The sequence below is a fragment of the Crassostrea angulata genome, chromosome 3 (assembly GCF_025612915.1).
Source record: "Crassostrea angulata isolate pt1a10 chromosome 3, ASM2561291v2, whole genome shotgun sequence".
NCBI classification, from domain to species: Eukaryota; Metazoa; Mollusca; class Bivalvia; order Ostreida; family Ostreidae; genus Magallana; species Magallana angulata.
In genome coordinates this window covers 29,654,742-29,773,045 of record NC_069113.1, presented here as the reverse complement: position 1 = coordinate 29,773,045, position 118,304 = coordinate 29,654,742, and the positions used below count along the sequence as shown (strand labels likewise).

At 33.2% G+C, this 118,304-nt stretch overlaps 4 protein-coding genes, 1 long non-coding RNA gene and 1 pseudogene across 5 annotated transcripts; 3 read left to right on the top strand and 3 right to left on the bottom strand.

Moving 5' to 3' along the window:
* The first annotated feature begins 15,588 nt into the window (after positions 1–15,588).
* LOC128178910 (chitin synthase chs-2-like) lies at positions 15,589–39,018 on the top strand. Its single transcript, XM_052846331.1, has 14 exons — positions 15,589–15,698; positions 15,883–16,191; positions 22,342–22,382; positions 23,429–23,606; positions 23,746–23,895; positions 24,225–25,450; positions 29,260–29,493; positions 29,586–29,665; positions 29,951–30,056; positions 30,687–30,840; positions 34,387–34,596; positions 34,690–34,825; positions 36,125–36,325; positions 37,017–39,018. Exons 2-14 carry the CDS (start codon positions 15,943–15,945, stop codon positions 38,921–38,923), a joined length of 4,872 nt encoding a protein of 1,623 aa, XP_052702291.1. The 5' UTR covers positions 15,589–15,698; positions 15,883–15,942; the 3' UTR covers positions 38,924–39,018.
* A 9,741-nt stretch (positions 39,019–48,759) lies between these two features.
* LOC128175807 (elongation factor 1-gamma-like) lies at positions 48,760–65,096 on the bottom strand. Its single transcript, XM_052841649.1, has 11 exons — positions 65,008–65,096; positions 64,756–64,905; positions 62,251–62,314; positions 61,137–61,279; positions 60,473–60,616; positions 55,840–55,969; positions 54,938–55,014; positions 53,110–53,201; positions 52,124–52,296; positions 50,133–50,257; positions 48,760–48,945 (listed from the first exon to the last, which is right to left on the bottom strand). The coding sequence occupies exons 1-11, from the start codon at positions 65,056–65,058 to the stop codon at positions 48,793–48,795; spliced, it is 1,302 nt and encodes a 433-aa protein (XP_052697609.1). The 5' UTR covers positions 65,059–65,096; the 3' UTR covers positions 48,760–48,792.
* On the top strand, positions 65,027–80,061 carry LOC128175808 (calcineurin subunit B type 1). Its single transcript, XM_052841650.1, has 6 exons — positions 65,027–65,121; positions 67,515–67,554; positions 73,912–74,088; positions 75,549–75,608; positions 77,984–78,168; positions 79,403–80,061. Exons 1-6 carry the CDS (start codon positions 65,119–65,121, stop codon positions 79,448–79,450), a joined length of 513 nt encoding a protein of 170 aa, XP_052697610.1. The 5' UTR covers positions 65,027–65,118; the 3' UTR covers positions 79,451–80,061.
* Positions 80,062–84,069: 4,008 nt separating this feature from the next.
* Positions 84,070–85,652, top strand: LOC128176832 (uncharacterized; annotated as a pseudogene).
* Positions 85,653–93,808: 8,156 nt separating this feature from the next.
* On the bottom strand, positions 93,809–109,036 carry LOC128177487 (homeobox protein MSH-A-like). The gene is made up of 3 exons (XM_052844204.1): positions 108,536–109,036; positions 102,722–102,891; positions 93,809–95,938 (listed from the first exon to the last, which is right to left on the bottom strand). Exons 1-3 carry the CDS (start codon positions 108,996–108,998, stop codon positions 95,732–95,734), a joined length of 840 nt encoding a protein of 279 aa, XP_052700164.1. The 5' UTR covers positions 108,999–109,036; the 3' UTR covers positions 93,809–95,731.
* Positions 109,037–112,933: 3,897 nt separating this feature from the next.
* LOC128178371 (uncharacterized) lies at positions 112,934–114,412 on the bottom strand. The gene is made up of 3 exons (XR_008242946.1): positions 114,036–114,412; positions 113,348–113,403; positions 112,934–113,176 (listed from the first exon to the last, which is right to left on the bottom strand). It is a non-coding gene; the product is annotated as an uncharacterized LOC128178371 (long non-coding RNA).
* Positions 114,413–118,304: the final 3,892 nt, after the last annotated feature.

Genomic DNA, 118,304 nt, shown 5'->3' with positions numbered 1-118,304 from the left:
AAAAACGAACACTTTTCTTTGAATGAGGACTTTTGGTCTCCAATTTGGCTCGGTCCCAAATTTTGGCCTGGCCTCAAATGGCCTGTACCAAAAATTTGGCATCTGTTTTATTTTCATATTCTATTTACATATTTGATGCACAGGTGCTTGAGGTCAGGATCGACCCCCCCCCCCCCCCCCCCACACACACACTTCCACCTCCCCCCCCCAGTATATAGACCCCCGGGACATGTAAAATACAAGATGGTTACTAACTTCGTCTGCCAGCCGAGAGGCACTGCCGATGAATATTTGTTGAAATGTACTATCAAACTGTATCTACTAGTAAAAACGGTGACTTTATGTCGTAGCCTGATAATTCCCTTCACTGAATATCTGCATGCCATGCCCGTGTAAATACATTTATTGGGTAAATTAGGACAATTTTCACTGAGAAGTTGCAAGTTTTTAACCGATCCGCCTAGATCAACGGAAGTGAGGGTTTATCGCAAGGAAGATAACTCCGCTCTTAAACAGAGCAATTGCATGGCAAACTCGAGAAAAAAAGTACAATTCATTAGAAGCATGAATTCTAATCAAGCCGCGAAGAAGTGAAAACTTTTTTATCGTCTTGGGTACTGAAAAATCTAAAAGATATTGAGTGTATTACAATGGAAGACATAAAAGAGAAAGTAAAAAAAAATTAATGTGAACGAGTTATCTTCCTTGCGATAAACCCTTACTTCCGTTGATTCTAGATGGACGAAGTTAGCAACCTTTTTGTATTATATACACAGAGGGTCTGATTTTTTAAAAATGCTTGTTTAAGGTAATTTTGGGCAACGAATGAATAAATTAGATTAGAAATATGCCATAAAACGATAATTTAATTTTAAAACAGAGTAACAATAATTTGGGGGGGGGGGGGGGGGGGGTGGAAGGGGGAGGGTCGGTCCGTTATATGGGAAATCCAAGTAAAGTTTAAAGTTATGTAAGAATATGCTCGTATTATTTACTAGATTCAAATGTCATTTTTCAATACAGAGTTATATTCAAACGGAGTCAAAGTCAATGCCAAAGCTCTTTTCAGTGTTATTGGTTCTTTAATTGCAATTTGCTCTAACTGTTACATACCAAAGTTTGCAAGTACATTCTTAATGCCAATTTGATTATTTAGATGAAGAGACTAGGTATTGATAATAACCAATTTATTTTCATTAGCAAGCACAAAACTGCATGAAATTATCATGACATCATTACATGTAGTATGTACATTAAGCATACGTGTATAACGATACTGTCCTCATTTGTCTTTGATAGGCGTTCCACATACAAAAATGAAAACAAAACGTATGTTATTTTAGATTTTTTTTTATTATTGTATTTTATTACTGATCTTATTCAGTACCCATCAATGATGTCATGTGGGACAGTGGATTTATTTCTGCTGGAGGATTTAGTGAAACGAGATTTGGAGAGGGTGTATTATATTATGCTTCAAAAATTAACTGCTGCACTTTTAACTTCAACAGTGCCTTTGATTTTTGGTCCTTGATTTTCTCTAATTCCTTCGCGATGTAAATTGCTAAAAGCGAATCTTTATCTTTTGTTGTTTCCTCACATCTCTTGTCTTCCATAGATACCTTCTCCATTACCTCATCGGGAAGGTCTCATTTCCTCTTTTTTGAACAGGAGGGGGATTTTGGTCTATTCTCCATTTTATCCACATCATCACCTCCATTTTCTTTTTGAGAATTAGTACTATTCTAAAACAAAAACACATATGATTAATATTTTAGGCTCCATCGACTTCTCAAGAATGGGAAGGTCTTGTAGTGGTATTTAAATCCAAAGGGAACTTTCCTAATCGCATCGGCGCGATTGATGGAAAACAGATCACCATACGAAATCCAATTACGAGCGGATCTTGTTTCTTCAATTATAAAGAATTTTATAGCATTCTTTTGAAGGCAGATGTTAATGCAAATTATACGTTTATTTATGTAGACATTGGCTGCAACTGAAGAATAAGTGACGTTGGTATTTTCGGAATATGTTCCTTTGCACCTTCATGAGAAGCATGATGGTACAACTACCAAAACCACTAGGTTGGTGATAAAGCTTTCCCCCTTAAACCATACCTTCTAAAACCGTATCCATCATTACAACTCTATGAACCAAAAACAATCTTTAATTACAGACTTTCTAGAGCTTGGCGCATAGTATAAAAGGTATTTGGTATTATGTATGAAAGATTTGCTATTTTTCAGAAACCTATTGCACTAGACAACGGAAAAGTGGAGATTATTGTACTAGCTGCCTGTGCACTACATATTTTTTTTAAAGAACAAAGTGCCAGGACATGTACATGCCGACAGGCAGCACTGATCAGGAGGATTTGGAAAGTAACTCTTCAGTCGATGGTGATAGGCGCATTGGCCCTAATCCCCAGGGTAACGTCATTGGTTTATCAAGTCAGCGAGGAAACAGGACAAATCTAGAGACAAGGGATATTCGCGATGAATACTGCTATTATTTATTCACAAAGGGACACGTGTCCTGGCAGTGGGATAAAACAAGTTAATTACAATGAATATATGCACATGTACAAATAATGAATTTATACGATTAGATAACACAGTCAAGTGAAGGTTACCAATGTGCTGATCGATTGTCTTGGAGTAATTTGCTCTCGGAGAAAGCTATCCAAAATTGTAAAGTATGGCCATTTTGATGAGTAAATTTCATTGGTATCAGATCCACTTTTTTTTTTGCTCGATTTTGTTTTCTTCAACTCTTTTGCATAATAGCATCTCAGACTTTGGAGTTGGCAATTAATTTGAGATGCTACAAAGAATTTAAACCAATTCGAGTTCATAAATTGCTTATTTAATAAAAATTAAAAATACATTATTGTTATTTTTTTTTTTGCATACTTTGGAAATTAAATTCATATGTAAATCAAAGTAATTTATTTTATAAATTTCATTTCTTTTATATTATTTTCTGTGCTTATTAGTTAATATGTAGTTCCCTGAATTCCTTTGGCGTCAACAAATATACGCACAAATATACATTTGTTCATTGTATTATAATTTTTTCAACATGGACAGGGCGATGTTTTTCTTAAATCATATCAAAACAATGCACACTAATGTAAAGTCCATATCCATATCTCGTTTGAGAATTTCTTGAATTTTTAGCAAGAGCAAGGAATTCTGGCGTTGGTCTTTTTTGTGATATGCCTTACAAGACACATTCCAGAGGCTTTCCTCCTCCTCCCACAGACAGCATAACAGCATGTGGTCACTCAAATCTACCCACGTGTACGGTTTGATACTGTATATTATAGATTGACTTTGGGGTAAATGATTTTCATTGGCCATGATATAAAGGTCAGCTAAGTTTTGTATTAGGAAGTATTGTTTTTAAAAAAAAATCAAAGCTACTACCACAGCATTCAGCATCTTGTATTACTGATATTAGTTTTACCGTATCTAATGTGCAAACTTGTCTACTAATATTAGCCACACCGTATCAATTTTTCACATTTTTGTATTTGCACAAAAACAAAAAACCAAAAAAAATTTAAAACATATTATAGAAAGTCGCTTTCAACAAGTTGTACTGAAAAATTGAAGCCTGTATTTCATTCATTGTAATTCTTTTTGGGTTTTTTTCGTGTTCTCACTTTTTAAGATTTGAAATCTACGAATATCGTTAAGTCGTACGAAAAAATGATCATCAGAAAATTATCTTCGTTGCACCGAACGGTATTTCAACCAATGAAATAAATGTAAATGCTCACATCATGTATTTTTACCAATCACAAAGAAGAGGAAGTGCACAACCTGAGACTGTAAATTATTTCAACTCCTTATACCGTCTTCTAAAGAAGACGGTAACAACAGTCGATCACTCAAGTAGTTGTTGAAATCCCTTTTAAGAAGTTTCCGAAAGATATGTATATTATAAAATTACACATCAACATGATGTGTCGATCTTATTTGTTTGCTATGCATTTTATTTAAAGTAGATGTTTTGAATACAGCTTTATGTCAACTGCACAGGCAACTCGAGAAATCGTTGCTCTTTTCGCTAGATGTGTGAGCATGAAAAGGTTTATAACTCGAAAACGAGTACAACGCGGAGTACGATTCGAAGTTCATGTTAAAATAAACGGTGCATGTAAAATAGCCTCCCTTGAAACGAAGTTCCGGTATTCTAATACAGAAATCCATTAATAACATGTTGCATGTTTCCACTGGGTCTGCACGGAACAGTTCAGATCAGTGTCAACCTGAGAACTGACACCGCTCATTGGAGTGATAAAACCTCTTACGGACAATATTTCTGACAGTTGACTACAATTGGGGAGCCAAAGTAAGTAGCTTTTATGTTGGTCATTGCGTTTGAACGTAATTACAAATTTATCATTTTTGGTACATATATTAGTTGTAAATTATGGATGTGAATTCAAGGGGACAAAATCCAGCAAGTGATTTGGAGAGTTTACATTTAGATTTTTGTAAGAAAAGTCTGGTGTTCTGTTTTGAATTGGGGCATAAACCATTGCAGTTGAACAGAAAATGCAGAATGTTGAAATATTGGTTAAAATCAAAGAATTGTGAGAAATGTATATTAAGCAATATATACCAATATATGTTTTAAGAATGTAAAACAGAGGTAATTCCTAATTGCTGGCTGTCTTTATGTAAACCAGAGAAATTCAGGCCTTGACGGTCACCAGAATACCATAGCCCTTAGACTGGCCTGTCAGATGGTCTGATTTTTGTATTTAAAGCTTCATTTTAGAATCTAGACTCCTCTCCCCTGCCTTTTATAATTTGATGTTTGAAAAGCATTAATGCGTTAAAGGAGGGGAGCAAGAGTCAAAAGAATCTCGGATTTTATATACCCTAGCTCCAGGGGCCAAACAATGTAAACGTTTGGTAAAAAGAGACTTGCAGTCCCTTAATGATCAATTTTTTTTATAATATTTATTTCCATTTATAATTCGAACAACATATATAAATTTATTTCTACAAGCAAAAAGTGCGCAGGAAATAAAAGCAGCTATTTTCTAAAATAGAACACATATTTACTTTACTAAGGCCAAGTCACAATTTACCTTATCATGCGGTTTTCAAAGGTGAAGTTTGAAATGCATAATTACAGATTAACGGACGATAAAAGGCATTAGGTTACACGAATGATTCAAGTGACATACATGTACATATTCACTATACAACAATAATTGTCATTCTCCCACCCATATAAAAAGCCATAAACCCCTTTCCCATTGGCAGGGAAGTTCAGAATTCAAGAACAGATCATTATGTACATAATATTGCATTTAGATATCTCCCACGAAATTGAAAGTACAGAATAAAGTTTAATGAAATTCAATACATTTTCACTATGTGGCCATATTGGCCATCTCCTAGGACCTGAACCCCTGACCCATGGACCATGAATTTCACAACCTTGGCAGAAGGCTTAATGGACATCATATTGAGGCTATCATTTTATTTTTTTCTCAAATATATATGGTAGTAGAGAAGAAGATTTAATACATGTTCTTTCAATGGCAATATTGACCACTCACTCAGGCCCGAACACCTGAATAAGGGACCATTTCACAGTTTATATAAAAGGCTGAATGGCCAGCATTACATTGCTTTTAGTTTTTCTAAAATGTATATGGGATCAAAGAAGAAGATTTTTTAAGATTAAATACATGTATATCGTCACTGGCTTTCATTTTCCGTCCGTTTCCGGTCCTGAGGGGAAAAAACCTTGTAACGAGATTTCAGAAACAGTACATGTATATACTTGAACAGTCAAAATTTATGTCTACATGTATGTAGATTTGTTTAAACTGTTTAATTAAATTCGGTGTAACTTCCGGTCATCACAGGAAGTACTCAAAAATGATATACATGTATGTTTTTTATTTATAAATTATCATGGAAAGAATATTCAGTATAAAGGACTACATATGTCATATATGCGATGTAAAATATTTTGTACTCCGATGTGATATCTCAAATATCTTAACGATTTTTGTTCTTTTTTCAAATTTTGTCATTGCAAGGTCTAAAAACTATATATATATATATATATATATATATATATATATATATATATATATATATGATCAAGACACGGGACTTTTATTATGGATTATTCATGCATTATAGACATTTGTTTAGAGATGTGTTAAATTGATGTCATTTTGTCAACCGTCACTTCCGGTTGTGGTCGGAACCCTTGAAAAAATCTAATTTTAATGAACTTAACTGTTTTTATTTTACTGTTTTAGTTAGCTCGATGAACACCAAAGAAAAATTAGTTAAATGTACAAAAATTACATGATCATTTTTACATGGAGCACTTCTGTTTGTCAGCTTTCGGTCCATCGACAAAAAGCATTGTCTCACTTTGTTTTGAATATAATTGTTTAGTTTAAAAAACCGCTAGATGATGAAATTCGATATACCGGTATATTTTAATATGTTTTCATATTAACATGAATCAAAGTAGGATATGACATGAAAAACGACCAATACTTACGTATTTTGAGAATATTATCTGAACACTTATACTTCCGCTCGAAATTTCACAGGAACTGAACAAATCTGGGGGAAGTATCGTGAACTTTCATTCGAGCATCTCTGGATTTATTACATACTTAGCAACGATAAAGAAAACATTTCGAACACATTCGCAGGTGTGCCACGGATGATGGAGAGAGGAACGACGCGTAATCAACCGTGGATTTCTGACGATGCCTTTTCTACATTGGTATAAGCTATAATGGATTATTTACCGTTTTCTAAGACAAATTGCAGTGAGGGATTTTCGGTAGACATTTTAAGTTGAAAACATTCTTCAATAATCTCCAATATAATTTTGAATTATTTTTACTGGAATCTTAAAGATTAAGCGCTAAATTGTTATAATAATTGTCAATTGCATACTTTTTCATATTGTTTACTTTATTGCGTGATTTTTGAAACTTTTGCATATCTAAAGCGTCTTTAGAATTTATTGCAATCTTCCTCAACTCAAACCCTGAGTAAACAACGTCCTTAAGCGGTTTCTTTGTATAATTTCTTTCCGCAAGGCTGAGTCAAACCATGGTTTATCTTTGGGTCTGATAGTTACAGTTTTTCGGGAATAGAATTCCTAATATGAGATAAAAAAGTTTCTGAAAAATTGACGGCAGTCTGATCTACATCATCGGGCCCATTATTAATGTTTCCCAACCTGTACATGTATGTGTAATAAGTCAATTAATTTTGTAAAGCCAAACTTTGCGCTTGTAAGGATTGTTAAGATTTAAATTACTTTGAACAAAAATATATGTACAAAATGGTAGCTTTATGGTCACTTATAGTATGATGAACAGAGTTTTCGCAATTATGAGGCCGATATGTACAACAAAGCGAAATATTGTAGGTAGGGTCGCTTACATTCAATGTTTGTTGGTTCTAAATCAGTTCGCCTTCTCAATCTTAGCGAGTTTGATACATCTATAATAAACCCCCTCCAAAACTATTCCTGACTTTGCGAAAAATTGTCTTAAAACCATCAATGCACAAATTTTGGTCTAAAATAGAGGAGTTTAAGTGAGATTCCGTAAAACATAAAACATCAAAATCTGTGACTAAACTTTGTAAACTGTTTAATCTGTTTCTAATACTTCGAATATTAAGATGAAATATATCTATAGTATATTGAGTTCAAGTACAAGGCCCAGGGTTCGTCTCAATATCTTCTGACAGAAATAACAGCATGAAAATGACTTGAAATATAATTAATATCTATAGAGTATTGCGCGAAACACCTCAACAAAGTTTTACACAAGTTTCCAAACCACAGAAAGTTTTGAATTATTACTCATATCGAAAAAAAATTAAGATAAAACATTTTTTCATACACCGAACACGAAGTAAAAAAGTCCAATCGCGGCTCGGTATTGTTCAATTGTGTCATCCGTCATTGAAAGTCATGTTAATTAACTTCCTCGAAGCTAAGAGAGAGCACTGCGATTGAAAAGACAGGTGTGAATCAATACATGTACCTAACGACCATGACCTTTGTTGCGTAATATCAAGACAAAAGTTGAAGGTAAAAACACAGTAAGCTAACAATTTGGGAAATGTGTGCAAACAAATGAAGAATGCAAAGTGTAAAACAAGAATGGAACAAATGAACAAACAAGAAAATGTAGAAAAAAAAGAATAAAAATTATGGCTTGAAGTACAATATAGGTCTAGAAACTAAATTGATTGCCATTGAAAAAAAAATTGGAAAGTATGAATAGGTTTGCAAAAGTTAATTTATACTTTATAGCTAAATAAAAGTACCTATGTAATTTAACCACAACTATAATCATACATAACTTAGTTGTATTTTAATATATAAAATTTGAATTGTTTTCATACATCTGCAAATATCTACTGTTGAGGAACACAATGCTTAGAATGTCTCACATAACTGATTATACATTGTATCTAATTTATACTATACATTGCTTACATAGGTTTGGGATTCAGAAGAGAGCATGGAATTTGCTTTTTTTAGCCTTGTTGTTCGTCACTCGGTGGCGGCCCGATTTTGTGCAGTTCACTGATGGATTTGATCAAATATTTTTGCCCATTTTTAGACAGTTTAGTAAAAGTTCTCCCGTCGTTGGTCCAGAAAGAGTGAACTTTACGCAGGCGTTTAGCAGCTGACAGTTTATGTATGATTCCCTTTCGGTATCTGGTGAAGTCCTCGGTCACAAAAATATCGGAATTTTTGAGTTTCCTCTTTGCTTTGTACACTGCGTTCTTTGTTTTCCAATTGTAGAAACGACGAATAATTTGGATACCCCCATTGTTGTTTCTGTTTCCAATGGTATGGGAACGTGAAATATCGTTTCCGGTTAGTTGGATCCCAGTTTTTCCTTGCAAATATCTTTAATAATGATGTCTGTGTTGTTGTTGGAATTTGGTTGGGAACAGTTGTGGAACCGATGTTCGTCTACTGTATTGTTCTAGCTCATCCATTGATTCTTCGAGACCCCATATTTGTTGTTGAAGATCTTGATTTGATTTTTCGGCATTTTTGAGATTGTCTTGTAATGTGACTATTTCGCGATTTTGTTTGTCAATTTTTTCAGATTTTTGATTGTATCGTTTAGTGACTGGAATACATTCTCTACTGCACTTTTTAATGATGGCATTATAGCTTCAGATGATACAGGAACGAGTTGGTTCACTGGTGTTTGGTTTTTTAATGCCTCAAATATTATATCCAGTAAAAAGTCTTCCCATGGGCTTAAAAAATGGGTGGCTGGTCTTGGGTTGACGAGTTAGGAGTATAGTTGGACTGATTGTAGTAGGACTGGCCATGGCGGCTAAGGATAACTTGGGTTCCCTAACTGAGACATCTAAGGCACTAGATAATGTATCTGAGAGTTAATCCGTAGCCGCCATATTCTCAGCCATACACTACACGTATGAGATAAAACTCTTTCGCGTTATTACGCCTTTTATTTTATTTTTTTAGTTACATAAATGATACTAGTTGGCTTTCGTAGCCCAGAAACTACACATTACTTTGCCCTCTCTCATATCTAAAGTAGAACATTTTCGTAAGCGCCAGCGAAAGAGAAATGATCATGTATTTTGCATCGAGGGGGGGGGGGGGGGTCTTGACTACATTGTATTCAACATGCTATAGAAACAGCCAGACTGAAATCTACACGCCCTATTTATCGATTGGTCGAAATCTACAGCGGCTGAAAGTGACAGGACTGCAATTGACACGCCCTATTTATCGATTGGTCTGAACCTACAGCGACCTTAGTAAAATCCCGGACTGCACGAAATAATCATGACGATGCCAGAATCAAAGTCTCACAGGAGACGATTTGGCTGTTTCTTTTAGCTAACGTACTTTTGTACATTAACAGTAATTTAGTGAATTTTACTAACTTTTCATAATCAGTTTATTAATTAGTTAAAGAAAGATGTTAATATAAACAATAAAATGCTTTCTTTGATGATTCATGCAGGTTATGAAGGTAGCGATCATTGCAGGAAAAAATTTACACAACCCGCTAACGCGGGTTATGTATTTTTCCTGCAATGTCGCTACCTTCATATCCCGAATGAATCACCAAAGAAAGCATTTTACTGTTCAAATAAATATCTTGGTGTACTATTCCATGAATTTGCTACATTTTAAAATAATACAGAAATCTCGCTAAATCCGGTGGACGTGCATTAGGAGGCCTTATTTCGAAATGGATTTTACACATACGAAAATATGTTTTTAAGTGGAGTGGTGCCAATTCTTGACTACTGTAGTGGAGTGTGGGGGCACACAAAACATTACAACATCGAATCCGTACAGCTACGGGCGTTGCGATACTTTCTGGAGGTGCACCGGTTTACTACGATTTTAGTTACCCAAGGAGATAGTGGCTGGCTTCCTTCATTCTATCGCCATCAACTTAACATACTACGATGTGGAATCATCCTGTTACTATGAGTGATGACAAACTTTCGAAATTAGTTGTCATCAGTGTAGGACTTTGAAAACTCAAATAATCAAAACTGGTCACACCACGTTAAACCATTTCTCCAATCTATCGATATGTAAACATGTTGTTTTTTTTTAAATCGAGAAGTCTGTGACTTGTACTTTGCTAAGACCAACCTTCAACAGAAATTTGTGAATGACTGGCACAATGAACTACAAAGTGTTTCAAAACTCAGAACTTACGGGTCTTTTAAAAGTGGTTTTAATTTAGAAAAATACGTTACAAAGAACAAACCCAAACTCACAGATCTAAAATTGCACAATGTAAGTGCGGTGTTCTTCCTATCGGAATAGAAACAGGGCGATTTGGGGGGATATAAAAAGATATGCTATGTATTATATGTTCTATAGAAGCAATAGAAGACGAGCTTCATTTTTTTTTACATTGTACATCTTATTCAAACCTTAAAACTGAATTCATTTTAGTATTGGCTTTAATAATCAATTACTAAGCATGTCAGACTCAGACTGCACTGGTTTTCTCTTATCTATAACTTTCCTAGACAAACTACAAAATTCGTATATTAAGCTTTTATGTGAAGACAATCTATCCTGTATAAAAAAAAAAACAATGCATAAACTTATTATTATTTGTATAAGCATGTTTAAAAAGTGACATATAGGTCCGATGGGCCGGGTGTTTGTTCATTAAGTTATTGCGTGGACCCTGAGGTCCACGCAGAAAATATATAAGCGAGGTTAAACCGGATGCTATGGGAAAAATTTAGCCTGCGCTTGAGCTAGCTTGTTCCTGTGCGTAATGGGTAGCTCAGGGAACTAGGCTAGCACACGTTTATCTGAATCGGGATCGGGATTCCGTGCTATATGCACACATAGGTTCAAAGGCGCTGTATCATTAATTGTAAAGTTGTCGGTAAACAATACAGAAACAAAGTATTCCTTTTAAAGAAATGATTGGCATGTGATATGAACTATCAGTATTATGAAATAAGTTAATGTTATGCCGAAACTACAACATGCATCAAATAGCATAATTTGCAATGTTTTGTTGTTTTCCGAATACACATGTACACTTAACTTTACTTTTATTGTAGGCGAGGCTAGAGAACTTCCCGATTAAACTTTTTAGGTTTTAAGCATTTCAGTATGACTGAATAATTATGTCACTGTATAAAAGTTAAAATCTCAAGAAAAATGCATCAAAATATGAAATTTTTAATTTACACAAAGCTGTCACTGCATAGTTAACGAAGTAGTGCGAATCGTAATGTGTGCGCAAATAGTAGAATTCACCGAATGTCTGATACTATACATGCAAACTTCATTCATAGATAGATCATAATTATTTTAGAAGTATGAATCCTTTAAACTCTGAGATAAAAAGTCAGGGCTATACATACATGTACATGTATACGTAATACAACGTACAAATTTAGTGGTTAAAAGCAGAGGGCTAGAGTCGGTGGAATCTCTGATAATCTTAGGGCTTTCACGTTTTCGTTGGAAATACATGCAAATGGTCCACGTTTTGCAGTCCTTTTTTTAAAGGACAGCAACTTGTATATTATATAAATATACATGTATCTATATTTGTTTATAGAACAAATGCCACTTAAATAAATCATTTACTTACTTAAATTACTTACTTACTACCAATGTAAGGTTCGAACTATTTATGACACAGCCCCTCGTTTCAACGCTTCATACCCTAAAACATACCACAGAAGCGACACACATGGCTGTCTAGCCGATACTTATCTTAATGGGAAGCGACTCCATTTTGTATAAAATTCTAATACATTCGAGGTGGTTTTCCGAGCCCGAGAAGTTGCGATTGACTAGTGACTTTGCTCGATACGCATGTCTAAATGACATCAGATCGTATTTCTGTAAATGTATATGCCCTCGATCGAAGAAAAGACGGAAATGTCTTCTTAAATCTGCACGTTCCGTTTATGAATTTACATGTATGATCAGCAGCGAAAATTAACATGCATTTCTAAAACGATAGCCTAATTAATACATGCTTGCTTCCATTGATAAATTTTGTTTAGTCAGGGAAGCTTTTTGGAAAGCTGTTACTTGTAGTAACGTAATGTTTGGCTAGCCACTGGTGTGTTGTACAATGATTTTTGGATAGATGCCACGCCCTGCCGTCACCAACTTTCCTCAACTCATACATTACTCAGCCTCAAATCTGATTATAGACTTCAAATTTATAGAGCTTTCTTTAAAGTAGGGAAGGATTTGAGGAAATAACTGAGTTGAGTGATTCGAGAATTTTGGTGACGACGGAGCCAGATGTTATAATTTTTATATATTTTATATAAAATTATGTAATAATTTGCAATGGTGAATACTGAAAGCGAAAGTATTGTTAAAAGAGTAATAAGAAAGAAAAAAGGGTAGTTTACCATCTTATCTCCATTAAAATGCCATAGGGAAAGAATCATTTTGGGGGGGGGGGGGGGTTAAGGTGTACTAGCCACTTTTACATGTAGTTTTTTAATGAAAACATATACATGTACACGTAAAAACTATCTTAGCATTGAACAAATTGTGGGGAAATTATTTCCTATCGTTAGAGTCTTGCACCTTTTCAATATCCGGGGTGAAGATTTTCAACAAAATTATAGATTTTATAGTCTTTGCAAGGTTTTGGGTTAAGGGTGGGGGTGGTCATTACCATATTTTGGGGTTGTTTTTTTTACTCCAGAATAAAGCTAAATTAGATACATATATGACATTCCTTGACAGGTCTGTCTATGGGCTATAGTATTCAGGTGACCGTTAGGCCTGTTGGCCTCTTGTTATTTCTTATCTAAAGACAAAAAGCATCGCGTAGTTAATTAAAACAATAAGAAAAAGTCTATATGTTATGACTGTTTTAGAATATTGTGTTGTTTGGAGCTTTTTAAAATTTTGAATATATAATTTACTCTGAAATAAAAACCTTTAAAAAGACGTTGATTTATGAGGCATTGATGTCACATATATATCATGTAATTTTTATTCATATCTTTTTAATTGATTAACGAGATTAAATCATTGACAAACTTTCAATCTGAATGAAAATTTTGAAACCGGGGTATAACGTTTTATATATTACAGCGCACATGAGAAGCGCGGTGCGTTATGTGACTTTAAACTTTTGGATCAGCTCTTGTTTATCGTGTGTTTTCAGGATGGCCCATCATCTCACAAACTAGGGAAGACACTATCAACTTTTTACACCATGTTATTGGTTGAACAACAGTCAATGACCATGGACCTGTAGAAATTTAGCATGAACTATACCCACTGAGATTTAAAAATGATAAAATTAAATTCCATTGTAGTATATTTTTTTTTTACTTTACAGATAGATACAGATTACAAATTAATATTGATAAGCACAAACTTTACAATATCTCTCAAATTAAAATTTATCTGCATATATATATAGAATATAATTCATATGTATAAAAAGTAAAAAGAAATTCCCTATAACAATTTGATTTCCACATTTTTCCGCCATTGGGGCCAGAACTTTAGCCCTGCGGAATATATATTTATTTTTTAGGCTTGGTTTTTTGTTGTTGTTTTTTTTTTTGGGGGGGGGGGGGGGGGTGTTATTTTGTGAGTGTTTATGGTTCATGTCATAACTCATGCAGTCTTCAGCTAAATCATTGCCCCAAATCCACGGGAGGGATTTAATGTTGTATCTTGTTTTACAATTTGTGTCGTCTAGATATGCTCACTGAGCCATAAACAATGAACACGTAAATATTAATAGATAAATATGGTCTAAAACAAACCACACGATCATAAATTTGTTGTACGTATAGAGGAGATGTTAAGGAAGTGCCCTTGATTTTCCATTCGTGACTTGCTGGAATGTATTCGTTTATCTAGTTCATGATTTGTCAGACTAATTGCAGAATATAAGTAACACACACACAGGCACCCCCCCCCCCCACACACACACACACACCCTCCCTTACATATATACATAGTTTGTTCTCAGTATAAGTTCGAATTAACAACACGCATATTGTAAAATCATCAAAAAAGAGTCAAATACTTTTTAAATAAATGAAGAAAAACGGAATTTGATTCATCAACTTTTAGCCTGTATATACATTTGAATCCAATAAAAACAAATCATTTTATTTAGCTAGTTTTTATGTAAACAAAATATGAATGTTAATATTCCAAATAATAATCAATAAGTAAATCCTTTCGTTTTGTTCCCATTTGCCCACTATTTTATAACTGTTTTTAAATTACAAAACTCATCCATTTATTTCTACCTTCATCTAATTATCAAGTGTGTAAAACAGATAACACATATCACAAAAAGTGTTGTTTTAAAAATGAAGTTTTTGAAAGGAAAAATAACCATTGCATCTGAAAGATTTGTTTAATATCCGAACTCTATTTGACAATAGTTGTATATTTTATTTTAATAGCACAACATGCAAAATGGATTTGTTTATATTATGAACTATTTACAGTGTTGTCTACACCGTTGTTCATGCATCAAGATTATGTTTAATTTCAATTTGATGATCAAAATAATTTTATCCAGTTTAAATGAAAACCAAATAAAAATTCAAGTAGAATTTAAAGGATATCCACAACGTATCAATAAATGTCTAGAGGCTTGCTTATGAGTTATCCAAAAAAATCTTTATTGTCAACTTATATCCCGAGGCTTACGCCAAATTTATCTCAATATCAACACATCTGGCAAAGCAAGTGGACACTCAAAATGCCAAACACCGTAGCTCACATTGTTTTCTCGCATTCACACGGTGTCCATTAAAATTGGTAAGTAATTTTCTTTTATTTATAGAGAAATTGAACGTGATTGATAAGAAAGGAAGATATGAAGGAACAGTTTACAGTATCCATGCTACTTAAAGACTTCATCCGAAGGTCTCTCTTTCTCTCTCTCTCTCTCTCTCTCTCTCTCTCTCTCTCTCTCTCTCTCTCTCTCTCTTATACGTATAGTTATTTATTTTTATATGACTAATATAACATGAAAAATTCATGTATTCAGGTACCGTGATATATCATATCAGCCAGATCAGATAGTAGGAGACAATCAGGAAAATGTGGAGTGTATTTTACAAAAGGCTGGTTTGACAGGGTATAACATTTCAGGAAATGAACAGGTTAGTGTGTATGCCCATTGTATTTATGAAGTTTTACAATGTACATGTATATCTTTTCATTTCGTTTTCTTAAAAGCAAATTTAAAACAGACAATATGATAATTTTCAAACTGTTATATATTATTGATGCTGATGCATGTACTGAATTAAAAATTCTTTAATCGTCTTGCATTTAATTATACAGGTGGTCATTCCACAGTGGCATAAATCTATTTTACAAGATCTTGTTTATGAAAGAAGAAAAATGATGGTCGTTGGACAACAAACGCTATTAACTGACCCTGAAACGGATCTTGACACAACATTCGATGTTTTGGATGAAACCCTACCAAATGCAGATTTTGTTGAATCAACAATAAAAGGGCAATGTTTTTCCGGAGAAACTGCGAGAACTGAAACAAACGTAAGCAGCAGAAATGCTGAGAAATCACAATTAGGATCACAACGAAAGGTGACAGAGTGGATGCAACACATCGATTGCGACACATCTGAGGTACGTTATTCATGTTTATATGTGTTTGATTACATTTATATTCTATATTTAATATTTATCCTAACTGTGACCTATTTTGAACTGAGTTACTTAAAATAATTCCACATTTATTGGGCAACCTAAGTATACTCTACACGTGAATAATTTTCCGAATTCCCAGACAAGTGTGGGATTGAAAACAATGTAGCTGTGCTGTTACATGTTTGTTTCTGATTGTGATTTCAAAACTCTAAAGAAATTGACAGGGTCAGCTGAAAACTACAAGATTCTGGTCAATTTATCGGTTGAAACCTTCAGCAACTTAAGAAAAATAACAGACTGCACGAAAAAATTATGTTGATGTCAGACTCGAATTTCCATATAAGACGACTTAGCTACTAGTATTTCTCTTATCCATCGTACTGATGCACATTAACAATTCGTTAAATTTACTAATGCTTTAGATCATTTAACTAATTTATGAAAAGAATGTAAACATAAACAATATTTTTTATTGATTCATGCGGTTTGTAAAGGTAACGATTATTGCAGGAAAAATTTTCAATTAATATGGGGTGCTCTCTCCCGTACGGAACTAATACTAGGCCAATCCCGAGCTTCATACAGTGACACATGCTTCGCGTCCGCGTAAAACACGTGTTTTGAGTATATTTTTCATCGAGAGTAGCCGCGTTATTGTCTTCTTTGGTGCCTATGTTGTTGAAACCGGCGTTCAAGTTGTTTATCAAGCAACACGAACTCTAGATGTTCTTTTTCATTTTCCAATGCCCAAATGGTCTTCAGCAGGGCGTTGTTTTGTTCCCTCAGCTGTTTGGTTGTCTCGTCAGCCTTCGTCTGAATCTTCATTACATAGTCATAATGTTCTTTGCAGATCTCCTTAAGTTTTCTGTCCGTTTATTCCAGTAAAACCTTGTCTACTTGAGCGTCCTCTTATAGTTTACGAATTTTCTTTACATACATATTAATGTCAGAACGTTTCGAGTTTTCTTGTAACTTCGTTTTCAAATCCGTATTTTCGCTTTGAATTTTTGCGATCTCAGACTCGGCACTTCGTAGCTTTTCCGTCAAAGATATCTTCGTAATCGTTTCATGTCTCGCGTCTTATTACGACAAAAAACTGCTTCCTTTTCAACACGTTTTGTTGGTAATGTGTAAAACACATTTTGAAATACTGTCCTATTCTGCGACATCGGTAGCACTTCTGGTTGAGCGCAAAACATAGAACGTTGGGATGCACGTTTCCGCACCTTCCGCACACTGGACACTGACATGAAGGGAAGCTGAACTTTCTCTGTCTCCATTACGGTTGGAAAGAATATTTCATGTCCTTTCATGTTCTGTGTAAGTGGAAAGTAGGTATTTTTAATCTATTACAAATAAAAATAATGGCTGGCACAACATGTTTATACATGCGACCAAAATATGAGGGTGGATAGCATAAAAACTATCCGGTCAATTTCGTTATAATTTTGCAAATTAACTTATACGTAGCCTTCTTTCACTGAAAATTAAACGAAAATCGTATGTTTGAATTTTTAACACATAAAATTGAAAATAAAACCCCCCTTTTTCTTATATAATCCTATATAAAATGTCAGGAATGGTTCGGACTTATAACCAAAATTTGAGCGTGGCAAACAGATAAACTATCCGGTCAATTTACTTTATATTTTGCACATATTTTATTAAGAAGTTGACCTTTAACTGTAAAAAAAATAAAAGGAAATCTATGTTTGAAACTTTCTCCCCCGAGACTCCTTAAAAAATTAGCTGCCCATCACTGACTGTGCCTCAGGTGGGACTAAGGCTGCGCGGAGTTTAAAACGTTTTTAAAACAGTTGTCGAAATGGAGGAAAAGTTTTTGTACCAATTAACACAAAGTCAGAAAAAGTAAATTTACACAATAATGAAAAATAATCTGAAAGATAGAATTTCACACCGTGACACAATAACCATGCAGCTTAACCGGGTTATGTATGTATTCATTTTTTATGCAATGGCGCTACCTTCATATCCCGCATGAATCACGAAAGAAGACATTATATTATTTGAATGTATTTAAACATCTAAAATATCTTTAAGGTGTTTTTTTCTTTTATCAAAAGATAAAAAGGTTGTCAACAAAAAATAACCAGTACCCTCTCTGATTTTAATGCCAAATGTAGAATGTTGCAGGTTGGAGAAATATTTGCTTGTAATATTTTATCCGATCAATCTAAAAGCCTAGGGGTTTGAAAGCCTAGACCATCGATGTACAAGTTGGCGTATTGTGCCTTTAGGTTTTAGTCATCCAACATAAGGCTGAACGCCAATCATAAATAGTCAAACAGGTATATAATCCCTTCGATTTCCTCACACCAGATTGCACATAATAATGAAACTTGAATGTTGTAGCTCTGAGGGAATATTCGGGTTGCCATGGCAAAAGTCAATGTGCTGTTCGCAGTAACAGTAGTTGTAGGAGAGAGAGAGAGAGAGAGAGAGAGAGAGAGAGAGAGAGAGAGAGAGAGAGAGAGAGAGAGAGAGAGAGAGAGAAAGAGAGAGAGAGAGAGGAGAGAGAGATCATCTAGGGTTAGAAACATATTGAGAAATTCATCGACTTTTTAAAAATATTTTAAGAAACCATGTGCCTTTCTCCTTTTTGCGTTTTTGACAGAGCATTTACAAAAGCATGTCATTGTAATCAAAAGCATTCATGTTAGATTTATAAAAAAAAAATGACACAAAATGTCTTATAGCATAACCAAAAAAACGGTATTGGCTGCGCCGTGTAGTATAGATAGCATGTGCAACATGAAGAAAATAGTGGCTTTAAAATGTTGCTTTTTAAAAAGTGTTCAAATTGGAAATAATATTAATATAAGTAATATAAGTAATTCTTTGAATATTATGATTTTATTTTAGAAATGAAATAATTGAAAATGTGAAAGAGTTTAAATACCTTGGAATTGTTTTTTCACGTTCAGGGTCTTTTAGAAAAGCAAAAACACATCTATGTGAACGGGCACAGAAGGCTATGTATGGGGTCATCAGGAAAATAAGGCAATTTAATTTACCTGTCGATTCTCAGTTAGACCTTTTTGATAAAGTAGTAACGCCGGTATTATTATACGGATGTGAAGTATGGGGCTTTGAAAATATAGAAATTATAGAACGTATTCATTTGAAATTTTTGAAACATATACTGAATTTAAAAAGCTGTACCCCATCATACATGGTTTATGGAGAAACCGGAAGGTTTCCGTTATCTGTTAATATATATACTAGAATGGTTTCATACTGGGCAAAATTGTTCACCGGGCCAGAAAATAAAATTGTTCATATACTTTACAAATACTTATTGAGTCAATGTAATAATGACTTTTCTAAAAACCCATGGATTGATTGTATACATTCTATTTTTGATAAGTGTGGTTTTTCAAACATTTGGAATGAACAATGTACTGTTAATGTTAATTGGATTACAAATGCTGTCAAGCAAAGGCTTAAAGACCAGTTTGTGCAGAAATGGTCGTCTGATATTGCAAATTCTTCAAAAGGTCATATCTATAAAATTTTCAAATTTACTTTTGGATATGAAAAATATTTGAGTATTCTACCATCAAAACTTCGAAAAATACTTGTTAAATTCCGTACGTCGAATCACCGACTTCCTGTAGAAACTGGTAGATGGTTAGGCATTCCTCTAAATGAAAGATGTTGCACATTATGTAATAACAATCAAATAGCTGATGAAATGCACTTTATATTAGAATGTAATGCTCTTTCATGTTTTAGACAAAAATACTTGGAACCTAGATTTTGTGAAAGACCAAACACTTTTAAATTTTGTGAATTATTGTCTACTTTAAAACTTCAAAAACTTAAAAAACTTTGTTTATTTATAAATGAAATTTTTGAATCCGTCTGTCCTCCTTGAACATTTGTACTTTTTTCTCATTCTTTTTTCTCTAATTTGTACTGTACATGTACCTCTGACTCTATACCTACACTTGTAAATATTTATATATATATATGTACCTCATGTACCGTCATGTTGACGGTTTGAGTGAAATAATTAAGGAATGAATTCAATATTTATTTGTTTTATACGATATAAAATGGTTTGGGGCAGTTTACGCTTTATAAACCGCGAAGCGGTTTATAAAAAAGCGTAAACTGTTTCAAACCATTTTATATCGTATAAAACTAATAAATATTGAATTCATTGCTTATAATTTAATTTTTTTACTCTTCATTGTAGATAAAAACGGCCATTTGACCTTTAAAATGACGTAAAATTGTACAAAATTCAAACGTAACGTCAGGCGTATTGATACGTTTTTGACGTTAGTCTTACTATGACGTAGGCAACATTCTTTATACGATATAAAATAATTTTTTAGCCAATCGGAAAGCGCGTTACAACCAGAATTAAATTATATTGAATTGAATTGAATTGAGGTGATAGTTTTGGTCGGAGCGTGGTCAAATCTATCATAAATCCCTTCGGGCTTTATTGGATTTGACCACGCCCCGACCAAAATTATCACGTCATTATACTCAATGAATGATTCCTTATTCCTTATTTACTGAGGGATATTTTGTTATAGACTATAGCAACCAAAATGTTTATCATGTACCCATATAATTTGAAAATTTTTCACGTTGTTGCAAATAGGAGTTTTTAAGGGTCAGAATATCAAAATTTGATCACCTGTATCTCTTAAAGGAAAAATATTCTGTTAAGCAGTAGAGAAGAAAAAATGTTTATAATGATGCGCTGAACAGTATTCAACCATCAAAATTTCGTTAAACGGTCCCGATGAATAAAATGTGCTGAGTTTCAAATGCCCTTTTGTCCAAGTTTTATCACAAATAGACATGCTGCCCTGCATGTGGTTTATTGTTTCCATAAAAAAGGAAGGTAACAATCATATTTAGTGAATATCCTATCTATTCTGGCTTCTAGTCTCCTTTTAATAAACCATGCTAAAACAGTAAGACCTACAAGTGTGATGCATGCCTTGCATTAATATAAAGTTCAAACACACCAGGGTAGCTGTAGGCAGATAAGAATTGCATGAAAAGTTTCAAATTCTAGTAAATTTTCATTTCAAAATCACTGTGTTGATTTTAACTTTTTGTTATTGACATTGCGCTGCATATTTAATTTCTGATCTAACATGCTTTCATTTTACTAATTTAATCTGAACAATCAAACAATCAAATCAAACAACATTTGATTTCAGAACATAATTTTTAATGCAAATTACTTGAACCTTTTGTGGCACAAGTTTTATCTTCCTTTGTCTGGATAACGTTACTTGTCTACGCTATTTTGGGACAACCCTCGTACATCTAAAATATCACTTTGGGACAGGAAGGGGCAAAAACTTTTTGACATTTTGCCTAGTCCCTTAGGCCCAAAGCTTCTTTATGAAACGAGTCCCTGAAACTCGTGGCCAACGTATAGTATTCGTTCTGTGGTTTGAGATTTTGTGCACTTATATCTTGTCTCATTTTCATTTACTGTTTGATATTAATGCATTAACCTGTATATTTTGTGTGAATATTCTCCTGGCTTGAAAAAAAGTGCGTAAAAATTTGATAATTTCATCGTGACCTACCATCACGGCGTCCATACAGGTTAGACCTCAACAGCGAAATACTGTGAACTGTTACGAGGTCTACAGCTTATTCCGTATATTGGGGTTGTTGGTATAGCGGTGATTAAAGCAAAATATTGCAGACCTTTTACGAGTAGTGTTCAGCTTTATCAGACCATTGGGCGAACTCCATTAATTTTCTATTTTGCATGGAGGTAGGGGTGGTTAAAAAGAGCATTTTAATTACTTGTCAATTTGGGAGACAACACTATTTTAGTTTCGTAACTTCGAATCGTCAAAAATAGTCAATTTGGTAAATTTAATTGCATATAGAATTTATGAGAACTACAATGACCCTACTTGATATTTACAGATGAATTCTCGTTATTTAATCGAAACCAATATTTTACTTTTTAATACAAAGGATCGTGACTTTAAGAATATCCTTATAAGTCACTAATTGCACCATAACTTTGCAAAATATTTTATTAAAGAGGACATGTACTGAACTATATTTATTCATGTGCGAAAAAGTAATGATTTAATTGTAATACTATTTTAGGCGCAGGCCAAATGCAATCTTCAAGAGAAATCGTTAGATGCGTAAGTATAGAAGAATGGCAGAATATGTATACCAGAGAGAGAGAGAGAGAGAGAGAGAGAGAGAGAGAGAGAGAGAGAGAGAGAGAGAGAGAGAGAGAGATGAGAATATTTTTCTTTTCAGCGAGAACCAGCTTTGTCAAGTTATATTCTATAAAATGTTTCTTCGTATTATTATTTTTTTTTCTTTAGATATACATATGACTGATGGATATGAAATAGTTCAGCTTGTTATACGCCACAAATATTAATAATTTTGTTGGCCATTTAATTAACTAGTTGCATAAGAAACCACTGAAATAAATTACGAACTGAAAAACCACTAATGTAAATAACCAACTGAAAAACCACTTATATAAATAACAACTGAAAAAACACTTATATAAATAACCAACTGAACATGAGGTTGAAAAGATAGAAAATTAATTAAGCCCTGTCAAACTGTCACGATTTTCAGTCGAGCTACGATAGCCCACGAATAAAAAAAAAAGATATTTAGAATTTTCCTTAAAATAGCATGCAAAATGCATTTTAATGCTTATTGATAAAGTCATTTTATATATTTTCAATTGAACACTTTATACATGTATCTAAATTAAAAAAGTATCATATAACATAAAAATATAATTATGGAATTACAAAGTGGAAATTTTCACATCGTGGAGATTAGAAAAAAAATTGAAAAAATGGAAGGCAAGGCCGCATTTGACCTTAATGCGATTTAGACTCTGTATTTTACATATATTATCCACCTTTTCTAACATTTTCTGTAATATTGCTATTATTTCTCTTACTCGTGCTTATTGACACATGTGTTTGATTTACTATGTTGTATAATATTATTATATATAATTTATTAGACCCTTGACGTTAAAATTTAACGCAAATAACACAATTTTGTTCCACGTGTACCATTGTTTTTGTAGTGGTTTGAGAGAAAAAACAAATATGCTGGTTTTCATTTTGAGATTGTATGAAGAATTATATTTAGTTTTATACTCTACCTCCATGAATATAATTTATCATATCTTTTTTTCCCATAATTCCAGTCGTCTCTGGGACCGTTTCCAAATGATCCCTCGTGAAAGAGTTTCTACAAGTGATACATTCCGACCATTTTTACGGCTTTTTAAGGTCCTGTGTTATACCCTTTTATTCTGTATAGTACTTGGTTCAGCAGTTGCAGCAAAAACCTCTATCCTTTTGATGACGTCTAGCATTGTAAAGGTAAGAATCTTATTGAAGCTGGTTATGAATTCTCATAAATACATAAAAAGAAATTAAAAGAGTTATAGAATAAACAATGGTTTGCGATTTGAAAGTGTTAAACAAATCTGGTGACTATATATTTCTTTCAATATTTCAGGATGAAAATGTGCGGAGCGTCGACAACTCCCCAACACATACAATGCTAATCATTAGTATTTGCTTTCCATATGTTTTATGGGTGATTGGTTACACAGCAAAATCTTTGTTTGGAAGCTGTGCATGGCCGTCTTTAAAGACGACAACCGTGGTATGTCAATATTTTTAAGCACACACTTAAACACACACGTGAATAAACAAGCAAACAATCTGAGAAAAAAAACCAGGAATATTACGTAAATTGCATGAATACCAAATTGTCCTTGTAAATGATTATCTTTACATGAAATTATCCCCAAATAAAAAGTAACTGAACATCAATGGTTTAAAGGTATTCATTTGTCAATTTTAAAACATGAAGGAATGCGTAATATACATGATACATGTATCGACATACAAAAGAAAATTTGTTTACTCTCTCTCTCTCGTTCTTAATGTATAACTTTTATATCTACTCATTTTCTTTTTCTCTTTTTTCAGATGCTGTTCATAGAGCTCCTCCACAGCTTTGGTTTATGTTTGATGGTGTTCCACATTCTTCCAAAAACAGATATGGCCAGATGTCTGATACACTTGAGTGGAATATTTGTTATTCCAGCTTTTCTAAAAACGCTATTTGTCATTACAGACAAATCTCTTTCGGGCATTAAGCGAGTAACGCTGACACTGATTAATGGAATAGCTTTTCTGATTCAATTTGGAAATTTGGCAGCTACTTGCATGTTTAGCATTCCACTTACAGATGGAGAAAAGCAGTCACTTGTAAATGACGTCATTGACAATACTCACGTAATCACGACGATTCAACGACAACGCCCTCTGTTTACAAACAGAATAATCTGGGAGGTTCCAATGGCGTTGATTTTTGTTTCACTGTCATTTTGGGAAAATTATGCAGAAGGAGATTTATATATATGCTCATTCAAAATACCTCTTCTTGACTGGAAAAAGAATTTGTTGCTTGTAAAACAAAGACTTTACATATTAATTGGATTGTGGAAGATTGGTTGGACTTTAATCTTTGCGGTATTATTAGTTCCAGGACTGAATTTCAATATGAATTTTTCTGATCTAAATTCAGTTGCAGGCAATCATACGAAAAACAATAGCACAGACCTTTTACCACTGGCCGAAAAGAAAATTGATGCACCTACCTTTGGAATAACAACAAGCCCACTAGTTAGTGGCATTGATGATTTTTCGCAAATTAATCTGACGAAGGCAATCAAAGACCAAGGAATTAAATCTGTGCTGCACCTCACCGAGGAAATGTTAGATCGCGAACAAAAAGTGACAGGAAAGAACCAAAACATTACAAACATGAAGAAAAACAATACTTCCAATGATTACCGGTACATTTCTGAAGTCATAAGATTGAACTTTGAAAAATACGGAGTATTGTATTTGAATATTATTTCAAATTGTCTCATGGCATATTTTGGGAGTCTCGCGTGCAAATTGTGTATGCAACTATTAGGGTTTACAGTCCCGATGTTTTTAGCAACGCCTATAACATTTGGACTTATCATTGCCCAATGTAATGATCGGTTTATACCTTCGTATATTTATGTGTGGGTTTGTCCAGAATCAAAGGGAGATATTCGACTGTTCCATCTTCTTTGGCTTGGTGCAATTTGGATATCACAGATAATCACCACGTCACATATCTGGTTTCCCCGAAACGGAAGGATGGCTAAAGTTGACAGGTATGAATACCATGAAATAATGCAAGGTTCTTTTTGTAAATACATGTAGCTGCATCATCACTTCTGAAAATCGAAGAATCACGTGCACTATTAAATTTCATTTTGTTTAGTGAAATTGTGTATACAAATAGAAAGTTTCCTTTAAAATCAAATGTAATATTTACATTCCGGATATAGAAAACAAGAGAAATGACGACTGACCTTAAGCCTCAGTCATGATTGGCCGTGCGTGTTAATTAATTAATATGCGTTTGGTACGGGTCTTTTGCCGGTCCTGGCTTGCGTAGCTGATCGTAGGACATGAAAAAGTAATGGAGTGATTGCAAGTGCAAGTAAGGCAAACAATTTGCTTGCGAATTATAATTTTTGTGCATCAGGCGTACGTTCACCTTGCGAATGGCAGTACTATCCCGGTAATTTCCGCGTCGTAGTTCACTTGCAAATCAATCGTAGTTGCATGGACAATTGTTACTATTTCCGTTAAATGGAAGAATATCCTTGGGTCACCTGAGTCACTTCGGTGACCTGTTGCGATATGTTTTCGTACGTAGGCGTGCGTTAACATTTGAACATTTTCAGCTTCTTGTATAAAACTATTTGGGCCATCTTGACCATACTTGGTTTTTGGCCTCTACAGGGGAAGGGGGGCATAAATTGTGAAATTCATGACCCCCCCCCCCCCCCGGAACCTTAAATTCAGTAAAATCTGTCACAATCGTTGCAAACTTAAAAATCCTCTTCTTTACTATTGGACATTCAGCAGAGAATATAATATATATGACAATATAGTTAAAAATGTATTAAATCAAATAAATAATCGTCTTCTCTTCTCCTGTATATATTTGAGAAAAACCGAATGCATAATTATAATGTTCAGGATGCCCTTTACCGAAATTGTGAAATTCATGACCCCTTTGTCAGGAGTTCAGGTTTTGAGGTGCGGTTAATATGGCCATATAGTTAAATTGTATTAAATCTTAGAAAATCTTCTTCTATACTCCCACATATATTTGAGAAAAACTAAATGAATGATTATGATGTTTATTATGTCTTCTTCTTAAATTGTGAAATTCACTGCCCATAGGACATGGGTCCAGGCTATATATGGCCATATAGTGATCATGTATGTTTTAAGTCGACATTAACGCTTGCATTGTTCGCTCGTTTTAATACCGATGCGTCAAGATTAGTTTAAAAAAACAACTGAGAATGCAGTTCATCGGACAGAAAACAGTTAAACCTGATGCTAATATTTCTTGTAAAATTTGCCATGACAAAGCTAAAGATGAAAAATCATATTTAATATTATCTGCAACAAATGCATATAGAAAATTCACTTTAAGTTTCCATTATAGTAAGAATAATTAATAATAAAGGACTTTAATCTAATAATAAAGAACTGTAGTTTTCAAGTTGACAATATTTAATCTTTGATATTGAAAATGTTTTGAACAAGTAAGTTTGAAGATCGCGCAAGTAAATGTCTTGGTCACTTGTCACAAATAAGATAAACAGATGATGTAGGGCCATGGGTCACTTAACCCTTTTGGGTAACCTATTGTCGTTGGTCGTTCATTGTCCGTTAATAATCCAACATTAATGCTATTCAGGTGATCGCCAAGCCCTATGGGTCTCTTGTTATATTCAGACATAGACTGAAATGAAATTCTTTATGAATCTGGTGTCACCAAGTGAATATTTGAATATAAAAAAAAACTCGAAAAGCAGGAAGACTATTTGATAGTTATTGCTGCACTTGTGAATTATAGCCTTTGTCAAACCGATGACACGAATTGAGAATTGTCTCAAAACATTGTTTGTTTTTTTTAAACTGATACCATAAAATATTTGAATAAAAATATGATTTACTCTGAAACCTATCGGAACGTCTATATAAAAATCTAATTTTAACAAACCATCAAAAGAAAATGTTTCTCTGAAAATATTATTTATTATTTGAAAGCTGTTATATATCTGTAAACCACAGAGTTGAACTAAAATAGCTTTGACGAAACTTTAAAGAACTGTAAAAAACTTTCAGTATCATTAAAAAATTGTTTTACAATGTTTTTGTCATTGAAGCTGATAATCAATATTTCCAAGTGCTCATAACAGTTATAGTTTGTGTACAAACAAAAATATCATACTCGTCCGTTCTGTTTTTAGCAACACCCTAAATAGTAAGATTCACTTACGTGTCTCGCAAGATTTTGATCAATATCCGCCCTCAGACCACCCGTAGGAGCACACGTACGACTAGTTGTGACCGAGGCTTTAACGCTGCATTTACCGGCAGAAGAAGTAAATCAAAGTACTGAAGAACTGACGGGAGTTGATTTTGTCGATGTTTATATTATTTTAAAATCAATAATATGTTATTTTGCGTGACAAGTACAGGTAGTTTCTTATTTGAATTACGCACATTTTTATGATATGTATTTTTGGACTTTTTCGACAAGAATGTCGAGAAACCCCCAAAAGAATCATGTTAAATAATATTGAAAGATTAAATTAATTCAATCAAACTATGTATCAGTAATAGAAATATTTCTCGAAAATTGTATGGATCCAAGCAATATTGAACTCTAGTCTCGTTCAACCAAAACGCTCGGCTGACACCGTAAATCTCCGACAAGGATTTACGGAGACAGTCGAGCGTCGAGTTGAACGAGACTAAAATATTGAACTCTGGCGTAGGAATACACACGACTACAAAAATATTTAAATTGTTCGAACCATTAAAATCTGACTATTTTCAAGGTATTTATAAATAAGTTTCCTTGAAAAACAATGCTTTAGCATACATTACATCGAATTTATCAATTATTTTCAAGAACTAAGTCTTGTCAGCAGCAATGATTTGTGCTGAGGTCCAAACACTGTTTCACTTTCGGTTTGTCTGAGTAACTGCATAGGAGAGTTGATTAAAATCAACTCCCAAAAACAAAACATCATAGGAAACATGTATTTCTTTTAATGGAATGATCGGCATGTGATATCATAGGTCAGCTTACTGTTAAGCAATAAACATGATAAATAGGATATATCGCACCGTTTTGTTGATTTTCGAAAAAGCAAAACAATGAATACACCTTCCTTTTAGTTGGCGAAGTTAACTAATCTTTTTACGCATATAAAGAAAAATTTGATTTAAATAATTATGTATAAATGTATAAATGTAATCTCAATGCACATGCATTAGAATAATATTCTTTTAGTTATTTACATGTAATTAAAAATTTACATGAAGCTGTCACTGCATTAAACGAAAGTAGTGCGAGGCGCAGTGCGTGTGCAAATAGTAAAATCTGCCTGATCCCCCATACGGACTTCTCAAATAATTATTGTATTGGGGTTTACAATAATTCGACATAATTATTTTCATTCAATATTTACATTCAGCAAGTATGGTTCCCTCTATTTCTGACGGAAACTTATTGTAATTCATAGTTCTGTAGTAACTGACAGGACTCAAATCTATACACCCCTTTTATCAATTGGTCGAAACCTTCATCGACCAAAGAAAAATCAAAGACTGCACGAAATAATCATGATGATGTCAGACTCAAATTCCCATAGAAGATTATTTAGCGTTTTCGTTTAGTTTACTTTAGTTTTCTATAAAAAAAAAAAATATATATCACAAAGTAGACAAACATGATTTCCACAGTGAAAACCCTATCTGCGTACATCATATCTACTAAAGTTTAATATCGATACAATGAATATTGTATGTACATGTATTGACATTTTTTTAAAATATAATAATGCATTTATTATATACTTATTTAAGGGTACTTTTTTTTCAGACTCTTCGTAACTCCATTGAGGTGCGGGATTTTTACAGATCTTTCATTAACGCTTCGCCGAAGACTTAATGATAGAGATTTTAATCTCTTCAATAACGAAGAAGAATGCTCTTTTATTTCTGAAGATGACGAAATTCACAAGGCAGATGATGTTGTTCCACAAATATATGCGTGTGCAACTATGTGGCACGAAACTAGAAACGAAATGATTCAGCTATTAAAGTCCATATTTCGGTTTGTTTACAACTAATTTATATTGGTTTAAATTTGGTTTTAAATGTGGCTTAAAATTGTTTTAGAGATTTATTTTTCTTTATTGCTTTCAGAATGGATGTTGATCACAGTGGCCGATCTCTAGCACAAAAATTCTACTGCATACGAGATCCGGATTATTACGAATTCGAAGGTGAGTTACCTGTAGAAGTTCTGAAATATATGCTGTCCAAGTCGTTCTTAAACATTACTTGTAATTACACACTGAAAATTCAAATAACAGGCATTTTTTTCTTAATTTATCAATACAGGTTTTGGCCCTTTGATTTTAAAATGCATGTTGATTTCCTTTCGATGTTTAGTATCTCTTTATACAAACCAATATGCTGTGAAATGTACCACGCGCGACCAATATATGGAAGACCATTTGTAACTACTCAAGCTTTGTTTTTTAAAATGGCTGTTTTTGTTTTCATAGCTCATATATTCTTTGACGATGCATTCGATGTACAAGACGACAATCATACTTCTGTTCCAAATGAGTTTGTGGCTGAATTTGTTGACTGCATCGATGATGCCTTAAGGTAACATCCGAAATTTGTATCAAAGTATAGGTGAATACATGTTAAAGTACAGTAGAAGGTCTAACATTTTCTATAGACCTCTTTCCAATGACTTATTTATAGGTAACAGTCTATTAACGGAGTTAAAACTTTTCTAGTCCAATTCCTGTTGATTGATATTCTAAACAAAAGAGGTATTTTAATTATAGCTAGTAAAAATGTTTGCTCTAAATGTCTTCATATACCTTTGGCTGTATAATTATTCAATGACTAATTTATAATCATAACAGCAATGGTCATGCGGTCATCCAATAACACAGTAAAAGGCAGATAAAAATCATTCGTTTCTTACCAAAATCAACGCACATAATTTATGTCGTTTGCTAGATTAATTAAATTATTACAGTTAACTGTGGAATTGATTAAGCTAAAAAAAAATAAAAAAAAGAACAAGTGCTTATAATTCAACATACACATATATGTGCATTTTCGAAACCAAATAAACATGACTGCCTTTTTGCCCAAACAACTCAATATCTACTTGCTCTTTAATACCGCGGCGGATCATTTAGGCATTGAATTCACGTAATGTATTACACGCCTACAGTATAAAATAACTAATTATTATATTTTCTACTTTTTAACGTAAAGTTCTGTTCATGCGAGACAACTTCAACTTGGCCCTCCTATGCGAACATCTACACCTTACGGGGCAAGATTAACATGGAGATTACCAGGTTCAACTAAATTGGTGGTTCATCTTAAGGATAGACAAAAGATAAGGCACAAAAAAAGATGGTCTCAGGTAAGTACTTGTGGGTAACTGTTCAAGTTTTTCTCCTTGTCACTTAAGTAATTAGAAAAAAAATTCTAAATTCATCATAAACACGTCTGACAGAGTGTCTGACTGTTGGTTATGTTTGTCAGATATGTTACATCAACTAGATTTCCGTTTCAAGTTTCCTAGCTGGTTGGTCGAATTTTATGTACGCTTTAAAGAAGCATGGTCAAATTCAATTTATTTCTTTTTATTATTTACAATGCTTTAGAAATGCATTTCTAATGATCAAATGAAATAATAACGATACAGAGCTCAGAATTCTTTGTTATGTAAACAAGGCTCGTGCCCTGTTTTGTTTACATTGGTTCAATATAGCAGTAAAAAAAATTTCAAGCTGATTTGTCTCTCTTTTATTTCATTTTAAGCATTAATAAACTAGTCCTAACGTTTAACAATATCATTTTAGGTCTAAAACTGGAATTTTCATTTCAACATTCAAAATGAAAACAAACGTTTTGTTTACCTAGCAAAGAATTTCAAACTCTGTAAATTGTTTATAACTCAAAAATGACACTCAAATTTCGGTGCCTATTAAAAATAACCTTACTGAAGCATTGTAAATGTTAAAATCGGAAAAATAATTTTTGACCAAAATAGTGACCATGCCTCTTTAAAACTATGGTTTTGTTTGGTGTGTGTATAAAACTATACATTGTAGTAGTTTCCCCGGTGAATTGAGCCATACTTTATTAGGAAAATGATCTGCAAAACTCGTTTACCAAAAGAAAACTTTTTATAAAACGGTACCACATTATTTCGCCCATTATTAAGATCTGCCTGAATAACCATCACTGAATAAAGATAATTGAAAAATTTGTAATTATAAAGTACGCATGTTTTGCAATCGACAATGTAACTCATCAAGAAAAGCCATTGTGACAGTGCTTGCTGTTCTTTGTCTGAAGAAGCAATTTTAAACAAGAGGCCCAGATGCCACATTGCTCACCTGAGTGACAAAAGACATAAGTCAAATTAGCATTACAGTACCAAATTAAAATTATCTTGACAGTAGATCATACACAAAAAATTAAAGAAGATCTGCTGATTTTTATTCACATATTTTTATGGTAAATACCAAGCCCCTTTTGTTGTTTTAGTATCTATGAGAAGATTTTTCTCTATTTCTATTACCCCCCCCCCCCTTTATGGCTTCACTTTTCTCCAGGGAATCATGGTTTGATCACACTTTCATCTGTACAACATTTGTACAATCTTTCACACAAGTTTCAGCTTTTTTGGCTGACAGCTTTCCTAGAATATTTTTAAAGATGTTCTCTATATCTTCCTAGTATAAATTCAACATCTAGACTCCCCATTGTGGCCCCGTCCTACCCCTTGGGATCATGGTTTGAACAAACTTGAATCTTCACTACATTTTCATGGCCAAATTTTCCAATAATTCTAAATTATATCCCCTTAAAGTGAGCATAACCGTTCAGTTGAGGCAATTTGAATCCCATTCACCCAGTGATCTTTGTACCAATCTGATTTTAATCAGATCCTTTGATCCGCTCACGAAGATCGCTACACTAGGCCTAGTGTTGCGATCTTCGTGAGCGGATCAAAGGATCTGATTTTAATCAGATTGTCTTTGTACTAAGTTTAGTTAAAATCGGCCTATTGGTTCTGGAGAAGAAGACGAAAATGTGAAAAGTTTACAGCAACAACGACAACAACGACAGATAACGGACAAATCTTGATCAATTTTGAAGGAATAAAAGATAATAAAGAAAATTAATAACTGAAAAAGGGGCAGTTGAAAGATTTGGTAAAATTACTAAATGGGAATTAGGTGAATCAGATGTTAGGCTATGTGACGTTCATTTTAATGCAGTCAATTTGCTTGTTCATGCCACCAGTTCTGAATGATTTGAGTCCGTGCATCCAGAACTTTACCTTTTTTCCTAGTAAATGATACCAAACTGTCTTTTTGGTGCTAGAACCATTATGACGTTATAATTGTTGATTTAATGAATCTTTTCCCATATTTTACGGCTTTAAAGGAATTATGTAGAAAATAAAACAATATTTTGACATTCTATATTTAATCACAGGAAAAGTAATCCCGGTACATATATTCATTTTGACATCATTTTAAAGAGGAGGACAAGAGCTTGTTTACTGTCGTTTTTGGAGAGACTGTAGGCATTCTAGATATATTTCATTAGTCAAAAATGGACAAAACTCCGAAATCTGTAACTTGTATCCTTCATATTTCATAGAGAACGGTTGTTTAAAACACCCTATGAAACAAAGATATTGTTATGAAGCACCATTAAAAAAATTTATATCTTGAATTTCATAAACCTGTAAACACTTTTCATTTACTAGATCTTGACCCTGATTTTTTTGGTCTTTATGGTATAGCGGTGGTTGTTGTTTATTTTGCGGGGGGGGGGGGGGGGTCATCTGTTTCATCATCAATTTCTTAGAGCAAACTTTGCAACTGATGAGATAGATGCAGTTGCCAAATATTTTGAATGTGCGACCCGTGATGGGGCTTTTAAAACTGTCTGTGTAGGTGCTGTGATAGCACATAAGGCATCTGCATAGGAAATTGTCGTTAGAGTTCCTTGGGCGTTAAAACGCAGCCATTGGCGGATCCTTGAAAGGGTCAGCCATTCTTGTGTAAGTGTGAAGAATTGGCAGATTATTTCTAAGGATGCTGTTAAGGTTTTTAAAGGCGGGGTGATAGGCAGCGAGAAGTGGAACCCATCTTTTGACTCTTTGTATTGCAAAAGGGTTTTATATTCTATTCAGTGATATATATATATATATATATATATATATATATATATATATATATATATATATATATATATATAAGGAATCATTCTTTGAATATTATGAGGTGATAATTTTGGTCGGGGCGTGATCAAATCTAATAAAGCCCGAAGGGCTTTATGATATATTTGATCACGCCCCGACCGAACTTATATTTATATAACTTTAGGCCATCGTACGATTGAATATTTAAATATAAATAAACAAACCCTGCTGGCGCTTCGATTTGGCGTCATTTGTATTATGAGTTACTAGTATATAGTACAAAATCGATACTTAGTGTTATCACAGACAAAGACACTGGATAATATATATATATATATATATATATATATATATATATATATATATATATATATATATATATATATATATATATATATATATATAGTAAAACACGCTTATACCGAAGTACCAGGGACATGCGATTTTGCTTCGTTATAAGCGTAGTTCGTTATATCCGTCAAGTTTACAACATATAATAAAGTCACGGAGAATGAAAATTACTTTGCTGTAAGCGTCAATTTATTATAAGTGTGTTCGCTATAACCGTGTCTTACTATATATATAAAGTCTTGGTACAGATTAAAATACTTAAAAATGTAAAACAGAATGCAACAGTCGGCTCTTCAGTCAGTTATATAAAATTGTATAGATCGCAATAAATATTTGATAACGATATATAATTAGTTATATTAAGTCGATTCTGTTCCTCTATATTTGCAGGTGATGTACATGTATTATCTTCTTGGGTACAGAATTCTCGCTCAACCTGAAAATTTGCTTCCCAGAGATGAAAGAATTTTTGTGTCTTCATCCGAGGAAACTAATAGAAGTACGCGGTTGACCTCATCGCAACTCCGACACAGGCGTCAAGCCTCACACTTTACCAGAAGTGTTATTTTTAATTACACATCCGAAGAAGTTCACACACAGGTTTTGTTTATTTATTTATTTTTTTTTATGACAGTTTACTGACAGTAACAAAATATTTCACAAGTTGAATTTTCATTTGTATGTAATTCACAGGCAGAAAATACTTTTATTTTGACTCTTGACGGTGATGTGGAGTTTAAACCTGATGCAGTTCGACTTTTGGTTGACAGACTGAAAAAGAACAAAAAAGTTGGTGCTGCTTGTGGTCGCATCCACCCAATTGGCTCAGGTACATTTAACCATAACAAACATAAGGGATTCAAAATCATGACTTAAAGATTCGTAGTGAATCTTCTAACTACTTGGCTTCGCAGGTGACATTTGAAAAAAAAACTATTTATAAAATTACACTTTTCAGCAAATCAGAAAAATTACGGACTGCACGAAATAATCATAATGATGTCAGTCTCAAATTCCCATATAAGACGACTTGGCTATTTCTTTTGTCTATCGTAATGATGAACATTAACAATCCTTTAGTAATTTTTACTTAATCTTTACGATCAATTCATTGATTTGTTAAAAGAAAGATGTAAATACACGTCATAAATTTTATTATCATGAATGTACCCCCCCCCCCCCAAAAAAAAAGTTTGCAGGGAAAATTTTCAGAATAATACTTTTCAAACTATACGTAAACTCCACCTATCTGGACATATTCTCCACAATTCTATATTTTATCTTTATATTTGGTTCATCATTTTCTCACTTTTAGAGACCATATTATTGTACAAAACTTGATTTTTTAGCTCAACTGAACCAAAGGTTAAAAGTTTTCGCAATCACTCGCAATTAGCAACGGGACCACATCGCTATAATTAAAGGGTTTCTAGCGTCTTTATTCATCAACATCCATGAAATTGTGGAGTAAGGGCACGTAGGGATACAAAAATTGTTTTGATGTATAATTTTAATGAAAAGAAATTGTTGGAATAAGATGGGTAAAATGCTTATATTATAATGGACTTAAAATATAAGTCTTTCGTTCAAAAGAATGCTTATTTAACATACGCTTAAATAAGTTTTATATTGATTTAAACTTGCGGATACGTACCAAAATATTCCAGTTGTGCCATTCTTTCAAATTTTAATGTCTTTGATTTCGTATTGTGTGTCAGTGATCCATAATTTCCCCAGTCTATTTAATTTCATTAGAAATATCATATTGTATCTCAACAATTGAACGTTTCTGTAAAATAATATCTGTAAAGCCGTGTTCAGTCACATATAGTGTCTTAAAAAACTTTGTTTTGACTATATGATTCAGTGGTTAATCTTAATAACCTTATACCAAATTAGTTCTTTATGTTAAGGGTGCGATAACTTCGGAATTGAGACTTATTTTTTCTTCGTGTTTATTAAGATATTCAAAATGACAATATTTATAAATTGTATTTTTGCAAAATTGTACCATATCATTTAAAATAGATTTAAATGAAAAAAAAATTGAAAATAAAATTGTAATATGCGATTAAACTAATGGACATATGCGCCACCTTATTCACCAATCTTATTTTAATTTTCTTAGGTCCGATTGTCTGGTATCAAGAATTCGAGTATGCCATTGGCCATTGGCTGCAGAAAGCCACTGAACATGTCTTTGGGTGTGTTCTTTGTGCCCCTGGGTGTTTCAGCTTGTTTAGAGGATCGGCCCTCATGGACGATAACGTTGCTAGATGTTATGCAATTAGAGCAAGTGAAGCCGGTCATTATGTACAGTATGATCAAGGTAGGAAAAATTTACGTTTCTTATATTTCATTTACTCTTATAGATCAACCATGAGTAAACAATCGCAATATAGAGAGCTAACTATAAAAACTGTATCAAATTTGCTATAGACGAAATTAAAAAAAATGATAGAGATGAATATTTGAAGATAATGAAGTGATTGCAAATTATTTTCCCCAGAATTTTTGTGCAACTGTGTCTGACTTTTGTATAGCAGGAATAAGAATAAATGTTGTGAGGCCAAATGAAACTATCAAACTTCGATACGCTCTATTTGTTTTCTTATTTCACGAGAGATTGTGGTTTGTATTTTTTGCGTTTTCCTAAAAGTTCTATTTTATTTCGTTGTTTTGCGTACAATTTGTGTTTGCAAAATATTTCTAGTGCAAGTAATATTATTTGTTCACATTTTTTATTTACCATAGCCTAGTAAAAGTTTAAATTTAAAATAATAAAAAAAAAGTATTCATTTGCAAGTAATGTTCACATTTTCTATATCATTTTATTCTTTTTCTTGTTTTAAAAATCATATTTTTATATTGGGCATAACGAAAAGAAGCGAAAATCACTTACAATATAAAACAAAGCTTGCAAACATATTCTCATTGTGAGTTCTGTTAGTTTTGAATTATAGAAATATTCTTCTGAATTAAGTGATGGTAATGAATACATAAATCCTTTGGTTTTAAAGGAGAGGACAGATGGCTCAGCACACTTCTTTTACAACAAGGATACAGAATCGATTATTGTGCTGCTTCAGACGCCCTTACACATGCACCTGAGACGTTTTCCGAATTTTTCAATCAACGTCGTAGATGGGGACCTTCAACTCTAGCGAATTTGATTGATCTTTTAGGGGACTGGAAAAATACTGTGCGGCTCAACGACAATATAAGCACACCTTACGTTTTGTACCAGTTCTTCCTTCTAGTGTCTACCATATTAGGTCCAGCTACAGTACTTTTGATGATGGCAGGAGCATTTACTGTCGTATTTAAAACAACAGTCTTGGAATCATATGTGATATCTTTGGTACCAGCAATAGTTCTCATTGTTGTATGCACTTATGCAAAACCAAGTACGCAAATCATAGTCGCTACTATTGCAAGCGCATGTTATGCAATTGTCATGACGATTGTTTTAGTTGGTACAGTTGGAACTGCTATAGAAGGAGGTCTAACAAGCCCAAATGTTGTTTTTCTCTGCATGTTAGTTATCATATACTTTATTGCTGCTTTACTGCATCCAGAGGAATTTGCTTGTGTTATACCTGGAGCTTTATACTTTATATGTATCCCCTCGGGTTATCTTGTCTTAACAATTTATTACCTGTGCAACATGCATGTAGTGTCTTGGGGTACACGTGAAACTGTTTCGTACAAAAGCAAAAACCAAATGGATGAAGAACAAAAGGTTTTGGAAGAAAAAAGTAAAACCAAAAAAAGCAAACACGGAATACTTGGATGGCTTGGAATTACTTCTATTTTTAACGAGGCTGTGGAACTTTTTCGTCAGGCCCGTTCATTTTCGTTTGAATCAAATTCAAATTCAAAAACGGACACATTGTTAGAAGAATTGATAACGGAACTACGTAACAGCCATATGCCAAATGTTGATGACAAAGAAGTATGTTGTAATACATCAGTAACAAAATCAAAACATTCTACAGTTTCCCAGGATTCAATTAGTACAGATATTGTGAAGGGCAGAGATCTTAGGCATAGCAAACGGAAAAATGATGATTGCTTATTAGAAAATCTTGCTTTCGGAGATGGTCCTATAAAATCTTTAGAGGAGAGAGAGATAACTTTTTGGAAACAAATGTTACAGAAGTATCTTTATCCTATAAAAGAAGATAAACTCCATCAACAAAAGATGGCAAACTCCCTTAAAAACTTGCGAAACAATGTCGTGTTTGGATTTTTTATGACGTCGGCACTTTGGATTGCTCTTACAATGCAACTTCAACTATTACAAGATGATTTTAAGGACACAGTGTTGTTCATCAAAATTCCACATTTTTATTCTTCAGAAAAACAAATGACGTTTGAACCTCTAGGCATGATTTTTTTAGCACTGTTTTCTGCAATACTGCTTTTCCAGTTTCTGGGAATGCTTTCACATCGTTGGGGGACAATTCTTCATGTTCTGTCCATTACTGATATTGATTGCAGTCAAAAGTTCACGGAGAAATACAAAGTTCAAGAAGTAATTGCTAAAGCAATGGAGCTACAAAGAGTTTGTAATATTGAAAATGAACCTGAACCCGATTATGATGATCCTTTGCCAGATTACGAAGATGATGATTTAGAAGATGACGACGAAACGTTATCGACTGCATACACAAGTTCTTCGTCCTCTACTACCGATCACGCGAACCAGCAGACCAGTGGTGTGTTTAAAAGGTCGTCTCTTCGTCGTAGAAATAGCGCCGTGTTCAACAGACGTGGACTAACAACAGGAAGAACTCTGCGCAGGGCATTTGAACGACGATATAGATATCAACTTCAAAAAGAAAAAGGCGTCGATCAACACAGCGAATCTGGTTTCAATCACCTGAAAGATGGCGAGCTAAACGACGGATTTTTAAGTGTATAGAAATGGGCGTTAGAAAAAAAATTGTTTTAGGTGCAAATTTATATGTACCGTGTACCGCCTATTAAATAAACATAAATGTATATATCAACTATCAACATTCTCATATTTTTTTGGTAATGATTTGCTTTTCAACTTTCTAGTAGTTTTTGTAAAAAAAACAAAAACAAAAACAAAAACAAAAAACAGACAAACAAAAAATTCAGATAATTATTTTTAAAAACTTACTTAAAAAAGCAAAAATCAAAAATAATATCTTCAAATTTATTCTTTATGGTATAAATTTAAATTTAAAAAAGATTCCACTGATGATAATGAAAAACCATCTATTGTATGTTTAAGACCTGTCATGGTAGTACTATTTTTCACTTTCGAAAAAGTAGGTCAATGACCTACTGTTTGAATTAATGGCCATTGAATATTTTTTCAAAAGTTAAGAAAAATCCCTAAAAATTTTACTCTTTGATTGAAATTTTCTTAATAGCGAAAATAATACAAATTGCTTAACTCATTTCAAAATGAAATACAGTTTATGAATGTCAGTGACACTAAACAGACACAAAGCATTATAGTAAAATGTTTGTAATGAAGCATATATAAGGAAATATATAAGGAAAAATAAAATACAAAATCTATATCCTTTAAAAAATCCAATACGTGTGTCGTTCATACATAGTGCATAGCGTTTGCATCTTTTTGAAAACCCCGGCGGCACTACATCCAACACAGTAGCTAAATGATAGTAAATCCAAGAAAGTAACAGCATAACATCATTTTCATCGGTTTCTACAAAAACGCTACGTTTCTAAAATCCATGCAATCATTGACATTGCTCGATCTGCCACAATTATCCGGCGAGGATTTTTTAAGTATTTGTGCATTGATTTCAGTTTGTTCTTGTTTCGTCGTTCATTGGATGTTCTTTACCAGTGCAGTGGTGGTCATATTTTTTTCAAAACGCGCTTCTTCGCGTCTTTTCGTCCAAGGTAAGTTAACGTTTTCGGGAGCATGAAGTACCTGAGTGCGGAGAAGCATGAGTAGTGTTCTCGGCCTTATATACAGGGCACCCCTGCGAATGTTATTGTCATTCAAATTTTAGACCACGTGGTTTTATTTGACCCTTTCAGTTTCGCAGTAAAAATCGCACCTCGTGTATAAAGTCTATTTCACAGTACATGTATCTAGGTTCTTGATATAGTAGTCAAATATAAAATCTAGAGGTTTATTGATTTTAAACTTTATCTTCATTAATTGGTGAATAAAATGTGTTCTAGAAATAAATGTGAGTATACAAAAATTAGTTTTTGTTTGCTGTTGCAACAACTAACATGTTTAAAAGAGATCCCTCCTGAGGATTAATTTTCGATCCGCGCCTGACCTAGTAATAACATCAATAGTGAAACAGACTATACCATTTTATGCAGAATGTTCCTTGAAAATGGCTCGATATACTAAGTTTTAATGCAAAACAGACACCCATTATTTTTTTTAAAACATGGTATTGCACACCACAAGCATCAAACATGGCTATGATTTTATTAAGCAACCCAATGGTTATATTTTCAACCACTCTACACGTGTCTGAACACGAACGATAACTCTGTTCTGAATATTATCGTTTAATATAAATAACTGCTAGATGGTAAAATAAGACATACATCTTGAAAGCTTTTCCTGTTTTAACATAAATCATAGTAGGATATGATATGAAAAACGACCAGTACTTACGTATTTTGAGAATATTATCCGAACACTTATACTTCCGCTCGAAATTTCACAGGAAGTGAACAAATATCGGTGAAGTCTCGTGAACTTTCATTCGAGCACCTCTGGATTTATTACTTACTTAGCAACGATAAAGAAAACATTCCGAACACATTCGCAGGGGTGCAGGGGGTGTGAAGCGATGAGCAGAACAATAAAATCGACAACTAATATGGTGGTAGTCGGATAAAAAGGGAAACAAGAAAACATATTGACGCAAGCGTCAAATGGGCCGCAAAAAATATAATTGTTGTTTGAATCATCATGGCCAATTATACATAAAAACACACCACAAAGAAGAAATTAACGAGTTGGTTGCACTAGTTTTGATGTCAAATTTTAAAACATTTTCAGCAACATGTTTTGAAGTTTAATATTTTACTATTATCATTCAGAATCGAGTTCGTTACTGTAAGTATTTCTAACGGTAATTATATGACCATTGCCATAGATTTGTACATTATTCAAATACAAATTCAACTCATTATTCTCTTGGAGATTCTGTATTTCCAACCATTTTTATTTCTCGTTGCAAAACTTAATGCATTAGTTAATATGATTCCAAGGGACCATATAAATAAACAAGAGGCCCATGGGCCACAAATCGCTCACCTGAACAATAGTCCTTGTATCATTTTATTTCGAAAGGGTTTATTATGAAAAGAACTCTGAATAAATATTGTAAAACTCATATATTTCAAGATTTTGCCATATATTAAACAGTACATAAAAAGAAGAAACAATTTTATCTTTTGCATGTTTTTATTCATAGTTATTTTACACATCAAATGAGGCTGAATTTTAAGCTCTAAAATACCCATTTGCAGTAAAAAAAAATCCAATTTCACTGAAAAAATTGAAAAAATATTCGTTAAATGATTAAAAGATGATATTGGCATCTGTTTTGTATTTCAATCATTAAAAGCTTCTTTATCGATTCATCAAATAAAAATATTGCAGGTGTTCCTTTATCTTTCCTAACTGTGTGTTTGTGAATCAAAACTTCGTAAGAACTAAAATCCACACCTTTTTGAAGTTGTTTGAATTTATGATCTTTGATCCCGATCACTTGGATCCCGATATGTGAGTAATTGATGTCGGGATCGAAATTCCAAAAAAAAAAACCCACAAAAAACTAGTCGATAAACATATTTCCAGATAATTTAACAATGATAAACTGATCATGGAAATTTCTTTTTTCTTTTTGAATACTTCTTTTAAAAACAAATGATTTAAACAATATAGAATCTGCACTATCTTAGAATGATTGCATAGTAATCTCACAAACTGTAGCATTGTAATTCTTAAAAGGAAGAGTTTAAAAACATTTTCCCATTATATAAGTCTATGTTAAACTTTGAACATCTTTTGGAGCCGTACGTAGTATAAGTCCGGGGATCACGGTTTTCACAATTTAGAATCTACACTATCTTAGGGTACTTGTATAGTAATCTCACTAATTTTAGCACTTTAGTCCTTGAGAATACATTTTTTAAAACATTTCCCCCCATATATTTTTAGGTTAAATTTGTCTTTTTTTTATCAATTTAGAACCCCTCTTGGGACCCCAATATTGACCCGGGGATCGCGATTTTTACAATTTAGAATCTTCACTATATATACAAGCTTTGGTGTAAATATTGGCATATCTGGTGCAGTGGTTCTTAAGAAGAAGATTTTTTAAGACACCCACCCAATTTTCACAGTTTCGCAATTGTCTCCCTTTAAAAAAGAGTTGTGCCCTTTATTTTAACAATTTAGAATCCCCTTCCCATAAGGATGCTTTGTACCAAGTTTGGTTAAATTTGGCTCAGCGGTTCTAGAGAAGAAGTCAACAATGTGAAAAGACGGACGGACGGACAGCAGGTGATCAGAAAAGCTCACTTGAACCTAGGATAATTTTTCTCCTAAATGGAATTATAAATCTTATCAACACATTACAGTAAAACACGGTTATAGCGAACACGCTTATATTGAATTGACGCCTACAGCGTTAAAAAGATAACCATGGTTATTTAATTGCATGAGGGTCTCAAAAGAAAAAAAATAAATCAGGTCAGCTCAAATTTTCAAGTCATTTCAGTTTTTCATGTCGTTCATATTTTTGCGTAAATAACTGGAATGGGTGTAACAGGTGTCATTTTATGATATTTTTCTACATTTCACATGGAAATATAATAAATACACGGACAAAAGTAATTTTATTTGATGCAGAATATAGAAATCAAATATATTATTTATATAAAATTTCATGTCATTTAGGTCTGTAGTGTTTCAGGTCTTAAGTATGTCCCTAATACAGATCCCGATGCAATGAAAAACTCCGAAATTTTCCGAATAGAGTTAGTCTCTATAAAAACGCGCCTAACACGTCTATGGCCTACTTTTCATTAACGAGTAATACAAAATATATGTAATAATTTTTAAAGGCATAAAACATATTTGTACATGCAAATTTACTTTTAAATCATGAAAATAAGCATGAAATTAATTCTATAAAAAAAACTACCCCGTAGAAACGCGGTTACAATATCTAAATGTATATCAAACAAGTAATAATAAGTTTTCCAAAAAGCTTGCCTGACTAAATAGAATTAATCAATGGAAGCATGCATGTATCAATTAGACTATGTTATCAAAAATGAATTTTAATTGGGCTATCTTTTACATTTGAGAAGAAAATGTAAACATTTCTTAAACTGGTTTGTTCCTGTCCAAAACTAGCTAAAACTGTTGTCAAAAGATACAAAAGCAATAAATATGACGTTCAACATGTTGTTATGTATGCAATTTATGCATACAAGGGAAGAACAATGCATTTTCATGTCACTTTGAACTGCGCAGCTACAGACTAAAATTTAAGATTTAAAAATATGAAAGTAAGTCATTAGTGTCCACCCTGCAACCATTTGGGGAGAAAAATGTCAAAGCGTGCATTTTAAGTTGTAACTTTGTCTCAAATGAGGGTACCCCATTCTTAAAATGAGTCTCAAAAACCGTAAATTTGCACGAGATGTTTTTGTCTGCGTCTGTGCAAGTACATTAGAATTATATTTTCATTGAAAAATATATGTATATTTTATCTTTAATGCAATTGATTTATTGGACCCCTATCCTACTTCTGGAAAGAATTTAACTTTTATACTCATAGAACTAAAACAATACAATTGCAACTGGTTATAGAGATGTCCGACACATTCGGTCCGGATTGTTTTTAAGGTGGCTCTATACACCACTTTTTGATGACGCAGTACGCAAAAAAGTAAATCTGGAAACATGCAATTCCGGTACTGGCTGATTTAAACTGTGGCGAACTGTATGGGAACCGCTCTTTTTAAAAATTAGTTAAATGAATAGATTTAATTTGATAATTGGAAAATTCATTACTTACAAGTAATGTGGTATATGACACCTTCACGTTGTGTGGTATTATTTATCGAAATAAACAATAAAATCAAATATAATTTTATAAAGAGTTTCTTTGCCAACATCGATAAGTTGCACCGTAGCGCAGTGGGTTAGTGGGTTCACTAGAAACCAGTATGTCTTGAGTTCGATTCCCGCTGGGAACAATGAATTTTTTAACTTTCCAAAAATTTCTAAAACGTATTTTTTGGTTGAATACAGTGAAAGAAAATTCTAAACCGGTGATAGTATATTTCAATTATAATTTACTTCAATACACATTAATATCGACACCTAACGGGGATGAGAGGGTTGCTTTGAACTTCTCTCAAGTTGGGATACATAAATCCTATTAGCCTAGTCAATGTTCCCCTTTATTCATTTTACTTAGTTTTGCATTAAATCGAATATACTTACTTATACAGGGTAAAATCTATAATGAAATATGTATGTATTTATCATTCCAACATTATATTTAGGAAATTTTCTTCAACTCAGAAATGAAAAGTCCCCAAGGCGTTTGGGCCTTGGGACTTAGGGATGATAACCCTTACCTGGGGAACTTTCCGATACCAAATAAAATTTAAAATATTTTTTGTGTTTATTTGCAATGGTTTTCATTCAATTTTTTATGTCACATTTATTAAAATATATTTTCTTATAACATCAAGCAACTTTTTCATTTGTCAACAGAGTACGAAAATATGAAAAATTATGTTTTGGAGAAATACTAAAAAAAATTGCAATAATAACATTTTTGCATGCTAAGAAGTGTTATATTTTTTTTATGTGTCCGAAGGAAATATCCATCATATGACAAACAAATTTCTCTCAGTTTGTTATTAGCTGTCCTTTAAAAAATATTTTACAAAAACACGAAAAAACATTAAAAAATTCTTTTAAAATACCTATAGTATACCTATCATCATTTTAATATTTGATAGGTATGTTTTGTGGCCTTCTATTGGAAAGTGGGTGTATAGAGCCACCTTAAATAGATATTTATTCTCCTCAAGAAAAATATAACGTCAATGTATCTCCATAGACACGGGAGTTCTAAGTAAAAACCTGGAATTTTCTTTCTCTTAAAATAGATATCTAACGACTGATAAAAATAGGGTGCCCTATTTTGAGGCAAAGTTTCTGCATTTGTATGAAGAATTCAACCTTTTTCTCAACAAATGGCTGTAGAGACGACACCAATGAACCCCCTTCATATTTTTTCTGGTTTTATAAATCTTCAAAATAAGTCTGTTGCTGCGCAGTTCGACAGCCGTTTTAAGTGATTAAAAAGGCACTCTCCTGTTTTTGTATGCATAATTTGCATACAAAACATGTAGAATCTCATATTCAGTGCTTTTATATCTTTTGGCAACAGTTTTGGGAAGAAACAAGCCAGTTCAAGAAATGTTTACCTTCTTATCAGATGGCCGCACATCCCCCTTAATTTCGCTTTGACCGTTGTAACCAAGAGTTGATGCATGTTAAATATAACTAGAGGTACTGTGAGCAAGCTCATAATTGATACCCCCCCCCCCCCCCCGCTAAGAAAAAACACATAACGCATGTATTTTATAAAATATTGGATGAATCTATTTTACCGTCCATTTTCTATAATAAAAATCAAAGGCCGGAACGGCCACAAAGGCGTCGAGCTGACATTATTCTTTTATATAGCATGATAATTATCAATAATTTGAATTTCTCCAGTACTCTACTATTAAAAGACGTACAGTACATCAAATAATACTAGAATAAAAAAGTAAATGAATTATGTTTTGTGCTGCTTTAAAAACAAAAATCAGTATATTTCCTTATAAAATAGGTAGCGATGCGTTTATAATACAATAACTCATCATGGTTACAAAAATCGAAGAAATTTTAAAGTTAAAAAAAAATATTTTCTTTCTGCTTTCTGAGAACAATTTTCACAGGTTCATTTGAATACATTAACAGTGTGTCCCTAATTATGAAAATAAAACATACTTTTATTTATATCAATTCCCGTTTGAAACAAGATTACCTATGGTATGGTTGTTTACAAATATTAACAGTGTGTCCCTAATTATGATAATAAAACATACTTTTATTTATATCAATTCCCGTTTGAAACAAGATTACCTATGGTATGGTTGTTTACAAACAAATCCACAACACATGCTATCTAAGAAAAAACTGCATTATCGTGTTTTCTTATTGTAACAAAATCACTAGATACGTTTATCGCTTATATTTATTTTGGAGACCGTGCCCGATAAAAAATAAATTTACATTTCAAATTTTATTTCTATCGGGCACGGTCTCCAATTACAATGTAAGCGATAAACTCAATTAATATTTAGTAAATGTTTACACCTTATTGTATTCATCCGCCATTTCTTGATTAAGCAAATTTATACTTATGCAATGAGTTGTCAATAACCAGGGAGGCAAAGTTGGGTTTTTTGTGCACAATTTAGTTGAATAAATGGAATATAAATCTTGTAATATGTTTAATACTTAAAGGAACTTATTTCTTATGCGCATTTAAAAGGCGGTGCAGTGCATGAATTTTTGGACGATTGCCAATCCAGACGATCGCTAGAAGGCTGCCGAGCATTAGCTCGACGCCTTAAAAACCAAAACAACTGCTCTATTTTTTAAAACTGTTAATGCTAATACGAGTACACAAACCAATTCCTTTAATTCAATTTTATTTTAAGGTATCCCACTCCTCAATGTTGTTGTATCAAGATTTTCTTGAGAAGTATATCATTGAAATCTGTAGACAAAACATACTTAAAAAATACAAAGATAATGGGGGGTCAGTATCCATCCCTCTGAGTTATGGCCTATTTAATTTGACCTTTTCGCACCTAAAATGCAATTTCATCATGATCAGGATTTGTTGTCAGTATTTTTGATTAAGCAAACCTATTTCTATAAATATTGTTTTTAATTATGCACAATGGTCACACTGAATAGAGGGATTACGAAAAAAATTTGTACGAAGCTGCATAAATTTTTTTGTGACCTTTTTGCACTTAAAATAGACAATTTCTATAATAGTTACAATTTGATTTGAAATAAAAACTTTTTGAATCTCAAGAATTTTATAAGATTAATCCAGTTTGCCTAGATATGTATTCAGTATCATTTTGACATAATATAACATGGGGGTCAGTGATGTCAAATTTTAGATATAGGGCTTCAAAGATAAAATTCTCGCAAAATTTGGCTTAAAAAATGCAGACATGTTCTATATATTTGCATGATTTTATGCTAAACGGCAATCACATTCTCAAAATTTGATTTTGTACATGTCACACAGAACCTATAAAATATGTTACAAACCTATCAAATGTCAAAAATGTGAATAATGAATAAAGTATAAAAAGAAAAGTATATTGAAAATACATAAAATAGCTTGTTTCTGTCATTTTCGTCTAAAACACCTTCCGCACGAAAAAATAGTTCCCCAAAACACTTGTTTGTTTCTTGAATTCAAATGGATTTTCTTTATGAATGTTGTGTAATTATGAAAAAATAATCTATCTGTGATGATTAAATAAATAAAATCATATACATTTTAAATATAATGATCATCTGCGCAATGAAATCAAAACGTGAGGAGCGAGATACCTTAAGTTAACTGTTAATGCACGAGGACATTTGCATCCTTATGTTAACAAACATGACTCGAATCAAACGAAAATCCACATGTCAAGCAGCCATTTCATATAACATTTTGAATTATTCGTATACTGAGCCCGATTTGTTCCGAATTTTTTTTTCCAAAATAAAAAATACATCGGGGCAGGCCATTTTCAGAGAGACGAGGATGAAAATCTAAAAAATTATTTTATGTGGCCTGAGACAAGCAATCTTGGAAAGCAAATATATGGAACGGATATGAATTTTGCATTTTCTGCCAGTGACCTTGCCCAAATGACCTTGGGTCAAGGTCATGACACACCCTTTGGTCATAAGCAATATTTATGTGAAGTAAGAACTTCCAATGTTTCTCCATAAGAAAGATATGGACCTGACACGAATTTTGCACTTTTTCTGCCAGTGACCTTGACCAAATGACCTTGAGTCAAGGTCATGACACACTCTTAGGTCATAAGCAGTCTTTGTGTGAAGTATGAACTTTCAATGTTTCTCCATAAGAGATATGGACCGGACAGGCAGACAGACAAGGCGATTCCTATACCCCCCCCCCCCCCCCCCCCAACTTCGTTTGCAAGGGGTATAATAATTCACCATGTGATTTCTCAGCTTTGTGAATAATGTTAGCTTCACTTTTCTCATACATATTAATTTCAATCTTATGTTCGATCAAGGGCAGATAAGCGAAAACTTTTTTTTTCAAAAGTTGTAAGGAGAAAAACATAAAACAAGTTTATTGTATCAGAGTATTAAATCTTAATTCATGTTGGATATTGACTAGACCAAAAAAATTTAACAAAAGTGATAATACCGTAGGTTAAGAAAGAAACGCAACAGAAGCGACTGAAAAGGGCCCAAAACCCGACGCCAAGTGCAGTCACCCTTTGGATTTCCTATGAATTAACCCTTAACTGATTTTCTTCAATACTGCAATATACTTGGTCAAATAGCGGAATGTAACAATTTTAAAATCACATGTTTGAATTCAATCCATGCACTGAAAAAACAGAACAAGTGACATCTCTTCACAACTTTATTACATCAAAGAGTCTTTACTTAAAAATTTTGCCTTGGTTGAATTTTTTTCCATTAAAATTCCCTTCCCAAGCAAAGTACTCTTTCACAAGATTTTTTGTTTCCTCAGTATCTGGGTCCAGTTTTTTCCAACTGTAGCTTTCATAGTCTATCTGCCAGTCTGGTGAAAGCTAAAACACAAAAATAAATCAATGAAACAATAAACAAATACAACTTCATATATTGAAAACTGTAGGGAGTTATCCTCACAAGAAGTTTTCGAGTACGTATATATACATTTTGTATATCATAGATCGTAAACCAATTCTTATCTCCAGTATCAGTCAGCAATGAGGAGAAATTTTTTCTTGTCTCATTTATAACCCCGATATTGAGACCAATACAATCATAAGAACAATCTGAACACAGCATGTTCTATGATATTGTACGATTTAATATATACACAGCATGTATTGTTCAACTCACTGTGTAAAATATATTCGCAACAAAATTCTGATCACAGCTTGTTCTAATCGTGCTATTCAACAAATCCACAGCGTTTATTGTACAACTTTGTTGTAAAACCACATGAACCATGTGTAAAACAAAATGCATGGATTGTCAATCATTTCAAACCAAGACTTTGTCTTAGGAAGATTTAAAATAAACTGACAAGGGCCCATGTCCCGATGTTGCCATAAGTGTTTATCACAATGAACGCACTATTTATACAGTATGTGACGTCACTTCTAGATAGGTTTTAAACTTTTTTTGAAGGGCGATCCCAAGCATAATAGCCAGAAAATAATGCTACATGATACTAGGATAGGCCGAAGGCTGGATGAAAAAAATGGCTTTTGAGAAGATTTTGTGGCCCACCTTACCCCTGAAGATCATGATTTTGACTAACTTAAATCTACCTTACCTGAGGATGCCTCCATTTAAGTTTCTACTTTTTTGCCTATTGGTTTTGGAGAAAAGGATTTTTGAAAGATACCAACAAATTTTAAATAGTTCTTAATTATCTTCCTTTGAAATTCATTTCAACAAACTTGAATCCCCGTTAACTTAGAATGCTGTGCCAAGTTTGGTTGAAATCTGCCAAGTGGTTCTGTAGAAGAAGTCGATAATGTAAAAATTTACAAACAGATGGACACTGGATCAGAATAGCTCACGCAAGCTTTAAGCTCTGGTGAGCTAGAAAACATCCCATCTGTACCAAATTCAAACTTCAAGTGTGTATTTTTATGATGAAATTGAATGTGTGCAACTGTTGTTAAGATAATGAACAGAAAGTTAATGATGACAGAATGACAGCTAGAACACGGTAACACTTTATGACCCCAACCATTTTATGGTTTGGGCATAAAAAATATACCTCAAAAGCAAGCTGCTGTCCTTTCCAAACCCAAACTCCAGAAATGGTGTTTTTGTTGTCCTCTCCAAATATGCACATACTTGCAAATGCATTTTTGTTAAGTTTCTCCAGCCTTTGGAACATTCCTTAAAAAAATAAATAAATACATATGTAAATATAGAAGAGGTCCATGGGCCAAATTGCTCACCTGAACAATAGCCATAGCTGCATGTCTGCAGCACCCAGTCTAAAATAATTTGGATGGACGACCTAGAAGCTACAGTTTCTATGCATCAAAAAGTTGCAAATTTCAGCACACAAAATATTGTGCTACTTTTAAAATAAATTCTGTGAAAATAATTAGTACCATTAAATTCTTCAACTTACAACTGATATTGTCATTTTACTTGCCTCAGACTTCCTCTTAAAGGGACATGGTCACGATGTTGGTCAAATTCTATTTTTCTGTTTTTATTATGTACAATGCTTCAGGAATGCATTTCCAATGACCAAATGAAATTGGAGAGTAGTGAAGTTATAAGAAAGATACAGGGCTCATAAGTCTTTGTCATGTAAACAAGTCTCGTGCCCTGCTTACATAAGTTCAATATACCTGTAAAAGTTCTTTCTCAAGCTGATTTTTCCATGATCTTCTTATTCAATTCAAGCATGAAAAACTAAACTAAAGTTTTCACTTCAATGTTCAAAATGTAAACAAACACTTTGTTTACATTGCAAAGAATTGTAAGCTCTGTAACTCGCATTAACTCAATGAATGACACTTAAATTTTGGATGCCTATTAAAAAGGCCTCACTGAAGCATTGTAAACATTAAAATTGGGAAAACTAGTTTTGATCAAAATCGTGACCATGCCCCTTTAAGAGTTCTTAAAACCTTAACCTCCTCCAGCACTCAAAACCTATGGCTCAGATTCAGCATTCATGCCTGTCAGGTGCATCAGTATTATAAGACGCATCATCCATACAAGTTTGGTGAAGTTAAGGCCAGTATTAAATAACTAAAATATATTTCTTAGCATCCTTGATAATGGAGATAAGGCTCTGCATCTGAAGCTACCTCTGTGATTCATATATATTATTATTATAGTTAAGATCAACTATGCAAGTTTGAATTTATTAAACATGTTACATGTTCCAAAAGAACTAAATCTCATCCAGTATCCAAAACCTATGGCTAAGATCTAGATTCAGCATTCATGCCTGTCAGGTGCATCAGTATCATAAAACGCACTATCCATGCAATTAGCGACCCCTCATAAATTAAATTAATTTTTGATCCGCTCCTAAGCTAGCAATGACATCAATAGTGAAACAGACTACATTATTTTATGCAGAATGTTCCTAGAAAATGGCTCAATACACTAAGTTTTTATACAAAACAGACACCCATTCTTTTTTTAAAAAGCATGGTATTGCACATCAAAAGCATCAAACATGGGTATGATTTTCTTAAACAACCCAATTATTATATTTTCAACCACTTTTACAGTCGTTGAACACGAACTATAACTCTGTTCTAAATATCATCGTTTAAATAACCCCTAGATGATGAAATAAGACATACATCTAAATAGATTTTTGAAAAAAAAAATACCAACAAATTTTCAATGATTTTTAATTATCACCCCTTTAATAAAATATTTTATCACATTTATTGTATCATACAATAATGTATTTTATGATTATATAATCATCTAATGATGCTTTGTGCCAAATTTGGTTGAAATCGGTCCAGTAGTTCCAAATGTTAAGAATTTACAGAAAAATGGACAGACACTAGACAAAAAGTAATCAAAATAGCTTACTAAGTTTTTAGCTCATGTGAGCTACAAAATATGGGGGTTATCTCTCTCCTTTGCTTTTTAGTACAATTTTTTGATCATGTATACTCTCATTTTGCTCAATCAACTTTATTTTGGAAATAAATGTAATTAAATTCACTGAAAATACACCATACATTTATGTCAATAGTTTCTCCTGAATGAACTCACCTCTTATAAGATTTGATGTCATAAAGATTTTTGCCAGTTCATCATTGTACTTGTATTCACAAAACCAGATAGAGTAATTTTCCTTGTCAAAGTTCTTCCAAAAATAGGGCAATGCTTCTGTCAATGTATCTTTGTTGGAGTATTCCCTTTTAAATTCATCAAAGTTAAAGGTTCTAGAGTAAAAAAAAAAAAACTCATGTAAATAAATGGTACAGATACACGGTTCAACATGACAATATTTATATGAAATACAAGATGCAAATGTTACTATTAAAGCCAGTTTTAACGTCACTAAAAAAGCCAACTAAAACTGTTTTAATTGGACCAATTAACCCAAAAAACTCAAGTTATATGAGGTAAATGTGAATTTCTCTAATTCAACAACTACTTTAATTGAAACATTAATTAAGTTGTGTGACACTTAATAAATGACAAGAACATTTTAGAATCGTAAATAAATTCCAAGCAAATTCTCAATTAAAACAGATAAAAATTTAAATGTAAAATTCACAACTTTGCTGTAAATAATTCATTTACCTAATCAGTATGTCGGATGTATGAAAATGAACCGATATCAACACAAGCTAAAACCACTGTCGCAAGTGATAATAACAATGCATTGAATTATTTAACATCAATATGTATGTCTGACATTTTCCCCTAAACATTATCTACACAGGGTTTCCAAAGTTTTTTTCAAATATTCATCAATGGTTTTTCCTGGACCGCTTTTAACGTCAATCATGGGGATGTATATTCCATATATGTTTACTTCATGTATACATGCATTTAATGATTAATTATTATTAAAGGCCAGCTGCCCACAAAGCTCGTCTGGCTTACACACAAGTTGTGTTTTTGTGAAAAGTGTTTGAAATATTCTTACAAAAGTATATTACACATATAATTGGTTATTTATTGCCTTACACAATGAAGGATTGCAAAAGGTTCTAGAATGAATTGAATGTTTAGAAAATTACACATACCCTTTAGGGAAAGAAGCAAATGGATCCTTTGATTCTCTTGGTTTCTCTTCTTCTTCTTCCTCTTCTTCTGGCTCTGCTTCTTTTTCTTTTTTCTAAAATGAAGTAAAAGACTGTTTAATATTAAGCTGACTTGAAGTTATTAAAGTATTCGATCACTATATTAATTTCTATTTATTGCTTTCTAATCAAGGCATTTAGTTTTCATCATTTTGTAGTTCCAGGTAGTCTATCAAAATTAGCATATCTTGTACATATGCTTTTATGAATCTAAACCGGTTCAACTTCAAGTCATTTTTTTTAAAAGAACACCAAAATGGATTTGAAAATATTAACAACTGCATAATAAACCAGTGCTGTATGAAACTAGACAATAAAAAGGCACCCCAAAGTAGTTATAGCATATCATCCTTTTAATTTTTCTGTACAAGTATTTAATGTCTAGCAAGACATTTCTAATGATCAAGCAAAATTCCAGCATCAATTGTAGAATTATAAGCAATTTACAGAGCTAGGTTTGAGTCATGATTTTGATTACGAGTACATTACATTCAACTTAAGATTGTAAAACTTGGTATTTCCTATTCAGCATTTAAAATGTAAACAAACTTTAGCATGGCCTCAGCTCTGTAGGGATGTGTATTGGTAAAGATTTTCTAATTCGATATGATACAATACTTTCAGATCTATGCGATATGCAATATATTGGATTTACAGTTTGGTTTAGCATTTTTAAGAATAAAGTACTATAATGAGCCAAAAATTAAAGATATTTTATTGGATTTTTTATATAAAATAACCAAACAAACACTCAGTCTTAATCAAATAAAACAAAAGAAATACACTAAAACAAGAAAGAACACAATTTATTTTCGAAATTTAATCACATATAAACTTACATATTTCTATCAGCAAAAATATTCTCTGTTAAAACTGAAAATGCTTAGCATCATAACAAAACAGGTTGCATTAAACAACCATTATTACACCATAACGGAGATATCATACCAAATTACCAATAGAATAAATAGGTTTATTTTGTTACTAAGTATGTTGTTAATGCATCAGATTTTGCTAATTTTGCGCAGGTAAACAATCAGCTGTCTGATCTACTGAAGTCTCTGTTTGATCTAATACGCAAGAATTCCAAAATAGAGGAGATAGTTCTTCTAAGTTAACACATAATTAATGAAAATAAAACAAAAATCAAAACATGCTAAAATCATTGTCACAAGTGAAATTGTCAACGCATTAAAATATTCAACCTCATTTTACCTCACAAAATCGGCAATGATACATTTTTCATGTTTCAAAGATTCCCTTCGCAAGTATACTGTTGGACAACAAACAAATTCATCTCTATCAGATTGACCTGTTTATCGTGTGTCCAAGATGGCTGCTTTAAACATAGAACCTCATTTTCCAGAAATGAAAAACCAAACCGGAAGTTATAAACTGAAGGACACCAGCCGCCCTTATCTTCTTTATAATTATTTTCATAATTAACTCATTTGACAAGGAATTAGCCCTTGATTTTTGCAATTTTTGTTTTCTTTTCCATAAGGATTATTTATGCTAAATTACGTTGAATTTGACTCAGTAGTTCTTGAGAAGAAGATACCCCCTAAACTTTGTTCAAAGGGGGTATAACTTAGTTATATACACATTTTGTATTCATGCAACATTTTCTTAAAAATTGACAAAGTTTAATAGATGGCATTTTTTTCATGTTTCATCAAAAATTAAAATGCATTTTTTAATTTACGCAAAATACAGTGCTTTATAAATCCTCCTCTTTTTCGCTACTAAAGGTATACAAATAGGTACCAACCTTAGCAGCTGGTTTTGGTTGTTTTTCCTTCTTGCCACTACCTGCCGTCTGACCATGAAGTTCTGCAAACTTTTTTGCTACCAGATAAATGAAACATATTAATAAGAAAAATAACTATATATGATATGAGTTACGGTAAATTTGGCCCCCATAATTTGCCATTTTTTAAAGTGTTTTTGGTACTATTAATGTTATGTTATATTTTAGAAGAGTTGATGTAAAATATATTTTTCACCTATTTATTTGCACTCACTGGCAGTATATGACGTCAGAAGTGACGCTTTTTCTATAATTCAATCAAAATCAGTCAAAAATTGACATTTTTTTTTTTTTTTTAATCTTTTTATGAATAGGAAATGTAGAGCGCATGCTTGAACAAGGAAAATATTTTAGTCACTTATTCGCTTACTAAGCCCAGTATTTCTACAGATTGTTTCTCCTATAGAGAGATGATCTAGGTCATTTTGACAGCTGTTCTATGTAACCCCAACGTTTTTTTTAGTATTGTTTACATGGGTATCGATCAAAGGCATCACATGCAGACGACAGAACTTTTCTTTGAATTTTAATACACTTCACTTATTTATAAAATATCTTTGAATCATAGTCCTTATATTCTAAGGGCAATTTAATACGATTATTACTACTACACGGTAAAAAGTAGACCTGCCAGTCATTTAAAAAAATTCGGATGAACTTGACTTGATTTAAAATCTTTTTTCAGACAGTATTAGAAATTTAAAGATTTTGGTGTATAGTAAATGAACAACAAAAATTTGAGTACAAAATGGTAATTCACATAAACACATTATGTGACAAACTTTAATAGATAAAACATTGCTTTAACAAAAAAGAATTGGGAAAATTGGGTAGGGATCAATTTTGTACCTATCACTACTTACAATCAAATTCAGCCATTTTGCTGCACATCTTTAGAGGTCCAATAACTGCAGAAAACTGAGGTTGGTTGACAAGGGTTGTAAACCATCTATTGGTATGAATATATGGTGCCCGAAATGATGGATCTAAAACCTGATAAAAAAAATTGATGGGTGATACAAATTAGAGCAAAGCATGTTGCAAAGCAACAATTTGTTTTCTTGGTAATGTCTAAATTAGAGATGTCTGAATTGAATGTCTAGTATTTTTACAAAACAAGAGGCCCATGGGCCACATATTGCTTATCTCAACAATAGTTCTTGCCTTGGGCCCAACAAAAAAATACACCTTGACATTTGTCTTTTTCTGATATCAACGCATAAGCTGTGTGGTAAATTCATAAATTTCATAATTTAGATTCCTCATATCAGAGATGATTCATACCAAATATTGAAACAATTGGCCTTGGTTTTTTTTAAGTTAAAATGTAAATTTGTTAACGAGGCACGTTCACAACAATGGACAACAAGAGGCCCATGGGCCACATCGCTCACCTGAGGAACAATGGGTATGATAAAATCAGCTTAATGAAGTCATAATACAAACAATCTGGACAATGTACAATAATACATGTAGATCCTGTAAAAATAAAATCCATTTTCCCCCCTGGATATTCTTATGTTTATAATCATTAGTCCCTTTTCTAACAGGATGATTTTATAGTCATATCACATGTTGAGTATTGCAGTCCTCAAAAAGATCCTTTACAATTGTTTATATATGGGATATTAAGCTACATCAAACTCTGAACGTTCTTGTGAGGCCAAAGAATTGTCCTGGAGCCAAAGTCTTAACAATTATAAAGAATCATCTGGCTGATTAGTTTCTGAGAAGAAGATTTTAAAATATTTACTCTATATATTCCTTTGTAAAACTTTAACACCCCCCCCCCCCAATGTGGCCTCACCCTACCCCAAGGGATCATGTTTTCACAACTTTGAATCTACACGACCTGAGGATACTTCAACACAAGTTTCAGCTTTCCTGGCTGTTTAGTTTCTGAGAAGAAGATTTTTATAGATTTACTCTATATATTCCTATGTAAAACTTCGACCCCTCATTGTGCCTCACCCTTCCCCCAGGGATCATGAATTTCACAACTTTGAATCTACACTGCCTGAGGATGCTTCCACACAAGTTTCAGCTTTCCTGGCTGATTAGTTTCTGAGAAGAAGAATTTTAAAGATTTACTCTATATATTCCTATGTAAAACTTCGACGCCCCCCCCCCCCCCCCCCCCATTGTGCCCCACCCTACCCCCAGGGATCATGATTTTCACAACTTTGAATCTGCACTACCTGAGGATGCTTCCACATAAGTTTCAGCTTTCCTGGCTGATTAGTTTCTGAGAAGAAGATTTTTAAAGATTTACTCTATATATTCCTATGTAAAACTTCGACCACCCCATTGTGGCCCCACCCTACCCCCGGGGGTCATGATTTTCACAACTTTGAATGTACACTACCTGAGGATGCTTCCACACAAGTTTCAGCTTTCCTGGCTGATTAGTTTCTGAGAAGAAGATTTTCAAAGATTTACTCTATATTTCCATGTAAAACTTTAACACCCCCCCCCCCCCCCCCAATGTGGCCTCACCCTACCCCAAGGGATCATGATTTTCACAACTTTGAATCTACACTGCCTGAGGATGCTTCCACACAAGTTTCAGCTTTCCTGGCTGATTAGTTTCTGAGAAGAAGAATTTTAAAGATTTACTCTCTATATTCCTATGTAAAACTTCGACCCTCCATAGTGGCCCCACCCTACCCCCGGGGGTCATGATTTTCACAACTTTGAATCTACACTACCTGAGGATACTTCCACACAAGTTTCAGCTTTCCTGGCTGATTAGTTTTTGAGAAGAGGATTTTCAAAGATTTACTCTATATATTCCTTTGTTAAACTTTAACACCCCCCCCCCCCCAATGTGGCCTCACCCTCCCCCTGGGGGTCATGATTTTCACAACTTTGAATCTACACTACCTCAGGATGCTTCCACACAAGTTTCAGCTTTCCTGGCTGATTAGTTTCTGAGAAGAAGTATTTTAAAGATTTACTCTATATATTGCGATGTACAACTTCGACCCCCCATTGTGCCCCACCCTACCCCCAGGGATCATGAATTTCACAACTTTGAATCTACACTGCCTGAGGATGCTTCCACACAAGTTTCAACTTTCCTGGCTGATTAGTTTCTGAGAAGAAGATTTTCAACGATTTACTCTATATATTCCTATGTAAAACTTCGACCCCCCCATTGTGGCCCCACCCTACCCCTGGGGGTCATGATTTTCACAACTTTGAATCTACACTACCTCAGGATGCTTCCACACACGTTTCAGCTTTCCTGGCTGATTAGTTTCTGAGAAGAAGATTTTCAAAGAATACTCTATATTTCTTTGTAAAACTTTAACCCCCCCCCCCATTGTGGCCCCACCCTACCCCCGGGGGTCATGAATTTCACAACTTTAAATCTATACTACCTCAGGATGCTTCCACACGAGTTTCAGCTTTCCTGGCTGATTAGTGTCTGAGAAGAAGATTTTTAAAGATCCTATGTAAAACTTCGACCCCCCATTGTGGCCCCACCCTACCCCCGGGGGTCATGAATTTCACAACTTTGAATCTACTCTACCTGAGGATGCTTCCACACGAGTTTCAGCTTTCCTCAGGTAGAGTAGTTTCTGAGAAGAAGATTTTTAAAGATTTACTCTATATATTCCTATGTAAAACTTCGACCCCCCATTGTGGCCCCACCCTACCCCCGGGGGTCATGAATTTCACAACTTTGAATCTACACTACCTAAGGATGCTTCCACACAAGTTTCAGCTTTCCTGGCTTTCTGGTTCTTGAGAAGAAGATTTTTGTAAATTTCTCGAAATTTTTCATTAATTTCTAATTATCTCCCCTTGAAAACGAGTGTGGCCCTTAATTTTCACAACTTTGAATCCCCTTTGCCTAAGGATGATTTGTGCCAAGTTTGGTTGAAATTGGCCCAGTAGTTCTTGAGAAGATGTTGAAAATGTGAAAAGTTTACGGACAGACAGACAAAATGTGATCAGAATAGCTCACTTGAGCTTTCAGCTCAGGTGAGCTAAAAACCAATTGCAATAGGTCACCCAAGTGACTCACGTGACCTAATGAACTGCCTTAAAGTAGTCCGAGTATAGCACTACGTCATAATACGGATTTTACAATATTGGTTCGACTTTCACAAAGCGTTGTAGATTCCCGGTATTGATTTTGCTCTACATCGCTGTTGTAAACAATGGCAATAATAAGCAATTAGAACGGTAATATATGTATTCTATGAGAGATAGAAATGGTTAATGTTGAGAAACTCGATTCTGTTAAAGTAAAATGAAAAACGAAGTTTCTGATTAACCAGGATCTCAGGTATGCTTATATCTTCTTTGTTTTGAAGATACGTCAACATATAATTTATTTTACCAAATCTTTTTTATAAGATGTCAATCTATAGAATAAACACCATTAATTTAAGTTTGAGTCAATAAAATAGTAAAAAAAATTACCAAAAGCGATACTAGCATTGCCATTTTTATATTCTATTTTGATACATCAGGTCCATAAAGCGTACTTACTTACAAAAATTTGCGCAAAATTATTGATGAGATATGGCTTAAATAAATATTTATACTCTATTTTGTATGTTCAGTTCTAATTTTCCCAAAATTGGTAATTATTTTTAGAAAAAACGGACGTCTGGCAAAGAACTATATATGATATGAGTTGAATTTGGCCCCCATAATTCACCATTTTTTAAAGTGTTTCGGTTACAATAAAATGTTATGTTATAATTTAGAAGAGTTCATATAAAATATATTTTTCACATATTTGTTTGATTTATTTGCACTGACTTGCAGTATATGACGTCAGAAGTGACGCTATTTCAAAAATTCAATCAAAATCAGTCGAAATTGACATTTTTCTCATCTTTTTCAAATGGGAAATATAGAGCGCATGCTTGAACCAGGACAAATTTTTTGTCACTTATTAGTCTTGGCTAGATACATCTCTGATTAAAATATTTTGTTGGTTCAAGCATGCGCTCTATGTTTCCTGAAAGAAAAACTTCTTGAAAACAAGCCTTTTTATGCTAAAATGCAAAAATGGCGGGAAAAGGCTGTCTTTACAATGCCGTATTTCTAAATTGTGGGCACTTCAATCAAAATGAACATTAAGTTAAAACATCACATATATATCTGTACAAAGAAAACAAAGAATTACAGTAAAATAATGATATTCCTTTTAGGGGGCCATTTTAGGCCTATACCATATATAGTCCTTTCATAATTGTCAATAATTTTCGCAAGGGGGTACACCCCTCTGAGAGGTGATAGCAAACAAACTAGCATGTAAACATGCATATTTTCTTTTGTATATGTATTGCTAGAATGTATATTTATCATTTAAAGCTAAGCTTTTAATGATTGAGCCCATTTAGTGCCGAGTATAGGACTACCTTAAAAAACTTTCAGGTATTGTATAAACATTCTCAAAATATTTCAGAAAATTAATTATGAAATTTTAGACATGTAAACTTAAAGAGCATCAACATCATGAATATAACTTACATGCTTGTAAAGGAGAAGCAAGTTGCAAGCAACTGATATGTCAGCTTGTGAAATCCTTTCACCAACAAGGAAAGTGCGCTTAGATAAGTGCCCATTTAGTACTCCAAGGACTTTCTTCACCTGTTCTTTAGCTTTCTCTGTTTCCTGAAATATTAAGTTTTAATGTTATAATTAATCAAAGTACTGGAAGGTCTGGAAAGCAGTAAGAAAGCTTGTTGTCCGTTGTTTGGAATATTACCTTATATTTTATTTAAGAGTACTAAAGTTACAAAATTAGGAAATAATCATGAGGTACAGGGAAACGAAAATGACTTCGCTGTAAGCGTTAATTCGTTATAAGCTTGTTTGTCATGATCGTGTTTACTGTACCATGATCTGACATCATTGATTCTTTACAAGCTGAGGATACTTTACAAAAGTAGCAGCTTTTCAGGCCAATGTTTTTTTATTTATCATGTATCATTATGTCAAAATTTCATCCATCATTGTGGCCACCCTACCCCCTGGTATCATGATTTCTACAAAACCTGAGGATGTTTCCACACAAGTTACAGATTTTCTGATCGATTGGTTTTTGAAAAGATTTTAAACAATATTTTCCTTATACTTCTAACATTTCTTATCAAAAGTTTTAACTATAGTACTCTGGAAAGAGTTTGATTACCTGTTTGTTGAATTGCATAATTCCCAGACATGGAAAAACCCATGTACAAGATGCTGGCAAAACTTCATTATCTGCAAAATTAATCCACTGTTGCACAAATGCAGCATCTCTAGAATTGGCACCCATCAGCTGGGCATTGGAAACTGAAAGATCAATCATTAAGTAATCAGCAATGAGAACAAGAGGCCCATGGGCTACATTGCTCATCTGAGCAAAAATGGCTTTATATGGACGTTCAAAGGATGTTGTGACATATATATGGCCCCTCAGTAGATTAACAAATTAAATATCTGAATTGCATATAAACTTAAACTTTGACGTACATGTATTTACCTTTATGGAATACCATCTATACTTATAAATAAAGGCATTTTGAAAATAAACTACAAAATGCTAGCACCAGAGTACTTGCTTACACCTTTGGTAATTCAACACGTTAGATGATGTCCGTAAGGCCTAAGAAAAAAAAATGGTTTGTTTCCGGTTTCATGCTGAAAAAAAGTAGGGTCGGTCGGTCGGATTTAAAAAAAAAAAATTCAAATATTTTTTTTTTCGTTTAATATTGCAGTATCCATACATGCCAAACAAGAGGCCGATAGGCATTAACGGTCACCTGAGTGGCATAAAACCCAGTTAAAAATGTCTAATACCATTTATATATATAATGACAAGAATTGCATAAAGTTCATGTTCACCATGTCTGATAAAAATAGCACTAGCATTGAAAGTTACGAGATCATGCTGTAATGTTTAGAAAGCAAACAAATAAAACAAAGGAGATAAGTACCAAGTGCATGTATTATTTTATATTATTTGTCAGAAAATGAAATACTATTATATATTATATGTGTACATGTACTGATGCACACTTTTAAATGTGAAGATTTTTTATACGTTCATATATGCCATTACAAAATATGGGTATGGGGAATTTGTCAGGCCTTGTACGTTCTCGTCCTTTCATGAATTTCTTATTATAAGAAGTATGTCTGATAATGAAAAGACTCCTTCCTAAGTCAACATCCACCTACCCTTGCCTCAGATAAATCTAGGATGAATAACAGGGAATGAAAATGCAAAGGGAGAACTCAGTGTACCCTACAAATGTACTTACCATACTGTGCAATGGCATTACTCTCAAACAGACAATCTCCAGATGCTGATTCAAATGCTGGAACCTGTTTAAGATAAAAATATATACATCTAAATTTCCATGGCAGTACTACAGTTCCAAGACCTACTTATCCTTTTTTTTCAGGTGCTAAGGTAGCAAAGGACAGTTTCGAATAAAGTAACCTTCAATATTTTTGTAAAATTGAGAGTTGCTGTACTTGAAGGCTTATTAGTGTTGCTAAAATTTATGAATTGATTTTTATTGAATATTATTAGTTAGAGTGATGTCTCTTGTTTAAATTGATATGCAATATGTAGGCCCCATATGTTAGGTACATGAGAATCAGAAGTGCTTGGCAGGAATTTACAATTGTTATCATTAATTTTTGTTATTTTCTATAAAATCGCAAATAAAATTAAATATTGTTGTTTGTTGAAATTGGTGTTTTTCACAGTGTGTTTAAAGGTGAAATATATATTATTAAATTTAAAAGTAAGACCAAGCAGAATCTTCAATCACAAAGAACCTGTGAAATGAATTATAACAACATAGGAAACATTCAACATACTAAGAGTGTGATTCATCGTCGGAACCCACAGGTTTTGCAATGTAACGGATAGAAAACCCGTGGATTTCGACTATGAGTGTGATTCCGACTCTCTAAATGTTCAGTATTGTGAAATTCCGCGAAACATCAATAACAAACTAAGAAATAAATTTATCTGTCTATAAACGCCTCCTCTACTGCTTCAGGTTTCAATATACATCCCAAAATTAAAAGTCTGATGAGATTTTGCATTGCATCAGCCATTAATAAGCCCGTATGATAACGTAAAAAAATTGCGCGAGGTATCCTGAGTATTTCCGAATGGAAAAAAGATATTTATAAACATTTCACATTATAAATCTCCAGAAGAAAATTGTTTCATTGTAGGTATTTGAGACTAATCATAGAAAATTTAGGTGAGATACAGCTTGATTTATTTTTTTTTATTCAGTGCTCTAAGTTACGACTAAAATGGTCGCATTTGCAACTAAAATTTCAATTTTGCGACCAAAATGTCATAGTAACTCACATTTTCGCGACCGTGAAAATTTGAAGATGCGATCGTCTCAGGATCGAAATTTGTCGTGATCAGGATCGAAATAAACAAAAAATTAACTCTCGGTCAATGTACTGTTTAAATAAATGTTAGCTTGAATGAAGCGTCGCTGGATTAACATTGTCAATCACGTGGCCACGATGGCGGAAGAACGAAAGCCACGGCTTCTGTCCTTTGGGTTTACAATTAGCAGTGAAGGTCCTCTTATTGAGGAATTTAAAACCAATGCCATTGTTGAACGCTGGTTTTCTCAGAAACGTACTGTTAAATATGCAGGATGGCCAAATGCCATCCAACTTCCACAATAGTAGACCTCCAATCCTGCTGGCTGCATATTTTAAATTGTCAATTTGTTAAAGTGTAATAAAGGATATATGACATTACTGTATATAAAGGAGTATTTATTATTTGTTTCATATCTAACTTGTTAATAAAATCATTATCAGTTTATTATGGCGAGTGAATTATATTTGATGGCTACCATAAATTCTGAAATGGCGACCTAAAAAAATTGTTGGTCGCCATTTAGCGACCTGATAGCAATTGTACCTTGGAGCACTGTTATTTGCTACAAAGCAAGTATATGGGACGAACGGTACCAGACATCTCATCGAAAGACAACTTGCCGAAAGTGACAACTCATCGAAAGTCAACTAATCAAAAGTAAAACTCACCGACCGATGCGACATGTCAACGAAAGACATCTCATGGATGATGTGGTATTATGTAAATGTTTGAACACTTTTCAGGTTATTGTCTTCATTTCATTCTTAGTCACAATATGGCTGAGGGAGGAATCGCAAAGGAATAAAAACAAATTAGCTTTCAATTGTTTTATTTACATTTGTGATCGGAAAAATGAAAAAAAAGTTATTGGAAAAAACAAAAAGATTTACTCGATCGTTTAAACATTCGGAGAACAAGTCGCGAATGGCAATTATTTCCCATACCATACCTTGAAAGGCTAGCACACAATATAAGATATTAATGTAAATGTGAATCAGTGCGAATACAATTAAATTTTTTTATACCTATCAGTTCTATTGTGTTTTACTTTTCACTTTTAGTGTCTACTTTTTTCACTTTTATTTTCAGTTTTGATAAGTTTCGATGAGTTTCGATGTATTGTCGTATCAATGAGATGTCTATTCATGACTTGTCGTATCGATGAGCTGTCCATTCGGTGAGTTGTCGCATCGATGAATTTTTTCGATGAGTTGTCATAGACCCGGGACGAATTCTATCGTTAAACCGGGTCCGTATGACATCTGTCATTTTAACGATAGAACATTCTATCTATATTTACCAGGACGGGAAGTACCGGTATTTACGGTACCACTGGTAATTCCAAGCACTGGTATTTCCCGGCCAACACTGCCACCTGACCCATCCTATAACATACCTTTCCGAGAGGAAATTTCTCAAGAAAGCTTTTCGACTTGTTGGTCTCCCCAAATTTAAAACCCGGCGAGATTTTCACGTCTGCTCCACTGTACTGAGCAGCAATAAGGGCCTTAAATGCCCTGAAGTTATCGGGAAAAGTATACAAAGTCTAAAATATAAAAAAACAATCATTTTATTTATTTTAATAACAATAAATGAATGAAGTTGATGAAAGAGATAGGAATCGGATTATCCACTGTAATTTTCTTACCCCCGACGCCATTGCACTTGAGAGGAAAAGGAAATAGCAGACGCAACGCATGCGCACAGCACAATGAACAATTGACAGTAAGGATTATTGCCAAGAAATCTATTCCGCAAAATGGTAATTTTTTAAATTTATTTTAACATTGTATGAATTATCTTATCAACATTAAAGTAATGAAAGTAACTAATACTCAAATGCAACAATTAATTTGGGAAAGTACTTTAAAAGGCGGAAAAGCTGAGAAAAATTGAGATGATCCTAAACTAAAACTCAATAGACCTAATTAGCATTACCAAAACACTGTGTAATTTTGTACAGAACCAAAGTGTAGTAGGTTTACTCAGTAGTATAATTCACAAAAAGTCGTCGTAACGTCATCAGGTCAGTCATTTGGTTGTTGTTATTATTGTAAAGGTGCTTTAATAGTGCTGTTAAATAATTATATACGTTAAAATGAACAGAATACAAAAAAGATACAACTTTATTAATTCTGTATAAGGGCAAACGCATTTCATACATATTTTAAAATATTCAACAAGACCTGAGTACGTACGAAAACATGCATACCCTCGGCTTCATGCTAACCTCCATTGATGAAAAATAGGTAGATTTTGAACTCAAAAGCCGTAGCATTGCACACGGTGCGCGGGAGCATTTCAATTTTCATGTAAATCTAATGGCTACAATAAGGAATATGAAGGAATGCAATAATGAAACAATAACACTATTATCACATGCAAAGAAAGATTTATTTGTGTTTATTGGTGTAGGATTTTGTAGCTATACTGGCGTGCGACCAGTTCTCGCCGAGTACCATTTCTCGCCAGTACATTGTGACGTCATTTCATCAACACAGAAAATTATATACGAAAAATGACGTCACAATGTACTGGCGAGAAATGGTACTCGGCGAGAACTGGTCGTACCTCAGTAGTCGGTCCGAAGATATTTATGCAGCACATTTGGACAATTTTTAATGAAAATACACATACCCGTGAGAGAAGTACAACTGAAATAGTTGAAAGGGATAATTTCCAAGAAAATTTCATTGACACATTATCATCTTTCACTCAGAAAAATTCACAGGAACCAAAAAAGATTCCATAAGGAGATATAATATGGGGAATGTTTACATCTTTTCTCCATTCGGAATACACTCGGAATACATCCTGCAATTATACAATGTTATCATCCGGGCTTGCTGCAATGCAAATCCCTGTAGACATCACATTTTTTAGCAATGTATTAAAACCTGATAACCGAAAAGGGGCGTTTCGACTGAGAAATCTTGGAAACTTTTCATACTTTTGAATGAACCCGGTTTACTGTCACATTGACAGCTTTTCACTTGTTGTATTTAAAGCAGCACAAAAAATGATACATTACTTTTTGAGGCGCATCGCTATCAGCGATGTAGCCTCATTGCTGTCAGCCCACTTCTCTCGGCTTATATACAAGCGGCGTCATAGAACTGAAGTATCAATGCGCCAAAAAATATATAGTGCCGTTCTGATTGTTACGTATTTTCAACCAGGAACATATATTCAGTATTCGTTTTAAAAATGTCAACAAATCATTACAACAGATATCTCCTTTACACATTGAAAAAACATCAAGATCAATGAAAGAACAAAACAAAGATTAATACGCTGATGAGATGGCAACGCTTGCAATGCGATGTACATACGATACGGACAGAGGGCCAGTCAACCGATGAGATAATTTGCATAACAACAGTTCGTACTTCAATTTAAAAGCGGCGACGTTAATTGTTCGAATATCGGAGGTAAAAAATGAAATAATTTCGTATATAAAATATTTATATTAAAATGAGAGTAAGTTGCTGTCTTCCTATAGCTAGGAACAGATTTCGTATTTTATCACTTGATAAAACGAATAAGACGATGTCCAACTGAATGAGGAAAAGCGTGCCACCTTCCACATGTGTAGAAAGGCAATATTTAACAACTTGTAGTGATGTTTTTAGCTACCTTCAATGCGATGCGCCGCTCAGGCCTTCAGGCCTTTGATTTATTCTAATATTATTTGATATAGGACTTTTGGTACAGAAATTCAAATTATTGACCATATCTATATAAAAGAAAATGTCAGCTCGATGCTTTTGTGACAGTTCCGGCCTTTGGTCCTTTATATATAAAAAGGGTAGTAAAACAAAATAGCTTGATAGATAAACACAATAAATCCCTGGTATGAATATAAATGGGGGGTGGTTTCCAGGTGTTGGTGATATGTTTGTTAATAGATGTATGTTTTAGATAAAAGTTTTAACGATTGAGCAGCATTCTATATCTGTGTGTTTCTATTGTTTTTTGACTAATGATAATACATATTAATAGGATGATTATTTTATTTTTTGGGATGAACAGTCAAGTAAGAGAAAATGTAATACAAGATATGTATTTGTTCCATCGTATGACAAAATTAACCCTTTTCACAAAAAATCATTATAAATTGTTCAAGATGTTTTAATGAACTAATTTAAATTTCAGGGAAATGAAAATTCTCTTCCAATGGAGCTTTGCTCAAACTGTAAGTATTATTTCATACTCCTTATGTTATGTTTGAGATCAATTGTACATTGTTGCAGTCATTTCAAAGATTACGGTTTTTAGCTCACCGGAGCCAAAGGCTCAAGTAAGCTTTTCTGATCACAATTTGTCCGTTGTCTGTCGTTGTCGTCGTTGTTGTAAACTTTTCACATTTTAATCTTCTTCTCAAGAACCACTGGGCAGATTTCAACCAAATTTGGCACAAAGCACCACTAGGTGAAGGGGATTCAAGTTTGTTCAAATGAAGGGTCACACCCTCTTTAAAGGGGAGATAATTGAGAATTATTGAAAATTTGTTATTATTTTTCAAAAATCTTCTTCTCAAAAACTATTCGGCCAGAAAAGCTTAAACTTGTGTGGAGTCATCCTCAGGTAGTGTAGATTCAAGTTTGTTCAAATCATGGTCCCCGGGGGTAGGGAGGGGCCACAATAGTGGGGGATCAAGTTTTACATAGGAATATATACAGAGAAAATTTTTAAAAATCTTCTTCTTATAAACTATTAGGCCAGGAAAGCTCAAATTTGAGTGGAACCATCCTCAGGTAGTGTAAATTCAAGTTTGTTGAAATCATAGTCCCTTGGGGTAGGGTGGGGTTACAATAGGGAGATCAGGTTTTACATAGGAATATGTAGAGAATATCTTTAAAAATCTTCTTCTCAAAAACTATCAGGCCATAAAAGCTCAAATTAAAATGGAAGCATTCTCAGAGAGTGAAGATTTAAGTTTGTTCAAATCATGGTCCCCGGGGGTAGGGTGGGGCCACAATAGGGGGATCATGTTTTACATAGGAATATATCGAGAAAATCTTTTAAAATCTTTTTCTCAAAAACTATGTGGCCAGAAAAGCTCAAATTAAAATGGAAGCATCCTCAGGTTGTGTAGATTCAAGTTTGTTCAAATCAGGGTCTCTGGGGATAAGGTGGGGCCACAATTAGGGGGACCAAGTTTTACATAGGAATATATCGAGAAAATATTTAAAAATCTTCTTCTCAAAAACTATTAGGCCAGGAAAGCTCAAATTTGAGTGGAAACATCCTCAGATAGTGTAGATTCAAGTTTGTTGAAATCATAGTCCCTTGGGGTAGGGTGGGGTTACAATAGGGGGATCAAGTTTTGCATAGGAATATATAGAGAAAATTTTTAAAAATCTTCTTCTTAAAAACTATTTGGTCAGGAAAGCTCAAATTTGAGTGGAAACATCCTCAGATAGTGTAGATTCAAGTTTGTTGAAATCATAGTCCCCAGGGGTAGGGTGGGGCCACAATATTGGGGGATCAAGTTTTACATAGGAATATATACAGAGAAAATTTTTAAAAATCTTCTTCTTATAAACTATTTGGCCAGGAAAGCTCAAATTTGAGTGGAAACATCCTCAGATAGTGTAGATTCAAGTTTGTTCAAATCATGGTCCCTGGGGGTAGGATGGGGCCACAATTGGGGGATAAATTTTTATATAGGAATATATAGAGAAAATCTTTGATAAAATTTCTTTTAAAAACTATTTGGCCAAGAAAGCTCAAATTGGCATGTAACCATCCTCAGATAATGTAGATTCAAGTTTGTTCAAATCATGGTCCCTGGGGGTAGGGCGGGGCCACAATGGGGGATAATTTTTTATATAGAGGGAAAATCTTTAAAAATCTTCTTCTCAAAACTATTAGGCCAGGAAAGCCCAAATTTGAGTGGAAGCATCCCCAGATCGTATAGATTCAAGTTTGTTTAAATAATAGTCCAGGGGTAGGGTGAGGCCACAATGCATTGGGGATGAATTTTTACATAGGAATATATAGAGAAAATCTTTAAAAATATTCTTTTTAAAGACTATTTGGCCAGAAAAGCTAAAATTTGTGTCGAAGCATCCTCAGGTAGTGTAAATTCAAGTTTGCAAAATCACAGTCCCTAGTGGTAGGGCGGGGCTGTGATGGCGGTTTTTACATAGGAATATATAGAGAAAATCTTTAAAAATATTCTGGGAAAATTTTCGGTCCAAAACTCAGTACCGTGTACTTAGTGTGAAAGCACAGGTTATGCAGATTTAAGTTTGATGAAACCATGATTCCCTAGAGAAAAGTGGGGCCACGAAATGGGGGGGGGGGGGTATATAGGAGTAGAGAAAAATCTTCTTACAGGTACAACAACAAAAGGGGCTTGGTATTTACCATTAAAAAAAGAGGTGGATAAAAATTGGCAGATTTTCAATTTTTTCTTAGCAAGATCTACTGTACTTAGTTGTCAAGATATTTTCATACTGTAATGCTAATTTGATCAGAATTAAGGCAATTTTGCTCAGGTGGCAGGGTTTGATACTAACTTTTTACTTTGGTGGACCGCAGGTCCACTGGTCAAGAATTTTTGGTGGACCTTCACAAATTTTGGTGGACCTTCATTAATGTTTGAATTTTTGTTGAATTAATTTACTCCATATGCTATGCACGCTGCTTAAATGCATTTAATTTGAACATTAACATGTGTAATCTTCTACTTTATTGACTTTATTTCATTTTCCTACATCATTATCATTTCCACTGGTAAAACATAAAATATTGAAATATTTTTAATAGCTGTGTCACAATTTTTGGTGGAAGATTTTACTTCTCCCTAACAGAAAAATATATATAGAAAGAAGTTTGAGAATTAAATCAGAGAGACTTCATTTTATTTATTAAGTTAACAATGTTAATATTCAGAATACAAAACTTGAATTCAAAATATTGTTAAAGATTTTGAGACAGACTATACTTAAATGCATGTAAATTGGATTAGATCAAGTATATGTCCACAACAGCTAATAAAAAATCTACTTTTGAAAAAAAAATGAAAGCTTATCGGGGTTGAAACTTTATATATTTAATGTATTTATATCTCTAATAAAGGAAATATCTCATCATTTGTATGCTAAGTGACAAATAAAAATCTGTCACTTTATTTCAGTGTATTTAGGGGTATTAGTCTAACCCAATGACCCACTTACCACCGTTATGTAGAGGATAGCCAACTGGTTAAATTATAAATAATTGTTTTAGTTTCTATTTTGCATTAAAAATGTCTTTTTATTTATCAACTATCATTTTATTGCCAAGGAAGTTAATTTACATAATCATGAACTTAGAGGACAGAATAACTTCAACTTAATTCTTTTTATGAGGAAATTCTGGTGAAGTTACCGCGATCACAAAACTTCATTTATTCATTTTTGGTTGTCAATTTCAATGTAAGAATTTGCATTAATAATTTGATTTTCATTAAAAAAGTTAAAAACTTAAGTGGACCGACGGTTCACCAGGTCCTGAACTGTTGGTGGACCTTCCCAATTTATGGTGGCCTCGGGCCGCCGGTCTACCGTTAGTGTCAAACCCTGGGTGAGCGATGTGGCCCCTGCGCCTCTTGTTTAACTGGGTTCTCCGACGGAAACATCTGGTTATTGAAATGGTGAAAATTGGGGGCTGCTAAAAGGGTACCCTTATTGTACAGATAACTTCTCCTACATTTTTCAAGATAGGAAGTTGGGTTGTTGTTTTTTTTTGCAGATCAGTTGTACATATAATACATATATAAGAGGTGTGCGTATTGCTAGGATTTTGATTTCTGATAATTTATGAAAAAAAATACCAGCTGTTGATCTTAAGTATTTTTTGGCAATATTAATATTGCATATAAAATACCCCATTTCTCTGGATATGTAGTGTTCATCAATTCAGGGTTGATTATGGATACTGTTCACACAAAAAAGAAAACCGCATCAATCACAAAATACACACAAAATACACCATTCATGAAGAGTTAGAATCATCATTATTTTCAATGTCTCTGAAGTAAAATTTCCTAAAAAATTTTGATGAGGACCAGTCTCCAGTGTTTAAAGTGTTCGATATAGAGCCGCAACTTTTCAGAGCTGCAGAGGCAGATGCTCCATGAATTGAATGTGCCTTAAAAGTACTTGTCTATTCCTGCGCTTTCCATCACACATTCAATCCACCTCATACTTGCCAACCTCCAACATGTGAAAATCTGGTCATGACCAGATTTGGAAAGTAAAAAATCTGGTCATAGCGCATAACGACATTCACGACATATTTATCATGCATTTCATAGGTATATACAATAGAAATATGTGTTAAAACTTACGTGTAATACTTTATTGCAAAGGAGCATTTTAACTACATGTAAAAGTTGCTGATTTTGAATTTTGTAAAGTGATCTGACACAGAAAATGGTAGGTTGTGTTCAGCTAAAAAAAAAATGCAAAAAGTTGTAAGTGACTTGGAAGACTTGTGTATTAAAAAGCATTCTATATATGAGTGATGACTTAGCGTTTTTGCATGTTTAGTCGGATCATTTTGGGCACAAAATCCAATATTCAAATGTGCGTTACATAGAACGCAAAAGCCTCGTTTTGTACTCGATTACTTTGTTTTACCTATGGGAATTCATTTTCCCAGATATGTTGATACATGTAGGTACAAAAATATCGTTTTCTTTTTGTTGGTTTTGATTCCGCTGGCCCCGATGAAGACCTTTTCTTATTGGAAGCCATCACATTTAATGATTTAAACCTTCGCTTAGTCAAAACAACTCACGATAATAATTACAGTTAATGTGTCTGTTATAGCCATCGGCATTGTTTACGCGTTACATAAAACCAAGCTCAGCATGGGTTCATAACTGGAAGTCAAACGCGCAACGTAATTTACGAACCAAATCCGGAAATCGGGAGATTTTCGGGTTGTTCGGCAAAAATCGGGTGAAAAGCATGACCCGCCGGGTCATAAAAAATAATCGGGTGAAGGGTTGAAAAATCGGGTGTGACCCGACGAAATCGGGTCAGTTGGCAAGTATGATCCACCTAGCTACAGTACTTGTGGAATTTTATCAAAGGTCTTAAACAAGACAAGAAGTTGATCACACTTGCGATTTTGACTTGTTCGTTTGATATATTCCTGTAAAGAACGCACAACACAATTTTTTTCATCCTTGAATCCTTCAAGAGTAATAGAAAATGACTTTTAGGCCTAGATTTCTTAAAGTAATGATGAAAAATAAAAAACAACTCTATCTGAACTAAAATTCATGTTCTTAATATTCAAGTTTATGAGAGTTTGTGCTCTAGCTGCTGTTGATAAAGCTTAATTAAAGTGTACATAACGTCCAGGTAAGATGCTTCATGTCTAATGAATTCAAAGGAAAAAGAGATATCAAATATTTAAGACCTTTACTCGCATCACATGTAAATTTACATGTATATCTTGGCAGGTTTGGTCTTAAATCTAACAAGCCTTTCATAAATTTAGTAAGCAAAGGTGAATTTTTATTCCAATTTTGGTCTAATAATGAGTTTTGAGTAACAGCTACTTTGTGAGTATTAATACATGAGTAAGACTATATAACCATTACCATTTTTTATTTCAATATTCTCTATCAAGTAAACAATTTCTTCTTTACTTTGATCTGATAAATTTATATTTCCATCATTTTGATGATGATTATCATCATTTTTATTCAGTGCTCTAACCTTGTCCCTTTCTAGAGATAAGTAATAAAGGGGTCCAATTGAAAATGCATTAAATGCATGCACAATGAGTCCAATGAAAGCTGTGACCCCTCTCTAATACTAATTCAGTCTTCCTGCAAAACACTTTTAGCAGCATTTTTTATTTTATCTATTTTATTTCTTGGTAAAAATACCTTAAATTATTTCTTTGAGTCATTTATCAACCCAAAAAAGTCAATTATTTGAGTTGGTGTTGTCACTCTTTTCTTAAAGTTAACATGAAAACCTAATGAATGTAAAGTATCTATAATAAGATGAGTATATTCTTCATACGTAAGTCCAAACTTTGGTTCATAACTAAAGAATCATCCAGATAATAGGAACATCTAGACTTTTCAAATTTATTATAGGTCTGAGCTTTCCATTTTTCTTAATAGGAACAACAGATATATTAGAAATAAATAAATCATCACTTTCATCTATTTCTCTTATTGCACCTTTTCCTAACACATCGTTAATTTCATCATTAACAACCATAGTCTCTTGATCATTAAAAGAAATTTGAGATGGCTTTTTTAATTAGTAAGGTCTTTCATCAAACAAAATTTCATAACCTTGGATTGTCTTCAGAACCCATGGATCGTTAATGATCTTTTTCCATTGAGATACATGATATTTAATTTGACCAACACTTACCGTGTTTGTCTCATTTAGTATTTCTTTTCGCCTTCCTCTCTTGTCTGATCTCGCTTCTCGGGTTCTTTCTATTAGATCCTGTTCCTCTGCCAATAAGGTGAGATATTTTATTTATGTTCTTTCTTTATTAAAGTTAAATATTTCTATTTTAGTTGATGCAGATGAAATCAAAAGACTTGGAAAAAGATTTAAAAAGCTGGATTTGGATAATTCTGGCTCCTTAAGTGTTGATGAATTTATGACTTTGCCAGAGCTACAACAAAATCCATTGGTTCAAAGAGTCATAGATATATTTGATACTGATGGAAATGGAGAGGTTGATTTTAAAGGTAATTAATTGATTCAAAACTGTGTTATGGAGCATTTGTCTTACCATTTTACAATGGATTTCCCTGAAAATGATAGTCCATTTGTTAAAATAAAATAATTAATTAATTACCAGATAAAGCAACTAGATTGTTTTTTAGTGACATGTAATTTTCAATCTTAATCAGCATGCAACGAAGTTGTCAGGGGTGTAATATTTTTGACCAGTCAATCAGTCCGTCCTGTTATTTTTGTAAGCACAACCTATCCTAAACCGCTGCATGAAATTTAATAAAACTTTGTAGCTATTTAGGACACAATGTGTAGGTGAACATATTACCAGAAAATTTTGATTCCAATATTTTTATTGGAATTTTGGCCCTTTTGAAATTGGGGCCTTATTTTGAATATAGTAATAATCATACTGTAAGTGGAACTCTGTGTAAACCAGTGCAGCATAGAATTTAGTGACGGTATTTAGGACAAAATGTGTAGATATACATTTTACCAGGATATTTTGATTTCGTTATTTCTATTGAAATTTTGGCCCTTATGAACAAAGAACTTTGGCCATAGGCACTGGTATTAAGCGACTAACTGTTACTGCAGTAGCTGTCGTCTCACATGGGATGGCCGAAAAAAGGCAAAAAATTCTGGGGTTGATAACTTATCTAAAATGGATAATATTAATACCTTCATAACCAGCATAAATCACCAAAAAAAGCCTAAAAGCTCATCGAGATGAAGTCAGGGGAGCTTATGCTTTATTCCCCTGATCAAGACCTGAGCTTTGATGAGGCCACTTGTGCATGGAAAGGACGCTTGAGATTCTGTGTCTACAACCAGCAAAGGCTACTAAGTTTGGGATAAAGCTGTACCAAATTCATTAGGCCAAGCCTGGCTACTGCCTTGGATTCGACATCTACACAATTATAACTACCTATAAACAGAATTTATGTATTATTTATTACAAATTATTTTAAAAAAATTATGATAATAACCTGTTAGAAATATGCATATTTTGATATGAGTAATTGGTTAATCAGTTGGATCGAATTGCAATTAACCGATATTGGTATAATAATTATTACGAAATTGTTATACGGTTATAACGAATTACGGATATAGTGAAGTAAATCCACTGGTCCCTAGGACTTAGCTATAATTGATTTTTTAATTACTGTATTTCTATTTAAACAATACAATATTGAATGGGATTGGTTAGCAAACACAGCCGTGTTTAACCTTCTCCCTATGTCATGGTCAAAATGAATATATTGGACTTAATAAACAACTCAGAGAATAGAGAGGATACAAATCAAAAGAATTTGTAAAATCAGAAAAAAGAAAATAATATTTTATATTTTGAATGTTGTTTTTGACTAATGTATGGTATCAGGTGACTTCATGCACAGCTTACATGTCTGAAATATAATGAAACTGATTACTAAACACTGAGAATATGGAATATCTTTTATTACAGAGTTCATTGAGGGTGTCTCTCAGTTTAGTGTTAGAGGAGACAAGTTATCCAAGCTGCGATGTAAGTGAAATATATTTTTTAAGTCATTTTGAAATTTATTAAATTTTATAATTTGTACTTTTTAGTTCATTGAACTGAAGGTTCAAGTGAGCTTTTCTGATAACTGATTGTCCGTCTTCTGTAAACATTTTGCATTTTGTACTTTTAGTACTTTGTACTACATGTACAATTCTACAATTTGTGAGATTTAAATATGCAAGCATTCTAACATTGTAGATTTCTAAATTGTTTATATTGGGACCCCCTGGACAAATAATGGGGCCCAAGAGGGGTTTAAAGTTTAACATATTGAAATAAATAGGCAAAATGTTTAAAAATCTTCTCAACCAATACGATATTAAAATTTGTAAGTTTACTATGCAAGCATCCTTAAATAATGTAGCTTTTAAATTTTTAATATCATGACTCCCACGCTAATACTGGGGCCCCAAGAGGGGTTCAAAGTGTAACATATTATATAAATGAAATAGAATGATACAAGGAATTGTTCATGTGAGCGATGTGACCCACAAGCCTCTTGCTTAACTTAATAATTTGTACTTGTATAGTTTAATGACAGAATATATTCTGAGCTTATATTGAGCTTTTCTGATCACTTTTTGTCTAGCGTCCGTCTGTCTGTTATTAAGTAATTTACAAAAATAATAACAAAGAGAGAATAGGGGTTATTCAGTTTAAAACTTTGGGTTCGGTATTTCAAATATTAAACACCAAGTTCTTTGTTTGAAGCAGCCATGTTGGATGAATAATAAATGGGTCAAACTGACAAAGATGAATTTGCTTGTTGTGCTACAGTTTACAGTCAAAGGGAATATTTGAAACACGCAAAATATATTTATGCTGATTTTGTGAAGTAAATTGAGGTTAAATATTTCAATGCATTGACATTTTACTTGTGCCGGTGGTTTTCGCTTGTTTAGATTTTCAATTCATTTTCATAAAATCTGCTTTTTAGCTAAATGTTGTGAAGAAAATTGAGGTTAAATATTTCAATGCATTGACAGTTTTCACGTATGACATTGGTGTTAGCTTGAGTTAGCTTAGTTTTGATTTTCGTTTCATTTTCATTATTTATGCTTTGTAACCTGGGAACTATTGCCTGTATTTTGGAATTTTTACGTGTCAAATCAAACAGAGACTTAGGTAAATCAAACAGCTGATTGTTTACCTGTGCAAAATTTGATGCATTGACAACATGTTATAAAATACTATTTTTTCTATTGGTAATTCGGTACAATCTCTATGTAATGGTTGATTAATACAACGTGTTGTGTTAAGATGCTCAGCGTTTTCAGTCTAAAAGGAGATTATTTTCACTGCTAGTAATATATAGGTATATATAGGTATATATATATGATGAAAATTAAATTGTGCTCTTTCTTAGTTTTAGTGCAGTTTTAATTGTTTACAATTTTCTGTTTACTTACCGTATCTGAGAGTCAAGCTATATTTGAGTGTCAAGCTTCAATTTATAAGCAAAAAGATACAGAGCTTTGCGCATAATGCTATCTTTGTACACAGAGCTGAGGTCATGCTTTAGTTTGTTTATATTTTGAATGCTGAATAGGAAATACCAAGTTTAAAAATTTTAAGTTGAATGTAATGAACTCATGTGAAGGAAAACATGACTTAAACAAAGCTCTGTATCTTGCTTATGATTCTTCGATTGATGCTTAAATTTTGGTTGATCATTAGAATCTTTCTAAAAGGATAATATGCTGCAAGTCCTTTCTGGTGCCCCTTCTTAGACGATGAGTTATATAAAATCTATTATGACTATGAATTTTTATTGGAAATTGTCCAAATTCTGTAACAAATGGCTTGAAGTAAAATTGAGTGATGAATAAACGTAATAGTAATGACTGAAAAAGGACCCAAAATTAGGCGTTGAGTACAGTCATCCTTAAAATTAAAATGTTACATATTTCAAAGTCTCGTCAAACTGACGGACAACGTTATTTCCTATTCAATGTAAGGATAAATGTCAGATGAGGTGGATAGAATTTCCAAGCAAACAATAATTTTTGTTTTGGCCTAGTTGAAGAAATCAATTGTGATTTATCCTCAGATGAATAATGAATAGGACAGTCAAGGAACAAAATTCATTGAAAGAAATAACATTTCTTCATTGGAATTTTAAAGCAACGGATATGTAAGAATAAGTATGTTTCAAATATCTGTTTCAAGTTACCGGATACTATATAAATATATGTATTTAGTATATATAAATGTAAATATATGTTCATTATGCACAGTGGTTTGTACCTTGCCAAACCCTGGTCACTCTAGGTAAATATAATTTAAAATTAAGATTCTGGTGCACATGATATATCATTTGAATGGAAAATAATTTGTTGATGGTTGAAACATTTCAGTTGCATTCAAGATCTATGACATGGACAAAGATGGCTATATTTCCAATGGAGAGCTTTTCCAAGTGTTAAAAATGATGGTTGGAAATAATCTTAAGGATACTCAATTACAACAGATAGTCGATAAAACTATCATTCATGCTGACACAGATGGGGATGGAAAGATTTCTTTTGAGGAGTTTTGTGCAGTGAGTAAACTATATGGGTTTTTTAAATATCTCTTTTTAGTATGCGTATTAGATGTAGAGAAACAACACCATATCAATATACCTGTCATTACACTTGCATTTTGTGGGAAGTCTGAAACATCAATCATTAAAAAAATAAAATGCTGTCAAATTCCCCCATGAAACCATTGTAGGAAATTTTGCACATGTATCTTGTCTAGTAATTTTCATCAGAAATAGGTTTTAGGACTTAAGTATTCATGCTCAATGATGGCAGAAGAAATTCTTAGTGACAGATCTCAGAAGACATACACCCTGACTACTGCAACTTAAAAAGTTATTTAAAAGCTATTCTTTGCTTGATTAAACCTGCAAACCCAACTCAGTACATTTTTATACAAGTTTTGATAAAATGCATGCAATTACAGAATTAAGCCATGGTAGTTGAAATTATCCATTTACTGTTGCAGACCACTTTATAAAAAGTCATCAAGTGATACACATTTAAGTTTTTTTTAGCAGGTCACTTTTGATGACAATAGATAGTTTATTACATGTTCTATCTTCAACAAAATATTCATGGGTGGTGCATCTTATGATACTTATGCACTTGACAGGCTTAGATGCTGAATATGTCCCGTCTTGTGAAAATTAATATTCTCTATTATGGCCGATGCTTCGCCAACTTATTTCGACATTTTCATATCAACTCAAGGCGTTTGTTTTTATATAGCCATTAACTTTAATTGTTGATTTGGCATGGCACAGGACAATGACTTAACATGAAACAGGTCACATTTGATTTGCCTAAAATGATATGGAGGTCAATAATGTTTAAGCGTCACAAGAAAAGGAAAAAAGCTTAGGATATCTAGATAAAATGCTTTTTAAATTTATTTGAAATTAAATATATCTATAGTGTGTATAATCATAAGTTTTTAAATGTTTATTATGGTTAAGATACGTTGTATGTGACAGTAGAATAAGGGCACACAGTTTCAAATAAAAGAACGAGTACTCGACCATCGCTCGACTAAAGGCTCCAATTAATCGACTAAGCCAACCGAGTAAAATTGACATCCCTACTTTTGATAGCAGAAAATGACAATGTAAAAAGCCTGTTCATTATGATTATAATACTTATTTGAAAGTACAGTAGTAATTAACTCTTCTATACACGAAAAAAGTGCTGTTTAAAATTTTCCTACTCCAAACCTGTCATAATTGATGTCAGTTTATTTTCTTTTCTTTTTAGGTTGTTGGAAACATGGATGTTCATAAAAAGATGGTTGTAGATGTTTAGTTTTCACCTCATACATATTTTTTTTAAATAATGTAATTTATTTCCATGACATGTATTTATGAAACTTCGATTTTATTTGTTATATGCATGTTTGTATTAATGGAATTTTGTCTATAATGTAAATAAACTTTTTTAAATCTTTCTTCTGCACATGCAAGTGGATTACAATATAGAATTTATGTAATTAATAGATACAGTGCAATAAGAACCTTGCACTCGCATTATATCAATGTATGTTATGCTGCATGATAAGTTTTGAATTATGTGTGTTGTTCTGGTTGAAGGACACAATGAATACACCGTGTTAAGAACACATTATTATACTATATATATGTGTGTGTTATCAAATGCCAGCACAGGCGCATGATGTCATATATTATTTTCATAATAAAAATATATATTCACCCCCTACTTAATCAGGTAGGGGTTATATTTTTGTATTATGAGGAAAATATATAACGCCAGATGCTTGTGTATACCAGGTATATACATGTATTTGTAAATTGAATAGAATTTGAATCTATTGGCAAACTTTTATGATCTTATCCAACATAAATTTTACTTTAAGAAATCCATAACTTATGTTTTCTCAAATAAAATAATGTTGTTCATCTTTTTCTTTTTCTTTTTAAAAACCTGAACGTAGTTATCAAGCCATCTGTAAACTTATTGCACGATTCACTTTTCCCTCCCAAATTGGTATAAACCATCGTCTGGTGAATGGAGGTTCAAGATGTTTTCCAAATGGCCCATGAAAACAACCTCTGGGGCTCGTTTCACAAAGATGCCTAAAATTAGGGCCAAACTTTAGTCTAGTCCGAGGACTTGCACCGAAACTTAGTCGGGCGTAGTTTGCATTTCATAAAGCGGCGTAACTAGCATCTTCGCTGGCCAAGGGTTTACGATCCACTCTGCTCCTCTACCAAGGGTTTACGATCCACTCTGCTCCTCTACAAGAGGAGCAGAGTGGATCGTAAACCCTTGGCTAGCGAAGATGCGTAACTAGAGGCGTAAACTTTAGACTCTAGCTTTAGCACAAGGCCTTGACAACGCAGCACTGCACATGCATAAAACTCTACAAACGACACTCAAATTAGTTTATCATTGCAATCTTTTCTAAAGCATTGTAATCAATAAAAAAAATTTAATAATGTTTAAAGATGAATGTCGGTAGCCAGTATTTGCATGCTTCAATATTTGTAGATAAATGCTTTATGATGACTGTCAACATCCAGTGCTTTCTGGTCGCAATATAATTAAAAATGTATACAAATGAATAACCAAGACAAAAAAATTAATTTTTAGATAATTATTTTAGCCATGAATTGACTTTATCGAATGCCAACTGACTTTGTCCGACTAATATAATTCAACCATTTTTTTTTACAAAATAAGTCTGTTGATATAATTTATTTCAAATTAAAGGGCTTAGGGACAATATTTTACTTCTGAATATGAAACTCATTTCTACTGTAATTTTGGAAATCAAAGCAAATTTGTTATTTCGTAGCATAGATCGCTATTTCGTAACTTTTCCCAGCATTTATCATTTAACGGGTATAAAATTATTACATCTCTAATCATTCTCTTAAGGATAAAAAATGTAGTTTTGAAAACCAAGGTGCATTAAATAAAAAAAACTGCTTTAACACATCTCTACGTAAAGATGTTCTACTATTTAAACATCAGACTAACGCATTTTAATGACATGCATGTATCATTGTAAGTGTTTTAAAAGAATGTTATATCTCTTTACTAAAGATTTTACTTGAAGTTAAAGGAGGACGCATCTATACACTTGAATGTACATGTAGTCATGTACAGTACCATCATAATGCATTATCATTAGGTGGGGAGGAATGCGATTTTCATTGAGTTTTATAGGTGTTTATAACGTTTACTTATATTTCATTATAACCACCATAGACATTAAAGACGTTCCCAACAAGTCAGACGTCCATTGCAAATCAGTGTTCTACATTTAGATATATATTATATCATTAAGAGTGCGATTACAACGCTTAACGATAAAAATGTTTGTATCATTAGATGTTGACCTTGTAGCTTTTTGCTTGTTTCATTAAGCGTTAGGTCTGCTTTGCATTCGCGACGCTTAATGATAATATTGTATCATTAGGCGGCGATTTATCATTAGTGGTTAATATTGTCAACTGTTAATGCAAGAATTTATAGCATAAGGGTTGATACAATGCTACAAGAATTTACTTAAAGTTGGTGATGTTATTTTGCCGGACCCATTCTTGATATTCGACAAATGGGAGGACGAAACACAAGGAATGTCCCATTGGTCACCAGTGTTTATTACCGATGTTACCACTTTTCTAATGAAATACGAAAGCGAGGAGAAGGCACAGCTGCATTTGAACCAATATAAAATTGGTAAAACATAAGGGTACTATACATCAGAGTGGCTGAAGGAGGTGTTTTATCATCCAACATCTACTTCATCTCCGTACTGTTTTCTGCGTGCCAGATGTACTCCATCACAGAGTAATACTATCTTTGTACTTATTTCAACATTAAATCACTTGTATTTACACATTAATTATAATATTCTCTCTTCTTATGCGGGTTCCATTAAATCGCGATATTTTCAGTACTTTGCATGGTCTTCTTTCATGCATATCCACAATTCTTTATTGCCGAGTCTATCGAATTGATTCACTATATTTTGAAAGGAATACCTGTGTTTACCAGTGGGTTGGGGAGTCAATACAAACCAAAAAAATATGTGGGTTTTTGTTAGGGGGGGGGGGGGGGGGTTAACAAAAATTGACCAATGCAAGGTATCTGCGTGATGGTTCAGTTAGTCTGCGTGCTCAGTTATTTATTTGAGTGTGGTCTGAAAAGCTTTTCTTATCTATTCCTAAATCGAAAACTGAAAAAACGATTTGATGCCTTTTATTTATTACGCATCTGTCAATCCTTATTTCCTTATTGTACCTAAAATTGAAATGCAGTAACATATTCACACTTTACGTTATTATTCAACATTACACCATTGTCATTATATGATTTTTATACAAACTTCTATCGATTTTGACCCGCCAAAGCAAGTCCATCATCTCCTGGTAGTGTGTCAAAAAAATAGTAGGTTTTTATTTAATTTCAATCTGATAAACCTTAAAGTGGCAATTGATACCTCCATGTTTGGACGTATTATTTATCAAAATAAACAGCAAAATCAAATATGTTTTTTTTTTTAAATATCCCAAAATGCCATCTAATAGCTTAAATAGCTCAGTTGGTTAGAGAATTAACTACGGTACTGTAACTCATTAGTTCGAATCCCGCCCGGGCTTTTAACATTTTTCTCCCCAAAAATGTTTATAGCATATTTTTTTGGTGAAATATTGTAAAATTTAAAAATTCTAAAACGACGAAAGTAAGTACATGTACTAGTACTAGTATCGTCATGTACATAAACCCACATTCATTTCTACAGATGTCCCTTATCACTTTAATTTTATCAACAGATCACTGAACTGAAAAACACGTTAAAATTTGATTTGAAACATTTCTTCTTTTTTTCTTTATTAATAAATTTGAACGTACTTTTATGCTATGTAAACAATGCTCATGTCATTACTCTTGTTGCCGAATAGGATATATTTAAAATCAAATTGACTGTAACAAACAACAGGAGCTGTCCAACTCAATTCATTCATAGTTAGTAAAAAGTATAAAGCAGATGTGTTTTTAACAAAAGTACAACGAGTTATCTTTACCATTGTAATACCAACAACCCAATAGAAACCTTTTTATATAAATTAGTAAACAATTCTAAACTTCAAGCGCAGTTGAATTCGTGACTACGCCAATGTAATCAAGGTGGCGTACATGGCACGGTTTGACATCCTTTGTTATAATGAAAAAAAAGATCATAAGAATATTAAAGCTGAACTAAAATTGTTCAACTCCCTTGTCTTATTTAACAATTTTGTTACATAAAATAAATGCAATCAGAAAATTAAATTTCATTTCAAAAATGATAAAAGTTCGCTGGTAATTTGTTTCTATTTATTCAATTGCTGAAATAATTTTTGCAACAGAGACAACTTTTATTTTTTGACTAAAGATTTTTTTTATTCAAGAAACATCGTTGATATTTCGACATGATTCATGCCATTACTAGATGTGTTTCCGACAACGACAGTTAATAGAGATAATAGAGAGGATATATAAACTTTTTATAAAAAAAAAAAAATATATTTCAAACGTTATTAACCAAAAGAGTTTATAGCTGATTTTATGTAAATAGTTTAGGGACTTAATTCTGATTGTAACTGTGATATTTTCAACATATTTCAGGTTGGGACAAACTTGCAACCATGTGGCAGGTTTACTTTTCTGCATTGAATCTGCAAACAAATTAGGCCTTACATCTTGCACCTCAGGCACATGCATATGGGTTAAACCATCTGAAAAGAAACTCCAGCCTGCCCAAATAAAGAACATGAATTTCAAAAAAGTCAAGACATTGTAAATCTGGTAGGTACATGTATACATTTACATGTATATTCTATTATGCTACATTTGGTGCATGCATTTTTTAAGTGAAGTTATTGTTACATGTTTTACATATTTACATTTAGTGACCACTTGTTGGAAAGAGTAAGGCTGACTATGATGTAATGCCTGAAGCAAACAATGACACTGAGGCCTGCATTCAGAAAACTCTTTTAGCCTCTCTGAAGGATGCTATTCCTTGTGTATTCAAAGGTATTTTAAATTAGGAATTTTATTACATGCATAATTATTTTATATTTCCTAATTCTTAAACTAACAAATAGAGGGAAACTGGAACTTAATGATTTTAAATCAGATAAAAAGGTCCAAAGAATTAAAAAAAAAGATACTTGAGAAAAATTCTGTTATTTATTACTGATGAAATTTTTTGTTCTTAGGTCTTCATTGTTGATTGATATTATTTTATGATAGGAATGCACACCACTGATGACCAGGATACCACACAGTTACCTGTACCAGTGAATCAGAAAGAAACAGCTGATGTTATGGTTTTGATGTCTCAAGTCATTATATTGACAATATCATTAAAACAATGTAGAACAGTCATAGATACTGAGGTTCAAGCCAATAACAACCTCACCATGGGTCAATCATCCAACCTCCATTGGACAGAAATGAGGAAAGGACGGATTACGGCATCAAATTTCTATGCTGTCCAAACAAAAGTGGAAAGTTATAAGAGAAACGTTACACACTGTGACATAAAGCCTTTGCGTTCACGTATGATGGGATATTATAATGTCAATCCGAATGTGATAACTGGACGAGAAATGGAACCTATTGCTAAAATTGAGTTTATGAAAATGTACAGAAAAAACACAAAAATGTATCATTTGATGAATGTTGTATATTTTCAGATGTTGATCACCCCTATTTAGCAGCTTCTCCTGATTTAATGGTATCATGTTCTTGCTGTGGTGAGGGTTTAGTAGAATTTAATTGTCCTCTCATTCCAAAATGTTCTACGTGTTTTAAAATTGTTCTTTCAGCAAACGTAATTTGCCAAGTTGTTTACAAAATACTGAACCACTTGCATTGAAGCATCGTATGGTCAAATTCAGGGCCAGATTGAACTTGCAAAGCGAAAATGGTGTATGCTGTACATCTATACATGCAATGGACCATATTATTTTTACCAGCATTTTTATTCAGAAAAGTGTCATCCAAGCTTGAATTTTTATCAGAGATTCATTCTAGGTCTTTGCAACATCTTTTGACCCAAAAAAGTTTAAATGTTCATACACCGAAGCCAATGGAAATTGACAACAAGGTACATGTGGAAGGTGAGACATATTTTTGTCCTGAATGTAATATCATAATGGTTATTATGAATGAAGTGACCAAGCTCAAAGGGCGTAGCATAAACTGTGATATGTACAATTTACTTTGGTATCATTTTCATTATATTGGATATAACCTACAAATATGTCAAATATTTGACATCGTGGCATTGTAAAAAATGCATTCAATCTTCTTCTTAAGCTTCATTCAATAAATAATCTGAAGCAAACATTTAGAAATTGTTGTAAAATGGTATTATACTTATGTACCTGTACATTTCATGTAAATCATAAACTAGTGTATTCTAATTATTACCATTGATGTTTATTGCGTGTTCACTGTATGTATTATATTTCATTGCATGCATGACTTGGAGAATAATAAATTGTTTACATTTTCTTTTCATTTAATTTCATATGATTTAATTTACATTCTCTTCGAATATTAAATGCACTTCATAACATGATATAACAAAATGCCAAAAGGAAATATGCTGAAGATTCATTAGTACCAGACAATATAGGGATAGACTACTCGGGCAAAGCTATTGAAAGTTTTCTCAGTACTTTGGAAGAGGTGGATACACGTTACACACCCAACTAACTATTCTTACAATATCACCAAGGTGTTGGCACATTGTAAGGGGAATTTCAAACTTCAATATGCGAAAGTACTTCATTTTTCTAATAGCTTCTCTACTAAAAAAGCCTTCTATTAGCAATTTCTTTTGTTTTCCTAACATTATTAGCAGGCATTTGACTGACCCCATGTTTGCCCGGGGGGGGGGGGGGGGGGGGGTCAATAGGGTAACATGAAGAAGGGTGCAATCTTGCAATAGATTACTGAAACCTTTGTCGGCCATAATACAATCTAAAGGCTCTATAAGATCTATAAACCATGGGAGTATTTGGTATTTCTGAAAGATGTGACTAGGTTAATTATAGGTTATATCTAACTACATCTTTTTGAGCATTAAAGACTAAACAGCTCAGATACCTTTTCAACAATTTCACGCATGTTGTGAAAAATCTTGACACATATGATAGAATTATCATGAAATCTGTCAGCAAGATGCTCATCTAAAAGACCATACATGTCTGATCTTCATGAATGTAAGAAGCATTTCCTCTTTTGGATTTAATTTCCAACAAGCCCTATTTTTCTGATTTTTTTTTTATGTTTAAGAGTAGTGCAATAATGGATGGGCCTTTCCAATATCTTACATTTTTAAGAGATGGTTGTATTGCACTGTAGACTGGATTAAAGGCAGACTTAGTAGGGATTCCTGTACAGAGTTTTACTTTCCTATTATTGACTAACAAACGCATCATGTCACGCGATTTGAGCTGATTCTGGACAGTTACTGAAGTTTTCTTTTAAAATCATTTAACTCCAAAGTGAGACCTCTTCTTTGATCTTAAAACTTCCTTATCTCTTCTTCCTGGTACAAACATGTATCACAGTATTCCAAATAATCATGGTCAATCAAATGACTTTTAACATTGTCACATCAGAATCACTGTGACAGTCATCGGATGTAGATTTCCTTTTCTTGGAAGGAATTTCTAAACATCTATCCTTTGAAGGATGCCTCCCAACAACAACTCTGTCCATTTGTCCCATACGCAGTGTTGGGTAAGGATTGCTTGGTGTTGAAATAATTAGAACATATTCTAGAATCATTATTTGGAAGCCAAAGTTCTCCACTGTGATTTTGGCGGTTTATGTTTCTAATCCAGATATTTCGGGCATATTTGTCTGGGGATTCTGTGGGAAATGTTAATAATTAGAAGAAAGGATCACTTGTACATCTCCCAATTCCAAAATTACAGGAATGTATTAGACATAATTGTGATCTCCATTTTTTTAACTTGTTGTCACAATTGTAGCAACCATTCACACTCCCGGCATATTTGTCAACAAATGTTCACAAACAACAAATTGTTCAAAGAAAACTTCCACACAAAAAAAAAGAATAGAAAACTAAAAACTGTTATAATGGGTTTCTTACCACCATAAGCTCTAATACTCTGCAAGCAAATGAGAATCAGTAATAACGGTCTAAATTCTTACCTTGATAAATATATTTTAAGAACTGGGGTAATCTCTAATCACGCCCCCCTCATATTTTCACAGAAAAGATAGGCTGGCATTTCTGATTATAATCATAATTTAAATTACTACAGTTTATATATATATATATTTTATTATATATTAAAAGATACATTGGCAAATTAATCAAATATAAACGCTTTTGATGTGAGCTGTTAAAAAATACGTTGTTGATCTCGGATTATGTCATTAGATGGATACAGTATTTTATCAGCAGCATGATAAAGATTTAAATTAAGAATATTCTTGATTGAAACTCAATTAGATTTTGTTATGATCGTAATCCGCATACTTAAAACTTACCAAAACGATATATTCAAACATAAGTATACCGTTGACATTGATTTATTGAGTATTTCTTATTATACTTTTTGGTAGGCCTAGCGTATTTTCCACTATTTACTAGAGCGGGAGATTTATCCCCTATTGACCTTTGACACAACGTGACGTCGGAGAGTGCCTAACTAGTATGGAACGCCAAATTAACATATATTCAAATATTTGTACCTATCTTCAAATAATTGTACCTATCTTTAATTCAATTGTACCTATCTTCAATTCAATTGTACCTATCTTCAATTCAATTGTACCTATCTTCAAATTGAATTAAAGATAGGTACAATTCAATTATACCTATCTCTAATTCATTTGAAGATAGGTACAATTCATTTGAAGATAGGTACAAATGCAATGAATTGAAGATAGGTACAATTGAATTAAAGATAGGTACAATTGAATTGAACCTATCTTCAATTACTAAAATATTGGCAATAATGAATACTCCCTGTATAGTACGTCATTTCCGTTACGTCACAAATATGATTTTGTCAACTTTTCGAAAGATTGAGCCGATAAAAAAAAAATATAATAATTGTTACCGCTTTAATAAATAGAGTGATTATCAACTAAATCATACATTCTTTGATAAAATTATGGAAAAAAATAAAGCCAGTTTTTTTATTTAGGTTATATAACGTTAGTCACCCTAACTACGTCACTACCCTAACTCCGTCACTTTTGGGGTATTCGGGTATACATGTTTTTGGCTTACTTATTGATATACATGTATATTTTAATAAGTAAATGATGCCTTTTGCAAATATATTGCACACACACACACATACACACACACTCGTTTCCCTCCATGTTGAAATGTCTTCAAGGGAGCGTTCATTATTTTCAACAATACACAAAACGAATTGAACCTAGGTATAATTGAATTGTACCTATCTTCAAATCCTTTGTAGATATGTCTGAATTGAACCTATCTTCAAATCAATTGTACCTATCTTTAAATGAATTTTACCTATCTTCAAAAGAATTAGAGATAGGTATAATTCAATTGAACCTATCTTTAATTGAATTGAAGATAGGTATAATTCATTTGTACCTAGGTATAATTCATTTGTACCTAGGTATAATTCATTTGTACCTAGGTATAATTCATTTGTACCTAGGTATAATTATTTAGAGATAGGTATAATTATTTACACTTATCTTCAATTCAATTGTACCTATCTTTAATTCAATTGTACCTATCTTCAAATGATTTGAAGATAGGTACAATTAATTGAAGATAGGTACAATTATTTGAAGATAGGTACAAATATTTGAATATATGTTAATTTGGCGTTCCATAAACTAGAGATGTCTGATCCAATGTATCTGCCTGCGATGCATGATAAATTCGCCATGACGTTAATTAGTCATCCTGCTTTCCTGGTTACCCCGTCCTCCTGGAAAGTTCTATCCCAGTCCCTCACCATAGGCCGTGCTTCGCAAGCGACTGAGTTTTATTTATCAAAACTAAATCGCGCGTTCAAGAAACGAATTGCCTTCTTTAATTTATTCAACATTTGTCATATATTAACTTCTATATGTGAGTAAATACATGTGTATATTCATTCTTGTTAATTATTGGCAGTTGGAATAAGACCATTGGTGCTGATGCATCCCAAACTCATGTAAAAGTCTATCCCATACAACGCGTGTGGCTCTGTTAGAGGTTTTCCAAATCTGGGTTTAACAACAAGAGATAGTCTAAGGTGGCACGGGACAGTTTTTTTGATACAATTCATTGTAGCCAGGGGATGCGTGTCTTCGGAACTCTGTAACTAGAATTTCCTTAGTTCCCATTCAGCACAAATACCTTTAATTCACTCTTTACCAGGCCAATCGCCAATTTCTGAAGAAAATGATTAGTCAAAACCTGTAAAATTCTCTACATACTGGTTTTTATGAGATTTTTACCCTTTCATATTTTGCTAATTTTTCATGATTTTTCAGCTTTTTAGACCTCCATTCCCTGCAAAGGGTTGATCTTCCATACCGCGTGCATGTTGCACCATCACATGTCAGAAACTTACCGGTGTATATGGAACGCCAAATTAACATATATTCAAATATTTGTACCTATCTTCAAATAATTGTACCTATCTTCAATTCAATTGTACCTATCTTCAATTCAATTGTACCTATCTTCAAATTGAATTAGAGATAGGTACAATTCAATTATACCTATCTTTAATTCATTTGAAGATAGGTACAATTGGTTTGAAGATAGGTACAAATGCAATGAATTGAAGATAGGTACAATTGAATTAAAGATAGGTACAATTGAATTGAACCTATCTTCAATTACTAAAATATTGGCAATAATGAATACTCCCTGTATAGTACGTCATTTTCGTTACGTCACAATAAAATCGGGATCGGGATAATAAAATAGACAATATGATTTTGTCAACTTTTCGAAAGATTGAGCCTTAAAACAAACAAAAACTCATAATAATTGTTACTGCGTTAATAAATAGAGTGATTATCAACTGAATTATACATTCTTTGCTAAAATTATGGAAAAAAATAAAGCCAGTTTTTTTATTTAGGTATATAACGTTAGTGACCCTAACTACGTCACTACCCTAACTCCGTCACTTTTGGGGTATTCGGGTATACATGTTTTTGGCTTACTTATTGATATACATGTATATTTTAATAAGTAAATGATGCCTTTTGCAAATATATTGCACACACACTCGTTTCCCTCCATGTTGAAATGTCTTCAAGGGAGCGTTCATTATTTTCAACAATACACAAAACGAATTGAACCTAGGTATAATTGAATTGTACCTATCTTCAAATCCTTTGTAGATATGTCTGAATTGAACCTATCTTCAAATCAATTGTACCTATCTTTAAATGAATTTTACCTATCTTCAAATGAATTAGAGATAGGTATAATTCAATTGAACCTATCTTTAATTGAATTGAAGATAGGTATAATTCATTTGTACCTAGGTATAATTCATTTGTACCTAGGTATAATTCATTTGTACCTAGGTATAATTATTTAGAGATAGGTATAATTATTTACACCTATCTTCAATTCAATTGTACCTATCTTTAATTCAATTGTACCTATCTTCAAATGATTTGAAGATGGGTACAATTAATTGAAGATAGGTACAATTATTTGAAGATAGGTACAAATATTTGAATATATATGTTAATTTGGCGTTCCATAGGTGTATAGTTTACAATGTCCAATACACCTACTTTTCGTGTTATTTTACCTCCCGTATGTAACTTGCAATTTCACTGTGTAAAGGCAACACAACAGTCATAGCCGTTGGTTTCGCATTTCACTTCTGATTCTCATGTACCTAACATATGGGGCCTACATATTGCATATCAATTTCAACAAGAGACACTCCTCTAACTAATGATAATCATTAAAAATCATTTCATGAATTTTAGCAACACCCATAAGCCTTCAAGTACAGCAACTCTCAATTTTACAAAAATATCCGAAAACTTTATCCGAAACCTGTCCCTTGCCACCTAAGGGTTGGCCCTGTAATGGTCCTGCACGGATGGAAGCGTCTCGTCATAGTAATCGGCAAGCAACTGAACGTTCATATTTCATGGAAAACAAACCATAATTCTGAAATAACCCAGATATGAATATCATTTTTACATACATACATACATACATACATACATACATACCGTATAACGGGTAATTTTTACTGCTGTGATTTTTTACGAATTTGTCATAAAATAGGGTGATTTGAATTTTTACGCGTAATTTTTTTACGAATTGGACATGTCTGTAAAAATTAAAATCATATGTGGTAAAAGGGGGGAAAGTTTCATCGTGACTTTATTACAGTTAACACACATACATCTTCGCTAGCCAAGGGTTTTCGGTCCACTTTGCTCCCCATAAACCCTTGGCGGATTTCATTGCGAAAACTCGGTGGCGAGCTCCGTTTTATGATTGGCTGCAGCTGCGAGTAGCTGATCCAATCGCAGTGCTTGTAAATATAAACTTTAAAAGAAAACACATGTGTGATCTTTGGTAAATCATTCGGTGCTTTTAACAAATTGAGACACAAGTTCTCGAGTACAGTGCCTCACCAACGATGGTCTAACCAGATCGCTTAAAAAAACCTATATATTTTACTGGGATTGAACATAGTTCTACAAACTTGTCAAGGCTCGCGTGATAGCATGGGAAGTAAACATGGCGAATGTAGAAGCTGCCCATCCCGTTAGTATATACGTTCCTGCTTATGGTTATTGCTTTTAAAGGTTCAATGAGATTTATTTTATTTAATTTCTTTGGTTTACAATATTTACGACAACGATACCTGGTTTTATGACATGAAAGCTTTGATAAAAATCGGCGACTTTTTCACTCCTGGTGCAGGTCCTTACAAAACACTGCGAATAAAACATTCCATGCTTTCCCTAGTTTATAACTTAATTCGTATTTCATTGCATCGTTAATTATGTTCCGATATTCGGTAGTCAACATGTTTTCAAGTTGTATTAATGCCGTAGTGTGTATATAACCCGTTGTTTAATTCGATTAAAATGTAAATATGCAAGGGACGCAACTCAAGTTGCTCGCTAGATAGCGCCACCACATCACCGAGTTCCGCCAAGGGTTTATGGACACAGACCACAATTATTTTTCCCTCTTATTCCTTTATACAAAAATAAATCATATAAAAAATTCCACCGGCTCAAATGAGTTCAAATACAGCATTCCTATAGAATGACACTAGTCCAACAACATATCCAAACTACAGGAAAATCAATCGAGAGGGGACTGAGTCAGAGATATGGCCCCTAAAATAACCCCTACCATGAAAAATTCACTTTCGCTTTGGAATTTGTGTAAACATTGGCCTCTTTACACCCTTTCTATTGCGCCTGTAAAGATAATTTTTCTAAATTTTTTCCTGCCTGTATTTTTTTTCAAACCTTCTTCTTTCCATCCATGCCATAAAAGGAACCAAATTCGACCATTTGGTACCCCTAGGAATTTTTGAAATAATACATACATTTTTAGAATGGAACTACTTGCGTATAAATAGTGGTATGTGACCTTATGGGGAGCAAAGTGGACCGAAAACCCTTGGCTAGCGAAGATGACACACATACAAATCAGAAAATCGTTTTTCCGTTATTTAACGATTCCTTATATTTATGATTGTGTTTATACATTTACCTTTATTTCATATGTGATATATATACACTTTACTTATTCCTATTTATCTGGGTATCAATATGATGTACACCATGTGCTCGTCTCAGTTTGATTTACCGGGAAAAAAAGAAAGACAACTCCATTTCATTTTTTTCTCTCTCTGTCTTTCTCTCCCAACCAAAAAAGACATCTAGCTACTACTAAAGAAAGCATTACTTCAGTTCATTGTGTTGGCTATTTTAAATTGAATGATGCATCGCTTAAATATAGCTTGTTCATGCTACATGTATCTGTAAAACACAGATGATAAGTGCAGAAACCAGAATTAATCGATCCGTCACCATATACACTAAGTTCTATTTTAATATCCACAACACTGTTAAAAGCACTACTGTCCTTTCCGATATATTTCATTTTATCAAATAAATTATACAACATGACTACTTTTTAATAAAATGAAATATATCGGAAAGGACACTACTTGGCATGTAAACGCTACCTATTATTGTTACCCAGTAAATTATGGAAATATTATCGAAAAGAACTTCTAATCATCACCTTCCTGTAAAAGTAGGAAATAAAGAAAAGTTTTTATGTTTATTACGAAATTTAATCATCGGAGAGGATTTATTTGAACCATGAAATGCTTCCTTTGATGATTATTGCGGGTGATGAACAGGTCGGGTACACTACCTTATATGGATAGCATTATACATGTGACAATTTACGTCAAACAGGTTCTCCAATCCATTGAATGAGTCGCAAAGCATGACGGTATACAACGTGTTTACTTTTCAACACATACACGTGGTTTGTGGCTGTTTTACACACAATATATAATTGCTTACCGGAAAAATCGTACAAGTTGGTTTTTACTTTAGAAGGTAAAAAAAAAGGAAAGATTACGTACTGTAGACTTTATTCCATGCTCACATTGAAAAATACTGTTGTTTTAATTTATCAATTGATGCTTCAAAAATCGATCAGTGTCAATAGATTGGCATACATACACATACAAGTACAAGCAAATTTTGATAAGGAAAAACTGCATAATTGTTTATAAATGCAGGTAATTGTACATTTTTAACATGCGTAAATAGCCACGATAGTAGTAATGAACAAATATACAAATACAGAAGTACAAGTTATGGATCATGTAGTATTTTGTACACTAAGCATTCTGATGAGTGTCCCTGAAGAAAATTTCAAAATTCTACTAATGTTGTCCCAAACCTGAGGCATCACGTGAAAAACGTACTCATGCTTCTAATAAAATAGGACGTACCTCTCTTGAACTTTAACAATGGGGTATTAAAATAGGTTTGATATAAGGCCTCATAGGCAATATTTTTCAAATATGCGCATAGAAATGAAAGATCAACATGATTTAATATATTTATTTCATTAATTCTGAAAAAAAAATTGAAAATGAGTTTCCAAAGAACAATTCAAAATGGTATATATTTTCAATATGCTTTGTATACACTGAAACTTGTAGTAGCCCACAAAGCCTTGCAACTCATTCACCTGATTGGTTTGTCAATAAAAGTAAACAGATAGCTAATTTTGTATGCAAATTTATGCCGACTTCACAAAATCTAGTGGTCTCGACCTGATGAAGGTAGCGATCATTGCAGAAAAAAACTTACATAGATTTTTCTTAGGTCGCAGTAGGTTTCGACCAACCGATAAACAGGGTGTGTCCTTTTCAGTCCTCTCAGTTTTCTTGTCAGTTTCAGCCGCTGTATATTTCGACCAATCGATAAACGGTCGTGTCGGTTTCAGTCTGGCTGTTTCTATTGAGCTATGAATTAACTATAAGTTTTCGTAAGAAATAGAGCGAATAATAATTGGAAGATGTAAATATATACCAATCGATAAACGGTCGTGTCGATTTCAGTCTGGCTGTTTCTATTGAGCTATGAATTAACTATATACGTTTCCGTAAGAAATAGAGCGAATAATAATTGGAAGATGTAATACCTGTTTATAACCATCCGTTAATGTGATGCATAATAAAAATGTTTAAATTAGATTAAAAACTAATCATATGGTTTGTTCACCCCATTTATTTTCTGTTTTTCCTCCACAATGATATTGTGCACGTGTAAACACATTCAATGGGTTTGGATGAAAATAAACTGAACTGAACATATTAAGCAAAAACAAATCAACAAAACATATTCAACAAACATGTGGGGTAAGCCCTTATATGTGCGGGCGCCTTCACTGTGTACACAAGTGATTTGAAATACCCCAAACAGAAGGAAGTTGAAATGCAATTAATTAGGCCTACTTTTGATTGATTTTGTAAAAAAAAAAACAAACAAACAAAAAAGACAGAAAAATCTACAGTTTTTGAAAGCTTATGATGAACATGTTTTTTGTCAATTTTCTTCAATGATCAAGGCTACATGATAAATGAGAAACAGCGTTTTTAGTTTTCAAAATTTCTCTATTGAGGATAGCGTATAGCATAGAGGATTTTCAATTTCGTATATAGACAACTTATAGATTGATCATGATGACTTATATAGATAACATATATTGTTCATGATGAATTTTTGGTACTTCCATATCTTGATGTTTCGTACATTACAAAGAAAAAACTTCAAACTTTCGAAAACACGAAACGCGATGTGATTCGAAATACCCACAAATGACTATGTATACATGTTATTACAGTTTATCGTAGTAATCACGACTTCCTGCTGTCATTTCATTCTATCTCATCAATTTGCTAACAATGTAGCAATTATAAAAGTTAGCCTGTATAATTTTTCTACAGCCTGTGACGTTCGCCATCTGCATACAAGTATTAAAGGGAGGACAAAGAAGAGTTAATTTGAGGTTGAAATAAGAGAAAATACAGAACGGGTGTCGTGTAAAGACTCCCCACACTGTGTGCTGTTTGGGCGAGATACTGGATATGGCCACTCTGTGGGACCGATTGTCTCGGAGGATGAGGGTTGAATGGTTTGGTTTCTTTGTATTGCCTCCCGGTCCCGCCTCTCTCTCGCTCTTCTGTTCTGGAACCATATCTTTACCTTTAAAGGAAGGTCAAACATCAATACTAACCAATAATGTACATAATTAACAGGAACCGCGAAATGACATTAAGTCGGTTTGTTGACGTCTTTATTTACCACCTAGGCGTATACCCATTCAATTAGTGTTTAAGGATGTGGTGCGTATTAAAGTCATTTTCTCTTAATTATATGGAAAGGTGTCATCAGTATGTTGAATAGATAAATTGTAAAATGATGGAGAAGTCAGGTGTTGAAATGCTATCCGATTATTCCTAATTTAATAGACAAATATCCGTAAATGATAGTATATTGAACACCTCGACATCAGCCTCTATTATTACTTTTCACCTCCTTTTCCACCTCGCTGGTTGAAATAGTTTCAAGGTGAGATAACAAGCCTTTGTGACGTTTTAGTGATAATTTACATATTAGCTTAGAATATACAAGAGAGAAATCAGTTATTTTATTCCATTTAAAATTTGTATTGAATCTCATTCACTATTATTAAAGAGAAAATAATTTTCAAATTCTCTGCTTAAACAATAACATTAAATTTTTTTATTTTTTTTTTGGGGGGGGGGGTCTGTAAAACCAAAAGTTTAATCATCTTAAAATCTTAAAATTCAAAAATTTTATACACATGTAATATGTACTTCCTCTCACGATGTAGTATAATTATATCATCGTTTTTTCATTCTTTTTTCCCTCCTATTAATATTTGTGTATCAGAGGAACAAATTGGTGATTTCAAGCTATTTGTGTACTTCATACCAACCATCATTTTTTAGCCTGGCTTTGCTAAAAGCAAAGTCTCAGAGCTAGGAATACGAATTGCAAGTGTTTCTGTAAATAGCACAACTTCAAAATTAAACAAAAAAAAGGAATAGCGTCAACGTAGAATCTTCTGCTATACCAGAGAGAGAGAGAGAGAGAGAGAGAGAGAGAGAGAGAGAGAGAGAGAGAGAGATTTTGACAGTCACAATATGCATAACTACGACTTTTTTATTGGCAATGTCACATGCATGAATAATCTGCTGAACAAAACAAAAACCGGTATACATACAAACAATTCTATTAAAGTGTTAATTTTTTCAAATAGAATAATTTATGAATCATTAAAGAAATTAATGTGAAATTTTCAACAACAACAAAATTGTTCAAAAAAGCATAGAAAAAGAATTAAGGCAATACCGATTGAAATCAGTAACCTCAAAACAAGAATCAGTAATTCGCAGCACGTACAGTGGAACCTGGACTTAATTTTTTTGCAATATACACGGCAATTTCTTGATCTGCGAATGACTTGCAAACAAAAATGTCTGAAATTTAAGTAACTCAATTATTTAATGACAGCATTAAACATCGGACCACCTAAGGAGTTGACGATGGTCAAAAATGTTGACCATTCAAAGCCATTCAGAGCGACATTTTGTCGGATGGCGGCTGCCAAAGACAGAACCATCAAATTACATAAATGATTGGAGCGCGTCTTATAATTTCAAGATTTTGTTGACATTTAAATCGTCTAATATACTGGTTTACTAAATCTAATGAAAGAGTAAAGCGTGAAAATACAGTGTTTAAATTGAAGGGTTTGCAGCAGACTTTGGGGTTGGATTTTGGAGAGGGCGACACATATTAACAAAGACAGATCGTTAAGATTAGTAGTCATTCATTATTGTCTAACGCCGGAATTTCCTGTAAAATTGCTTGTTGATGTATATGACTTTTAAAACACTTCCTTCCACATTGCTCTCTCTCTCTCTCTCTCTCTCTCTCTCTCTCTCTCTCTCTCTCTCTCTCTCTCTCTCGTCATTAGTCATAAAAAAACCCCTGTCAGACTCACAAAAAAGAAAGGGAAATTAATAAAGCAGTACTTGTGACATGATTCTTCCAAGCAGTATCAATTCGTCTATTATGGTTATCATATAATCAAAGAGGTAATAAGCAGATATTTTGATATCCTTGAATTTCTATCAAAACACATCAAAGAGCAATCAATAACAGTAATACTGTTTTATGTGATTTTCTTGACACATTAGAAAAACAGAAAGCTTTCATATTTGCAATTTAACGTCGATAATTGACACTATAGATAGCGAGAATATATACTCCTTTTATGATAAGTCGTAAAATGAAACTCATTGAAAGATGCGCGATTTTCTTTGAAATATCTTGTTGGTTTGATAATGCCTTTTTCATTAAGTCTGTTCAACGTTTGTTCGGCATTTTACATGCCAACAGAGTCAAACACAGTGCGAAATACTCATACACAAGTAGAGTCTCTCTCTCTCTCTCTCTCTCTCTCTCTCTCTCTCTCTCTCTCTCTCTCTCTCTCTCTCTCTCGTTATTGCAATTAGCTTAGCCACAGATTCTCTCATTGTACCTTGTTATTTTAAGATTGCAGAAAAAGGAGATATTTCTTTTCAGATATCTTAATATTGATCTCATTGTAAATCTCGGTGCTTTTTATCATTTTTATTACAGCAACTATATTGCCGAGTTTGACTCATTAACTGTTACTCTACAGAGCTTTACTTTACCGAAAGAAATCAGTAACACAATATTAGTTATATTTCACCTAAAACACAACGCTATAAATATTAAATTTGTAATAAATCTGTCCGAGTCTCCGCTTTAATGCAGTGAAATTGCTTATTTCCGTCACCGTTTTACCAATTTCGCAATGTTGATGAAAATATGAACCTATTACTTTACTCGGTAGTCGTATGAATTAACGTACAAAGCTACTCTGCAATAATTTATTACTCTAATTAAACCACAATACTTGCCTGAAATGCTTTTGAAATATTGTCTTAGAGTCGTAAAAAGCAATGGTCACACAATGCATTCTTTGAGAAGTAGCCTACATTTTTTTGGCGGTTTACATTTTTTTTCAATTTCTAATTACATGTACTTTACTGCTATGTTTAAGAACAGGATTATACTTTGTATTCTCTTTTTCGTCACTTTTTTACGATTAAAAAAATGATGTACTTACTGAAATGAATGCAATTGCATTCACAGAATAAAAATCCAAGATTTTTCTTTTTACCCATGGAAATTTGCAAGAACCGGTAATTTATAATTGGATAATATGCATTTAATATTGATATACTTTATTAATTCGGAATTATTAAAATTATCATTTGAATATTTGATGCCGTTTGCAATGCAAATCCCCGTAAATACAGTACATATATTTATAACGATAGGTGTGAATTATGTTGTGATCAAATTCCCGTTTCGCACACATTTTTTCGATACATAATTTTCAAATGTGTGCAAAACGGGAACAAACCCTTTTGACCCTTATGGTTTACATGACTATCGAATAATTAAGGAAAACGTGATGTGAAAACATCTAGAGACCGAGTCTTTGCATGATCAATGGCAAAACTATGGATCTGTAAATGCCTTTTGTATTGTATAACTTTTTATCTGTATTGTATAAATTCCATTTATACAGCTTTCCAATTATTATTTTACATTTTTTGGGGATTTGTAAAAATTTGATTTCTATTGTAGGATTTTCAAGGTGCATTGTATTATTTCTTGTAAAAGTTTGCCTTTGTGTTGCATAAATTATGACAAAGCATTTACAATCCTTTGAAAGGGATTGTTTATTTTGGTTTGTTATCAATGATTTCATTGGTTTAATCTAATTTTTACAAGTTTTTGAACTAGTAAGTGTGCAAGATGTATTTGATGGTTAACAAATGGTCATCGGTCTTAAGTATATCATCGAAAGAAATTGTGCGTGAATAGACAGCCAGGGACGGTTCTAGAGACAATGAAATGTTGCACAATTAAACATAATTTCACAGGGTCGGCATGCACCGTCCTTAGGTGACGGAAATTTTATATAGAGTAAATAAGTTAATGATTTATTATAGTGACATGTGTTTTATAAACAAATAAAGATACATGTATATTATATAATACCTTAATGAATAAACACCCGGCCCATCGGACCTATATGTCACTTTATAGACATGAGTATACAAATAATAAGTTTACACATTGTTATTTTTATACAGGATAGATTGTCTGCACATAAAAGCTGAATATACAAATTTTGCAGTCTGTCTAGGAAAGTTAGATAAGAGAAAACCAGTGCAGTCTGAGTCTGATAGAGTCTATAGAGATACCTATGTATAATACGTTACTCATACCTGTCAGTGCCATGGGTAGCCGGGTAATTTTATCGATGAATAATAATAATCTTAAACTTTTAAATTTTTATGCTCAACGTTTGATTTGTTTATTCATAAGATTTACACATTCATTTGATACAATGTTGGAACTTGGAAGCATACTGTTTTGTTCATGCTTTTATATACTGTGTCCGAAAATTTTCTTAATTACTTTCTTAACCTATTCTTTAGAATTGAAATAAAAATCAACAAAAAAATCTAAAATAGTTAATGTATACATGTCCGTGGCCTTGACTCTTTTTGTTGCAGCTGACCATGACTGGAAAATATAACTTACATGTATTTTTAATCAGTGAATGGGTAGTTAGTGCGTCGTATCTTTAAATGTTCTTTGGGTCAAATTCTAATATAATTGTTATCACTGTCCCAAATAAGAATTGATGAAGAAAAAACCCAGCATTTACAAATTAATGCTCAAGTTACCATAAGGTTTACTGCCAATCTGTCGGAGTATAAAATGTATGAAATTGAAAAAAAAAAACAAAACGCTAGTGTATGCATATTCGTTTGCATTATTTGAACATGATTTATCAGATCCAAAGTATCTGCCCGATGGTTAACTCGCCCCACAGTTTCCACTGGGTTTTAATTCATTTCACATTGATTACTTATCAGTTAAAATTCAATTAAAGCTTTCGGACATCACCCCATATGTGTTGAAATACCAAAGATCTAATCAATTACTCCTGGTCCAGGCATTTTTTAGTTTATTTGCAAAAAGTCATAATCTACAAGTACTGGTGATATTTTTGGCCATAAACTAACATTTAGTAAAGAAAAAATCCAAATATTTTAGCTTTAGAATTTTCCTTCATCTATACACAGGGCTCTTATTCTTGATGGAATTAAAATGCCATAAAAATGGCGTTCTTAAAATAAAAGTGTTTGTTGTAGCAATGACCTATATACGAATACATGTGTATAGACATTATATACTTGTCCCAGGCTGTAGACAGACAAATCACAATTGCTTAAGAAATTAGAAATAAATCTTTGAGTATTATGAGGTGATGGAATACGGTACGGGATAACCAAACCCAATAAAGCCCGAGGGGCGTTACGATAGATTCGATCACCCCGACCGTATTTGATCACCTCATAATATTTAAAGATTGATTCCTTTCTACTAATATTTATATATTATATCTTTTTCAGCAATTGTACTATTTGATATTTAAAAAGTCATTTTAATGAAATTTAGTGGATTTCACATTACAAAATCGATTTGTAGTGTTATCTTACACAAAAACACTGGAAAATGTAAATATTATTATACATGTATACGCCCACCTTCAAATATAGAGAAAAACCGAACAGCGTCAAAAGTCGCACAGATTGCAATACTTTATCAATTTTGGGGGTTTTTGGTTGTTGTTTTTTTTTATTGAGAATAAATTAATTCTGAAAATAAATAAATGAAATAATGGCAAAATTGCAATTTTGGACCACATACAGTATGGGTATGAAATTTAGAATAAATGAACTACTTTCGTTAGAATTTGGGGTTTTTTCTTCTTTTTCTAGCAGGACTCACTGTGTAAACGGTGGCTTTAGCTACGATGCCCGATTAATCGGATTGGTGACTGCACAGAGGTCGAAATAGTTCTTTGTGAAACACGAAGATATTAATACATGTCTTTGTGTCAGTTATGTTCATAGTTTTTAACGTACCTTTTAAAACCTTTAAAAACAGTTTGAAATAGCGGTGCAACCTTTTCTAAACCTATCTAACGGAATAAAATATTTCCTTCACAATAGGATTCTATAAATAAATGAATTATCTATTCAGTCTAATTCCATCAAAATATGGACAATTACATATCAAAAGGGTCAGGATTCAATAAAAGTTCTTAGAGAGACATATAATTAAATCAAATACGAAGATGGAATCTAACAAACCTTAGAGAAAAAAAAATAATAATTCCATAAACGATGTTGCGTTGAGATTTGTGATAAAAGTTGGGTAGAATAAAATATTCTCGAGATATTTAGTGCATGCATATCCACACGTGTGATTTGCAGAAAAATACTAAAATACTTAGAGTTTATTAAAGGCTAAAAAAGCCTTGCAATTTTATTTTAATGCTGATTTAACCAACAAAATAACGCAAATTTGGCTCTGTACTAGATATTTTTGGTCTGTTCGGAAAATAATATTGTTAAAATATCTTCCCAATACTTGAAGATAGAAATAGAAACCCTAAGTTTTATTATGTATAAGATACATGTATAATATTTTTCGAATCATCGTAACATTTATATAGCTCTTGAAGTCGGATTTACGCATTTGAAGAACAAGTGTAAAATTAAGACTTGGTGACCTGGTGGAGGCACGTAGCATCAGAGGGGATTAACATAGAGTTCCCCGACTCCCACTTTTTTGGGAGCATATTAAAATGAAATTGGTGTTTTAAAAACGAAGTTAAAAGTACGCTATGGATTAGGATTTTTGAGAATTTTTTATTTTTAATATTTTGCTTGTCAGGATTTTTTGGATGAAATTGCCACCCCACCCCCCACACACACACTTTCAGTAACGATGCTACGTGCCTGTGTTGCACATTGTTGCTGAAACAGAACTTACTCTGTTTTCTGTGAGACTGAGTGCTGTTGAAAGCTCGGCCACATCCATGCTACTAAGGTAATGAGTCCGACGAAACTTGTGTTCCAAAACAGCCACCTGATGTTGGGTAAATGGTACACGAGGATTTCTGCCTAGTTTTCTTTTTTTCATTCCATCTTTCTTTTTGAGACCTAGGCAAAGAAAAGTGGAGTACATTGCGTGTTAATACTTAACAATAAAATGCTCTCTTTGGTGATTCATGCAGGATATGAAGATAGTGATATTGTAGAAAAAATACAAAACCAGCGTTGAATAATCAAAGATAGCATTTAGCAAGTAACTAAATTATTGTTAATGTACATCAGTACGTTAGAGTAAAGAAATAGCCAAGTGTTCTTTGAGTCTAACGTCATCTTTAAAACCCTGAATCTGCGTCCTCATGACGATCCCGCTGCGTCCTTATATACATATCAATTCCTATACAATTTTACTAATTAACATTAACTACCAATAAGTAGAGAACGTCGTATGCACGCAGTCAGCGCGCATCTACACGCCATGGACACGAGGTAAAAACTCTTTGCACGTCATTGGCGCTCGGCGGATACTCAGCGAGAGCGCAGTCAATCGCCATGTAGGACTCTGTGAAAACGCAGTTACACGCTGTAGGAGCTCCATAGAAACGCCTCGGTCGCCGTCAGGACGCCGTGACTTCTTCACTTGTAAAAATTTCAAATAAAATTGTACATTTTTTCTTAATTTTACTGCGATCCTACGGCGATTCCAAGAATTTAACAACGCCATGAACACGCTGAGGGAACGCGAACGCAACTTGGCGTCACAGAGAGAGAGAGAGAGAGAGAGAGAGAGAGAGAGAGAGAGAGAGAGAGAGAGAGAGAGAGAGAGAGAGAGAGATTGTGTATGGATCTAAGTCTAAGATTAAATGACCTAAAATAGAAGAAATGATTTCCTCTCAGTCCACCAATCCTTTATTATAGAGAAGAAGCTGACGTCCATTGAGGTAGCAATTCCTTCTCACACCTTCCCATCTGTCAAATTTAGGTTAATTTTCCATCAAGAGAAAAAATTTGTATAGGTTGATCCAAAATTCCTCCTCAAGATATTTCTGTGTAATTTGTTGTTGATAAAAACACAATAGATTCACGGAAAGTTTAATGGCTCTGATTATACGCTGGGATACAAGATCTCTTTATCTAATTAGTTAGCGATTTGCCTTGGGGAAATTAATATTCCAGGTAGATTCCTTATGAAACATCATTTACCGGAGACAGAAAAATTGAAACATAAAAGAAGGAAAGATAATAATGTATTAAATGCGTGTAAAGACACAAATTAAAGCATAACAGTTATTCATTAAATATTTTATATAAAGCCATTTATGGCTTAATTTCCTCCGAAGGAAATGCGTATAGAACGCCAAACGGAAGATTCAGCCATTAAAAATCATACATCTCGCCCGAGTCTCCTTTAACAGATGCCATACGCTGTATTACTGGGGATACATACATTTGGGCATTACGATTTACCCTAGAGATTTGCTGCTTTATTTTAGCGAGAAAATATGTTTAAAGACAACAAAAAGAAGAAGTCAAAATACTGTGATATTTATTTAACTTATGAATAAGTTATGAAAATATCGAATAATGATAATCCATTTTATCAAAGAATGATGTAAATTCAATATTTGCAGTAGTTTGCCGAAATAACGAATGTGTTTATGTGTGGGATGTGAAGGCCTTCAGAAGCGTTTAAAAGTTAGAAAAAATCAACCCCAAAATGCCAACATTAATTGCTATTTTCCGCACTTCGAAGCAGACTATAAAATACTACAATAGATTTTTTCTTAAATGTTAATGTGTGATTAGTAACTCCATTTTATACCTCATATAGAAGAAACACAAAATATATGTAAGAAACACAAAATGCTATCATTTAGATTTTAAAAGAGGTCATCTCATGATATCAAAATGTACCAAATTTTGCTATTTACGTGGAGTATAAAAAACGTAGATTAAAACAATGGATTCATTCAAAAATTAGGAAAAATATTAACTAAAATATTTCTGTCCGTAAAATTTCTATTGCGTACATCTTTTCTTTAATGTCAATACTTTAAAACACGTGACCATATGAAGTTTTATCATAACGTCATAAAGCACAATGACGATGTTGATCCACACAATGACGAGAAAAAAATAAAATTTTCCTGAAAAGTCTCTCCAAAAAAATCTGCATTTTATTATTGTGTTTGATTTAATAATTGGTATAAAACATTTTTTTTAAAACAATTGTAAAACATGGTGTTTTACATGATTGCGCAAAAGCATGGACAATGACAACTAAAGTCGAAAACCTTAAATCTTTGAAATATCAACGATTTTCTTGGAAATTCCAACATCAACGTGGAGTTTCCGACTTCTATCTTAAAAGGATCTACTTTGATTTTGAAGTTTGCAACATGAATGTATGGTCACAACGAGTTTTAACATACGTAAACTAATATAATACAATGTTTTTATGCGTGTAAAAACCACAAGACGGATCATCTAAAATTGAAAATCTATATATGACCTCTGAAAAACTCACTACCAATGCTAGAAAAAAAATTCATCAAGATATACTTACATCTTCCAAGTATTTTCTTCCCTTATCTAAAAGAAATCTATTGTGTTCAAAAAAGCTTTTGAATACAAGCAAGAATATATGCATTCCTAAAATATTCCTATAAATAATGGGTTTGAATGAAGATTTAAAGGACTGGTGAGATGTGTACATGTATATTTATACTGGGTAATTGTGATTTGATATTGCCACCTCTTATATCAACAGTTAATTCTATTTTGTTTTAAGGGTAAAAAATCCAGTTGGTGTAAATAAAATATAATATTTCTGTAGTAGTATGACTTTAAAATAACAAGTTTACTCTAACATTTAAAAGAGTGTGTTGCAGAAAAGCGGGATTATTTCCTAAACGCGAGAGGGACTTTTAAGATGGTATGGGACACCCTGTCGATATCAATGTGGATAAAAATACATTGTAAATAAAATACTTTTATTGTTTCTAAATTTTCAGATTTTACAATATTTGACCCCAAAGTGTATTTTAAATTTTTTAGAAAGGTAAATTTTCTAGAGCCACAACAGGATTCGAACTGATTTATAGATTCGTAGTTTACGTTCTAACCCATTGCTCTAGGCTGTTAAGTAACAATTTTGATAAAGAACAAATTTCTGAAATAATACTTGATTTTATTGTTTATTTTTAAAAAGAAAGTATGCCACAATGTGGAGGTATCCTATAACATCTTTTAAATACGAAGAGTCAAATATAAATATAGACACAGCTACATATGTACATAGATAACTACAGTATATTACATGTAACATAGCGGGTATACCCTGTACACAGCAAATAACGTTGAATTAAGCACATGTGCAAAATATTACATATACACTAAAAAGTTCTTAATAACTTTATTCTGACATTTATTATTTCTAATACTATCAATATATTACCTTTTAATACGCATAAAAATATGTACATGTATATAAATACCAATCGTTCCGGGATTCGAACCAAGCAAAACAATTGATTTGGATCCGCATTCGGTCAACCTGTGCAAGCAATCGTTCTTAAATTTTGAGGGTATTCATGCCCCCCCCCCCACACACACACAAATTTTTTTTTCAAAAAGATGTTTGAAACAAAAATCAGCAGTTTTCAAGAAAATTCTTATTCTTGATTTTAACATCAACTCATTTTTGTTTCAAGAAAGCAGCTGAGGATTCCCCTTTAATAAAGCATGAAATCTGACATATATTTGTGTAACTATTTTCAAATTCATTTTATGGTCTTGTTAAAGTTGATATGGAGTTTCCAGGTATTGATCCACTTTGCTTTATTATATGTAAAATGTTGCATATAGAAGAACTTTACATCAAATTCTTGAATATTTCCATTTTATCTTCAACACCTTTAGGAAAAATAGTATAAGAACTGCAACATACAAGTTGAGTTTCCACAATTAAAACTAGAAATTAAAGTTGGAAATACTTAAAATTCCAATTTTGATGTTGGTAAAGTTGGCTTTTATGCTGGCCTTTGGAGAATTTTTTATCAGGTGTCGCAAATACGTCAATTTAAAACTATCTATTAATTTCTTATCGAAAATTTTCTATATACCGATAGTTAAATTAAAACTCTGATTTCCCCAATGTAGATGAGACAAGCATTTGTAAAGACAATTGAATATCAATTTTGGCTTTTTGTTTAGTCCCTGGTAGGATTGCAACTGTTCGTGATAGGTGTCTTGTTGACTTCCCAAACTCCTGTTCTAGTGGGGTCAGTATTCATAAAATCATTGGTTTGAAAATATCACAATGATAGAGGTTAACAAATTTATATAACCATGATAAGACCATTAAAAAATATATCAACATTTTATTATACATTGTAAATAATTTTTGATTTCAAGAAAACAAAACCCTCTGCCGCTTTTGGGGTAGGGGCTCCATTGGATAGACGAATTTTGGTGTATTGATAAACATTAGTCGACAAGACCATAAGATAATTAATGTTCCTTACTAATTGAGGAAAATTAATTAATTGTGAAGATCCTCTCGACATTTCGATACACAAGTATGTATAGTCATATGACATCTCCTACAAGTAGAATTTTGATAACCTGACAACTAAGAGAGCGCAGTAATGAAGAATTTAAATGTCAGTGTAAAAGTTTGTTTTCAAAGAATCGTTTGATATAGATATCAGGTTTTCCGATGAAAATACCATTGACAAAATAGTAAACGACAAATTGCGGATGGCCATTATTATCGAATTTTGCTGAATTGCTGACGAAACTCTCTCTCTCTCTCTCTCAACATATATGACCATACATAACCTGTATTAAAAATGTTATACTTTATTCACTATTACACTGGTTTTTAAAAACTGTAGTTATAATGAAAGGTCATTGAAATGAAATTCGTTAGAGTGTTTCTGTTTATTTTATCTATTTAAAAAAACTTTAAAAAAATATTTATTAAAACTATTCTTTACTTTTCTCCTTTTTTGTACCTATTTCTTACATTATTTATGACATTACTATCTAATAACGAATTCAAAATGTCTGACAATGTCTTGTGTGTACAAAGCAATGTTTTAATAATGACTGGACTATAGGAGAGAACATTTATATGATACAGGCATATTGCCCACTGGTCAATCCTTTTCTGTGTATTTATATATTTCAAAAAATACTTCCTACAGAGTAAATCAAGTACCAAATACTTTTGGTAACAAATTTTATGATTATGAAATAAACCAAATTAAATTTTGACGATTGTTGAAAGTTAAATTTAAAAAAGTGCTGCAAATGAACAGAGGGATAACTACTATTAATCTATCTCTAGGGACAGGGTGGATAGGGGAGGCACATATTCTCAAATGCGCTAAAGTATAAATTTTAGTTTGGAATTTCTTAGTGTTTTTCTTTTATAACAACAAAATCAAGGTTAGTTAAACGATCTAATAAAAAATAAAATAAATGTAGAACATTTCTGTAAATATATTTACGCTTTTCTAATAAAATTTAACTGCATGATGTAAACATCAAAGAATTTTGGGTGAATCATTAGATAAACCTTTCCTTTTATCATGGTATATAATATGGTGAACATTGAATTCCTTAACTGAGAAGCATAAGAGCATCGAGGATTTTTTTTTGCGAACACCAATTGATAAACCAAAATTATACATCCTTTCCCTTTAAACGCAATTTAGCGAAGCAAAATCAAATACCCCAAAGAACTTACGCGGTAGTTTTGGCGGCTTGTATCTCGTGCACTGAAGCCAGGAAAATTGTGTGGTTGTGTCATCTTCCTTCTCTGGATTATCTGCAGTAGTGGTGTCAAACAGACTCTGCTGATCGTCCTCCTTAGTAGATGATTTATCCCGTAGAATATTTTCTATAGAAAAATTGACCGTTTCAGTTTTTGTTTCTTTTTTGCGACTTTCTATTCTCTCTGGCGGTGTTTTAATAAGGTGTCTCCCATCAGTGGAGGGATAGGGATGAATCAGTGCCGAGTATGGTGTAGGTTGATGGGAAGTGGCGGGGAACCACATACCGAAATGACGCGGGTCATTGGCATATAACGCGTAGTTGGAAGCAAAAAAAGAAGCTAGCATATCCATAGGAAAAACACTAATGGTCTGTAGTCTGTTTGGGTAAATAATGGACAGATAGAGCAATCTTGATATCATAAAAAGACGCTTCATCAAACTAACTCGGGGTAGATTTATAGCCAAAGAGGGCGTTCCGTTTCCAGTATAAAAAAATAGATGATTACCAATGGGCAGGCATGCGCGTCACACGCAGTACGGTCTCACCTCTAATTTCACCAAGATTAATAAACAATGCAATGACATTAAGAACAAACAACGAACACCTGAGCCAGAGTCATTTTACGATTTCCTCGTATAATATTCAACTGTTTAAGTAAATAGAGCTTTTAAACAGCAAAAGCCATATGTCTTATACTCCGTGCATTTTCTCCAATATCTTTTTCAGTAATGCATTCTGTAAAAGACTGTCTTTGTCATCGAGCTACAATTATAAAGAATCATCTGGCTGATTAGTTTCTGAGAAGATTTTTAAAGATTTACCCTATATCTTTTGTTAAACTTTGACCCCTCCCCCCCCCCCATTGTGGCCCCACCCTACCCTGGGGATCATTATTTTCACAACTCTGAATCTACACTACCTGAGGATGCTTTCACTCAAATTTCAGCTTTCCTGGCTGATTAGTTTCTGAGAAGAAGATTTTTAAAGATTTACTCTGTTTATTCCTATGTAAAACATCGACCTCCCATTGTGGCCCAAACCTACCCCCAGGGGTCATGATTTTCACAACTTTGAATCTACACTACCTGAGGATGCTTCCACACAAGTTTCAGTTTTCCTGGCTGGTTTCTGAGAAGAAGATTTTTAAAGATTTACTCTATATAATCATATGTTAAACTTCGACCCGCCATTGTGGCCCCAACCTACCCCCAGGGGTTATTATTACCACAACTTTGAATCTACACTACCTGAGGATGCTTCCACACAAGTTCCAGCTTTGCCGGCGGATTAGTTTCTGAGAAGAAGATTTTTAAAGATTTACTGTATAAATTCCTATGTTAAACTTCGATCCCCCATTGTGGCCCCACCCTACCCTCGGGGGTCATGATTTTCACAACTTTGAATCTTCACTACCTGAGGATGAATCCACACAAATGTCACCTTTCCTGGCTGATTAGTTTCTGAGAAGAAGATTTTTGAAGATTTACTTTATATATTCCTATGTAAAACTTTGATCCCCATTGTGGACCCACCCTACCCCCGGGGGTCATGATTTTCACAACTTGGAATCTACACTACCTGAGGATGCTTCCACACAAGTCTCAGCTTTCCTGGCCAATTAGTTTCTGAGAAGAAGATTTTTAAAGATTTACTTTTTAGCTCACCTGAGCCAAAGGCTCAAGTGAGCTTTTCTGATCACAATTTGTCCGTTGTCTGTCGTTGTCGTCGTTGTCGTTGTCGTCGTTGTCGTTGTTAACTTTTCACATTTTCATCTTCTTCTCAAGAACCACTGGACAGATTTCAACCAAATTTGGCACAAAGCACCACTAGGTGAAGGGGATTCAAGTTTGTTCAAATGAAGTGCCACGCCCTTTTTAAAGGGGAGATAATTGAGAATTATTAAAAATTTGTTGGTATTTTTCAAAAATCTTCTTCTCAAAAACTATTCAGCCGGAAACGCTTAAACTTGTGTGGAGGCATCCTCACGTAGTGTAGATTCACGTTTGTTCAAATCATGGTCCCCGGGGGTAGGGAGGGGCATCAAGAGGGGGATCAAGTTTTACATAGGAATATATAGAGAAAATCTTTAAAAATCTTCTTCTCAAAAACTATCAGGCCAGGAAAGCTCAAATTTAAATGGAAGCATCATTAGGTAGTGTAGATTCAAAATTGTTCAAATCATGGTTCCCGGGGGTAGGGTGGGGCCACAATTGGGGGATCAAGTTTAACATAGGAATATATAGAGAAAATCTTTAAGAATCTTCTTCTCAAAAACTATTAGGCCAGAAAAGCTCAAATTAAATTGGAAGCATGCTCAGGAAATGTAGATATAAGTTTGTTCAAATCATGGTCCCCGGGTGTAGGATGGGGCCACAATTGGGGGATCAAGTTTAACATAGGAATATATAGAGAAAATCTTTAAAAATCCTCTTCTCAAAAACTACTGGGTCAGGAAAGCTCAACTTTGAGTGGAAGCATCCGCAGGTAGTGTAGATTCAAGTTTGTTTAAATCATAGTCCCCGGGGGTAGGGTGGGGCCACAATAGGGGGATCATGTTTTAAATAGGAATATATAGAGAAAATCTTTAAAAATCCTCTTCTCAAAAACAATTTGGCCAGAAAAGCTCAAATTAAAATGGAAGCATCCTCAGGTAGTGTAGATTCAAGTCTGTTCAAATCATGATCCCCGGGGGTAGGGTGGGGCCACAATTGGGGGATCAGGTTTTACATAGGAATATATATAGAGAAAATCTTTAAAAATCTTATTCTCAAAAACTATTAGGCCAGATAGGCTCAAATTAAAATGGAAGCATCCTCAGGTAGTGTAGATTCACGTTTCTTCAAATCATAGTCCCCGGGTGTAGGGTGGGGCCACAATTGGGGGATCAATTTTTATATAAGAGTATAAAGAGAAAATCTTTTTAAAAATTTCTTTTAATAACTATTTGGCCAAGAAATCTCAAATTGGCATGTAACCATCCTCAGATAATGTAGATTCAAGTTTGTTCAAATCATGGTTCCTGGGGGTAGGGCAGGGCCACAATGGGGGATACATTTTTATATAGAGAGAAAATCTTTAAAAGTCTTCTTCTCAAAAGTATTAGGCCAGGAAAGCCCAAATTTGAGTGGAGGCATCCCCAGATCATATAGATTCAAGTTTGTTTAAATAATAGTCCAGGGGTAGGGTGAGGCCACAATTGGGGATGAAATCTTACTTAGGAATATATAGAGAAAATCTTTCAAAATCTTCTTTTTAAAGACTATTTGGCCAGAAAAGCTTAAACTTGTGTAGAGGCATCCTCGGGTAGTGTAAATTCAAGTTTGCAAAATCACTAGTGGTAGGGCGGGACCGTGATGGCGGTTTGAATTTATACGTAGGAATATATAGAGAAAATCTTTAAAAATATTCTGGGAAAGTTTTTGGTCCAAAACTCAGTACTTAGTGTGAAAGCACAGGTTATGGGATTCTCAGCTATGTTAAGGGCGTCCTTAAAAGAATAGCGATATTTATCACATGAAATGTTAGCCTTTGAACAATCTTGGTATTCTACTCCAAAAAATTGTTAAACAAAGTGATATTTTATCGATTATACAAATTAAATAATTTGTTATCGCATGAGCAATTTTTGAGTCTCTTGGGAATACCCTGTCACGTGATACTGCTAAAAATAGATGAACCAGGAATAATACGAAAAAATGCAAAGTGCAAGGGCATAACATAAACAAATATAGTTATTTCTGTTTCTAACTTGTAAAATGAACCTTCAAAATTTCGAAAAGTGCTGGGAGCTTAAAATATTCAAGTAAGAACAATTATTAAATTCAATGTAAACAGTGTATGAACAGCAATTTACAGGGATTTCCCGCAATTAACGCTTATTTATATCAAATGCGTAGCGATTTCATACAGCTCCCAGCACTTTTTGATATAATGGGGATACAATGGTAAGACATGGAAATTTTCAATATATTTGATCAAGTGTATGCCCTTGCACTACTGCATTTTATCTGACCCATTTCACTTTCAGCGTCATTTGCGTGAAATTCAAACGCAATACTGAATAAGATCATGATTTTAATTTTCATTCTTAAAATAATTAAACGCTGTGAATTTCACTAAAATAATGTTAAAATTTTGTTTCTGTTCACACCAATCATCATTACAAAATTTTGAAATTGGAAGAAAATAATTTCATCAGTTGCCTCTATTTGGGGGGGGGGGGGGGGGGGGGGGGGTGTAAGTGATGAGTTTGTAATTTACACATTTATGTTTCATAATGATTTATGTTACTATGCTGGTGAATAAATTCTTTTAATGTATAATCAGATTTACTTGTATTATAATTGATATTTTAGTACTAATTAAAGAAAGCAAGAAGAAACAATATATCAATATAACCAAGAATTTATTTTAATAATCAACTTTACAAATACTATAGAGATTGATTTTCTGTGACAAACTGTTCAACAAGACTAGTGTTTTCTGATTTTTAGTATTTTTCAGTCATAATGTGGAATTTATGGAAATTGACAATTCTTCTTGCACACTACATGTTCTTCTCTTCTGTCTTTTTGATATTAGGAGGTAGTCCAGTTGATCAGAAAACCAATACCTGAAATGATGAATATATATCAATTCCAAATTTCATTTCAATAGATTAGATATCAATGCAAATTATTATAATAGGTTACATTAGTATCATTATCAAAATGATATTTAAAAACAACAAACTACACATGAAGTTGAAGTTAGTGAGTAAAAGAAATATTTATATAGTACCTACTTTTTATCAACATCCCAACAAGTGTTTTCAGTGGACCATCTACTGCCTAAGTAACCCTGAAAATGAATAATGTGTCATAAATAGCTAGCTATTGTGTTAAAGATAACATGAAAATGAAACAATACTCTATTATTGGGCATATTAATGGCGGTTTCAATGTCAGTGATATTACAACAGGCATAATCAAATGTTTATTCTCTAAAATGTGTGGAAATTCAGTTTGAACACACTTTAATTTTGTCTTAAATAAAATTAATTAGATCTTCATAAAAGAAAACTGAATAAAATAACACATTTCGATTTACTTAAACAACATTACAATCTTGTCTATAATTATTCCAGATCCTCACAGTAATCTTTGTAGTGCTAGCACATACAGTGTTTGGCCATGGACTTTTTATTGTGTACTTTGAACATGGAGGAAATGCGATCTAATATTATCGCGATATGAGACCAGTAAAAAGCTACAATGAGCCTCAATGCTCTTTATGATCAAAACTAGCGAAATGCAGAACAATTACTTTGCCTGACTGAGTCACCAAACTGATGTTTGAACACAATATTACATGAAAAACAAATGTAAACAAGTAAACAAAATCGAAGCCGAGGAATTTCACTTCGTTTCCGTTCCATCCAACAATATTAGGTAAATAAAACAATATCTAGGGGAAGTACAGATAAATCATACCTTGTTCAGTTGAATCCTATGCCGATTTTTGTCCACGCTGGTTGTAAACGAGTTAAATTCCGAGATATATCACTGAAGTCCACATGTTTATTCTGATCACAGCTGCAAGCGCCGGTGTGACGTAGTCAACCTCGACACGTCATCAGACGACTTAGGAATTTCATGATTTCGCGAGATATAAAGAATAGTTTATGATTTTATTTCAGTACACCTTTCTTGAACCATTCAAACCCAATCATTAATCATATTCATTTTGGTAGATGTTTGTTAATTACCGAAATACCCATATCTCGTAAAATCTCATGAATAAGGGGCGGGGCTTATGCAAATTTTTCTAAATCACACGTGGTAGAATTCTTAGACCTTCCTTAACATAGCTGAGTTAAAGGTAGATTTAAGTTTGATGAAACCATGATTCCCTAGAGAATACTGGGGCCACGAAATGGGGGGGGGGGGGGGGGTATATAGGAATAGAGAAAAATCTTAGAGGTACAACAACAAAAGGGGCTTGGTATTTACCAAAAAATAAGAGGTGGATAAAAATTGGCAGATTTTCAATTTTTTTTAGCAAGATCTACTGTACTCAGTTGTCAAGATATTTTGATACTGTAATGAATTAAGGCAATTGTTGCTCAGGTGAGCGATGTGGCCCCTGGGCCTCTTGTTATATTCATATGTTAAACTTCGACCCCCCATTGTGGCCCCAACCTACCCCCGGGGGTCATGATTTTCACAACTTTGAATCTACACTACCTGAGGATGCTTCCAAACAAGTTTCAGCTTTCCTGGCCGATTAGTTTCTGAGAAGAAGATTTTTAAAGATTTACTCTATATATTCATTTGTTAAACTTCGACCCCCCCCCCCATTGTGGCCCCACCCTCAGGTGAGCTCAAAAGGTTCAGTTTACCATTCAATAAGTTGGTTTCTGGAAGAACAGACTTTGACAATTTTCGTAATAAATATTTACAATTTTTTTACTTTTTTAATCTTTAGCTTTTAAGATCTGTGTACAAACATTGTGAGCAAATCTCTGTATCTTGCTTATAATTCGAAGCTTAACACTCAAATATGGTTAGTAAATAGAAATTGTAGGGTAACAATTAAACACAAGAAACATGCACTACATGTATAACAAATAAAGAACACAATTTATTTTTTCGAAATGAATACATGTATATACCTACATATTTTCGTCAGCGATATCAAACTCTATTTAAACTGAATAAACTCGAGAAAATGCCGAGCATCTCAACAAAACCTATTGCATTAATCTACCATTACGCAAACGATAATGCCGAATTACCGATAGAATTAATTGAACTTCAGTACCCCTACATCAGATTTTGCTTAATTTGCGCAGGTAAACTGTTAACTGTTTGATTTACCGTAGTCTCTGTTTTATTTGATACGTAAAAATCACGAAATACAGACGATAGTTCCCAGGTTACAAAGCATAAATAATGAAAACGAAACGAAAATCAGAACAAGCTAACACCAACGTCATGTGTGAAAACTGTCAACGCATTGAAATATTTAGCCTTAATTTACTTCACAAAATCGGCACCAATATATTTTGCATGTTTCAAAAATTTCCCTTCATACGCGAACGGTTGCATAGCATAGTCAGATCGACCCTTTTTCGTATAATGTCATGGCTGCTTTAAACAAAGAATCTCGTTTTAGAAGTATGGAATACGAGTCTTGGTAAAATGGGTATGCAAACCCGGGCCGTGGCAAAATAAAAGCCGGGGCAGATCGGCAGTCGTCAATTCCAAATACGCATTATTTTGCAGCAATATTTACAGCGAATACAAATATACTGGTCCATCAAATATCCTGAAATTTTAATGAGATTGGCAGATTAATACCTGCCAATCTTTTGTTTTGCTCAGACCAAGTCTTGCCTACCCATTTTACCGTAGGTAATTCTTACCGTATGCCGAGCCCGAAGCTATTAAACTGATTAAAACACGCATTTCCTTTATTATTATTTTCGTAATAACTCAGATTTGAATCAGAATTAGCACTTAATTTTTGCAATTTACATTTTCCTTCCCATAAGGATAATTTATGCTAAACTACGTTGAATTGAACTAATTAGTTCTTGAGAATAAGATTTTTAAAAATGCACCCCCCTTTTTCTACAGTTTCAAGGTTTTCTCCGCTTTGAATACAGATCGGACTTTTATTTCTGCAATTTATATTCGCCCACCCATAAGGATGCTTTGTGCCAAATTTGGTTGAAATTGAATAAGCGGTTTTAGAGAAGAAGTTCAAAATGTAAAAAGTTTACAGACGGACAGACGGACGGACGGACAGACGGACAGACGGACGGACAGACGGACGACGGACAAAATGTGATCAGAATAGCTCACTTGAGCTTTCAGCTCAGGTGAGCTAAAAAGCGTTTTAAGGAGACTGATTTGGGTTTTTTTGCGGGAAAAACTACAATAGCAAAACTCTTTATCTTTTTTAAACCATATATCATTTACACCAACTGTAGTTTATTTGTAAAGTTTCAACAAAATCGACCATCTGGTTCTTTTTAGGGACGATCTCAAAATAGCGGTACATTTACTATATGAATATATTTTCCACACTTCGAAGCAAATTTAAAAAATACTACAATAGCTTTTTTCAAATTGTTACAAATGATTAGTAATATCATTTTCTACCTTATATGTAAAAAATACTAAATTCTACTGTCTGGTTTTTAGTGGGGGTCATCTCAAAATATTTAAATGCACCAAATTTTGCTATATATTTGGAACAATACAAATGAAGATTGGTATGATGGATTCATTAAAAAAATAAGAAAAATGCCTTCGAAGATAGCATTATTATGTGTATAAAATTTCGACGGCGTACGATATTTACTTTTTCTTTTATGTTATTTCTTATAACGAACTCATACAAAGCTTCATTTTATCATAACGTCATAAAAGCACAATGACAACGATCCCCAACAACGGAAAAATCGTTCAAAAAATAAAATTTTACTTAAAGTATCTAAATAGTATTTTTATCTGTAATTTTTTGTTGTTTTCAATTTTATAAATGATCTCAAAATTTTTCATAAGAGGTAAGGATACACTGTATCAATATACTAGTATGCGCAAAAACATGCGCAATGAAAACTGAAGTCGGCCTGCTTAAATGGCTGATTTGGTACACTCTCCCGCGGTATTGGTATTTTTTATTCACCAAATGCCCGGCTAAATTCACGCACTGTGCACCAGGACTGCAAAAACCAAATCCCTGCAATGGCTGACCAAGAGTTGTCCAAGTTACCCTTATTTTTTTTTTTTTTGGTGAAAACAAAAACACACTGTTGTCTATAGATGTTTTAAACATAATAAAGGCTCCTTATTTCATCTTTTAGCAAAATGCTTCATCGATAATTTCAACCATTTTTACGCATCAATTTCATTTGAGACAATATTTGTTTTGTTGTAATTTTATGGAAAAAAAATTCACAACAAATATCGACAATACAATATCACAATTTAGGTAAAAAAAAACTACAGGGACATCATAACCATGCATTTAGTTTTTTACAAATATATATGGGAGTAGAGAAGGAGATTTTTTAAATATTTTATACATTTTTACGATATGGCCATATATGCCCCACCCTAGAGCCTGAACCCCTGAGAGTCTTTTAAACACCATCACCAGCCCAATAAAGTGAAGTGGTGCAGTTAGTTGACATGTATAAATGTATATTATAAATAAATAAATATATATCATTAATTTTCTGAGGTCGGTTGTGTGTTCTATAGAAAGGTCTGAGGCAAGCAAAGAAATGATATCAGATGTAAATTGCATTAAGAATTTAATGGTTATAATAATTTTCACAGAATGTAAGTATAAATAAGGTTAATTAGTCCAAAAGTAGCGCACGTTTTTGTGCGCAATAAATACACAGGTTTGTTTTTCAATAGGTGGCACTGTAGCTCCCAGGCTGTCCATCCAAAATTTTTTTAGACTGGGAGTTACAGACCTGCAGCTAGCCTCATCCTACCCCCTGGGGTCATGATTTTCACAACTCTGAATCTACAGTACCTGAGGATGCTTTCACACAAGTTTCAGTTTTCCTGGCCAAATGGTTCTTGAGAAGAAGATTTTTGAAAATTTCTTTAAACTTTTCAATAATTCCTAATTATCTCACCTTGTACATTTAAAAGGGTATGATCCTTAATTTTCACAATTTTGAATCACCTTTACCTAAGGGTGCTTTGTGCAAAGTTTGGTTGAAATTGGCCCAG

Excerpts from the sequence above, each read along its gene's own strand:
- LOC128178910 (XM_052846331.1), top strand. The coding sequence starts at position 15,943 with ATGATGGTCGTTGGACAACAAACGCTATTAACTGACCCTGAAACGGAT. Across the intron at positions 23,607-23,745 it reads TGACGTCTAGCATTGTAAAG|GATGAAAATGTGCGGAGCGT; the intron begins GTAAGAATCTTA and ends TCAATATTTCAG. Across the intron at positions 29,494-29,585 it reads CTATTAAAGTCCATATTTCG|AATGGATGTTGATCACAGTG; the intron begins GTTTGTTTACAA and ends TATTGCTTTCAG.
- LOC128175807 (XM_052841649.1), bottom strand. The coding sequence starts at position 65,058 with ATGCGTTGCGTCTGCTATTTCCTTTTCCTCTCAAGTGCAATGGCGTCG. Across the intron at positions 62,315-64,755 it reads AGAAATTTCCTCTCGGAAAG|GTTCCAGCATTTGAATCAGC; the intron begins GTATGTTATAGG and ends TATCTTAAACAG. Across the intron at positions 61,280-62,250 it reads TAATGCCATTGCACAGTATG|TTTCCAATGCCCAGCTGATG; the intron begins GTAAGTACATTT and ends TTGATCTTTCAG.
- LOC128175808 (XM_052841650.1), top strand. Across the intron at positions 67,555-73,911 it reads AATGGAGCTTTGCTCAAACT|TTGATGCAGATGAAATCAAA; the intron begins GTAAGTATTATT and ends TTTCTATTTTAG. Across the intron at positions 74,089-75,548 it reads TGGAGAGGTTGATTTTAAAG|AGTTCATTGAGGGTGTCTCT; the intron begins GTAATTAATTGA and ends CTTTTATTACAG.
- LOC128177487 (XM_052844204.1), bottom strand. The coding sequence starts at position 108,998 with ATGAAGCGTCTTTTTATGATATCAAGATTGCTCTATCTGTCCATTATT. Across the intron at positions 102,892-108,535 it reads CAAGCCGCCAAAACTACCGC|GTCTCAAAAAGAAAGATGGA; the intron begins GTAAGTTCTTTG and ends TTCTTTGCCTAG. Across the intron at positions 95,939-102,721 it reads TCAGTCTCACAGAAAACAGA|GTAAAGATATGGTTCCAGAA; the intron begins GTAAGTTCTGTT and ends CTTCCTTTAAAG.